At 46.9% G+C, this 144,179-nt stretch overlaps 4 protein-coding genes across 7 annotated transcripts in view; 1 reads left to right on the top strand and 3 right to left on the bottom strand.

Annotated features, from left to right (window-relative positions):
- Window positions 1-34,620: 34,620 nt before the first annotated feature.
- On the bottom strand, window positions 34,621-46,408 carry mrps23 (mitochondrial ribosomal protein S23). Its single transcript, XM_072589936.1, has 5 exons — window positions 46,299-46,408; window positions 44,953-45,129; window positions 40,522-40,599; window positions 36,958-37,081; window positions 34,621-35,541 (listed from the first exon to the last, which is right to left on the bottom strand). The coding sequence occupies exons 1-5, from the start codon at window positions 46,340-46,342 to the stop codon at window positions 35,380-35,382; spliced, it is 585 nt and encodes a 194-aa protein (XP_072446037.1). The 5' UTR covers window positions 46,343-46,408; the 3' UTR covers window positions 34,621-35,379.
- Window positions 46,409-56,804: 10,396 nt separating this feature from the next.
- Window positions 56,805-81,291, bottom strand: glod4 (glyoxalase domain containing 4). The gene is made up of 9 exons (XM_072589938.1): window positions 81,115-81,291; window positions 78,318-78,367; window positions 70,518-70,638; window positions 68,914-69,058; window positions 66,884-67,020; window positions 65,203-65,289; window positions 63,429-63,542; window positions 59,463-59,549; window positions 56,805-57,094 (listed from the first exon to the last, which is right to left on the bottom strand). Exons 1-9 carry the CDS (start codon window positions 81,202-81,204, stop codon window positions 57,029-57,031), a joined length of 897 nt encoding a protein of 298 aa, XP_072446039.1. The 5' UTR covers window positions 81,205-81,291; the 3' UTR covers window positions 56,805-57,028.
- A 2,847-nt stretch (window positions 81,292-84,138) lies between these two features.
- mrm3a (mitochondrial rRNA methyltransferase 3a) lies at window positions 84,139-108,482 on the top strand. Its single transcript, XM_072589939.1, has 4 exons — window positions 84,139-84,415; window positions 89,781-90,025; window positions 92,406-92,573; window positions 94,954-108,482. Exons 1-4 carry the CDS (start codon window positions 84,162-84,164, stop codon window positions 95,493-95,495), a joined length of 1,209 nt encoding a protein of 402 aa, XP_072446040.1. The 5' UTR covers window positions 84,139-84,161; the 3' UTR covers window positions 95,496-108,482.
- A 17,665-nt stretch (window positions 108,483-126,147) lies between these two features.
- Window positions 126,148-144,179, bottom strand: part of nxn (nucleoredoxin) — a 234,454-nt gene continuing 216,422 nt past the window's right edge. For all 4 annotated transcript variants that reach the window (XM_072589940.1, XM_072589942.1, XM_072589943.1 and 1 more), the window contains one exon: window positions 126,148-126,921. In XM_072589940.1, coding sequence (XP_072446041.1) covers window positions 126,739-126,921 — 183 coding nt within the window. In that variant the 3' untranslated portion in view covers window positions 126,148-126,738. The remainder of the gene's footprint in view (window positions 126,922-144,179) is intronic.

Consider the following 144,179-nt stretch of genomic DNA (forward strand, 5'->3'; position numbering starts at 1 on the left):
AGTAGGCCCAGCAGTGTATACTGGAGTAGGCCCAGCAGCATAGACTGGAGTAGGTCCAGCAGTGTAGATTGGAGTAGGCCCAGCAGTGTAGACTGGAGTAGGCCCAGCAGTGTAGACTGGAGTAGGCCCAGGAGCGTAGATTGGAGTAGGCCCAGCTGCGTAGACTGGAGTAGGCCCAGCAGTGTAGACTGGAGTAGGCCTAGCGTGAGTTGGAGTAGGCCCAGCAGTGTAGAGTGGAGTAGATCCAGAGTGAGCTGGAGTAGGCCCAGCAGTGTAGACTGGAGTAGGCCCAGCAGCGTAGGCTGGAGTAGGCCCAGCGTGAGGTGGAGTAGGCCGAGCAGTGTAGACTGCAATAGGCCCGATATAGACTGGAGTAGGCCCAGTGTAGACTGGAGCAGACCCAGGACCGTAGACTGGAGTAGGCCCACCATGAGCTGGAGCAGGCCGAACAGTGTAGACTGGAGTAGGCCCAGCGTGAGCTGGAGTAGGCCCAGCAGTGTAGACTGGAGTCGGCCCAGCAGTATAGACTGGAGTAGGCCCAGCAGCGTAGACTGTAGTAGGCCCAGCGTGAGCTGGAGTGGGTTCAGCAGCGTAGACTGGAGTAGGCCCAGCAGCGTAGACTGGAGTAGGCCCAGCGTGAGCTGGAGTGGGTTCAGCAGCGTAGACTGGAGTAGGCCCAGCAGCGTAGACTGGAGTAGGCCCAGCGTAGACTGGAGTAGGCCCAGCATGAGCTGGAGTGGGCCCAGCAGTGTAGACTGGAGTAGGCCCAGCAGTGTAGACTGGAGTAGGCCCAGCGTGAGCTGGAGTGGGCCCAGCAGTGTAGACTGGAGTAGGCCCAGCATGAGCTGGAGTAGGCCGAGCAGTGTAGAGTGGAGTAGGCCCAGCAGCGTAGAGTGGAGTAGGCCCAGCAGTGTAAGCTGGAGCAGGCCCAGCGTGAGCTGGAGTAGGCCGAGCAGAGTAGACTGTAGTAGGACCAGCGTGAGCTGGAGTGGGCCCAGCAGTGTAGACTGGAGTAGGCCCAGCATGAGCTGGAGTAGGCCGAGCAGTGTAGAGTGGAGTAGGCCCAGCAGCGTAGAGTGGAGTAGGCCCAGCAGCGTAGACTGGAGTAGGCCCAGCGTAGACTGGAGTAGGCCCAGCATGAGCTGGAGTGGGCCCAGCAGTGTAGACTGGAGTAGGCCCAGCAGTGTAGACTGGAGTAGGCCCAGCGTGAGCTGGAGTGGGCCCAGCAGTGTAGACTGGAGTAGGCCCAGCATGAGCTGGAGTAGGCCGAGCAGTGTAGAGTGGAGTAGGCCCAGCAGCGTAGAGTGGAGTAGGCCCAGCAGTGTAAGCTGGAGCAGGCCCAGCGTGAGCTGGAGTAGGCCGAGCAGAGTAGACTGTAGTAGGACCAGCGTGAGCTGGAGTGGGCCCAGCAGTGTAGACTGGAGTAGGCCCAGCATGAGCTGGAGTAGGCCGAGCAGTGTAGAGTGGAGTAGGCCCAGCAGCGTAGAGTGGAGTAGGCCCAGCAGCACAGACTGGAGTAGGCCCAGCAGTGTAGACTGGAGTAGGACCAGCAGTGTAGTCTGAGTAGGACCAGCATGAGCTGGAGTAGGCCCAGCAGTGTAGACTGGAGTAGGCCCAGCAGTGTAGACTGGAGTAGGCCCAGCGTGAGCTGGAGTGGGCCCAGCAGTGTAGACTGGAGTAGGCCCAGCATGAGCTGGAGTAGGCCGAGCAGTGTAGAGTGGAGTAGGCCCAGCAGCGTAGAGTGGAGTAGGCCCAGCAGTGTAAGCTGGAGCAGGCCCAGCGTGAGCTGGAGTAGGCCGAGCAGAGTAGACTGTAGTAGGACCAGCGTGAGCTGGAGTGGGCCCAGCAGTGTAGACTGGAGTAGGCCCAGCATGAGCTGGAGTAGGCCGAGCAGTGTAGAGTGGAGTAGGCCCAGCAGCGTAGAGTGGAGTAGGCCCAGCAGCACAGACTGGAGTAGGCCCAGCAGTGTAGACTGGAGTAGGACCAGCAGTGTAGTCTGAGTAGGACCAGCATGAGCTGGAGTAGGCCCAGCAGTGTAGACTGGAGTAGGACCAGCAGTGTAGACTGGAGTAGGACCAGCAGTGTAGTCTGGAGTCGGACCAGCATGAGCTGGAGTAGGCCCAGCAGTGTAGACTGGAGTAGGCCCAGCATGAGTTGGAGTAGGCCCAGCAGTGTAGACTGGAGTACGCCCAGCAGCATAGACTGGAGTAGGTCCAGCAGTGTAGATTGGAGTAGGCCCAGCAGTGTAGACTGGAGTAGGCCCAGCAGTGTAGACTGGAGTAGGCCCAGGAGCGTAGATTGGAGTAGGCCCAGCAGCGTAGACTGGAGTAGGCCCAGCAGTGTAGACTGGAGTAGGCCTAGCGTGAGTTGGAGTAGGCCCAGCAGTGTAGAGTGGAGTAGATCCAGAGTGAGCTGGAGTAGGCCCAGCAGTGTAGACTGGAGTAGGCCCAGCAGCGTAGGCTGGAGTAGGCCCAGCGTGAGGTGGAGTAGGCCGAGCAGTGTAGACTGCAATAGGCCCGATATAGACTGGAGTAGGCCCAGTGTAGACTGGAGCAGACCCAGGACCGTAGACTGGAGTAGGCCCACCATGAGCTGGAGCAGGCCGAACAGTGTAGACTGGAGTAGGCCCAGCGTGAGCTGGAGTAGGCCCAGCAGTGTAGACTGGAGTCGGCCCAGCAGTATAGACTGGAGTAGGCCCAGCAGTGCAGACTGGAGTAGGCCCAGCAGCATAGACTGGAGTAGGCCTAGCGTGAGCTGGAGTAGGCCCAGCAGTGTAGAGTGGAGTAGATCCAGAGTGAGCAGAAGTAGGCCCAGCAGTGTAGATTGGAGTAGGCCCAGCAGTGTAGACTGGAGTAGGTCGAGCAGTGTAGACTGGAGTAGGCCCAGCAGTGTAGACTGGAGTAGGTCGAGCAGTGTAGACTGGAGTAGGCCCAGCAGTGTAGACTGGAGTAGGCCCAGGAGCGTAGATTGGAGTAGGCCCAGCAGCGTAGACTGGAGTAGGCCCAGCAGTGTAGACTGGAGTAGGCCTAGCGTGAGTTGGAGTAGGCCCAGCAGTGTAGAGTGGAGTAGATCCAGAGTGAGCTGGAGTAGGCCCAGCAGTGTAGACTGGAGTAGGCCCAGCAGCGTAGGCTGGAGTAGGCCCAGCGTGAGGTGGAGTAGGCCGAGCAGTGTAGACTGCAATAGGCCCGATATAGACTGGAGTAGGCCCAGTGTAGACTGGAGCAGACCCAGGACCTTAGACTGGAGTAGGCCCACCATGAGCTGGAGCAGGCCGAACAGTGTAGACTGGAGTAGGCCCAGCGTGAGCTGGAGTAGGCCCAGCAGTGTAGACTGGAGTAGACCCAGCAGCGTAGACTGGAGTAGACCCAGCAGCTTAGACTGTAGTAGGCCCAGCGTGAGCTGGAGTGGGTTCAGCAGCGTAGACTGGAGTAGGCCCAGCAGCGTAGACTGGAGTAGGCCCAGCGTGAGCTGGAGTGGGTTCAGCAGCGTAGACTGGAGTAGGCCCAGCAGCGTAGACTGGAGTAGGCCCAGCAGCGTAGACTGGAGTAGGCCCAGCGTAGACTGGAGTAGGCCCAGCATGAGCTGGAGTGGGCCCAGCAGTGTAGACTGGAGTAGGCCCAGCAGTGTAGACTGGAGTAGGCCCAGCGTGAGCTGGAGTGGGCCCAGCAGTGTAGACTGGAGTAGGCCCAGCATGAGCTGGAGTAGGCCGAGCAGTGTAGAGTGGAGTAGGCCCAGCAGCGTAGAGTGGAGTAGGCCCAGCAGTGTAAGCTGGAGTAGGCCCAGCGTGAGCTGGAGTAGGCCGAGCAGAGTAGACTGTAGTAGGACCAGCGTGAGCTGGAGTGGGCCCAGCAGTGTAGACTGGAGTAGGCCCAGCATGAGCTGGAGTAGGCCGAGCAGTGTAGAGTGGAGTAGGCCCAGCAGCGTAGAGTGGAGTAGGCCCAGCAGCACAGACTGGAGTAGGCCCAGCAGTGTAGACTGGAGTAGGACCAGCAGTGTAGTCTGAGTAGGACCAGCATGAGCTGGAGTAGGCCCAGCAGTGTAGACTGGAGTAGGACCAGCAGTGTAGACTGGAGTAGGACCAGCAGTGTAGTCTGGAGTCGGACCAGCATGAGCTGGAGTAGGCCCAGCAGTGTAGACTGGAGTAGGCCCAGCATGAGTTGGAGTAGGCCCAGCAGTGTAGACTGGAGTACGCCCAGCAGCGTAGACTGGAGTAGGCCCAGCAGTGTAGACGGGAGTAGGACCAGCAGTGTAGACTGGAGTAGGCCCAGCAGCGTAGACTGGAGTAGGCCCAGCAGTGTAGCTGGAGTAGGACCAGCAGTGTAGTCTGGAGTAGGACCAGCATGAGCTGGAGTAGGCCCAGCAGTGTAGACTGGAGTAGGCCCAGCAGCGTAGACTGGAGTAGGCCCAGCATGAGTTGGAGTAGGCCCAGCAGTGTAGACTGGAGTACGCCCAGCAGCGTAGACTGGAGTAGGCCCAGCAGTGTAGTCTGGAGTAGGACCAGCATGAGCTGGAGTTGGCCCAGCAGTGTAGGCTGGAGTAGGCCCAGCATGAGCTGGAGTAGGCCCAGCAGTGTAGACTGGAGTAGGTCCAGTGCAGTCTGGACTAGGCCCAGTGTAGACTGGTATCGATCCAGTGTGGGCTGGAGTAGGCCCAGCAGTGCCGACTTGTGTGGGTGGTGTCAGAGGTGAGTTTGTGATCCTGGCACCCTCTGCATCGATGAGGCGGTCCTATCTCTGACTTCATGGCTGCTGCTGCGGTGGTGTTTGTGGGTTAGGGTTCCCGGCAGCATCTCCGTCCAGTGCAGATGTATAGAGGCGGTGGCGGAGGTGGGTTTGTGTGCAGTACGAGACCGGGTGGCATCAGGCTGGATCGGCAAGGTGGGCCCGAAGCAGACTCATGGTGGCGGTGGATTCAGGTAGCTTGGGGTACACAGCACCATTGGTGACATCTGCTTTGATGAGGTCTAGCACCTCCTCTTGGTGGTGAGGGCTGGAGGTGGAGGTGTGATGGCAGTGAAGAGTGGGCAACTTTCATTCCTGTAGCAGCAGCAGCAGCAGCTTGGCAAGGGGAACTTACTCCAGGCCCATGGTGGAGCATTTAACAAGCTGGACTGTAATGTTGGACACTTCTCCTTTATTTCGTTAATTTTCTGCCTTTACATTGTTTGTTTTGATTTACTTTTCTGGGTTTTAAAATGGTGCAGGACACTATACCACAATTTTCATTGTCATTTGTAACAAAATACACATGACAATAAATAAATGAAATGAAATCAAATAACATCTCTTGAGTGGATTGATTGAAGTAACAAAAAATGATCTGCAGCCTCTGTTGGGTGGGACAGCTAATTACTCCCTGGTCAGCAGGATCATACACATGTCTTTGGTTGTAGGTTTGCTCGCTGAGCTGGAAGGTTCATTTTCAGACGTTTCGTCACCATACTAGGTAACATCATCAGTGAGCCTCCGAACAAAGCCGGGCTTCATCTGGAGCCTCACTGATGATGTAACCTAGTATGGTGACGAAACGTCTGATAATGAACCTTCCAGCTCAGTGAGCAAACCTCCACCCAGAACCTCAACCTGAGCTACACATCTTCTCAAAACTCACTAACATGTCTTTGGTGAAAGTTACCATTCCTACTCAATTAGCACAACACCTCCTTGTTACTCCCTTTTCAATTTGACTGATCCACTCCGCGTGTGTAGTTCGGACTGGAACCTAGACTTCTTGATCCCAAGGTAGGGACACTACCGCTGCCCCTCAAGATACCTGGAAGGTTCAGCCTGCGCTTTCAGAAGGGAGTTGGATTGTTTACTGAGCTGAACTGCACCTAGCTACAGCACAAACAGCAGGGATGTGAGGTTAGTGGAATTGTTCCAGCAGAGAGCGAGAATGGACAGGATGGGCTGAATGGTAACCATTCCATTATGCTGTGGTACTGACACTCTTATACTTCACTCAATGCCACTTCCTATGTCATTAAAAGCAGGAACTAATAGGCCAAGCAAAAGAAACATGCCTCACGTGTATCCCTTGAGATGATCCGGGATGGAGCAGCGGCTGAGCTGGGGGGAGGGGGGTACATTAAACGGGTACAATAACCGGGGGCTCCACGTGGTTATGAGTGGGGCCGTTGTGCTCTGATTGGAGGTTGGGGGGGCAGATGCCTGTGTGAGGAACAGCACCAAGGCCCCCCCTGCCAATGACTTTTGGCCTTCTCCGGACACATAGAATCCTTATAGTGTGGAAACAGGCCATTCAGCCCATTGAGTCCATACTGACCCTCTGAAGAGCACTAATGTAAATGTCATATTCTTTTGCTATTCCCTAAACAAAGAATTACAAATCTCATATGCCAGTATATTGTGTTGGTTGCATTTAACCTCAAAACGGGTTCACTTGACGGAGTACAGGAGTTGGGAGGTCATGTTTGACTGTACAAGACATTGGTTAGGCCACCTTTGGAATATTGTGTGCAATTCTGGTCTCCCTGCTAGAGGAGGGTTGCTGTGAAACTTAAAAGGGTTCAGAAAAGATTTACAAGGATGTTGCCTGGGTTGGAGGTTTTGAGCTATAGGGAGAGGCTGAATAGGCTGGGACTGTTTTCCCTGGAGCGTCTGAGGCTGAGGGATGGCCTTATAGAGGTTTATAAAATCATGAGGGGCACACAAGGTTAAAAGTCACCCGACATCAGGTTATAGTCCAACAGGTTTATTTGGAACCACTAGCTTTCGGAGCGCTGCTCCTTTGTCAGATGGTTGATGAAGGAGCCTGATGAAGGAGCAGTGCTCCGAAAGCTAGTGCTTCCAAATAAACCTGTTGGACTATAACCTGGTGTTGGGTGACTTTTACCTTTGTCCACCCCAGTCCAACACCAGCATCTCCACATCATGAGGGGCATGGATAGGGTGAAAAGCCAAGGTCTTTTCCCTGGGGTGGGGGAGTCCAGAACTAGAGGGCATAGGTTATAGGGAGAGGGGAAAGTTTTAAAAGGGACCTAAGGGGCAACATTTTCACACAGAGGGTGGTACGTGTATGGAATGAGCTGCCAGAGGAAGTGGTGGAGGCTGGTACAATTACAACATTTAAAAGGTATCTGGATGGGTATATGAATAGGAAGGGTTTACAGGAATATGGGTCAAATGGTTACAAATTGGGCTAGATTAGGTTAGATATCTGATCGGCATGGGTGAGTTGGACTGAAGGGTCTGTTTCTGTGCCGTAGCGTTCTATAATTCTATGACTGACAAACTGATAACTTACATTGACAGAGCAACTTTCTCCCATGGTCCAGCGTGCTCTTGCTCGGTTGTAAGCCATGTGATGTTATCCTGATCCTTGATTGATTTGCCTACACAGCTCTTAACCCCTTTCTTCCAAGTTACAATCACAAGCATTAAATGTGAAAATATGTATACATTAGGTAGTTGCAAAATTACTTACATGGAAACAAGAGTTGAACGAAAAACATCTTTAAGCGTATCTGTGGCATTCAAGTTTTTGACAGTTCTTCTGGATTTCATGACAGTGTAACCTATGTAGATTGAAAATTCACACTTGATTGTTCTCGATTTGTGAGTGTGTTGCTAGAGTGTGGGTTGTTATCGATTTGAACCCAGGCGTCCTGACTCAGTGGTAGAGACAGTACCAGTGAGGGTCTCCATTGTCTGAGAGTCCCTCTGTGTGTGTTCTAGTGGCAGTGCTGTACAGTGACCCAGACTGGGCTCCTGTTGCTCCTCACTGTCACTCTATTAAGTTCACTAGATATTTTAGATAGCTCTGCAGTTGAGTAAGTTCCCCGGGTAGGATATATGGCTCTGACCTTCTGTCCTATGCATATATTAGACAGTGACTTGTTGGTTATGCATCATCTTCATTTTCTATATTCCTGAGAACTGATTGGTGAGAGTTTTGTAGGGTTGTCCTAACTTGCCTTCTGAACATGATCTCTGCTGGTGACAGTGAGCTCATGTCCAGAGGTGTAGTCTTAGGTGTACCATAGTAATATGAAAATCCTGCCTTGTCATTCTGCAGTTCATGGTAACTACTTTAATGGGCGTGACAGCATTGGAACTGGCACACTGTGGTGAAGCTGTCACATGGGCTATGCCTCATTTAGTACACATGTCCCTCAGTGCTCTGCCTGTTTACTGTGGCTCATCGTCAGACACACTACCTTCAAGAGAAATTGAATAGATTGAACATTGAACTCATTGTGTCTCCCACAAACACATCTGAAGGACTTTTAACTCTCAGACAACTGGAAATTTGGGAAAATAGCAACTGGGAGAAACCCATGGCCACATACAGTGAATACATCAGTTGTGGTTTTGGACCAAGGGGACCTTGTGAGGTTATGGAGGTTCGTTGTGTTGTTATGGTTTGTGACTCCACTGTACTTCACACATCCTTCTCGATGTCACTGTGGATCCCTGGCCAATACATGTAGTTCCCTGGCAAGTACCCTGTTCGCTCCGTGCCTATAGCTCCCTGAGGTGGCTAAAGTTGTGATGAAAAGCTTCAGGAACAAGCACTTTTTTCCCTTAAAAATTAACGCCTCTTGAGAAACCTCGACCAACGCTGTCTGATCAAAAGCATCTGAGAGTGTCTGGCTTCTCTTGTATTGTGCCAGGCCACCCTTTGATACTTTCACATCAACCTGCTGAGGGACGTTCTGACACAGCTCTGAGGCAGATGGGATTAGAACACAGGCCTCCTGCCTCAGCGGTACAGACAGTACCAGGCCATGCTTTAACAATAATTCCCAATGTGGCTTCAGTTGTGCGTGACTTGCTGATTTCTTCCTGATGGCAATCCCATTGGTCCTGACCAAAATCCACCAATTCAATCTTAAGCACACTTCCCACCTCAAAGTCTACATTGTCTAGTTGTAAAACTAGTGGAACTTTTCCATTCATATCCAGATTTGGTAATCTGTTCAATGTATCCTGCTGTATCAGGTTTTGAAGGGGTTAAGGTTCTTGGTATATCTATTCTCTGGATGTCTCACAGTCTGTAAGTGGAGACAAGGAACTCTACTCTAGCTTTCAGAGAGAGCAAATTTATCGATACCAATTCCCAAAGATTTGAGACAGTATGCCTGACCAAATGTAGTTATACTTACTGCAATTTTACAACCAACCTTCTTGTTCTTTAAGAACAATGCCTCTTCTGTAGATACTCTGCGATGGTGCATCCTTTACCACTCATCACTAGACAGGCCCAGGGCAATTAAAAACTGAGACAGAGGAACTTCATCAGACAACCCTTACCACATACTGAGAAAGGAGGAAAGACCACACGGTAATAGGACTTGCCATCTGGAAACAGTACCTCATTCCGTGGTAACCTTTTTGGTATCAGGTTTGTAACAAATACTGGAGATGTACCCTTGGACTTTTACTGGAAGTCATCGCACTTGTCAGTGATTTGTGCCAAATTATTTCCCTTGGGTTTCACAATGAATTGCTCATTGAGCAGGTATGTATGAAACTCTGTGATGCTGGACAGCAGAGCAAGTGATTCACACTTCGTGTTCAAAATAATTCAATAATAATTAAAAATAATCCACATAAATGGATTGTGGACAGGTAGACATTTGCATTCAAATCCAATTGGTTGGACACTTTGGGTTTCTCTGAGATGAGTTGACTTCCAAGATTGTCTTCTTCCTTGGGTCATGGTGCTGTAGAATGCAGGTTTGTATTCTTGCTTGAGTGATTGATGATCCTCCTGTCATAAACACAGGATGTCTTTCTCTCAGAGTTTTGTTGGAAACGTTTGGTATGCATACTGCTCTGAAGGTCAAAAATCTGAGACAGGTCTTCTTTGTCTTGAGGAATAGGCATGGATTATAAATCTTTGTCTTTGTTTGGATCAGGACAGATCCCATAACCTGAATAGGCAGAGCCATAAGTATTGACCTGACATATATTTTTCTGATTGAAAATGAGTCCTTCACATTAAACTACTGCCATTGGCGGGTGTGGATTTTGGACGTGCTGTTCATTGGTTTTAGCGTCGCGACAACATCATCAGCAATGCACAGGTCCATATATTCATCCTGCTGCTCTGTAAGCTGTAGGGACTGATGCTGACTGACAGAGAGACTGAAAGGTCACCTCAGGAAGCAATCTCCTCCAAAAGGTGTTTGAAAATAGTGACGTCTTGAGATTCCAGAACTAATATCCAAACTTGGCATCCAGTTTGCAAAGAAATAATTTCGCTTCTGAGAATTTGGGATTTAATTTTTCTAACATTGGGATTTTGTGTGAACATCTCTTTTGATATGTCTTTGGGTCCAAACGTGCTCTGCTTGTGCTGTCTGCCTTTAGCACACACAAAGCTGAAGAGTACCAATCTGTGTGCTGATGTCCAACAATAACATTATTATGTTCCATATCATCCAGCTTGCTCTTCAGTGTCACTTGCATGTGTACACCCCACTCTCTGGGATGGTTGATTCATCTTTTCTGTGGTACATTACAGTACCCTGGGCATTCTCAGTGGCTTCTTCCACTTCAAGTTTATTGACTGTGTTTGTGCGTGTGTTCACAATGTTGAGTCCCTCACCCACTGATTGACCTGCCACTACTGCTCCAGGTAAAATACCTGCCTCACCCCTTGCAAGTTTGCCCTGACTGTATCTTATTGTCAACTCAGTTCTGAGGAGGTGTCACTCGACCCGCCTCTGACTTCTCTCCACCGATGCTGACAGACCTGCTGAGCTTTTCCAGCAATTTCTAGTTTTGTCGCTGTATGAATGCTTCCTCACTCAGCACTCTGCAATCTAAGGCCTTGGGCAGAGTCTGTTCAGAAGGAAAGGTTGGTGGAGAAACATAAAGCAGTTCGCTGGACTGGAAAGGAGCTCTCTCTGAAGTCAAAGAATATTTATTGGAAGTAGCCTAGTTTGATAAACAAAAGCTGTCACTAATTCTGTTTGCTGAGGAAACTGCAATTAGATTATGTGGCAATACCTGCTGACACTAACTCAGAATTAAATTGGCTGTCAGCTCTACAATATGGTTTTAATATCTTCATGTTATCAACAAACACAACAGATGCAGGACTATTGCAATCCCTTGAAGATGATTACCAAGCCTTTCAGCAGTGAGTGGTGCTGCACCACGTTCTGAGGAGAACATCATTTATATATTCATTTACATAGCACCTTCACAACCTCAGGATGCACCACAGAACTTTTTCGCCAATTAAGTACATTTAAAGTTTACTCCTGTCTGTAACAAAGAAATCGGACGCTGATTTGCACACAGTAACCTCCCACAGCTAGCAATATAAATGACCAGATCATCATGTGTTTGCTTTATTGTTGGGTTGGTGCAGTGGCTCAGTGGTTAGCACTGCTACCTCACAGCGCCAGGAACCCGGGTTCGATTCTACCCTTGGGCAACTGTCTGTGTGGAGTTTGCACATTCTTCCAGTATCTGTGCGGGTTTCCTCCAGGTGCTCTGATTTCCTCCCACAGTCCAAAGATGTGCAGTTTAGATGTATTGGTTGTGCTAAACTGTCCCATAGCATCCATGGATTAGTCACAAGGAATATAGGCTTACAGAGATGGGTCTGTGTGGGATGCTCTTCAGACGGTCAGTGTGGATTTGATGGGCTGAATGGCCTGCTCCAACACTGTAGGGATTCTAGGACTGAGGGCTCTCAGTACTGCATTGATGTTTGTGCTCAGGACTCCAGGGTGGGACTTGAACACACAACTTCTGACTCAGAGTGAAGTACACTGCCAATGGAGCTAAAGTTCTTAACACTAGTCTCTTGTATTATTGTGCTGATCAACAAAAGAAACGACCCTAAGGTGTGCAGTACTTGAATCGAAATGCTGGGACATTCAGAGATTCATAGGTATTGATATCAATGTTCCGGGCAAGAGCCCTTCATTAGGATCTTGCCTGAAACGTTGACTCTCCTGCTCCTCAGATGCTGCCTGACCGGCCGTGTTTTTCCAGCACCACACTCTTTGACTCTGATCTCCAGCATCTGCAGTCTTCACTGTCTCCTAGGTATTGATATGTTAGGGTATGGAGACTCAGGAGATGACTCCTGAGCTGGGGTAGGTCTAATTGCAGGGAATGTAGGTAGCGGCGCATGGCTGTAAGCGTGGAGCGAAGGATCCGGAGGGAGGTCTGTTGCTGGAGACTTAGAGCAACAATGTGACGGTATCATGGAGCTGCACATCACTGGGTATAAATAGCACAATATGGGTGGAGTTAGTTGGATTTCAACTGGTGAGATTGGGACCAACATGGAGTTAGATCAACTAAAAGCATATGCAGAGAATAGTTGTAACTAATGTAACTATAAACCTGGTGTATCTATGGTTACCATGTACAGCCGTGCCCAGTGTTAATGTATAATAAATAATGTTACCTGGAAGTCAAAACATGAAGACCGTTTTTTTTTACCTTGTCTCCTCCTTGACCAGTCAACCAGTTGTAAAGAACTAAAACTCACAGTGTAGCACAACAAAGCAGCTATAGTGCAGGGGGGCTGCAAGGATCATATTAAGAGTATTATTGAATTGTAGTATTTTGTTTGACTTCTGTGGAATATGAGCACCCGTCAGAAAGATTGGGAAATGTAAGAGTACTGCTACTGTGTGCAGTATAATGCTATATTTTCAGTGGTGTGTAAGCAGGAGACTAATCCTGTAAAAGCTCTCTTGTAAACTTTAAACAGTCAATAAAACAGAACAACAGGAAACAAATCAAATAAACAGCTCTGTGAGGGAGGAAATTGATAAAGGAAACTATTTGTGAACGTCTCTTCTATCAGTTCACAATAGCAGAGCAGGAATGAAACCCAATATAAAGACAGTGTGGAGCTGAACCAAACAGTTGTTTTATATTCATTTTTGGGAATTGGACATCATCTGGGTGGGCCAATGTTGTTGCCCATCCTTGAGATGTTAGTGGCAAGCTGCTTCTTAAACTACCACAGTCCCATTGGTGTGGGGACACCCACAGTGTGGTTCGAGAGAGAGAGAGTTCCAGGACTTTGACCCTGAAGAAACAGCAGTGTATTTCCAAGTCAGGATGGCTGTGGCTTGGAGGAGAACTTGCAAGTGGTGATGTTCCCTGAGTGTGCTGCCCTTATCCTAATAAGAGATTGTGGGTTTGGAAGGTGCTGTCACAAAAGGTTTGCTAAGGGACTGCTGTGCATCTTACAAATGGTGAAAGCTGCTACCAGTGCATATTAGATTAGATTAGATTAGATTACTTACAGTGTGGAAACAGGCCTTTCGGCCCAACAAGTCCACACTGCCCCGCCGAAGCATATTAGTGGTGAAGAAAATGAATGTTAAAGGGCTGATGGAGTTTAATTCAGATAAATGCGAGGTGCTACATTTTGGGAAAGCAAGTCTTAGCAGGATCTCCACACTTAATGATAAGGTCCTAGGGAGTGTTGCTGAACGAAGAGACCTCGGAGTGCAAGTTCATAGCTCCTTGAAAGGACAATCACAGGTAGATAGGATAGAGTCATAGAGTCATAGAGATGTACAGCATGGAAACAGATCCTTCGGTCCAACCTGTCCATGCCGACCACCACCTGCCAGCACCCGGCCCATATCCCTCCAAACCCTTCCTATTCATATACCCATCCAAATGCCTCTTAAATGTTGCAATTGTACCAGCCTCCACCACATCCTCTGGCAGTTCATTTCATACACATACTACCCTCTGCATAAAGTTGCAGCTGCAACATAGTGAAGATGTTTGGTCAGAGTATTGAGTACAGGAGTTGGGAGATCATGTTGCGGCTGTACAGGACATTGGTTAGGCCACTGTTGGAATATTGCATGCAATTTTGGTCTCCTTCCTATCGGAAAGATGTTGTGAAACTTGAAAGGGTTCAGAAAAGATTTACAAGGATGTTGCCAGGGTTGGAGGATTTGAGCTATAGGGAGAGGCTGAACAGGCTGGGGCTGTTTTCCCTGGAGTGTCAGAGGCTGAGGGGTGACCTTATAGAGGTTTACAAAATTATAAGGAACTTGGATAGGATAAATAGACAAAGTATTTTCCCTGGGGTGGGAGAGTCCAGAACTAGAGGGCATGGGTTTAGGGTGAGAGGGGAAAGATACAAAAGGGACCTAAGGGGCAATCTTTTCACACAGATGATGTTATGTGCATAGAATGAGCTGCCAGAGTAAGTGGTGGACGCTGGTATAATTGCAATATTTTAAAGGCATTTGGATGGGTATATGAATAGGAAGGGTTTGGAGGGATATGGGCTGGGTGCTGGCAGGTGGTGGTTGGCATGGACAGGTTGGACTGAAGGATCTATTTCCATGCTGTACATCTCTATGACTCTATGGCTGATTTGCCTCGATTGTCTTGAACATTTTGAGTGTTGTTGGAGTTCCCTCACCCAGGTAAATGGACGGTGTGCCAACTTCCTCTTGACCCATATCTTGTAGATGGTGGACAGGCTCTGTGGAGCTCCTCGGATGCTGCCTGACCGGCTGTGCTTTTCCAGCACCGCACTTTTTGACTGATCTCCAGCATCTGCAGTTCTCACTTTCTCCCAGGCTTTGGGGAGACAGAGGCAAGTTATTCACCACCGGATTCTAGCCTCTGACTTGCTCTGTGGTCAGATAACACAAATAAGTGGGAAGGCAAGTAGTGAGGACGGCACAAAGAAGATTTAGAGGGATATAGGATGGTTGAAAGAGTGGGAAAAATACTTGGCAGATAGAATTTAATTTGAAAAAATGTGAGGTTATATGCTTTGGCAGGAAGTGTAGAGGAGCTGAATATTATATAAATGGGGAAGGACTGCAGAAATCTACAGAACACAGGGATTTGAGAGTATTTACGCGTGTATCATAAGAAATTAACTTCCACATTCAGCCCATAATAGAATGTTGACCTTTATTTAAAAAAGAATGATGTGTAAAAGTGAAGAGGTCTTTCTAAAACTGAAAAATCACACAACACCAGGTTACGGTCTAACAGGTTTATTTGGAAGCACTAGCTTTCGGAGCACTGCTCCTTCATCAGGTACCTGTGCTCCAATAGCTAATGCTTCCAAATAATCCTGTTGGATTATAACCTGGTGTTGTGTGATTTTTAACTTTGTCCACCCCAGTCCAACACCGGCACCTGCCAATATTTCTAAAATTGTACAAGGCACTAATCAGGCCACAGCTGGAATATTGTGAACAGTTTTGGTCCCCTTCTCTATAATAGACTGACATTGGAGACAACCCTGAGGAGTTTTACCAGATTGACCTGGTGTTTTGTTGGATTTTTCTGATGTGAAGGGGTGGAGTAGGTTGGGTCGGTACTTGTTGGAATTTTGGATAATGAGAGGAAATTTTACTGAAACATATTAGACACTTGGGAGTCTTGACAAGGTGGTTGCGTTTCCCCTGGTGACACAGTCTGACCAGAGGGAATAATCTCAGAACAGGAAGTCTTCCATTTCAAACAGAAATGATGAGGAATCTTTTAGCAAAGGTGGTTGTGAGCCTGTGAAATTCTTTCCCACAAACGGCTGTAGAGTCTGGGTCATTAAGTATAATCGAATCTCAGACAGACAAATTATTAAATAGTGAGGGAATCCAGGTTTATGGGGGTGAGGCAGAAACAGGGAGTTGAGAACGATCTGATTATTGAATGGCGAAGAAGACTTTAATGGGCTGAATGGCCTGTTTGTGCTCTTGCGTCTTGCAATCTTATAGGATGGAAGTATATTCTAGCATTGACTATAGCAACATCAGGATGTATGTTATAGCCGGGGTGATTTATCTGATAGAGATGTTGAAAATCATGAAGGGTTTTGGCGCAGTAAGCAGGGACGAACTGTTTACAGTGATTAAAGGCTCAGTCACCAAAGGTCACTGATTTAAGGTCATCAATGAAAGAACCAAGAGTCAAAATTAGACTCTTCTACACAGCAAGTTGTGAAAAGACAGTGAAGGCAGCTTCAATAGTAATTTGCAAAAGGGAGTTGGATTTATGATGAACATGGAAATTGCAGGCAATGGTGGTGTTGGATTACGTGGATGGTTGGGAAATAGACGATGCAGCCCTCAAGCCTGATCCACCATTGAGCAGCTGGTGGAATTTAAATTCAGTCAATGAATCTGGAACTGAAAGCTAGCCTCAGTAATGACGACCAGTTTTGATGATGGTTTAGAAACCCATCTGGTTGACCAATGCCTTTTTGGGGAAGGAAATCCACCGTCCTTACCCGATCTGGCCTGCATGTGACTTCGGCCCACAGCATTGTGGGTGACACTTTAACATCCCTCGGAAATGGTCTGGTATGTCACTCAGTTCAAGGGCAATTAGGGATGGGACAACAAATGAAGATTTGACTAATGATGCCCACATCCTGTGGCTCAGTGGTTAACACCGCTGCCTCACAGCACCACGGTCCCAGGTTCGATCCCACCCTCGGGCGACTGTCTGTGTGGAGTTTGCACGTTCTCCCCGTGTCTGCGTGGGTTTCCTCTGGGTGCTCCGCTTTCCTCCCACAGTCCAAAGATGTGCAGGTCAGGTGAATTGGCCACGTTAAATTGCCCATAGTGTTCAGTGATGTGACGATTAGGGTGGATTGGCTATGCTAAATTGTCCCATAGTGTACAGGGATGTGTGGGTTAGGGGTATTACTCAGGGGTAAAATGTAGAGTAATAGAGTAGAGAAATGGGTCTTGGTGGGATACCCTTCAGAGCGATACCCTTCAGAGGGTCGGTGTGGACCTGTTGGGCCGAAGGGCCTATTTCCACACTGGGATTCTATGAACAACGCCCTCAAAGACGGCACATTTTTCAAGTTTCTCAATTCAGCTGGTTCTCCAAACGTTGGAGAGTCATGGACACTGTGCTGTGCGGCTGACAGAACCACCTTTGGAACCTTCTCATATAAATCAAGAAGCACCTTTAATTCCTCAAACTGACAGTGCAGTTTAAATAGCAGGAGCTCTGTTCTCTGCTTTGTGTTAAAAGCAGGAGTCTCGCCATCTGTTCCCAGTTTGGAAAATAAACAGGTAACACAAATTATGATAAACTTCAGCAGGCTTTCATTTTTCATCTTTAATTCTGTTGCTTAAATAGTAATTCCCACGGGAAAGTTGAATGTTGCCGTTTAATAAAGCCTTAAATCAGGCCCGTGCAATCTTCCTTTGTCTTCAGACAAATCTAATGCAAGTTCATATCGATAACAAAGCCGGGAATGATAATAAACAGATATAATGTACAGCTGTAGCTGAAACCTGGCATTTAGAAATGTTAATGACTTGTATCTGCTTTAGCCCTGCCTGTGACTAATCTCTAATTACTGACTGCCAATTTCTGAACAGCGCCCTGTCACTTATTCATTTTGATTGACAAAATACACAGAGCAGCTGAATCTATCTCTGCCCTCACACTGAATTGCTCAGTCTGGCACATTGCACTGATGTATTAAACACCACACAGAGATGTGCAAACGATTGCAATATTCTCCGTACATGCAAGGATAATGGATACTTGGGAACCATTTCAAAGCAGTCATCTAATTCCTAGGTTTAAATTACATTATAAAGCACAAACTGGAAGCTGGAGGAAAAAAAAACTTGACTGAACTGTCATCTGAACCCTGAGATTACATTCTTGCTTTGAAATCACACCACAGTAATCTATTATTCCTTATAATAACAGATACTGTTAATAGCTTGCAAATTTGTTCAGTGGGCTAATGCACTGACGTGAAACTGAACTTTGGAGATCAGCTGTGAGCTGGGAGAGGGGGTAGGTGCTGGGATGGCAAAGTGGGGGAGAATTAGGGGGTCTCTGAGCTTGGTGTCAGAGTCAGGAGACCAGGAGCTCAAGCCCCAGCGTCAGACTGAGCACATAATCTTCAGTGCAGTACTGAGGGAGTGCGACATGCTCTGAGGAGCCTGGCTTTGGGCGAGATGTTAATCTGAAGCCCTGCCCGCTCTCCTGCAGGTAGGGGACTCCTCTCAAGGTCCTGGCTGAGCCTTATTCTTCAACCAGCACACACCACTTGCTAAACCACAGCCATAAGAAATGGCAACAGGAGTAGGCCATTCAATGCCTCCAGCCAAGAAGTAGGATCATGGTCAATCCGATATTCCTCACATCCACTTGCCTGCCCTTTCCCCTTGATCCGACTGATCGAGTGTCTATCACAGCCTTAGATATACACATGGACTCTGCCCCCACAACTCTCTGTGGCAAAGAGTTCCAAAGACTCCCTACGCTCTGAGAGAGGGAATTCCTCCTCACCTCAGTCTTAAATTGTCACCCCTTTATTTTGAGACAGTACCCTCTGGTCCTAAAGTCTCCCAAGAGGTGGAAACCTTTACCCTGTCAATGATCACCCCTCAATCTTCTAAAGTCCGGTGAGTAGAGTCCCAACCTATTTAGCCCCAGCTCATAAGACAATCCCTCCATTCCGGGGATCACCCTCGTGAACCCTCTCTGAACCTCCTCCAATGAAATACCTTTTCTTAAATAAAGGGATCAAAACTGCTCACAGTACTCAATAGATTACGAGTGCTGCTGTCAGCGGACCTTCAACCTCTGCAAATTAGTTGCTGCATGAGCTCACAGGACAATACCACACTTACACACATTGCACCAGCAGCACAGAAACAAACTTTCCCCTCAGCCAATCCCTGCTAGCATTTATGTTCACCTGAGCCTCCCTCATTTGAATCCATCCTGTAAACCCTACTCCCTTCTCCATCGCAGGCTTAGCTGACCTCCTCTATGCCAGACACTTGACATGAGCTCCATATTCTCACCATTCTTTGGGAGATGTTTCTTTCAAACTTCTCACTGTTTTTCTTGCTGAATATCTCGTACTTGTAGTAACGAGGTCAGCCAAGTGGACCTCATAGGAGTTCCCTGATTGGTCCAATCAGGGAGCCCCGGCTGACAGACAGAAACAGGAGTCAGGAAAGGCGATGGGAACAGACCCATCCCAGAAATCACAGTACAACTATGGAGTGGAGGCGATACCCTCGTGGTTAGACTATTAATCTAAAAACCAAGGTCATGTTCTGGGTACTTGGGTTCAAATCCTACCATAAGGTGGAATTTGAATTCAGTAACTTAAAAATAATTATGGAGTTAAGAGTCTAATGATACCATGAAACCATTGTTGGTAAAATCCCATCTGGTTCATTAATACCCTTCAGGGAAGGTAACTGCTGTCCTTACCTGGTCTGACCTATTTGTGACCCCAGACCCAAAGCAGTTGATTCTTAATTACCCACTGGGCAAATACTGGCCTGGACTGTAGCACCACATCTTGTGAATGGATTTATAAAAGAGTAACTGAAAAGGCTTTATTAGATATAAAGAATTGGCATGCAATAAGATAAAGAGCATTGAGGAATTATCTGTTCAGTGGGGAGAAGCAGGATTGTTTTTGCTGCTGAAGTTGTGTTCTCACAGTCAGGGACTAATATACTGGGACCCACTGAATTCCTGAATCTGCTTTCTCCTTGTATGGCAGAAGGCCCATCTGTCTCAGCGGCAACCTGACAGACCCCCATCCTTTGGGATTCTCTGCCTCCTCGTTTGTAGTTTTCCAGGCCAGAAAGTATAATTGAGTTTGGGAACTGACCCTGAGGGAGATCAGGAACTCAAAAAAAACAGGAGTGTCCGAGGTTCTGTTTACTCTGAGAGCTGGCTCTAAGGGAGCTGGATCAGTGTTAAGGACCCTCTACGTGTAAATAAAGGGGGACTTGGTGACGGGATAATGGCTTCTGTGGAGTTACTTCAGGACTAATGGCTTCTAGTCAAGCTCTTTCCTACAACGGATGGAGTTTAATTCAGATAAATGCAAGGTGCTGCATTTTGGAAAAGCAAATACACTTAATGGTAAGGTCCGAGAGAGTGTTGCTGAACAAATAGACCTTGGAGTGCAGGTGGAGTTGCAGGTAGATAGGATAGTGAAGAAGGTGTTTGGTATGCTTTCCTTTATTGGTCAGAGTATTGAGTACAGGAGTTGGGAGGTCATGTTGCGGCTGTACAGGACATTAGTTAGGCCACTGTTGGAATATTGTGTGCAATTCTGGTCTCCTTCCTATCGGAAAGATGTTGTGAAACTGGAAAAGTTCAGAAAAGATTTACAAGGATGTTGCCAGGGTTGGAGGATTTGAGCGATAGGGAGAGGCTGAACAGGCTGGGGCTGTTTTCTCTGAAGTATCGAAGGCTGAGGGGTGACCTTATAGAGATTTAAAAAATCATGAGGGGCATGGATAGGATAAATAAACAAAGTCTTTTCCCTGGAGTGGGGGAATCCAGAACTAGAGGGCATAGGTTTAGGGTGAGAGGGGAAAGATATAAAATGGACTTAAGGGGCAACATTTTCACGCAGAGGGTGTACGTGTATGGAATGAGCTGCCAGAGGAAGTGATGGAGGCTGGTACAATTACAGCATTTAAGAGGCATGTGAATAGGTATATGGATAGGAAGGGTTTGGAGGGATATGGGCCAAGTGCTGGCAAATGGGACTAGATTGAGTTGGGATATCTGGTTGGCATGGACGAGTTGGACCAAAGGGCCTGTTTCCGTGATGTACATCTCTATGATTCTATAACAGGAAACATACTGTCTGTATCTACTCCCATGAAATCCTTCCTTACTTTTAAAGATCTCGTTAGGCTATCCCTCAGCTCTCTATTTTCAAAGGAAAGAGACCATTTGTCAAGTCCTTTACTGACGTGTACATAAACACATACAATCAAAATCAATTCGTTGACTGCAATATTTTTCTGGGACACTCTGTCAAGTAGATGGATTTTATGTAAATGCAGGTTCTTTCTTGGAGATGAAATAAAGTTGGTCAGGATTCCCAATCCTAACACTGGGAGTGGAAAATGCACTTGTGGAAACGAGCCAAGAGGTCATACCAGCAGGAGGTGGCCATTCAGCCCCTTAAGGATCTTCTGACATTGACACCTTAACTCTATTTTCTCATGTTGGTTCCCTATCTCTATGAATGTCTTCTGCTCGGTAAAGTTTGTGCTGTTTTTCATTCATTCCAAGCATCACTGGCTGGGCCAGCATTTATTACTCATCCTTAATTACCCAGAGACCATTGAATAGTCAACCCCATTGCTGTGGGTCTGGAGTCACATGTAGGCCCGACCAGATAACAGTGGCAATTTCCTTCCGTAAAGGACATTAGTGACCCAGATGGGTTTTTCCGACAATCTGCTCCTAATTCCAGACATTTTTAGAAATTGAATTCACAGCTCACCGTCTGCTAATGGCTGGGTTTGGAACCCAGGTCCCCAGAATATTACCTTGGTCTCTGGATTCAGAGTCTGGCAATAATACCATCATCACCCCATTGTGAAGCCCATTGTAACTTGGTCCGTCAATGAAGAATAGTCACTTCTGTGTGGAACAGGAGGGTGGCTGGTGCCTCTGAAGATTTACCTCATGGATGACCTGTCATTGGTGGGGCAGGAGGAAAATATTAAGAAAATAACCACTCTCATCTTCCTTTAGCTGTTGAAAAAAATTAGATTAAGGGCTTGAGAATTTGTTTTTCCCAACCCTAATGGTGAAAAAACAACCTGAGGCTGAAGGAAGCTGTACATGATTTAAATTTTCACTTTCGTTTCAAGTATTACTGAGATTATTTCTTTTTAAAAAAAAATCAATAGTAATGAGTTTATCCAATTTCAAATATGACTTTAGGGAAATTATGTTCAGAAATCAGCAAAGCTGCCATTATTGTGACAAGAGAGAAGTAATACCCATTTTATTCTGGTCCTTTGTTTAAAGTGAGTTGGGAGGATAATCTCAAAACAATTGAGCAGTGCAGGGACTGGAAAACTAAAACAAACACAGAGATTACTGGAGAAACTCAGCAGGTCTGGCAGCATCTGTGGAGAGAGAAAGCAGAGTTGACTCTTTGAGCCCAGTCATCCTCCACCAGAACAGAAGATGGTACATGGAGAAAGACGAGAGGGGGAGTGAGAAAAGAGAAAGAGGCATAGAGAGAGAGAGAAAAATGGAGGTGAAAGAAGAGAGAAAAGAGAAATAAAATTAGAGAGAAACTAAATAAAAATAGAGAGAGAAAAGAGAAATAAAAAGAGAAAAGAAATAAAAATAGAGAGAGAAAATAAAAATAGAGAGAGAGAGAAAAGGGAAATAAAAATAGAGAGAAAAGATAAATAAAAAGAGAGAAAAAATAAAAATAGAGAGAGAAAATAAAAATAGAGAGAGAAAAGGGAAATAAAAATAGAGAGAGAAAAGAGAAATAAAGAGAGAAAAAAATAAAAATAGATACAGAGAAAGAGAAATAAAATAGAGAAAAGAAGTAAAAGTAGATAGAGAGAAATAAATAGAGATAGGGAGAGAGAAAGAAACAGAACGAGAAAGATAGAGATGCCATCCCATCATCAATATACATTTCACCTTTCCCCAGTAATCTTCTGTCCTTTTGAAGGGTCACTGGATCCAATACATTGTTGCTTTCGCTGTACAGATGTCATCAAGTTTGTCTGGCACACACTGTTGCTGGCGTTAATCTTGAGCTTGCTTCAGTATTAACATGTATGTGAATTCAGTTGCCTCTCAATCACTTGGACAGTAAAATTGCCAAAGCGGTGCTCCATCTCAAAATCCCAATACCAGTGCTTAATGTGCAAAGGCATGACAGTTTGACAGAAAACAAAAGTTAATAATGGCATTTGGTTTTTGTTTTAAAAAGGACACCGATGGTGAAGACAGTCTCTTTAATATAAAGAATAAGGTACTTAATAAAGTATTTTGTTTTAGTGTATGCTCTGCATATTTCAGCCTCAGGGGATTTAGGTAAAGAGTGATGTTTAGTGTCCTGTTTAATTAAGCTCTTCCTGTTGGAGATGTACGATGCAGTTTATTTTCCTGAAACCTGTCACGACTGGTGAGTTTTAAAGAATAGGAATTTCACAAAAGGATTATCTGATCAGTATGATTTGCTGAAACATTCTGATGAATGGGACTATTTGTCCCTGCTGAAGATTCAAAATGGTTTTGCCACCTTTGTTCTCAAGTGACCACCAGAACAGAATAAGAGCAGGGGAAAGAGGAACAGGAGGAGGCCGTTCAGCCCCGCAGGTCCATTCTGCCACCCGGAGCCTGGCTGATCTTCCCCCCTCCCCCCCCCCCAATCCCACTTTCCCACATTATCTCCAATCGTGCATTATCTTTCAGGTCTAGAGATCTACATCGTTCTGTCTTGAACATTTTCATTGACTGAGCCTCTGCAGAATATTACAAAAGAATGTCTCGGAAGGAGACCATTTGGCCCATTAAGTCGGTGCCAGCTCTTTTCAAAAAGCAATCCATTTTGTTCCACTCCTGACTTTTCCCTTACTATTAATCATAGAATCCTTACAGTGTGGAAACAGGCCCTTTGGCCCAACCGGTCCACACTGACCCTCCCAAGCGTAACCCACCCAGATCCGTTCCCCTTCCCTATTACTTTACATTTACTCCCGAGTAATGCACCAAATCCACACATCCCTGAACACAATGGGTCATTTCCCATTGCCAATTCACCTAACCTGCACATCTTTGGACTATGGGTGGAAACTGGAGGAAATCCACACCGACACAGGAGAATGTGCAAACTCCACAAAGACGATTGCCCAAGGCTGGAATCGAACCTGGGTCCCTGGTGCCGTGAGGCAGCAGTGCTAACCACTGAGTCACCGTGCCGCCTTATTATCGCTGATTGCCCCCCTCCCTGAGCTTTCTCTTCACTTGATGAAGGAACAGCGCTCTGAAAGCTTGTGATTCCAAATAAATGCGTTGAACTATAACCTGGCGTCGTGTGATTTCTGACTTTAACCACTCCAGGCCAACACTGACCGCTCCATTTCAGTTTTTTTTTATTCTCTCTATTCCTTTCTAAAGGTCTGTATATGCCACCACTTCAGGCAGTGTTTACCAAATCCTAATCACTGTGTAAGAAACAGAAAAGGCTGGGGAAAAACTCCCTGTTCCTCAGAAACCATGGGCTAACATTCCATATCTGTGGATGTTAACTCCACTTTTCTCTCCAACGATATGCCCGACCTGCTGACGGTTTCCATTTATTTCAACTTTACCGCTAATGCTGGAAGTCTGAAATATTTCATTTTTTACGTAAAGAAGTTTTTTTCCCTCACAAAGTCACTAGTTCATTGCTCCCCAGGATCTTCGATATTGTCCTTACAGTGATCAACTTCTGTCTGAACTCTACCCGATTTTAAACACCTCTCTGTTCTCACTGTAGTGAAGTCTAGAACATCTTCTCGAGTCTGTGCACATTTCTATAGGCCTCTTATACATGTTGGTGACTTTTTGCACCCTCTCCAAAGCAGGACGCCCAGATTTGACCAGAATCCTGCAGCAGAGCCCAGGTGAGTGTGTTTTATACAGCTTTACCATGATCAATTAAAAGGCAACGCGTCACCTAGGACCAGAAACTTGGGGCACGTGATGCTGGTTCTACTATGCAGGACTTTGCAGTCAAGCCAAATCTCTCTCTCTCTCACACACACACACATACACACACCCCTCCCCGCCCCCCTCAGTCAATCCTCCAAACACACCAACTCTTATAAACTCCACATTCACACAAACACCACCTGCCAAACACACACACACTCCCCTGACACACAGACAGCTTCACAGGGTTATCTTGGGAGTTATAATCACGATACAATTTTCACAATCGTCGCTCCCCACTTCCTACCTTTTGATGTTACTCATTCAAGAGATATGGGCATCACTGGTTAAGACCAGCATTTAGTACCCATTAAATACCCAGAGGGCAGATTCATCCAACCACATGGCTGTGGGTCTGGAGTTACATGGAGACCAGACCAGGTTAGGATGGCAGCTTCCTTCCCCAAAGGACATTAGTGAAGCAGATGGGTTTTTCCAACAATGGATTCATGGTCATCGTGAGACTTTTAATTTCAGATTTCTTTCCCATCCCCAATTGAATCGAAATTCCACCATTTGCCATGGCAGGATTCAAACCCAGGTCCCATCACATTATCAGAGTGTCTGGACTAATAGTCCAGTGATAATACCACTAGACCAACACCTTCCCTACAAGTAATCCTGGGGGTGGGGGAGAGGAGGAGGGGTTGTGATAATTACACTGCACTAATCATCCCAATCCAGTGTTCTGAGGACATGGGTTCAAACCCCACTTCATTAGCTGGTGGAATTCACATTCAAATCAATAAATATGGAATGGACAGCTATTCTCAGTGATGGTGATCGCAGATCAAAGGTCATCTGGTTCACTCAGGTATTAACTTTGCTGCAGTTACCCAGTTTGGCCCATGTGTGACTCCAGACCCACAGCAACGTGGCTGACTCTTAACCACCCTCTGAAATGTCCCTCGTTCAGTCACCCAGTGCAAGAGCAGTCAGCGATGAGCAACAGAGTCTGACCTTACTGCATCTCATGAAAGAATAAAGAACAAAAAAAATGATAATTTCTTGGTATCTTGGCTCCAATCTATTAACTCGGTGCAGACTGGAGAATTATCATGTCAGATGTCTTAACGCAGACAATAAGTACTGACAGTATTACTGGGGGAAGCTGGCTGAAAGAGGTCCAGCTATTGGAAGGTGTTGATTTGACAGCAGTGATAATAGTTTACAAATGCAAGAGGTATCAATGCAGGGTGATAGAAAGTCAAACGAAGAGTTACATTATTCCAGGTGCTGTCAGATTCTCACGGCACTCTGTCAGGCCGAAGAGCTGCTGGTTGTAAGTGGACAAGGCATAGAGACGATGTCCAGAATTGTCACTCCCTCCCCAGTGAGGCCACTTTCCATTTCACTGTCGTGTGGAGAGCAGCAGGCTAGAAAGCTTGAAGTGGATCTGGCAGGTCCCACCCGTCACTGACAGCACTCACACAGGGACAGTCTGTGTGGGAGCTGGAACGTACAATTCTCAGACCCCGGAGCAGACACATCACTGAAGCTCCTGCGGGATTAAAGTTGTTTTACTTGAGTTTTCTTTTGGGGAGATGGACACTGTTACTTACTATATGAAGAGTGATTGAGGACGTTGGGTCTGTACTCAGTTGAGCTTAGAAGGACTGGGGAGGGTTGCGCAGGTGATCAGAGTACAGAGATACCTGGATAAAGTGGATATGGAAATGTTGCCCCAGGTAGGAGAGACTGGGACCTGAGGGCACAGCACTCAGAGTGAAGGGACAACTCTTTAGAACTGAGAGGAGGGTGAATTTCTTCAGTCGGAGGGTGGAACTCATTGCCACGGAAGGCTGTGGAGGCCAAGTCATTTGACGGCTTTTAAGACAGAGATAGATGGGTTCTCAATTAGGAAGGGGATCAAGGGCTAGATGGAGAAGGCAAGAGAATGGGTTTGAGCAGCACAGCCATATTTGAATGGCTCATTTCATTGTGGGTCTGGAGTCACACCGACAGCAAAGTTTCTAAACCAGATAATAGGAAGGCACCTTCATTATCACAGTCACTGTCACCGAGAATAACTTCAACTGAATTTCAATTCTGCCAGCTTTCATTAGTGCGATTTGAAACCAGGGTCCGAAAGCATTCGCCAGGAGTTCAGATCCAGTGACATTCCCACTGCATCACCAACTTTCCATTGACAAGGAAGGGCTGCTGCAGGGAAGCTGGGAACGGCAACAGCAGATACAAGGTACCTAGGTTCTGCTTGTCAATGGGGAGCAGTTTCGCTCAGTTGGCTGGATTGCTGGTTTGCAGAGCAGTGTGATGCCAACAGCATGGGTTCACAGTTCCCATCATCGGTTTGAGGTTATTATGAAGGACTCTCCTTCTCAACCTCTTCCCTCACCTGAGGTCTGGTGGCCCTCAGGTTAAATCACCACCAGTCGCTTCTCTCTAATGAGAGAGAGCAGCCCCTATGGTCTGGTAAGACTATGGCGACACAATAAGAATGGTCATCAGTGCAAACAACTCTCACTCAACAAAACCAAAGAGTTACCTTCCAGAAGCTGGTCTCCTCCACTACTCCCCATTCCAACCTATCACGCCTGGACACCCAGTCTTGATATGCTCAAACACAGCATTGACACCTAAAACAGGAAGACAGATAGGGTCTGGGGTTTCATTAATGATCCAGGAAGAGATGAGATGAACTCTCTCCTGTGCGGTCATCCCAGGCTGGTCTTGCGTTCAACTCTTCAGTCAGACACCGATGATATAAAATCATGTGCAACCTACACATACTCAGATAACAAACCAATAGTCTGCTCACTGACACTCAGCTTGGATTCAAACTGGGCCACTCAGCTCCTGACCTCATTGCAGCCTTGGGTTACACATGGACAAAAGAGCTGAATGCGGGGTGAAGAGAGAGTGACAGCCCTTGACATCAAGGCGGCGTTTGACTTTGTGGGGTAAAACAGTGAGCCTGGGCAAAAACCAGAGTCAATGGGAACCGGGGAGGGGGGGAGCTCTCCAGTGCTTGGAGTCATACCTGGCACATAGGAAGATGGTTGTGGTTGCTAACTGTCAGTCATCTCTGCAGCGGGTGAGACTTAAACCCAGACCTCCTGGCTTAGAGATAGCGACAATACCACTGCACCACAAGAACAAATCAGGGTGAGTTGTATATATTTTCCTAACTATGCAGTTCCATGCAGGTGTGACTTGAACCTGAGCCTCCTGGCTCAGAGAAAGGGACGTGACCACTGCACCACAAAAAACCAAACATCTTCAGCTGCTTCACCAATCACTCTTACTCCATCTGAAGGTCAGAAGTGGGGATGTTCGATGATTGCTCGATGTTCAGAACAGTTTGTGATTCCTCAGAGGCAACAAAAGTCTATGTCCAAATATAGGAAAAAAAACCCTAGAAAATATCCAGGTTTGGGTGAATAAGGGGCAGGTATACAGACAAACATGCCAGGCAATGACCATCGCCTACAAGGACATTCAATGCATTGGAATCACCGAATACTCCATTACCAACAGCCTTAGGATTACCATTGATCAGAAACTCAACTGGACCACACAGATCAAATATTGTTGAGAGTGTGGTGTTGGAAAAGCACATCAGGTCAGGCAGCATCCGAGGAGCAGGAGAATTGACGTTTTGGGCTCCAGCCCTTCAGCTTGTGCTGGAAATGTTGATTCTCCTGCTCCTCGGATGCTGCCTGACCTGCTGTGCTTTTCCAGCACCATTCTCACGACTCCAGTCTCCAGCATCTGCAGGCCTCACTTTCTCCTAGATAAAATACTTTGGATACATGGACAAATCAGCAGCTGGGACCCTGTGATGAGGAACTCACTTGCATCTCTCCAAAGTTTGTCCACTACCTACAATATATAAGTGATGGAATACTCCCCTCTTGTCTGAATGAGTGAATCTCAGCACGAAGTCTTTTCCCTGGGATGGGGGAGTCCAGAACTAGAGGGCATAGGTTTAGGGTGAGAGAATTAAGATATAAGAGAGACCTAAGGGGCAACTTTTTCACTCAGAGAGTGGTGCGTGTATGGAATGAGCTGCCAGAGGATGTGGTGGAGGCTGGTACAATTGCAACATTTAAGAGGCATTTGGATGGGTATATGAATAGGAAGGATTTGGAGGGATATGGGCCGGGTGCTGGCAGGTGGGACTAGATTGGGTTGGGATATCTGGTCGACATGGATGGGTTGGACCAAAGGGTGTGTTTCCATGCTGTACATCTCTGTGACTGTATGACCATCCAGAATAATACGGCTGGTTTGATTGTTGGTGGATGAGGTGCCAACGCTCAGTAGCATCAAGACGCAGTGCAGAAATTCACCAACTCTCCTCAGACAACACCTTCCAAACACTTGACCATTTCCATCTAGAAGGACAAGGACAGCAGGTGCATGGGAACACCACGAGCTGCAAGTTCCCCTCCAAGCTTCACACCTGACTTGGAAATATATCAATATTCCTTCAACTTTGCTGGGTAAAAACCCTCCCTGACTACACGGTGGGATCCCTACAGCAAACAGACTGCAGCAGTTCACGATGGCAGCTCCCCTTCACCTTCTCGAGGGCAATTGGGCAAGGGCAATAAACTCTGCCTCAGCCAGCCACATGCACATCCCTGAAGACCCAAAGAGAGCAGCAGGCTAATGGTGAATTGAGTTAATCTGTGCCTTCAGGAGATGGGAAGGAATTGGAGCAGCGACGGGTGACAATGAACACCATCTCTACTTCGCCGGTCACACGAAAAGTGAGACAATTTGTCTGTGTTCCCTTAATAACTAGACAGCAGTCTCAAACATTGCAATCTGAGCGCGACTGTCCCTCACTGCTGGGATAAAAAGAATGGATATTGAGACAGTGTAGTTTGGCTTCATGAATTAAATCAACTTGGCCAGAGAAAGTTATGCGTTACTGCTACCTAGTGGACAACATGGGAACAGCATCACAAGAAGCAACAGCAAAGGAGATCTGCATCTCTGAACATTGATTTTCACAGGAGATTTTCTCAAGATTAAACCTTTGTGTCACTTCATTAAAACTACTCTTCAGTCTCTATGCTTGAAATGTTAAAACCTCTCATGCCTGACCTCTACCCAACTGAAAAAGTCTCAGAGGAAATTTAAGTAAAAATGCACTTCCACAAATGCAGTGTGATTTACTGGGTCATTTGTTTATTTTTGGGACCGGAATGAAATATAAAAACTTATCCCTCTGGCTTTTCGTAACTGAAGCAAATAAGGGTACGGTATAAATAGATCAGGCAGGTGAAATGTGCTTCAAGTCTCAATGAGCTGTCGGAAAGTGGCAGCATCTGTGTCTGCACTGACTATTCCCCCAGTGTGAAAAATTCCTGAGCTCAGGCAGACCACTGGGGGTACTGGAAGTCAAGCATTTTCCTGAAAAGGGAGAATAAATCCGGAGATGAATCAACCGCCTGCACAATGGGACATGGAGAGTTGAGAAGAGAATGAGGGGGACTGGAGCAGGGACAGGGTTGCAGACAGTAGGCTAACAGGGTGATTAAACACGCTGAAGCTTTGGTCAATTCTGTGAACCGTGCACTATGAATGCAGAACTGTGCCGCTGGGCAATAAAAGATGGGCGACAGAGTACACTGTGCAGATCGATAGAATAAAAAGTTACCAACGTGCATTTCCGATCTCCCTGCTGTAGGAAGAGATTGTGAAACTCCAGAGGGTGCAGAAAAGATTTACAAGGATGTTGCCAGGATTGGAGGGTTTGAGCTACAGGGAGAGGCTGAACAGGCTGGGGCTGTTTTCCTTTGGGGCGTCTGAGGGGTGACCTTCTAGAGATTTATAAAATCACGAGGGGCATGGATAGGGCAAATAATCAAGGTATTTTCCCTGGGATGGGGGAGTCCAGAAGCAGAGGCCATAGGTTTAGGGTGAGAGGGGAAAGATATAAAAGGGAGACCTTAGGGGCAACTTTTCCACGCAGAGGGTGGTATGTGTATGGAATGAGCTGTCAGAGGAAGTGGTGGAGGCTGGTACAATTACAGCATTTAAAAGGCATCTGGATGGGTAGATGAATAGGAAAGGTTTGAAGGGACATGGGCTGGGTGCTGGCAGGTGGGACTAGATTAATGTAGTATATCTGCTTGGCGTGGATGAGTTGCATCGAAGTTCTGAGCTGTACATCTCTGCGACTCTAAATTAGGAGAAGTCTGCAATTTGGCTGCTCAAGCCTGCTCATTAATTCAGTACGATCACAGGTGATCTGTCGCTGTACTGAATTCCACATTCCCTTCAAGCCCCAGTAACCCTCAATTCCTATTACTTTAAAAATATTCAGTGACTTCATCTCCACCGCTCTGAGGCACAGTGTTCCAATGTTGCAACATCCTCAGGAATAAAATTTCTCTCTGTATCTTTCTTAAAAGAGCAACCCCCTAATTTTAAGTGCCCCCCAACTCCTGGATTCACCCACAAAAGTAAACATCCCTGCTCCTTGTCAAGGCCACTCAGAATCTTCACACTTCACCTTTCACCTTTCACTCTTCTCAACTTTCTGGTGGAGGGAAGCCCAGTCCGTCCAATCTTTCCTCAGGAGGCAAACCACATATTCCAGGTATTATCCTAGTAACGATGCTCTGAACCACCTCGAATGTATTTACAACTTTCTTTAAATGAACGAGACCAAAACAGAATACGCAAAATGTGATCTCATCAGTGCCCTCTCTAACATCATTAGTTTTACAGTCCAATCCTCTCATAATGAAGGAGAGCATTCTTACTGACCTGCTGCAGCTGCACACTAACCTATGTGATTCATGTAACAGAACACAGATCCCTCTGCATCAGAATTCCCAGAAGGGGACACAATTTAAAATTAAGGAATCATCCAGAGAAGATGGAGATGTGTTTTCTCTCGGCTGGGGGGGGGCCTTAATTTATCTCAAGAGGGTTGGAATGTAAAAGCAGTGATGTGCTCCTGAAACTTTAAAGCTCTGGTTAGGTAGGCTTAACATGCGCTGAATGGCTGAGGATCCTGGGATCGTATTCATTAGAGTTCAGAAGGTTGAGGGGAGATCTAATCAAAACTTACAAGATAATGCATGGCTTAGAAAGGGTGGAAGCTGGGAAATTGTTTCTATCAGGCAGGGATACTAGGACTTGTGGGCATAGCCTTGGAATTAGAAGGGGTCAATTTAGAACGGAAATGAGGAGACATTTCTTCAGCCAGAGAGTGGTGGGCCTGTGGAATTCATTGCCACAGAGCGCAGCGGAGGCCGGGATGCTAAATGTCTTCAGAACAGAGATTGATAAATTCTTAATCTCACAAGGAATTAAGGTATACAGGGAGAGTTCAGTTAAGTGGAATTGAAATGCCCATCAGCCACGATTGAAGGGTGGAGTGAACTCGATGGGCCGAATGGCCTTACTTCCACTCATTTTCCTTATGGCCGCAAATCTGTGGGATTCTCTTACTAGGAGAGTGATGGGGGGAGGGCCATTAAAGGTGGCGATAGACAGATATAAAAACAGAAAGTGCTGCCGGTCTGGCAGCATCTGTGGACAGAGAAACAGATGTCTTGAGTACAATTATTTTTCTTTTGAACCTAAGTTCCTGATGAACAAAGGGTTGAAAGCTTTACTGGGGGTAGGCAGGGAAGAGGGGCTGAGGCCAACATCAGATCACTCAGCAAAGCAGGTTTGAGGGCCCAAATGGCCAACAACTGCAGCTAACTTGTCTGTCCACGTGAAACATAGCACTTGGGCCTGCTCCACCAAACAACATACAACTGGCGTCCGATCGCAAGTACCCAATTACCTTGACTTTCCCCCCCAAAAAATCTCCCCCTACTTTGTATATTTTCTCACCAGCTGAGTATCCCTAGCCTCTGAGGCAGAGAAACCTTATGACTCATCTGCTTTACAGCCAATAGTCACAGTCACACTTTCCCTTGGACAGCAGCCTTCCCATTACTAATCACAATCAAGCTAACATTGGCCTGCCCAAGTCTGTGGGACTTTTTCTACTGTACAGAGCAAGGTCACATGGAGATAATTAGATTCCTTTATATTAAAAAAAAATAAGGCCAGAAAATGTTACTCCGTGAATTAATTCCACTTCAGTAATTATTTAATTAGTTAGTGCAGCCAGTCTGAAGGGAATAAGAGTTTAAGCAAAAATAAGTTGCAGTAAATTCACCGAAAGAAGTTCACTTCTTACTAAATTCAGGAAGGCAGCTCCTCATCGGCTTCTCAAGGGCAGCTAGGGACGGGCACTAAATGCTGCTCTGCACAAGAGGATTTTTAACAAGTTCCTTCGATCTTATGGGCAGGTATGTACAGCGGCAATGTTGCTAACCTGGTCTGAGCTAATCTTGTTAGAGAGTCATACAGCACGGAAACAGACCCTTCGGTCAAGCCAGTGCTGAACTTAATCCCAAACTAAACCTGGCCCACCTGCCTGCTCCTGGTTCATATCCCTCCAAACATTTCCTATTCATGTACTTATCTAAGTGTCTCTTAAACATTGCATGACGGTGCCACACCCACCACTGCTTTAGGAAATTCATTTCACGTGAACCACTCTATGTAAAAAATTTACCCCTCATGTCTTATTTAAATCTCTCTCCTCTCACCTTAAAAAATATGTCCCTTAGACTTGAAATCCCCCATCCTAGGGAAAAACAAACACCTACCATTAACCCTACCCATCCCCCTCTTGATTTTATAAATGTCTCTTAAGGCCACCTCTGAATCTCCTACACTCCAATGAAAAAACGTCCAACACTAACTCAAACGTTCCACTCCAAGCAACAACCTGGCAAATCTGTTCTGAACCCTCTCTACCTTAATAATGTCCTTCCTATAACGGAGTGACCAGAACAGTACTCCAGAAGAGGCCTCACCAATGGGTTAAACAGTATCTTGCGCGCTCTAGACACTAGCTAACATGGACCAAATCCTGTCATGAACAATTTGCATTTCTATATTACATCCACTGTAGTCACAAACATCACAACGCATTTCACAGAAGCACAAGCAAATGAAATCTCACGTCAAATCACTCGGGAACACTAAAGTAGCTGGTTCAAAGCTTGGCCAGAGACAGAGACTGAGGGAGACAGAAAGACAAAGAGATTTAGCGAGGGGATTGAAAAGCTTCAGAATTAGCTGAAGACACAGCCGCCAACGGAGTGGGATTGAAAATCAGGAGTGGGCACGAGATGATAGAGGGATTTGAAAACAAGGCTTGAAAACAAGGAATTTTAAAATCACGTGTTGATGAGCGTGGGCTATTGAGCACAGGGGTTATAGGCAAACAGGTCTTGTGCCCAACAAGGATGTGGTCAGCAGAGTTTTGGATGAGCTCAAGGTTACAAAGAGCAGTAGATGGGGTGTTGTGGACTGCAATAGTGAAGTGTGGAAGTAACATAGGCATTGATGGAAGCAGGTGGATGAATGAAGCAACAAGCATGGCAAAAGGACGTAGAAATAAAAAAACCTAAAAGAGTGACTAGACAGGGAAAAGAAAAGACCCTCTTTAATATTTGAAATAGCCAAAGGAAGTGTTTGCAATCTACGGTCAGAGTGCTTCAGATTTCAAGGTACTTGGGCAGTGACAATGTAAGACAAGTTTCTCAAACTTCAATCTGCTCTAGCTCCATCTTAAGGCTTCCCACTCAGTGCAGCCCCAGAGTGAAAACTGGGCACACGGTCACAAAAGCCACTGAGCTAACTACCATGACAGAGACTGCACAAACGTAAACCCTCAGTCAATCTCAGGGTTATCGAATCCCAAGTCTATCGAATCCCAAGTCTCTGCTCCACAGCCAGTAGTGCTCCCTCAGAACTTGCAAATCTAACTGCTGCTCAATATGCAACCCCACAGGGGGATCATGATGCAGAGTGTGGTCTAAAACAGGAACCTCACACAACTATACTGTATACCACCTTTGTAACTCTACCAGTGCGGTACTCAGGCAGTGACAGCACTGGAAGCCCCATTTCTCACAATGTACCGACATACAGGATTTGTTTTAATTTGCACACTGTGCTTGAGAAACCTCTGACACCGAGCGTCTCAGTTCCCAAATGAAAAGTGATCATTTGGTCAAGTTGCTGGTGCGTGTGTGGAATTGTAACTCAGGAACCAAACAGTGACCCAGAGAAGCAAAGGGAAAAGAAAGGATATTAATTTCAAAAAAATATATTTACAACTGGCTGCACAAATATGTAGTTGCAGTCTGGCAGTGGGTCTGGGGGAACTTTGTCCCATGTCAAAACGTTTGATTAGCACGAGATTTTAGATTAGATTCTAATCTACAGGCCCTTCGGCCCAACCAGTCCACACCGACCCCCCAAAGAGTAACCCACCCCAACCTATTTGGTCTAATGCACCTAACACTACGGGCAATTTAGCGTGGCCAATTCACCTGACCAGCACATCTTTAGACTGTGGGAGGAAACCCACACAGACAGTCGCCAGAGGCTGGAATCGAACCTGGGATCCCGGCGCTGTGAGGTAGCAGTGCTAACCACTGAGCCACTGTGCTGCCCTTAGCACAGTGCATTGGCAGCTACCAAGGCTCATTTTCCTTTCAGTAAGTTATTTGGAAAAATAAACTGCCAGGAGCACCCCAATCAACCTGTACACAGAACTGGGATTGTTAAAATCTAAGTAACAGGTTGTATTTAACTAGCTCATGATCTAATGAAGATACTGGACCTGACAGTTATTACAAATCAGTGTGTTGAAGAATATCGATTGCCAGATTTTCTGATTTAAGTAGACTGCAACATTCAGGAATGATGCATAACACTTCGGGGCGAGCCCTGGGATTTGGAGGTGGGTGGGGGGAGGTGGGTGGAGGTGGGTGTTGCTGTTCATTTCCACTTGTACAAAACAGTTTGTAAGCGTGTGGCGAGCAGACACCTGTCAGTGCGACTGTGTCTCTTGTTGTGCCTGGAGCTGCCTCTCCTCCTGAGCTTGTTCTTGCTGCTCCTCCTGCATCCCTTTCAGCAGGTCCTGCAGCTTCATGTCCAACACTGGGTTCCGTGTCTTGGAGTCCTGGGGATCGTCACTCGCAAAGCCTGATATCTGAAAATCACAACAAAGTTATTTGGGGAGGGTTAGACAGCGATGGATACTTGCCCGAGTTGGACTTGCACCACCTTGCTCACAGCTGGCTCTCACAAACAGCGATGAAGCCAACAGCCCAGTGTCGATTGAGGGATCAACATTGACCAAGACAACTAGGGAGATCTACCCTGCTCTTTCTCCAGCCAGACCACGAGATCCCTTGCAATCCCTAAGCAGCCTTGCTTTAAAGTTACATCCAGAAGTCAGCACTAATGGGTATATGCAGTCTCACTGGAATATGTATATTGTGATTCAAAGCAGCTGATACTAACTGGGGAAAGATCAGGGCATGCTTAAAAGAGCCAGTCTTTTGGGCCCTTCTGTGGAGCGATAGTGCCCGTACCTCTGGGTCAGAAGGCACAGACCCAAGTCCCACGGTCCAGATGTGTATAGTAACAGTTCTGAACAGGTTGACTAGAAATATCCACAAGAACCAGACCTTGTATTTTACAGTTAAACAGTATTAAGAAACAAGCCTGGTTGAGATGGCCGTAAACAAGTCCATGCCCTGGGCAGCTGAGCTGGTCATTCAGCCTGATGGCCTGCCTCTCTTCTCGAGCTCCTTTCGTACCTGGGTGACCCCAGGAGGATGAGGAGGACGTAGTCTTCACTGGTGCACCAGGTCTCCTGTGCACCCCACAATCAAACTTCAGTTTAAATTTTACCAGGTTCATTTGGAGATTTGATTTTTGTTAAGGTGCATGCTTAAGAGGCCTCCACTGGTTCATTTGGTTAATTCAGTTCAACTGCTTGAAAGTAACTAATTTCCGTGTAGCAGGGAGCTGGTCTGTAGAAGGGGACATTACTCTGCACTTATACAGCACTGAGTAAAGTGAATAAACCAATGTGGAAGAGGGGCCAGCTCTGCCAGAGAGATGCTTCGCAGATTAACTCAGCAGCTCCAACACAGCAGCATTCCCGCTGCCTTAGACCTTTTTTGTTCTGGGACTGGGGAGGTGGGGTAGGGGTCTGGATTACAGCTCAAGACAGTGGAGTGAAGCTTGATTCCCAAATCTTTGGTCAAGACGACTGGATAGAATCACGGAAATCCCTACAGTGTGGAAACAAGCCATTTGGCCCAACAGGTTGACACCGACCCTCCAATGAGTATCCCACCCAGACCCATTCTCCCACCCTGTTACTTTTACAATTACCCCTGACTAATGCACCAAACCTACACACCCCTGAACACTATGGGCAATTTCCCCAGGCCAATTCACCAAACCTGCACACTTTTGGATTGTGAGAGGAAACCCACGCAGACACAGGGAGGATGTGCAAACTCCTCACAGATAGATAGTATCTCTCCTTTCCAAGCTACCACACCCAAGCACCGACGCTCTCAGGGTGGAAACAAATTTGGGTGATACTCACTCCGGCTCGGCCTCTCCTTCGCAACACAACTCCGTCCATGAGCAGTGCCCGGCTGGTCGCCTCAAATAACTTCTCTTCGTCCACTTCACCTTGTGCCTCCAGCTCCTGGCACTTTTCCACAAACCTAGGAAAGAGAAGGTCAGACATGGCGTGGAGCTCCCAACCTCAGGCAGGGATCCAACAAAAACAGAAGGGGAAAAAAATATCCTGGGACACTTGTACAGCTGAGAGAAAGTGAGGACTGCAGATGCTGGAGATCAGAGTCGAGAGTGTGGTGCTGGAAAAGCACAGATCAGGCAGCATCTGAGGAGCAGGAGAATCGACGTTTCCGGCATAAGCCCTTCATCGGGACTTGTGCAGCTGATCCCGGGTTCAGGAAGAATTTACCTAGATTGGAAATGGCAGAACACCTTTTTGGAAACCAGGTTTGAGATTTCAGTTGTGGGTGAAGATAGTTTATAAATTACCAGAAAGCTGTAAATGTTAATAAACTAGGGCTTTACAAACAGGACAAAGAGAGGATGAACCTGGTCAGCTGACTTGGGAGCTGGTCCAGGAGACAGGTGCAGTAACAAAGACCAGGGCAGCACAGGAGAGAACCATTCAATCCACCAGCTTTGTGATGGCTCTTTTGAAGAGTAATCCATTAGTCCCACTCTTAATTCTTGTGTTGCAATACCAAGTATATGTTCCTTTAAGAAGCGTAACTACGCACACCTTGGCACACTTATTTGCTGCTGGGGTAGCGGGGGTGGGGGGGGGGGGGGGGGGGGGCAGGGTTCCCTAGTGGAGAAGTGTCTATACCAGAGTCTTCCTCTTTCCCATCAGGGATCTGGGGTGGAGGGTGTTGCATACAGCAGTCCCTTATAACCACAGATTGCAGCGGTTCATAGGCTCCCAGCCTGACTGTTTTGTGGTACTGTGGTGCCCGTGGACCATATGCATATTGGCTGTGGACGTTTGCATTCCCTTGTCAGTTATGAGAGAAACCTTTTGCTGTGCTTTTGGTTGCACCTTAGCCCATGCTCCTGGTCTTAGGACACCCCGGTGCCGAGGGGTGTGGGCAGGTCGGAGAATCTCCTCGTTGGCCTGGCTATAAATAAGTCCAGGCAGCGGGTGGTGGAGGGGGTCATCTCTGACGACTGCCTGCTCCTCTTCTGTGGTCACGTTCGAGCCTGGCTGTCACTGCAGAGGGAGCAGGCAGTGTCCATCAGTGCTCTTGATGCCTTGAGAGAGAGACTGGCTCTGTGGAAGATTCAGTGCTTTATTCCCCCCCAACTCCCCTCGCTCTCTCCTTATCTAACCACCCCCCCCCCTCATTTTTTTGATGTTAGCTTTGCCCTGAACGGGCTGTATGTGTAAATATTCAATTGTGTAATAAAGTCTATTCACAACAGTGTCTTTTGTTTGGTTTCAGTATACATGCGATTTTTTGAAGTAATGAAAAGGATTGATGAGAGCAGAGCAGTGAACGTGATCTATATGGACTTCAGTAAGGCGCTCAACAGGTTCCCCATGGGAGACTGATCAGCAAGGTTCGACCTCACAGAATATAGAGAGAACTAGCCATTTGGATACAGAACTGGCTCAAAGGTAGAAGACAGAGGGTGGTGGTGGAGGGTTGTTTTTCAGACTGGAGGCCTGTGACCAGTGGAGTGCCACAAGGATCGGTGCTAGGTCCACTACTTTTCGTCATTTATATAAATGATTTGGATGTGAGCATAACAGGTAAATATAGTAAGTTTGCAGATGACACCAAAATTGGAGGGGTAGTGGACAGCAAAGAGGGTTACCTCAGATTATAACGAGATCTTGACCAGATGGGCCAATGGGCTGAGGAGTGGCAGATGGAGTTTAATTCAGATAAATGCGAAGTGCTGCATTTTGGGAAAGCAAATCTTAGCAGGACTTATACACTTAATGGTAATTGTTGAACAAAGAGACCTTGGAGAGCAGGTTCATAGCTCCTTGAAAGTGGAGTCATAGGTAGATAGGAAGAAGGCGTTTGGTATGCTTTCCTTTATTGGTCAGAGTATTGAGTACAGGAGTTGGGAGGTCATGTTGGACATTGGCTAGGCCACTGTTGGAATATTGCGTGCAAGTCTGGTCTCCTTCCTATCGGAAAGATGTTGCGAAACTTGAAAGGGGTCAGAAAAGATTTACAAGGATGTTGCCAGGGTTGCCCCCCCACCCCCAACTATATCCTCGTCATATGTTTTGTATGTTTACTTCAACTTAACAATTTATTTCAAACTACCCAATGGGCAAATGGTTGGGGCACTGAACTTGTCACTTTTGAGTTATTTATGTAGCTGGATTCAGTTAATTTGGTAACTAGTTTTATTTTTAAAGATTCAGGGGATCAGAAACAGCCTTGACTAGAGTAATCTAGGGGGGTGGGGGGGCTGAGAGATAAATGGGAGAGGATGGGACTGGGGGGGGAAGGTAGCCCCTCCCATTTATCTCTCAGACCCCCGGCCCACAAGCCTCACTCCTGACAATGGACTTATGCTCGAAACTTCGATTCTCCTGCTCCTCGGATGCTGCCTGGCTGGCTCTGCTTTTCCAGCACCACACGTTATGACTCTGATCTCCAGCGTCTGCAGTCCTCACTTTCTCCTAATCTAGGGGTGTGCTGGAGACAAAGGTTAGAGACTAGACCATCCACCTGTGTCAATCGCAGGCCAGAGGACAAGAGCCAGTGAACGGCGATCACGCCAGAGAAACAAAGTCCTCATGGCAAAGTCTTCAACCGAGATCATCATGTGCAGCAAAGCAGCCAATACGGACAGTGTGAACCTACAGTCCACAGCTAATGTGTAAGCAGCAGTCACCCATTGGTTAGTCTACAGATTGCATCAACATCCTGAGGGAGTGACCATTAACCAGAAAATGAACTGAACCAGCCACATCCCCACTGTAGCTAGGTTAGAGACTGGGGATTCACCTCCTGACTCCCCAAAGCCTGTCCACCAACTACAAGGCACAAGTCAGGAGTGATATGGAATACTCCCTGCTCACCTGGATGGGTACAGTTCCAACAACACTCATGAAGCTTGACACTATCCGTGTCAAAGCAGCCCGCTTGATTGGCACCCAGTCTGCCAACCTCAACATTCATTGCCTCCACCAGTGATATATAGAAAATATAGAACCCCTACAAGTGTGGGAACAGGCCCTTCAGCCCAATAATGCACAGTTGCACTATGTGTGCACCATATACAAGATGCACTGTAACAAGTCATCAAGGCTGCTAAGACAGCACTTCCCAAACTAATTGCCCCTTCCACCTTGAACAACAAAGGCCGCAGATCCATGGGAACGCCTCCACCTGCCAGCTCCCTGCTCCGTCACTCACCACCCTGACTCGGAAATATATTACTGTTCCATTATGTCATCCTTACAGCATAGTGCAGCCCCCTATATGGTATGGATTGCAGCAAGTCACCAAGGGCAATTAGGGATGGGTAATAAATGTCCACATCCAATTAATAAATGACAATAATCAACTGCTGGGTCTGGGCCAAGGAGGAAGCTAGGAATACAAACAAGGATCTTCCTTACCTTTGACAAGTGGAAACAAAATTGGATCGTGTGAGGTCAAATGGTCTTGGGCCATTCCCATACACCTCATAGAATTTCCTGCAATTAAAAATGCAGAATGAAACAAGTTTATGTGCATCAAATAGTAGGAAGAGGGCATTCATCCCCTCAAACCTTGTCCATCATTCAATGAGACCTGGGACGACCTGGTTTTACATCATGATATTTGCACAAACCCAGCCTTGCACCATCATGAAAACCAGCGAGGTTCACTTCAGTAACATCATTCGATTTCACTCCCTCTTGACTTATCAGCTTTTGGAAGCCCTCACTCGTACCTTGGCTATTTCTGGACCTGACAACCATAGTGTATTCCTGGCTGATCTTGCGCACATTCTGTCGTCCAGAAACTTGGAAGTTATCCAAAAATCTGCTACCTTTGTCTTAACTTGCAGCAAATCCCTTTTATCTATTACCCTGCGGTCACTCACCTACAAAGGATCCCGGTGAAGCAGCATCTTTAGTTCTAATATTTAATTTGGGATTCTAATATTTTCAAATTCCTCCCTGGTCTTTCATCTCATCTCTGCAATCTCCTTCAGCCCAAGGAAGTATCTCCAGGATCTCTGTGCTCCTTGAACTCTGGCCTCCTCAGAAGCTCCAATTTTAATTGCCCTTCCAAGTGGTGACCACAGCTTCAGTTTGTGCCTGGGTTAACAGCTTTGCACTCCCCTCCCTACACCTCTCTGCCTCTTTCTTAAAGCCTCTCTCCCTGAGTAAGCTTTTTTGGTCATCTGACCAGTACTCTTAAACAGCTCGGTGCCATGCTTTGTTTTAGAATGTTTCTGTGAAGTGGCTTTGAGATGTTTTATTAATGAAAAGGTGCTATACAATTACAAGTTGTTTTTGTAGTGCTTGGCTCCAGCCAACTCCCAGTTTTCAGAGGGACCTTGTGCAGCGAGGTGTTTGCTTCAGCCATTACCGTGGTTTTGATCTTCCCCCCCCCTGCTCTGCTGTGATCGCCCCATATCCCAGCTTCAGGGACAGGGAGATACTGAAGACTGCCTTTTCTGAGGGGAGCTGGGGCAGAAAGGAACACAGATCTGAAGACACCCACAGCCACGGCGTGTTCTTAGACCATCTGCTGGGGGAGAACCTTCAGTGAAAGTGTAGACTTATAGAAATTTAAAGCAAGGAAGGAGGTGGTTTGGTGTCTGTGCTGACCAATAAACAGCTGTCCAGTCTAATCCCACATTCCACCTCTTAAGTCTACAGCCTTTTAAGTTGCAGTATTTTGCAATATATGGCCAAATATTTCTTAAATATGATGAGAATTTTCACTTCTACCACACATTCAGACAGTAGACCAAAACCCACCTTCCCTCCAGTTTGCTTTGGGCGAAGAGACTTCCCCACAAACTCTTTCCCTCCTGTTATAAATCTAAACCCCCTTTAATGGACTCCTCAACCCAGGGGAACAGGGTCATCCTCACACACTATTTAAACGCCTCCATTTCTTTACAAATCAGTTAGTTTTCCTTTCAGCTTCCTCTGTTCTGCAGACCCTGGCCCTGCCAGATCAGTTGGTGATTAAAGAACATTTTGGAACTTTCATGGGAATCAGAAATTAACACTCTGAACATATTGGGTTGATGAGAGCACAGCTAAATTTTATTAAACCGGATCCAGCTATACAATGTGATTAGAGATTTTTTTCCCCTCTGTTTGCACTGGTGAACTAAGCTGGACTTATCTTTATCTGCACTCCTCTCAGATGTTGGTTGCTTCCTTCAGGGAGCAACCGTTGTTTAACTTGTCTCTTATAGTCAGGACTACTGCTCCCGTATCTGCAGTTAGCAGCTGCCGGGAATGGAGGGGCCATGGTCAACATCACTTGCAGATGACATTGAGCTATGTGCTGGGGATGGTGAACACACGGGGGAAAGGGCAGGACTCCAAAGATTTACAACATGGACTGTCAGCTGGAGCCTACCATTGGCAGAGGGACGGTGTAAGTATTACTGAAGACAACCTGGAGGAAGTGACAACATTGAAGTATCTGGGATCAGTTGTGGGAGAGGTAGGAGTTTGGGATAGAAACGTAAGCTCTAGCTAGAAATAAATGTGAGCATGTAGGACCAAAAGGGCACGGCCTCACAATGAAGGATGGAAATTTAACACCGAGATGAGGAAGAGTTTCTGCCTAAAGAGGATTGCGTCATAGAGATGTACAGAACAGAAACAGACCCTTCGGTCCAACCAGTCCAAACTGACCAGATATCCTAAATTAATCTAGTCCCACCTGCCAGCATTTTGCCCATATCCCTCCAAATCCTTCCTATTCACATACCCATCCAGGTGCCTTTTAAATGCTATAATTGCACCAGCCTCCACCACTTACTCTGGCAACTTGTTCCATACACACACCACCCTCTGCGTGAAAATGTTACCCCTTAGGTCTCCCTTTTAAATCTTTCCCCTCTCACCTTAAACCAATGCCCTCTAGTTCTGGACTCCCGTCCCCAGGGAAAAGACCTTGTCTGTTTATCCTATCCACGCCCCTCATGACTTTATAAACCTCTATAAGGTCGTCCCTTGGTCTCCGATGCTCCAGGGAAAACAGCCCCAGCCTGTTCAGCCTCTCCCTATAGCTCAAACCCTCCAATCCTGGCAACATCCTTGTAAGTCTTTTCGGAGCCCTTTCCAAGTTTCACAACATCTTCCCGATAGGAAGGAGACCAGAACTGAATGCAGATTCCAAAAGTAATCCAAACAATGTGCTGTACAGCCACAACACGACCTCCCAACTCCTATACTCAATGCACCGACCCGTTGGAACTCCTTGCCACAGACAGCTGTGGAGGCAGAGACCTTATGTATATTTCAGGCTGAGATTAGATTCCCTACAGCGTGGTAACAGGTCCTTCGGCCCAACAAGTCCACACCGACCCTCTGAAGAGTAACCCACCCTGACCCATTCCCCTACCCTATATTTTACCCCGACTAATGCACCTAACTCTATGGGCCATTTAGTATAGCCAATTCACCCTGACCTGCATAACGTTGGACTGCAGGAGAAAACCCACACAGACACTAGGAGATGGGCGGCACGGTGGCACAGTGGTTAGCACAGCTGCCTCACAGCGCCAAAGACCCGGGTTCAATTCCCGCCTCAGGCGACTGACTGTGTGGAGTTTGCACCATTAGATTACTTTAGATTAGATTATTTACAGTGTGGAAACAGGCCCTTCGGCCCAACAAGTCCACACCGCCCCGCCGAAGCGCAACCCACCCATACCCCTACATCTACCCCTTACCTAACACTACGGGCAATTTAGCATGGCCAATTCACCTGACCTGCACATATTTGGAGTGTGGGAGGAAACCGGAGCACCCGGAGGAAACCCACGCGGACCTGTTTCCACCCACCGAAGGGCCTGTTTCCACACTGTAAATAATCTAATCTAAAGTAATCTAATGGTGCAAACTCCACACAGACAGTCACCCGAGGCGGGAATCAAACCTGGGTCCCTGGCGCTGTGAGGCAGCAGTGCCAACCATTGAACCACCGTGCTGCCAAATAAATGAGATAAATAGACAGATGATCCATTGGGGAATTAAGGGTTATGGGGAAGAACTGGGGAGCAGGCTTAAGGGGCTGAGTGGCCTATTCCCGTTCCTATTGCTTATGGTCTCAGTGCAGTAGGGTGGTACTCAAACCCAGCATCATTACATTGTACTTCGGGAGCACTGAAATACCAAGGTGGAGATTGAATGGTGTCAGAGAGAGTGAGACAGTGAGAGACTGAAGGAGAGGAGGATGACCAAAAATGGATGGAAGGATGTGTCGGCAATTACATTAATGCAGCAAGATTGGATGAGAAAGGAGTAATTGACAGTGGGAAACGGAGAACAGTGATCAACCAGCAACCCCAAGTGAAATGAGAGAAGGTGAAAGCAGAACTGAGAGGCTGGAAATGGCTCAGCTGTCACTAAGGCATGGCTTCTCTCAGCCCCATCTTTATATCCTTTACTTGGCTTATTACCATCTCCTTTTGCAGAAAACCAATGGATTATGTCGTCACTTCAGGTATCAGCCCCAAATACCAAACTAGTGAATTCAGTTTCACATTCTGTCAGTCCATGTAGGTGTTGGATGGTCAGCACCTGAAAGATCTCCTGTTACCACCCTCCCTTTGATCACTTTTATCTTCTACTTCATCACATACAGTGCTTTGTGTTCTGTATCTCCTGCCTGAGCTTTTCCCTGCCTCATTGTTCAATTAAACTTGTTACAGTTCCAATCTTTTCTGGTTCAGACAAAAAAAACCACAGACCCAAAACATTTACAGTTTCTTTCTGCAATGCTGAATCCTGATGGGCACAGTGTTGCTGGCGTTTTAAACACCTGCAACACCATCAACTGTCAAACAAAATGAAAGCAGAACATACGCTCGAATCGTGTCCTCCTGGTAGAAAATCTCCTGAACCGGGTCCTGCACTTTACCAAATCTCTCCTTCGGTTGTGCGTAGACTGGCTCATACTTTGGAGGGAAAGCAGCGTAAACATCGTACCAGCAAGGTTTCTCCGACTCCTTCATGACACCAGCTCGCAACAAGTCCCGCACCCTACAGTTTAAAACAAAGGCAAAGGGTTGGTGGATTTCCTCACCTTTATTTACCATAACAAACCTAGATGAACGGAAAGGCTGGATTTGCAAGAAATTCGAAGGGGGGGGGGGGGGAAGGGGGGAAGGGGGGAAAGGGGGTGGGGGGAGTGGAGGGTGTGGGGGGAGTGGAGGGTGTGGGTGGAGTGGGGGGAGTGCGGGGGGGGGAGCAGGGGAGGAGGGGTGGGGGGGGAGGAGGGGTGGGGGGGGAGGAGGGGTGGGGGGAGGGGAGGGGGTGAGGGGGTGGGGAGGTGAGGGGGTGGGGATGGGGAGGGGGTGGGGATGGGGAGGGGGTGGGGATGGGGAGGGGGTGGGGATGGGGGTGGGGATGGGATGGGGGGGAGGGGATGGGGGGAGGGGATGGGGGGGAGGGGGAGGGGGAGGGGATGGGGGGGGAGGCGGTGGGGAGGGGGTGGGGGCGGGGAGGGGGTGGGGGGTGGGGGTGGGTGTGGGGGTGGGGTGGGGGAGGGGGTGGGGTGGGGGAGGGGGTGGGGGAGGGGGGTGGGGGTGGAGGGGGGTGGGGGTGGGGTGGGGTGGGGTGGGGGAGGGGGTGGGGGAGGGGAGGGGGGATGTGTGGGGGGGGAGGGGAGGGGTGGGGAGGGGAGAGGGTGGGGGAGGGGGGTGGGGGTGGGGCGGGGGGAGGGGAGGGGGTGGGGAGGGGGGAGGGGGTGGGGGTGGGGGAGGGGAGGGTGTGGGGGAGGGGGGAGGGGAGGGGGGAGGGGAGGGGGGAGGGGGTGGGGGGGGTGGGGGTGGGGAGGGGAGGGGGAGGAGGGGAGGGGGAGGGGGACGGGGTGGGGGTGGAGGGGGTGGGGGTGGGGGAGGGGGGGAGGGGAGGGGAGGGGGAGGGGGAGGGGGAGGGGGAGGGGGAGGGGGAGGGGGGAGGGGGAGGGGGGAGGGAGGGGGAGGGGGAGGGGGTGGGGGAGGGGGAGGGGGAGGGGGTGGGGGAGGGGAGGGGGAGGGGAGGGGGAGGGGGGAGGGAGGGGGTGGGGGAGGGGGAGGGGGAGGGGGTGGGGGAGGGGAGGGGGAGGGGGAGGGGAGGGGGAGGGGGTGGGGGAGGGGGAGGGGGTGGGGGTGGGGAGGGGGTGGATTGCCATTATCATGCGGTCCTGTCTATAATGACCCTCCCATCACCTGGTGAAGATGGTGCCGAATTTCTCCAGCCGACTCCCCGCCATCGGGACACAGACCCTCACAGAGAGACACTCTACCCCCCTCCCTCACCCCCGCGCCGCCTCCTGAACCCTCAACCGGAAACAATCCACAGTCCTCCAGGCCCCACCAATCAAACCCGAGCCAGGGGTGATCCATCCAGCGCGCGCACATCGATCAGGGAGGCCCGCCCCTAGTGTGACTGACAGGCAGGCGAGGGGGCGGGGCTGACTGACTGCTCCAGGGGACCCCATAGGGCACTGTACTACACCACATCTCATGTATACTATATCCTATATCTCATGTATTGTAGTGTGTGGTGAATACTATAGGTGTAAATACAGACTAGTGGTATATATTTAATGTAGTTTATAAAATTATGAGGGGCATGGTTAGGGTAAATAGGCAAAGTCTTTTCCCTGGGGTGGGGGAGTCCAGAATTAGAGGGCACAGGTTTAGGGTGAGAGGGGAAAGATATAAAAGATATAAAACATTTTCACACAGAGGGTGGTGTGTGCGTGTATGGAATGAGCTGCCAGAGGAAGTGGTGGAGGCTGGTACAATTACAACATTTAAAAGGCATCTTTATGGGTATATGAATAGGAAAGGTTTGGAAGGATACGGACCAAGTGCTGGGAAACAGGATCAGATTAATTTAGGATATCTAGTCGGCATGGGCGAGTTGGACCAAAGGATCTGTTTCTGTGCTGTACATCTCTATGACTCTGTGTGTAATATAAGTATCTGTGTTATACATAATATGAATACAGAAATACAGAAAGTGCTGGAGAAACTCAGCAGACCTTGCAACACCTGGGAACGAGAAACAGTTGATATTTCAAGTCCAATATCAGAGCCCAGAAAAGTGTTGGTGGAAGGTGGAGGGTCCAATAGCCAGAGTTAGAATACTGAATGGCCTGGACAGAGTGGATGTTGGGAAGATGTTTCCATTGGTAGGAGAGGCTATGACCTCAGAGTAAAAGGAAGTCCTTTTAGAACATAGATAAGAAGAAACTTCTTAAGACAGAGAGTGGTGAATCTATGGAATTCGCTGCCAGGTCATTACGTATGTTTAAGACTAAGACAGATATGTTTTGATTGTCAAAGGGATGAAGGGTAACAGGAAGAAAGCAGGAGAATGGGGATGAGAAACTTATCAGTCATGACTGATTGGTGGAGCAGACTTGATGGGCTGAATGGCCTAACTTCTGCTCCTATGTCTTATGGTCTTATCTGTGAACGGGCCAGGGCTAGGTTCAAGGGCAAGATCTGCCCAACAGCCAGGAATATCATCCCTGTCCAAATGGCTTTTCCATCTCAATATGTAATTCTTTTAATTCCCTTCATGGACTACCAATGGGCATCCATTTTTGCCCATGGCTCCTTATCTCAATGAGCTGAGCTCCAAAGGCGAGGTGAAAATGACTGCCCTTTGAATTGACTTATTATTAATGTTGTGTGCACTGAGATACAGTGAAAAATATTGTTTTGTGTGGTAACCAGACAAATCATACATTACATAAGTACATCAGGGGAGTGGACTGAGTGTGGCAACATGGAACCCTAGTCAAACTGAAGTCTGGGGGAGGGAAAACTCTGTTCTGGTTGGAGTCATACCTAGCACAAATAATATGGTTATAGTTGGTGGAAGTCAGTCATTTCAGTTCCAAGACATCTCTGCATTTATTGCCCGTCCCTAGATATAAATAACCTATCAATTCATTTGTGCTGAACTGCACCAAAGGTGTCAGTGAGCAGTTTGTCAGCACATTGACAGCAATTATTGACACAGAATTCACAAGTTACAATTAGACACAATGTATTTCCATTTAAATAGATCATTAAATGAAATGTTAACTTGGCAAAAAAAACCACATTTGAATTATTTGAAGCAAGTGGAACTTAAACCCAGGCCTCCTGGTCTAGAAGTAGAGACACTACTATTGAAACACAAGAACCCTTAGTTCCTCAGGATAGTGTCTGAGCCAAACCATCTTTAGCCACTTCATCAATGACTTTCCCTCCATCATAAGGTCAGGAGCAGGGATGCTCAGCACCAATCACAAATCCTCTGGAACGCAGCTGTTTTGTCCATGAATGAACCAAAGCTGTAATGAAGATGAGCGTGGTGCTGGAAAAGCACAGCAGGTCAGGCAGCATCAGAGGAGCAGGAAAATCAACATTTCGGGCAGGTGCCTGATGAAGGGCTTTTGCCCAAAACGTAGATTTCCCTGCTCCTCGGATGCTGCCTGACCTGCTGTGCTTTTCCAGCACCGCTCTCATCTTGACTCTAATCTCCAGCATCTGCAGTCCTCACTTTTGCAAAGCTGTAATGAAGTCAGGAGCTGAGTGGCCCTTACGAAAGCCAAACTGGGTGTCAATGAGCAGGTTATTACAAAACACGTGCTGCTTGAAAGCACTGTCAACAATCCCTTTCATCACTTTTCCTCCTGTTTACTCAGAAGCTGCCATCTGGTATTTTCTGTTTCGATGGGCCAGAGACCCGGGTTCAATTCCCACCTCAGGCAACTATCTGTGTGGAGTTTGCACATTCTCCCCGTGTCTGCGTGGGTTTCCTCTGGGTGCTCCGGTTTCCTCCCACAGTCCAAAAATGTGCAGGTTAGGTGAATTGGCCATGCTAAATTGCCCATAGTGTTAGGTGAAGGGGTTAATGTCGGGGAATGGGGTCTGGGTGGATTGCTCTTCGGAGGGTCGGTGTGGACTTGTTGGGCCGAAGGGCCTGTTTCCACACTGTAGAGAATCTAATTTCATATTTCCTCCTTCTGTTATATTTGTCTTTTGTATCCCAGGCAAACTACAGCTACAGTAAGTTTAAGTTAATAAAAGTTGCAAGAGGCAGTAATCTCTAAGAATTGACAGGAGGACATTAATCAGATGTATCCCATCACTTAGCCTCTTAAAATAAGCCCCAGTTGCATTATGTGCTGCATATTGTATTTTTTTTAAAATTTACTCCGAGGACCTGGGCATCATTGGCTGAACGAGCATTTATTTCCCGTCCCTAGTTGCTCGTGTGTTAAATTATATAAATAACCTATCAATTCATTTGTGCTGAACAGTACCAAAGGTGTCAGTGAGCAGTTTGTCAGCACATTGGCAGCAATTATTGGCACAGAATTCACAAGTTTGCGATTAGACACAATTTATTTCCATTTAAATAGATCATTAAATCAAATGTCAACTTGGTTAAAAAAAAAACAGATTTGAATCGTTCCCATCAAAATATGATAGCTTTAATAAAAACACAACAGTACTGATCTCTCGAGTCCAACATCTACTCAACAAACTGATATAATAATCAGCCACATGACTAGATGTCAACCAGTGTGACATAAAACAATTACATCGTATCTCTATTAAATAAAGCTATTCTGGGACATCAGATCTTTCACTCCAGAGCGTTAAACCCACTTAAAATTTGGGAAATTCAAATGAAAACTTGATGAAAGGATTCTGCAGGAGTTTGCAGGACCTCTACTGGGTTAACTGGAGGTGGGTTCTGCTGAAGACTGTAGGAGCTCTGTTGGGATAACAGGAGGGGTGTGCTGCTGGTGACTGTAGGAGCCATACTGGGTTTTCAAGGGGCTGTGCTGGGTTTAGTGGAGGAGACCTCTGCTAGAAACTGTGGGAGCTTTGCTAGAGTTTGTAGGAGCTTTGCTGGCTTTTCTGGGGGCTCTGCTGGAAACTGGGAGCTCTTTTGGGTTTACAGAGGGTACTAATGGGGACTGCAGGAGCTCTGCTGGGTGTATGCGAGCAGCACTCTGTTGGAGATTGTAGGAGCTCTTCTGGATTTAAAGGAGAAGGACTCTGCTGGCAACTACAGGAGCTCTGCCAGGTTTACCGGAAGGTTCTGTTCAAAACTGTGGGAGCTCTGCTGGGTTTACAGAAGGTTCTGCTGGAAACTGTGGGAGCTCTGCTGGAGACTGTATAAGCTTTGCTGGGTTTACAGTGGGAACTCTGCTGGAGACTGTAGGAACTCTGATGGGTTTACAGGAAGTTCTACTGGAAACAGCGCTCTGCTGAGTTTACAGGAGGGTTCTGCTGGACATTGTATGAGCGCTGCTGGGTTTTACAGGAGGAGGGTTCTGCTGGAGACTGTGGGAGCTCTGCTGGGTTTACAGGATGAGGGCTCTGCTGTAGACTGTGGGAGCTCTGCTGGGTTTACAGGATGAAGGCTCTGCTGGAGACTGTGGGAGCTCTGCTGGGCTTGCAGGAGGAGGTCTGCGCTGGTAATTATGTTGTCAATCATAATCGCAAAGAGATTATTAATCAGATTCATGCTCTTAAAACCAAAATAATAATTAATCCTATATTTCCAGCTCCTGTAATTCTTTCTAAAACTGTTTCCAGCATATCTTACAGTGTTACTTTGTGTAAATGGTATAACCATCTATCAACACACTGTGAATAGTACTAGAGACATTTAGTAACTTTTGTCAAGTCATTCACTGAATTCTGAAGTTGTTCCTGCGAAACTGTGAACAAGGACCCAAGGTCAGAGGAACAGCAGTCAGATTGAAATGAAGGTAAAAGGTGACACGATATCACATCTGTTATCCATTCCTAACTGCCTTCTGGGGAGGTGGTGGGGTGTGCTACCTTCTTGAACCACTGCAGTCCATGTACTCGAGGTACAGTTAGGAGGGGAGTCCCTGGATTCTGACTCTTACATGATCGGCAACATAGTCAGGATCGTGGGTGGCTTTGAACTTGCTGTTGGTGGTGTCCCTCTATGTTGGCTGCCCCTTTGTCTTTTTAGATAGGAGAGATTGCATGTCTGAAGGAGGAGACTTAATGGAGTTAAACATAACAAAATGTTAACAGGCAGTTCTAGACCCTCCAGCCATAGGAAGTAAGCTGGCTCAATCTCTCGATGTATTAATATTAATAAAATGCTCTGAATACCTTACAGATTCAAAACGTACTGTTATGCTTTGTAACCACCAAGCGATCAATGTTTTAAATTATATAATACCAAAATCTGTCTAAGTTGCTGAATTCTATTCATTGGAAGCCAGACATTGAAGCCCTATGGTAGTACTTATCTGAAAGGTTGCTTCATCTTTATATCTACCATTGTAACATAACAGAGCCCCTCTGAACAGATTGATGAGAAAATATCTCTAATTCCCATCTGATGAGGAAACATTAGATTAGATTCCCTACAGTATGGAAACAGGCCCTTCGGCCCAACAAGTCCACACCGACCGTCCAAAGAGTAACCCACCCAGACCCATTACCCTACCCTATACTTACCCCTGACTAATACACCCAACCTACATATCCCTAAACACCATGGGCAATTTAGCATGGCCAATTCACCTGACCTATACATCTTTGGATTGTGGGAGGAAACTGGAGCACCCAGATGACACCCACCCAGAATGTGCAAACTCCACACGGACAGTTGCCCGAGGCTGGAATTGAACCTGGGTCCCTAGCAGTGAGGCAGCAGGGCTAAACACTGAGCCACCATGCCACCCCAAAGGTTGGGTTAAGTCAGAGTTTAATTGCCATCTGGTATTGGCAATAGGGGAATTAGATATTTTCCAATCAACCTATTACAGAGATGTTATCACACACCTCTGGAGCAGGTGGCAGAGAGAAAGAACAAGAGGAGGAATGGCCTTCAGGATTTACCACAGCACATCTGGGATTGAACTCAAGATGAGTTAGGATTATTCCGAACCAGACACTCACTGTCTAGCCAACTGGGCTAACCAACCCTCTGTCCTAAGTAGCAATCTCATTCTGACATTGTGCCCACATTCCCGGCTCTTCAGCCCTGACATGAACAGAATGGGCCAAATGGTCTCCCTGTGCTCTGTGATCATTTGGCAAGACTCTGCTGCAAGTGACCCCGCTTGGGGAAAATAAACCACATGAGCATTAAATAAAATTACATTCCATTATTCTTTGAATGCTTTCATTTCTTACAGTACCCTGACCTACTATGTGCAGAGTCACACTGAGATCCTCTCGTAATTAAAATGTACTCTCCTCACCTCATGAGGAAGCTCAAGGGCTCTCCAAAATAGACAGGCAAGAGGCTGAAAGAACACAGCAGGCCAGGCAGCATCAGGAGGGGGAGAGGTGGACAGTTCAGGTGTAACCCTTCTTCAGTTAACACCTCAACCTCCTGATGCTGCCTGGCCTGCTGTGTTCATCCAGCATCTGCAGTTTTTTTTTGTCTCTAAAGGACTCTCCAAAGCAAGATCCTGCCTTGAAACTGCTGCTTTGTCTAAAAGCAGACCACATCTAAGCACTGCATTCAAATCTACTAAATCACTCCCCTTTATGTCAAAGTCATGAATCAGACACCAGTTCCCAGATATGAGCATTCAGTGGTCAGGACACACCCCACCTTTCACATATTAAAAAGCTCCATGTGAGTATACTTCATTGCTAATGAAGTGTAACATTCAGATTTGGTTACAGCCAGTCGGATTAAATGAGCTAAGGCAGAAATGGTCCATTTAACTATTTTTAAAACTGTATATATGTACATAAACAGTCTGCAGAAATCCTGGATCCAGACATGTTTCCAGCTGATTTGTGTTCACTAGAGTTTAACTGTATATATTATTTTCGGGGGCCATTGGTTTACAGTTACTGAATAAGTCAAATTGCATTTTCATTACAAGGGCTATATTTAAGGATTTTATTCTCTGCTTGGGTTCCTTCTTCTGTTCAGGAAACAAGGTTTTTCACAAAGTGAAAACGGGCTGCTTCTATCCATGATATGGAGAGGTTACTTTCCACGGTTGTAGAGCTTCTGCGCTACTCAGGACTAAGCTGTGGAGCAATTTTAACAGTGCGTTGGTTAGCTAGACATGGTGTACAGCTCAAAGTCAAGATTAGGGTGGCGCTGGAAAAGCACAGCAGGTCAGGCAGCATCCGAGGAGCAGGAAAATCGATGTTTTGGGCATAAGCCCTTTATCAGGGATGAGCTAATTTTCCTGCTCTGCGGATGCTGCCCGACCTGCTGTGCTTTTCCAGCACCACACTAATCTTGACTCTAATCTCCAGCATCTGCAGTCTTCACTTTTGCCATGATGTACAGCTCAGAATGATCCCAGCTAGTGTTGGTTCGAGCGCTGGAGGCCAAAACCTGTTTTTATTTAATCCCCCCACGAGCATTATAGATAGCTGGTTTGCAATTCAGAGTGACACCAACAGCGTTCGTTCAATTCCCACACCAGCTGATGTGACCATAAAGGATTCCCCTTCTCAACCTCTCTCTTCACTTGAGGTGTGGTGACCCTCAGGTTAAGATTAGATTAGATTACCTACAGTGTGGAAACAGGCCCTTCGGCCCAACAAGTCCACACCAACCCTCCGAACAGCAGTCCACCCAGACCCCATTCCCCTACATTTTTACCCCTGACTAATGCACCTAACACTACGGGCAACTTAGCGTGGCCAATTCACCTGACCTGCACATTTTTGGACTGTGGGAGGAAACCCACGGGGAGAATGTGCAAACTCCACACAAACAGTTGCCCGAGGTGGGAATTGAACCCGGGTCCCTGGGGCTGAGGCAGCAGTGCTAACCACTGTGTCACCCCAAAACCGCCACCAGTCATGTAAGCAGTCTCACAGCAACTTTAATAATCAAATAGTCTGCTTCAGAGAATTCCCCACAGCATGGCAAGCAGACCATTTGGTCCATCAAATTCACACCTACCCTCTGAAGGGCATCCCATTCAGACCCAGACCCAGACCCAGACCCAGACCCAACCCCCACCTTCGCCCTGAAACCCTGCATTTCCTCTGGCTAATCCACTCTAACCTGCACATCTTTGGACTGTGGGAGGAAACCCACCCAGAAGCAGGGAAAATGTGCAAACTCCACATGGACAGTCACCCTATGTTGGAATTGAACCCTGGTACCTGATACGGAGACAGCAGTGCTAATCACTGACCCACCATGCAACCTCATTATTTCTAATGGAGAGAGATGTCTATGGTTTGGAGGAGACCGTGGCTAATTGCCTGAAGCTCTGAAGCTCTCCAGCCTAGTTATAAAGTATATTCAAGACTGGAATCAATAGCATTTGTGGACACTAAGAGTGTCACAGAGTGGAGGTTAAATGTCAGCCATAATTTCACTGAAAGGCAGTGGGTTTGAGGGGTGCTATCATCTGCTCGGAGTCCCTGTTCTTACAACTACTGAAAGAGGGAAGATAGAATTCTGATGGTGAAATGGTCCTCGATTTTTCCATGTTCAGCACCAATGCACTTATCTGAGTCCACCACAGACACCATATGTTTTCCCTGGAGTGTCGGAGGCTGAGGGGTGTCCTTATAGAGGTTTACAAAATTATGAGGGGAATGGATAGGATATATAGACAAAGTCTTTTCCTGGGGTCGGGGAGTCCAGAAGTAGAGGGCATAGGTTTAGGATGAGAGGGGAAATATATCAAAGAGACCCAAGGGGCAATTTTTCCATGCAGTGGGTGGTACGTGTATGGAATGAGCTGCCAGAGAATGTCCATTCTTTGGTGTGACATCAGGTATACTCTCGACTGACACTTCAAACACAGGAACTAGGAGCAGGAGTAGGCCGTCTGGCCCCTCCAGCCTGCTCCGCCATTCAATAAGATCATGGCTGATCCTTTCATGGACTCAGATCCACTTACCCAACCTGTCACCATATCCCTTAATTCCTTTATCGTTCAAAAAAAAACCTTAGCTTTAAAAATGTTTACTGAAATAGCGTTAACTACTTAATTGGGCAGGGAATTCCATAGATTCACAACCCTCTGGGTAAAGAAGTTCCTTCTCAATTCAGTCCTAAATCTGCTCCCCCTAATTTTGAGGCTATGCCCTCTTGTCCTAGTTATACCTGCCAGTGGAAACATCCTCTCTACCTCCAACTAAGCTATTCCCCTCATAATTTTAGATGCTTCAATAAGATCCCCCCTCATTCTTGTAAATTCCAATGAATATAATCCCAGTCTACTCAGTCTCTCCTCATAAGCCAACCCCCTCAACTCCAGAATCAACCTGGTGAACCTCCTCTAGTGCCAGGACATCATTCCTGTGTGTCGGTCATTATTGATGAGATGGAAGTCTTATTCCAGAAAAAGCTAAACGACAACAAGCAGTGTTATCACTGCACTGCCATGTGCAATGCAATATTATCAGATATCACTTCAGGACCAACCAACTGCAAAAATACCATTGTCTGCACAATCCTGGGCAATGGCACAGTTTAAGGGATTTTTCACATTGTGGGGATAGAGTTAACACAAAGCAGCAGTTATTGAATTTTAATCCAATTTTAATCTGCACAAAAAAACCCTGTAATTTTTATCAATGATAACATTTACTTTTAAAAGACTGTCTGACCGATAACCACCACAAAACATTTCCTTTCACAATTAAAGCAAAATTCTGTGGATACTTGAAAAGCAATGAACTCTATAGCTCCAATCCCAATGACCCGAAGCCATAATAGTTACAAAGTATGTAATGGTCTCTTTTTGCAAAGCTCACTCCCCATCCACACCCCCCCCAAATCTAATGCAGGACAATGTATTTTCTAAACTTAAATCAACTTACTTGGACGTGTTATAACACAGCTCCGTGGCACTCGGGACATAAACCTGGACCTTCTGATTGAGAGGAGACTACCACAGTTCACCACAAGGAGCCCGCACCCGCCCACCCCACTTTTTGCAGGACATACTTGTTTAAGCAGCTTGGTCACCAATTAAAACTGGTGCTTAAAGATTAGGGAGCAACACCCTGAGAATAAGATATTGTGTCCAGTCACCGGAAAAAGCTCTTGGTGATAAAATCACACACAGTTCATCCCGGGTATGGGGAGGTGTGGATTTCTTATGAGGAGAGGCTGAGTAGGTTTGGCTTGTGTGCATTGGATTTTAGAGTAACGAGAGGCATTTGTGATTTTAAATGGGCTTAATGAGGAAACGCTAAAGGATGTTACCCCCTTATGGGAGAGTCTACAATCATAACCTCAGTGTAGATGGTCACCCAGTTAGAGGAGAGATGAGGAGGCATTTCTTCAGGGGGTAGGGAGTCAATGGAATTCTTTATCACAGAGGTTGGGTAATACTGTGCAGTCAAGGCTGAGACTTACATATTTTTAACTGGTAAAAGAATCAAGGGTTATAGGGAAAAAGGAGTAAAGTGGAGGATAATCAGATCAGCCAGGATCTCTCTGCATGGTAGTACAGTCTCAGTGGACTGAATGGCTGATGAATTATGGTGTTACAGCCAAGAGACATCAGGAGAGCTCCCCTTCCTCTCAGCACAATACAAAGCCATTTCCAAATGAGTCACAATGGACAAGCATCCAACATTTATGAAGTGGAACCTTTAGCCGAACCTGACAGTAACTATTTGTTCATTTTAGCAGCCTGCTCTTTTCTTTAAAAAAAAAGATGGGGGTGGGGAAGGGAAGAACACCATCAAGCAAAACAATCATGGAAACACTAGTATCCAATGTGAGACTTTATTCTGAAGGCAACTTTTGAAACTATTTTTGTTCACAATACTTGAAAGCAGGAAAGGAGACACAGGCAATTTGCTTCAGAGAACGTGCTTGGTGACGGAAGCCTTTGGTGATGGTCGTTCCTCTGCCCCTCTTGGGACTGAAGCAGGACCCAAAACCTTCCACAACCAGTCAGTCACAGCAGGGGGGCGTGCCTGAGCAGTCCAATTTACGCAGATGGCTTTGGTACATGGTATTTTGCAAACCATTCAACACTTTTGTCTTCGGCTATAGCCTGTTTGGAAAAGACAAGCACGGTTACTCCTTCCAGCCAATTTGGAAAATGGACTTTTAAAGGGTCAGACATTACCACCCTGACATCGTCCCCCATATTGATTAGATTAGATTCCCTACAGTGCGGAAACAGGCCCTTCGGCCCAACCAGTCCACACCGACCTTCCAAAGAGGAACGCATCCAGAACCCATTTCCCTCTGACTAATGCACCTAACCTTATGGGCAATTTCGCATGGCCAATTCACTTAAACTGCACATCTTTGGACTATGGGAGCACCCGGAGGAAACCCACACAGACAAGGGGAGAACGTGCAAACTCCACACAGTCATCTGAGGCTGGAATCGAACCTGGGACTCTGATGCTGTGAGGCAGCAGTGCTAACCACTGAGCCACGGTATTAATGTCACTCATTCCATACACGCACCGCCCTCTGAGAAAAACGTTGTCCCTTTTCCTCTCACCCTATGCCCTCTAGTTCTGAACTCCCCAATCCCAGGGAGTCTAGGTGGGTTACTCTTCGGAGGGTCTGTATGGACTGGTTGAGCCGAAGGGCCTGTTTCCAGACCATTGGGAATCTAATCTAATCTTATCAAACTACTTCTCTCTCCACAGATTCTGTCTGACCTGCTGAGTTTCTCCAATACTTTCTAAAACAAAAATTTGAGTCATATACTTTTACAAGAATGTTGCTGGGAATGGAAAGTTTGAGTTTGAGGAGAGGTTGGAACTTTTTTCACTGGAGAGTATGAGGTTGAGGGGTAACCTTATAGAGGTTTATAAAATCGTCAGGGACATAATATAGTCAAGGTCTTTTCCCTAGGGTAAAGGAGTTCAAAACTAGAGGGCATAGGTTGAAGGGGAGAGAGGAAAGATTTAAAAGGGACAACTTTTTCACACAGAGGGTGGTGTGTGTGTGGAATGAGCTGCCAGAGGAAGTGATGGAGGCTGGTACAATTACTACATTTAAAAGGCACCTGGATAAGTACACAAATAGGAAAGGGTTAGAGGGATATAGGCCTAACACAGACAAATGGGACTAGTTTAGTCTTGTAATAAGTCCACACTGACCCTCCGAAGAGCAACCCACCCAGACCAATTCCCCTTCATTTACCCCTTCACCTCTTCACCTAACACTACAGGCAATTTAGCATGGCCAATTCACCTAACCTGCACATTTATTTTTTGGACTGTGGGAGGAAACCAGAGAACCCGGAGGAAACCCACGCAGACGCGGGGTTTAAGAAGTCCACACCGACCCTCCGAAGAGCAACCTACCCATTTAACAAACCCACACCTGGTTCTGGATTAGTGGTGCTGGAAGAGCACAGCAGTTCAGGCAGCATCCAAGGAGCTTCGAAATCGGTGTTTCGGGCAAAAGCCTGAAGAAGGACTTTTGCCCCAAACGTCGATTTCGAAGCTCCTTGGATGCTGCCTGAACTGCTGTGCTCTTCCAGCACCACTAATCCAGAATCTGGTTTCCAGCATCTGCAGTCATTGTTTTTACCAAATCCACACCTGGGACTAGTCTAGTTTGGGAAACCTGGTTGGCATGGACAAAATGGACCGAAGGGTCTGTTTCTGTGCTGTATGAGTTGAGACACCACTACTTTCAATAGCGTGAATTATTGCAGCCCACATACATGCCCAGTCAACTAATTGGGGCAGCACGGTGACTCAGTGGTTAGCACTGCTGCCTCACAGCACCATTCTGTTCCAGCCTCTGGCAACTGTCTGTGTGGAGTTTGCACATTCTCCCCGTGTCTGCGTGGGTTTCCTCCGGGTGCTCCGGTTTCCTCCCACACTCCAAAGATGTGCAGGTTAGGGTGGATTGGCCATGCTAAATTGCCCGTAGTGTTAGGTGCATTAGTCAGAGGGAAATGGGTCTGGGTGGGTTACTCTTCAGAGGGTTGGTGTGGATTGGTTGGGCTGAATGGCCTGTTTCCACACTGTAGGGAATCTAATCTAAAAAAAAACCAAAGTATCCCTTAATTAACGTTTGACCATTTCTTGCTCCATTCTGTCTCAGACTTCCTTGCCAGACCTCGCTCGAGGATAAAATGAGTTAGCTACCCCTGCTCAAATTCATTATGTTCAAACAAAAACAAAGACATTTGGCAAAGCTACAGTGAGACAGAAAGGAGTTGGACCAGTTTCAAAGATCAGGGTCAGGAATGAGGGGCTGATTGGCCTTTGCCTAGTCTGCACGATTGTATGATTTTACTCTGCAGTAATAAAGCGTGAACTTGGGGGTTGAGAGAGGGGAAAGAAAGGGGGGGGGGGGACACAGTTCTCGACGGGGGTTGTGTGTGTCCACGTGGCTTAATGTTGGGGGCCTCGAGGACAGAGGTTAGCACCGAGTGTACTCACATCCTCTAGCAGCTTGTTGGCGGTGGCATCCACTTGGGAAAGGTCATGGAAAGCCTCTTCACCCACAAAGCAAATTTCATGGCCATCCTGATGGTTCAAAGCAGAGATCACAGGGTTCAGAATCTGCATATAACCCCAGTCATCCCTGACCATCGACTAATAAAAAAGCCCAGCTCACTCCCGATCATTAACAAAATGCCAGCTCCCCCCCACAACAGGAAACGGGGCAAAGATCGTCGTCATGGTAGGGCATCCCAGCACAGCTTGAACCCCTTTCTGTCCGATAACCCACCTATAGCAAAAGGAGCTACATAAACGCAACTTTACGACCTGAGCTTTCCTATGTCCTTACCCCAACCCCATGCACCAGGCCTTGTTATCACATGGTCTGCTATTACACACAGCCCCTTGTTAATCACTAACAGCCCCCCATTAATAGCTATTCATCCTCCCAGATACATTGTTATCCACTCGTTTGTCTGTCCAACTGGTATTCTCTCTCTGGGCTCTATTCCCACCCCCTACTGTTTAGTCTTTCCCCCGCCCATCCCTAAGTCCTGCACATTTTTCCAGCTACCATCAGTTCTCAGTAAGAGTCACCATACCTGAAATGCTAACTGATTTCTCTCCACAGATGCTACTGGACCTGCTGAGCTTTTCCAGCAACCTCTGCTTTTGTTTCTGATTTACAGCACCTGCTGTTCTTTTGGTTTTTATTTAGTCGCACAACTTGACCTTGTTCCCTTTATCCCTTCAATTTATCAAACTCCCCCTTTTTGAAGATGACATTTGAGCCTGTAACCACTAGGCAATGTATTCAAAACCATCAGACCATAAGATGTAGGAGCAGAAGGCCATTGAGTCTGCTCCATCATTCAATGTTATTAAGGCTGATCTGAGAACCATTGAACAGTGTGGTGCGGGAAAAGCACAGCAGGTCAGGCAGCATCCAAGGAGCAGGAGAATCAATATTTTAGGTATAACTCCTTCATTAGGAAGGGCTCCTCGGATGCTGCCTGACCGGCTGTGCTTTTCCAGCACCACACTCTTCGACTCTGATCTGCAGCACCTGCAGTCCTCACTTTCTCCTCCTGATCTGGTGACTCTCAACTTCACTGTCCTGTCTTTCCCCGTTACCCTAGATTTCCTGGTGGAAGGTGTAAAATTCTTCAGTTACTTGACAGGATGGTTTTGAGAAGACGTGAGCCCCTGACTGAGGGGTCTAGATCGTGGCTAATCTGATAACCCGCAACTCCACTTTCCTGCCTTTCTCCCTTAACCTTCAATTCCGTCACTTGTTAAAAATATGTCTATCCCAGTCTTCAATCATAACTACTCAGTGCTTAAAAAAAAACCTGTTTACACATTTTAAAAAAAATTTCCCAGATGCATTCCGATGTCCAGAGATACATGAATTCAACAGCAAAGGCAGTAACTGCTAACGCTGAGAGTTGGCAATGTGGGTTTCTTTCTCTCTCTCTCCCCTGCACTGACCTCACCATGTGTGTCCTTTGTCTGTTCCCCTCCCTTTTAAAAGTGCTGTTGTTTTGACTTTATTTTTCTCCAAAGTTCCAAAACGATGCAACAGCTTATAAAACAGTAATTGCTGCTCCTGGGATTGGAGGAAATCACCGCCAACACCTAAAATACCTCAAAAAGGAGCAGCTCTTACAGCCAGAAATCTTTCCCGTCCTCCATCTTGGGATGTTGCCAGGATTGGAGGATTTGAGCTATAGGGAGAGGTTGAATAGGCTGGGGCTGTTTTCCCTGGAGCATTAAGAGGCTGAGGGGTGACCTTATAGAGGTTTACAAAGTTATGAGGGGCATGGATAGGATAAATAGATAGAACTAGAGGGCATAGGTTTAGGGTGAGAGGGGAAAGATATAACAGAGACCTAAGGGGCAACCTTTTCACTCAGAGGGTGGTACGCGTATGGAATGAGCTCTCAGAGGAGTGGAGGAGGCTGGTACAATTGCAACATTTAAAAGACATCTGGATGGGTGTATGAATAGGAAGGGTTTGGTGGGATATGGGCCGGGTGCAGTTAAGTAGGACTGCATCGGGTTGGGATATCTGGTTGGCATGGACGGGTTGGACGGAAGGGTCTATTTCCGTTCTGTACATCTCTATGACTTTTACTAACTCTGATTCTTTTGTTAATTAAACCTGTTCAGTCAGCCACTCGAAATGGTCCCTTCTTATTTTCTCTTTCATGACTTAAAATCTCCATCCAGTATTCTCATTGCCAACTCTGCTCTAAGGAAAACAATGCCAGCTTTTCCTCTCTTAAGGAAAACAATCCCAAGTCCTCACTCCTTGCACTCGCACCCATACTGAAGGCAGACCAGGGGACACAGCCTCCAGGTGGGGAGTAAACTGGAGTTATACATCAGGTTTGTGGTTTATGTATTCCATGCCTCGGTTTATAAATCCCAGTGTCATATCCCTTTTATTAACCCTTTGTTAAGCAGTCCTGTCACTTTCAATAATCAGTGCACAAACACCTCTAGAGCATCTCTCTTCCTGTACCTCATTTCAACAACAAATTGTTTTCTGTAGCGTCCTTAACTTGGCCATTATTTTTTCCTGGGATATGGATCATCAGACGCAGGATCCCATTGCTGCTGGTGAAAGCTTGCTGTACATAAATTGGTAGCTGCTTTCTCTACATCAGAACTCTGATTACTTGCCAAAATTAGTTCATTGGCCGTAAAGCAGGCATTTTATAGAATATAAGATTACAGCGCAGTACCGACCCTTGGATCTGTGGAACCAATCTGAAGCTCATCTAACCTACAGTATTCCATTTTCATCCATATGTTTATCCAACAATCATTTAAATGCCGTTAAAGTGATACTTTTTGATGGTCTGCCCCTAACCCCACTTTTCCCATAGGTCCCATTATTTCTATTAAGCGAGGTTTCACTGTAACACAACTATGGTGTTATAAGAAAGCTACCTGTGTTTACCTAAGCTACCTATTTTACTTTTATTTTAATATCTCCTAAGGTGGTTTGGTGTCACCTCCCATTTATGACTGTTCCTCTGAAGTGCCCTGGGGTATTTAATGGTGTTAAAGGTGCTTATAAAGTCCAGGTAACCTTGGAATTCAGAGTAAAAATGCCGGGGGGAAAAAAACATAATTCCTTCTCCAAAGGGCAATACTGAATCAGAACGGGTTTTTTTCTTCCCCCAAGAATCAGTAAAATGTCATAGCCAACATTACTGAGACGAATGACTTTTCTGAAATGAGTTTAAATTCCACCAACTACCACAATGGGATTTGAATCCATCTCCTTATTAGCAAACCATACGGCGCAGAACAGGCCCTTCAGCCCATTCACTACTGACTATGAGTCCAGTGACATGAACATTAAGCCACCATCTTTCCCTTGTAAATACAGGAAAATGTTGCAATGCCTTTGAGGGAGATCATCTCAAATGGAAGCCTGGCAGGGTGCAGAGACGATGCATTGCTTCTGTATAAGTTAGTGCACGTAACTGGTGAGCAGGTTATCGTCCAGAATCACTTTGCATCATTGCTGATAAACCCCCATCACATGGCAGCACTCCCCGTCACATGGAGCCCTCACCCCCATCACATGCGACCCCCACCCCGGTCACATGGCAGCACTCCCCGTCACATGGAGCCCTCACCCCCATCACATGCGACCCCCACCCCGGTCACATGGCAGCACTCCCCGTCACATGGAGCCCTCACCCCCATCACATGCGACCCCCACCCCGGTCACATGGCAGTACTCCCCCGTCACATGGCGCCCTCACCCCGGTCACATGGTGCCCCCAACCCGTTCACATGGCGCCCTCACCCCCGTCATATGCGACCCCCACCCCGGTCACATGGCAGCACTCCCCTGTTGCATGGTGCCCCCACCCCCATCACATGCCAGCTCTCTTTCCCCCCCCCCCCCCCCCCCCCTAGAAACCGTCAGCTGCCACTCACCGGGTCTGCCAGGATCACGACCTCTACAGTTGCTTTTCCCGGCGTGTCCAAGCTCACCAATGGAGTCAGGATTTTCTGATTCTCCTCCTTCATTTGAGACTCGATACCGGGCAACTTAATTAAAACAAAGATTGAGCTATTTTAAAAAAACAAAGACCTGAACCACCACATAGAGAATTTGAATGAAATGGGGAAAAAAAAACAGGCATTCAAACCAGAACTCCATGAATAACCACGTCGATTTGGTCCCCATTTACCAACCTCTGAGAAAAAGAACAGGAAATGAGATCACCCACTTTATGAGACCAAGACTCATAACTAGAAAGCAGGTCAGAACACCAGCGGTTCACCAGAGGCTCACTGACTAGGTTAGCAAGCGTGGTGACGAAACGTCTGAGAACAAACTTATAACCTGAACCTCGACTTGAGCTACAAATCTTCTCAAAATCGCAAAACAAAAAAAGTGTTGCTAGTTGCTTTAACAGACAATGACAGCAACTATTCTGGGCCTTCTCTGTCTTCTCTGTCTGTCAATCTCTGGATATTCTGCTATGGAGACACCATCTCCACCACAGCTGGACATCCACCCATTGCCCAGATGCCCCCTGACTGTGTTGTTCCCAGGTTACCTGCAAGGTAATGATCGATGGAAGTAAACACGGGGAACTTCCATTGGTCTTTCAACAGCTTGCGTCAAGGTCGGTTGGGTCACACTCCCGTCCAACATACAACCAGGTGGACTGGACAAAGTCCACACTTCCTTTATTTTAATTTCACTGGCATTCGCCTACCCACATGCTAGGATTAGGAACTACAGTAGGCCATTCAGCCCATTGACCCTGTTGTGCCATTCAGTGGCCAATCTCCATTTACCCCAACACCATTCCACCTCCCTCTCCTCTTTCAACATTCTTCTTAAAACCCACTTTGTTGACCAGGCTGTGAGCAAACCCTTCCTTCTTGAACTCTTACATTCCTTATCAATCAGTATCCTGTGGCCAACTAAGAATCTGGGGATATTTTATTACTGTAAAGGTGCTATGCAAATACCACCTTTTCTGAGGAAATGGGAAGGGTTGGGGAAATAGGAATGTTCTTGCTCGAATGCTCTGGAAAAGCAGGCCAGAGCATATGGTTTTCAAAGCACATTGATATGAATCAACCCATCAGTGCACAGTCACACACAGCAATAGGAGGCAGAATCAGTCACTGTTGGCTCTCCACAAAGCATCCCAGTCAGTCCCATTCCTCTACTTTTATCTCATAAACCCTTAAGTTTACTTCATTCAACAACTCATCCAATTTCCTTTCAAAATCATTAACCGTCCCTGATTCCACCGACTTCATGGGATGTGCATTCCAGGCCATTTATCACTTGTTGCACAAACAGAAGCTCTTCCTCGTATTCCACCTGGATCTCTTACCCAAGATTTTAAATCAGTGTCTCATAGTGTCCTTGTACCATCAGCTAATGAGAACAGGCCTAGCCTCTCTGTCCAATCCAAATCCAGCTTAATTGTGTGTACCTCAGCCAAGTCTCCCCCAACAAACGTCTTTGTCCCGAGGAGGACAATCCCAATCTTTCTGAGCAACCCTTTGTGAAAGAAAACAAGACAACATGGGCACAGAATCTTTTTGGTTCACCTCAGACGGTCTCTACTCCCCTTCCCAGCTTCTTCAGAAGGAAGTTCAGTTCCATCAAGATGGCTGCTGCCCCTGTCAGAATGGTGGGATTGCAGTAGGCACTATGTCAGTCGCTCTCCCCCCGTCTTACCTGCTCCCTCGGGCAAGAGAAAGCGATTCGTCCGTAGGCCGAGGCGTGATTCACAGGGCTGCCGATATCCTGCAGTTCCAGCTTACACTGCAATCCGGAACAAGACAGAAAACAAACAAACACAGCCATCATACAGCAGCAGCTTGAGAGAATTTGAATTCAGAAATTTAAGGAAAAACAAACTTACCTCTTTGAGCCAGTGTTTGGTCACCTCATCTAATGTCTGTCAATGGGGCTGGGTGACACATTATTAGATAACCTCTGAATCACCCTGGGATGTTACAGGTGCTACATGAATACAAATCGTAGGTGACCTTGGAAGCCTCGGCAAATATGCCAGGAAAGCAACATCATTCAGTCCGAATGACAATAGACTGCTGGCCTTGATATTCCCAGAGGGACTGAAAGGGCTCTGGTGGGTGGGGAGAGGGAGGTTGGAGAGTTGGGGTTCAGGTGACACCCTCTTTGTCAACTCCGTCATGACTGAGACACACATTTACACTCAGCTACTCCTCGAGTGCACAGGACACCCCCCCAATGCCACCAACATTACAGAGAGGTTGGGAGGTGCTGTGAATTCAGTACACAAACATCAGGTCCCACGTACACAGACACACGTGCACACACAGGCGGACAAACATGTGCGTACACACAAATAGGTGACCCCACAAATGGGTGTACACACAAACACACCTTCTGGACAGAACCGTTAAAATAGCCTGATGCTGGAGGAATCAAAACGTAAAATGACTGGGACAGCAATGGGGTCATGTCAGGAAGTATATTTTGAAGATTTTAGCCACTCTAGCTCACATTTCTCTTTGAGGGTGTGGGGGTCTAAAGTCAAAGTCAAGAAATCCGTAGAAACCTAAGCTGTGAACGGAGATGTTGCCATTTTTGTCCCCCTGCGTTTTGGAATGGAAGGACAGATTTGAAACCAAACAAGAGGAGTAAGAACCATGTAGTCTTTGCTGCCCCCTGACCAACAGAAAATGTAGAGCCGCTGCAAGCAAAGCTACAGTGAGATGCTGACAGGGTTGTAGAGTCCGAGCTGATTATGCTAAACACACAGGGCTCTTTGTCAATGAATCGCAGAATCGCGGGAAGAGGCCATTCAGTTCACTGAGTCTGCCCTCGGTCTCTGAAGAGCATCCATATCCCACCACCAATCCCCATAACTTTGCATTTCCCACGGCCAATCCACCTAACCTGCACGTCTTCGGACTGTGGGAGGAAACCCACGCAGACACGAGGAGAACGTGCAAACTCCACAGACAGACAGGCAGTTGGACTCAGGGTGCGTGGTGCTTGGAGGCAGCAGTGCTAGCCACTGAGCCACCTGCCCTTGTGCAGTACAGAATTAGGAAGTCAAAGACTGAAATATTATTGGTGGATGGTCAAACGCGTGCATCATGGCAGCTGACTACGGGCCAATCGATATTTCAATGGTGAAGATCAATTCGGAGAATGGGGTCTAATGGAATCATGTAGCATGGAAACAGACCCTTTGGTCCACTCATTGGCAGTGACCAGCTTAAACTCGTCCCATTTGCCTGCGTTTAATCTTGGAACCCAATGGCTGTGAACCTGCACTGCTGCGTTCAGTTCAATGTCCCCTGCTCTGATCTGTCAAGCTTGACACAATAACAGATTGGCTGCACTCTCGCACTGGGGTGCTCACCTGGTCATCTGCATATCCCAGCAGGACTTGCTTCTTGGCGTCATCCTTCTCGTAGACTTTCATCCCAAGCAAATTGGACCAGTAGTCAATGGAACGCTGGAGGTCTGACACTGCCAAGGTTACCTTCAGCACAGGATCTGAAAGATCAACGTGGCATTAGTGTCGTCCGAGGCAAGCGTAAAAACAAAGGTAAAAAACACGTCCCACTATGCACAGAAAAATGAAGAACCACAGACGTTGAAAATCTGAAACAAAAACAAAGTGCTGGAGAAACTCTGTAGACCTGACAGCATCCGTAGACAGAGAAAGCACAGTTAACCTTCCGAATCCAGGGTCCTCTTTTATCCCCCCCCACAGAATCACAGAATCCCTACAGTGTAGAAACAGGCCATTTGACCCAACAAGACCACACCAGCCCTCTGAAGAGTATCCCACCCAGACCCATTCCCCAACCCTATTATTCTACAATTACTCCTGACTAAATGCACCTACACATCCCTGAACACTATGGGCAATTTAGCACGGCCCATTCACCTAACCTGCCCATCTTTGGGTTGTGATAGGAAGCTCACGCAGACATGGGGAGAATGTGCAAACTCCACACAGACAGTTGCCTGAGGGTGGAATCGAACCCAGGTCCCTGGCACTGAGAGGCTAACCACTGAGCCACCGTACCACCCTATCCAAAGCATTCACAGGATGGTAGCATTGCTGGCTAGGCAGCATTTATTTTCCATCCCTAACTGCCCCAAGGACAGATAAGAGTCAACCACATCGCTGTGGGTCTCAAGTCACATGTCAGCCAGACCAGGCAAGGATGGCAGTTTCCATCTCTAAAGGACATTAGTGACCCAGATGGGTTTATCCGACAATCGACAGTGCATTTAGGTCATCATTAGACCATTAATTCTAGATTTTCTTTATTGAATTCAAATTCCACCATTTGCTGTGGTGTGTTTTAACCCCAAGTTTCCAGAACATTACCTAGGCCTCTGGATTAACAGTCCAATGACAATACCTCATTGTCACCGCCTCCCCTTTTGTCAGAATTGTTCTGGTGATGGCTCACTGGACCCAAAATGTTAACTCTGTTTCGCTCTCTCTACAGATCTGCCGGGGTCATCCAGCATTTTCAGTTGTAGCTTCAATTGGCCCGCTGGCGAGTCCAAGACCATGTACAATCTAACACTTATCCTTCTGAAACAGGTAAAGTGAGTACCTGAGAGATACATGACTGACACGGGCTCAGAGAAACACTGAAGGTATTGTTCCTGCATAGAGCAGGCATCCAGGGGACAGGTGACAGTCAGGGTATGCAATACATGGCTTCTTGGAGATGTGGAAGAAGGGCTGATGCCCGAAATGTCGATTCTCCTGTTCCTTGGATGCTGCCTGACCTGCTGCGCTTTTCCAGCAACACATTTTCAGCTTCTTGGAGATGTGGGTCTGGGTACTAAGGTCATTAGGTTTGAAAGGGTTAAAACGAGCTAGTTTTCAGTGGATACTGCTGGTCCTTTTGATGGACTGCTTTTTGGTTTTGCTTTGGTCAAGTTGATCAGGAGGGCTCTTCAATCTCATTTTTTTTTGAAAATCAGATGGGCTGGCACGGTGGCTCACTGCATCAGGGTCTCAGGTTTGATTCCAGACTTGGGCAACTGTCTGTGTGGAGTTTGCACATTCTCCCGTGTCTGCATGGGTTTCATCTGGGTGCTCCGGTTTCCTCCCACAGTCCAAAGATGTGCAGGTTAGGTGGATTGGCCATGGGAAATTGCCCATATTGTTCAGAGATGTGTAGGTTAGGTGCATTAGTCAGGGGTAAATGTGGGATAATAGGGTAGGGATATGGTTCTGGGTGGGTTACTCTTCGGAGGGTCGGTGTGGGTTTGTTGGGCCGAAGGGCCTGTTTCCACCTTGTAGGGATTCTAAACAAAAATTATTCTTTTCAAGTCACGAACACTCAATTTGGCAAACAAACTCCAGAACACACTCAGGGGCAGTTACAGAGGGAGATGCAAAACCAGTCCACATACCTGCCTTTGGCTGCTCCTTATTCACCAAGATGAACTTGTATCCTCCCGGGTCCTCAGTTACAAACATCCCGTCCTTATCTTCAGTCAGTGCCCAGCCCTGTTTCTTGGCGTTACTGACTGCCTCACTTGACTGAATAGTAATCCCCTGTAAGGGGGTGGGGGAAAAAAAAAAAGAGGTGGAAGAAGCAGTTAACATGGTCAATAGAACATAGAACAGTACAGCACGGTACAGGCCCTTCAGCCCGCGATGTTGCGCCGACCTGTAAAACCAATCTAACCTACACTATTCTGTTCTCGTCCGTATGTTTATCCAATGACCATTTAAGTGCCCTTAAAGTTGGCGAGTCTACTACTGTCGCAAGTGGGGCATTCCATACACCTACTACTGAGTAATGAAACCACCTATGACATCTGTCCTATATCTATCACCCCTCAATTTAAAGCTATGCCCCCTTGTGCTAGCCAACACACTGCTAATTAAACTTTACATAGTTTATAAGAAAAAAAACCTTTGAGCCCTTCAGATTATGAACAGGAAAGAGTCATTCAGCCGTTTGAACCTCCGACTTTGTTGTATTAAACTACTGCCTTGATTGCTCAGTCCTTTGAGTAGGGGGAGCTGGGAAGTCATGGTGAGTTTATACAGAACATTGGTGAGGCCTCTTCTGGAATACTGTGTCCAGTTCTGATCGCCCAGTTATAGGAAGGATAATATGAAGTTGGAGAGGACTCAGAAGAGATTTACGAGAACGTTTGAATTATAAAGAAAGGCTGGATAAGCTGAGACTTTTTTCACTGCAGCGTAGGAGGTTGAGGGGCGACCTTATAAAATAACGGGGGGGGGGCGGGTATGATGGGAGTCTCCCTAACTCTGGGCCATGAGGTGACTATTTCTAGTGCCGAGAGTGTGGTGCTGGAAAAGCACAGCAGGTCAGACAGCATTCTGTCTTTGAGGCAAAAGGCTTTTACCTGAAACGTTGATTCTCCTCGGATGCTGCCTGACCTGCTGTGTTTTTCCTGCACCGCACTCTGGACTCGGATCTCCAGCATGTGCAGTCCTCACTTTCTCCTGGGTGACTATTTCTAGCTTTGCAAGGTAGGGGTTTCAAACACTAAATGCAAAGTTTGATTATTATTGGATAGAGTCCTAGAGATGTATGGTAGTTGTCTTTTCCCTAGTACAGGGGATTTCAAGACTTGGGGGGGGGGGGGGGGGCGTGAGACGAGAGATTTTAAAAAGACATAGGAGACAAGGTTTTTTTTTTAAACACAGTGGTTCACATGCGGAATGAACTTCCTGAGGAAGTGGTGGATGTGGGTCCAGTTACAATGTTTAAAAGACTTTTGGACACGTACATGAATAGGAAAGGTTGGAGGCATATGGGCTAGGAGTGGGCAGGTGGGACTAGTTTAGATTGGGATTATGTAGGACAAGGACTGGTTGGAGCAAAGGGTTTGTTTCCATGCTGTATGACTCTACCCTTTCTCTAGATTTCAAATCCTTATACCCATTGTTGCACATCCTTCGATATACTCACCCAACAAATATTTATTCCCCCAAACAGACAAAAATCTAAAAAAAGTTACGTTAAAAGAACACTCACCAAGAAGTCATTCCCCTTGCGATAGCCACCTATTCCGTAATTATAAGTCAATTCTGACACAAAGTGACTGTCCTCAGGACCATATCCCATCATGGTTTTACTCCATTTGTTACCATAAGGTCTGTAATACAATTTAGAAAGCATTCAGAAGAAAACAAAAACTTGTATTATGCTTCACCGAAGAAATAAGAGCAGAAGCTCATTTACCCTCTTGCGCCTGCCCTGACAGTCATTAACGTCATGATCAATCATCTGCCTCAACTCTATCTCCAACACCAGCCTAATATCGTGTAATATGTTCAGCAACCAAAAACAAATTTTTGTATGTATTCAATTAGCGAGCACTGTATTCCTATTTCAAAGGGCTCACAGCTTAATGACTGATGAAATCACAGACATAAATCCCTCATTCTGAGACCGTGACCTCGACTCCACAACCAGGAGTTCAGATCTTCTCAAGACCGCCCTGTAAAGCACCTTAAGAATTCTGTACCTTTCACAAGGAAATCTGGGGTCATGGGGAAAGCCAGGAAAGTAGAGTTGAGGGTAATCAGATCAGCCATGAACAGACTGAAGGGACTGACTGGCCTCCTGCTCCTACACCTTATAGGTCTGACGGTTTTGAACACATTGCCTGGTGGTTATCATCTCAACGGTCATCTTCAAAGGGTAATCTGACAAATGGGCAAATTAAAGGGAGAAGGAGAAAGAGTCAGGTTGTGGGACTAACTGGATGGCTGTTGAAAGAGCCATCACAGATTCAATGGGTCAAATGGCCTAACTGTGTGCCTTGAAAGTAGAGTCGCAGGTAGACAGGGTAGTGAAGGTATACTTTCCTTTATTGGTCAGGGTATTGAGTACAGGAGTTGGGAGGTCATGTTGTGGCTCTACAGGATGTCGGTTAGGACACGTTTGGAATATTGCGTGCAATTCTGGTCTCCTTCCTATTGGAAGGATATTGAAAGGGTTCAGAAAAGATTTACAAGGGTGTTGCCAGGGTTGGAGGATTTGAGCTATAGGGAGAGGCTGAACAGGCTGGGGCTGTTTTCCCTGGGGCATCAGAGGTGGAGGTGTGGCCTTATAGAGGTTTATAAAATCATGAGGGACATGGATAGGGTAAATAGACAAGGTCTTTTCCCCGAGGTGGGGGCGTCCAGAACTGGAGGGCCTAAGTTTAAGGCGAGGGGGAAAGATTTAAAAAGGGACAACTTTTTCACACAGAGGATGGAGAGTGTACGGAATGTGCTGCCAGAGGAAGGGGTGGAGGCTGGTACAATTACAACATTTAAAAGGCATGTGGATGGGCATATGAATAGGAAGGGTTTAGAGGGAAATGGGCCAAGTGCTGGCAAATGGGACTAGATTGGGTTGGGATATCTGGTCGGCATGGACAGGTTGGACCAAAGGGCCTGTTTCCATGCTGTACATCTCTATGACTCTACGTATGCATATTGCTGCATCGAGTATGGAGGGGTAGCTAAAGGTTCTGCCTTCCCAATCGTTCTGAACCTCAGCCAAGCTGAAGGAGGAGAATCGACGTTTCAGGAATAAGCCCTTCATCAGGAATGAGCAGGATAGCCACAGAATGGAATCAGAATAGAGGGAAAAGTTTGGGAGATGTGTTGTCTGAAGGGGCAGTATTGACTGGGTTTGTTTGAATGGCAAAGCAGATTTGATGGGCTGAATGGCCTATTCTGCTTTCATGTCTCATGGTCACCTCGCATTCTGCGAAACTCCAGGTATTATGGACCTGTTCTGCTCACTCCCTTCTTATAGGGGAATATCCCCTCTCCCACCAACCCCTCCTCAAAAACAACACTATTTTTGTTGTTGGCATTATAGTTCTGTAGGAAGAGGCAACAGCCAAACTGCACACAGCAAGATCCCATTAACCGTAATCAGGTAAAAGCCCAGATGATCTGCTTTTGTTAGCATGAACTGAAGGGTAATCTTTGACTACGACACCACCTACACTTCAGTGCCACGGGAACTTTTCACCCCTCTGTTTCTGTGGATGCAATCCTTCATCTGAAAGATGGGACCTCTGACAATGCAGCACTCCTGCATCACTGCAACTGAAGTGAACGGGTCAATTATAGTGCTCAGGGAGCTGATGTGGCGTTTGAGTGGACGTTCCCCAACACAGAGTTGGTGATGGTTCGCACTGGGTCTAGCCGATGCCTTTGTTTAAATGAACATTAAGCTGCAGAGAAAGTTGACCTCTGGATTCTTGGGTTAACCTTCCAGTGACTTGATTGTGTATCTCTAGGAGGTGGTGGCCGAGTGGCATTATAGCTAGAATATTAATCCAGAGACCCAGGAAATGTTCTGAGGGTCAGGGTTCAACTCCACACGGACAGTCACCCGAGGCTGGAATCAAACCTAGGTCCCTGGTGCTGAGAGGCAGCAGTGCTAACCACTGAGCCACCGTGCCAACCCTAATGTCATCTAGAGAAGGAAACTGCTGTTCCAAGCTGGTTTGGCCAATGTGATTGACTCTTAACTGCCTGCTAGGAAATTAGGGATGGGCAAGAAATCCTGGCCTGGCCAATAACTCCCTCACCCCACGAATAAATAAACCAAAAGGCAGTGTCCTTCTAGAGGAAGGATGTTGTTCAACCTGAGAGGGTACAGTAAAGATTTACAAGGATGGTTCCGGGGTTCAAGCTCGAGGGAGAGCCTGAAGGTTGAGGGGTGACCTTATAGACGTTTATAAAATCAAAAGGGGCATGGATAGAGTAAATAGACAAGGTCTTTTCCCTGGGGTGGGAAAGGGCATTGGTTTAAGGGGGGGGGGGGGGGGGGGGGGTGGGAAAACAGGCCTATGGGGCAACTTTTTCCACACAGAGGGTGGTGCGTGTGGGGAATAAGCTGCCAGTGGAGGCTGGTACAGTTACAACATTTAAAAGGCATCTGGATGGGAATATGAATAGGAAGGGTTTAGGGGGATATGGGCCAAGTGCTGGTCAATGCAACGTCCGGTCCAACTCATCTGCACCGACCAAAGGGTCTGTTTCTGTGCTCTCCTTGTATTACTGCTTACACTTTACCCCTTGTACTCATTATTTTACTTCAGACCTTTACCCAGGTCAAGGACTTGTTCTTGTGCCTCTATCATGCTGGATCTTAAATTATTCCAGGGCAATTATTCTCTATGGTCTTGTGGTACACCGGGTAGTGTTCCTGCCTCTGGACTAGAAGATCCAGGATAGAATCCCACTTCAGGACTAGATGGTCACAGAAGTGGGTTCACAGGGACATGGATAAGGTAAATAGACAAAGTCTTTCCCCTGGAGTGGGGGGAGTCCAGAACTAGAGGACATAGGTTTAGGGTGAGAGGGAAAAGATTTAAAAGGGACCCAAGGGGCAACCTTTTCACACAGAGAGTGGTATGTGTATGGAATGAGCTGCCAGAGGATGCGGTGGAGGCTGGTACAATTGCAACATTTAAGAGGCATTTGGATGGGTATATGAATAGGAAGGGTTTGGAGGGATAATGGGCCGGGTGCTGGAAGGTGGGACTAGATTGGGTTGGGATATCTGGTTGGCATGGACGGGTTGGACTGAAGGGTCTGTTTCCATGCTGTACATCTCTATGACTGTATAATTACAACATTTAAAATACATCTGGATGGGTATATGAGTAGGAAGGGTTTGGAGGGATATGGGCCAAGTGCTGACAAACTGGACTCGATTAAGTAGAAAGTCTGGTCGGCATGGACAAGTGGACTGAAGGGTCTGTTTCCGTGCTGTACATCTCTATGATTCTAAATAGGTTGATTATCAAACCTTTCCAATAGATACCACGGTGATAAGAGTGGGAGATACTTCCAGACAGTTATTCTTGATGCAGAGTGATATCCCGCAAGCTACAGAATCAGGCTAGCCACAGGTTCCAGGTTTTTTTGTGCGAGTGCGCAAATAAACAAGAGGGAATTCAATTTTTAGAAAACTACAGAGCACAAATCCAAGTGGGCGTTCTGGAGGCGTCTCCACCCTACAATCAGGGATTTTACGTTTTTTTTTCCAATCCACACAGATGTCGCACCAGGAGTGATTTTTTTTCTGACCCCTGTGGCAACCCCAGACTTGGTGGTATCTTGTACAATTGGTTTTTTTAACATTTCTGATCATGCTCCACTGTACCTTTTGGTTAAGGAGGTGACAGAGGGTTCAAGACACTGACGAATGGATCCCTTTATCCTTAAGGATAATAAATTTGAGGAGTATTTCTCTAGGGAACTTTGAGCGCTCCTAGACATTAACTCAGGCTTGGGTAGTAGCCCATCCGTCCTTTGGGAAACTGCCAAGGTCTATGCCAGGGGATTAGTTATTCCCTACTCTGCCAGTAGGAAGCGGCAGAAGGGTGAGCAGCAACATCTCCTTGAAGCACAGTTGAAAGCAGCCGAAAAGGCTTACTTTGACATGCCCTCGTTGGTCAAGCTACAGAGGATTACGGCACTGCAGTCTGCATTGAATTCCGTGCTCACGCAGACAGCAAAGAAGGAGCTTACTTTGCAAAGCAAAAGTTATACGAGCATGGTGACAAGCCAGGCAAATACTTGGCATATCGTGCCAGGAAAAGGAGTGCCCCTCAAGCCATTATGGCGATTAGGGAAGGATCTGGGAACCTAACATGTGATTCTAAAAAGATTAAAGTGGCATTCTAGAGATTGTCCTCTAAGTTACATCAATCTGAGGGTGTGAGGAGGGTTAGGCCAAAATAATTTTTTTTTAAGGATCTGGAACTTCCAGGCCTGACCCCTGAACGAGAGTCTTTTCTCAATACCCCCTTATCAGTGCAGGAGGCTGTGAAGCAGCTTCAGAGTGGAAAGGCACCCAGTCCTGATGGACTTCCCAGCGAATTCTATAAGGAATTTATAAATATATTGTCAGGCCCAATGCTCAATATGTTTAATGACTCATACAGCCATGACTGTCTCCCGCCATCTCTGAGAGAGGCCAATATTCCGCTTATCCTTAAAGGGAAGGTCTTGGAGGACTGCTTCGTACAGGCCCATTTCACTCTTAAATGTGGACTTTAAAATCCTCTCGAACTCTCTCACATTAAGGCTGGGAGACTGTGTTATCTTTTATTGTTAAAGAGGACAAGACGGGCTTCATAAAGGGCCGATCCTCCAATAATGTTAGGAGGCTGCTTAATGTAATTCCAGCATGCCAACAGCAGTCAATACAAAGATTGGTGATTTCTCTCTCGATGCAGAGAAGGCATTTGACAGAGTTGAATGGCTGTACCTTTTCTACACTCTGGAAAGGTTTGGTTTGGACAAAGTCTTTATAAGATGGGTAAAAGTTCTCTATAGTGACCCTCTTGCTGCGGTCATCACCAATGGGGTGCCCTCCAGCAATTTTAACATTTTTAGGGGCTGCTGACAGGACTGTCCCTTTTGCCACTGCTTTTTACATTAGTGATTGATCGTTGGTAGAGGCCATTCGTAGGGACACCAATATATCAGCTGCAGAAGTGGGGTCAAAATTACATAGGGTTTTGTTGTAGGTGGACAATATCATAATTTTTTGTCTTAATCCAGCAGTTTTGGTACCTCGCCTGATACAAGGCTTCAGTGCAGTTGGCGCCTTTTCTGCAGTACACGATTAATCTTGCACAGTCAGAGCCTATGCCTATGGGTGGTCATACGAAGATGCTAGGTCTTGAGGGCAAATATCAATTCCCATTTAAGTAGTCACAGGGGGCATACTCATTACTCCAGTTCTGGATCGGCTGTTCAAAGACAATTTTGTTCAATTATTTGACAAAGTCAAACAAGACCTTCAAAGATGGGAGCAACTTCCGGTCTCGTAGTTGGGTTAGATAGCGCTTATTAAGATGAATATTCTCCCTCCCCGTTTGTTATACCCTTTCGAATGCTCCCCCTGATTTTCCGTAAATGTTAGTAGACTGAACGGCGGGTTCACCTCTTTTATTTGGCATCGTAAGTGGCCTCTCATTAAATTATCTAAACTACAGTTGCCTCACAGATTGGGGGGAGTGGATCCCCCAAACCTTGAAAGCTACCACCTAAGCTCGCTTTTATCCTATGTGAGTAATTGGGCCTATGGGGACTCTTTCAATATGGCTAAATATTGAAACCTCCCAGGCAAGGTGCTCCCTTACTAGCTTGCTGTTTTTGGACAAAATGAGGAAAATTAGGGAATATTGCCATAACCCGTTAATTTTAAACACTGTTAAAGCATGGAAGGCAATTCGGCAGAGGGAAGGCAATATTGGCAAAATATCTTCTTTTCCACCTATAATGGGTATGCCAGGTTTTCAACCAGGGATGATAGATTCAAGAATCAAACATTGGGCAGCTAGGGGTGTGTCTTGCATGGGCGATTTATTTGAGGGAGACACAATAATGTCCTTTGATCAGTTAGCATGGTAATACGAGCTATCAAACAGGGACCTCTTTCATTTTTTTTCCCAAGTTGGGGATTTTATTTAAAAAAAACTACACTTTTGACTGATCCCTACAAATCCAACTTTGAGAGGAGGATGCTCAGTGCTAAGAGTACACTTTCTGTCAGCACTTTATATCATCAGTTGGGGGGGGGGGGGGGGGGGGTGGGGTGCCCCCTCAGATGAGTTCAATCGACTCTGCAGGGTGTGGGAGAGAGCGCTAAATGTTGAAGTCTCCTCAGAGACATGGGAAGGTGTTTGGGAAAACGCAAGATATAAATGTGCAATAGGACCCATGCTTTATGGTTAAAGATTCTCCACAGTGTCCACTTGGCTCTGGACTGTTTGTCAAAATTTAAACCAGGGGTATCTTCAACATGTCCCAATTGCAAGGTTTGTGCAGGCACTCTTACCCATAGTCTCTGGTCCTGTGGTAGGCTTCAAACATACTGGAGTGCTGTGGCAGGTGCAATGGAGAGGATTTTGGGTGTAAGGGTGGAGAAGGGCCTGATCTCTCCTCCTCTTGGCCTGCCCAGTGCATTCCCTGCAGATGCATCTAAGAAAAATACTTTTCAATATCCTCACTTTTTGCGCAAGAAAGAATATCTTGCTAGGAGGTGTATCCTAAACCCCCGCCCCCCCCCCCCCCCCCCCCCCCCCCCACCCCGAGCCTTTTGGGTTGGCGGAAGGTTGTTATGGAGCATATCCCCTTGGATTTTCTCACAAGTATGGTACACCACAAAACTGAGAATTTCTGTAAGGCATGGCAGCCCTTTTTGGAATATCTTGAGACAGATTTATGTGCCACACTAATAAGGGCTTTTATATAGCCGTAATGATTGTGTTTTACGAGTCCAGCATCTGGGGAGGAGGAACTGTGAATGTCTGAGTATCTTGTTTGGCTGAGTTGAGTTATTACTATCTATTAGTTTGTTGTTGATTATTATTTATTTAGTTTAATAGTTAGTAGGGTTTTTTTAAAAGTTCTATACTTTTCTATATATATATATATATTTATACATTTGTACATGTGGGTGATTTGGGGTTTTTTTGTGTTTAGAATTATATTGTTTTGTACTTGCTGTAATATTTTTTAAAAATCTGTTTTTTAAATAAAAATATATTTTAAAAGTGCTTTATTACAAATGAGGAAAATCTCTCTCTCTCGCCCCCACTTACACCCCTTGCACAAACCCATCACCTGTAGAGGATTCTTTAATGAAGAGGTTCATTAACATTCCCAACACAACCTTGCACTCATTCAGGCAATTATTCAGGATCAGAGGCTTACAAACCATTGGAAAGCAAGAGAAAAGTGCATAATCTATAGATCTGTCAAGCTTTTCGTCCACAAACAGTCAAGAAAAGGCTTTACACACCCATTGCAGCTTGCTTTGCATCCTTCTTCAAACTCCTCATGTCTGAGAACCTGCAAAAAAAATCTAACATGAGAAAGTCAAAGCCATTACAAATAGCCTCCCAAGCTGCCTTCATTAGCTAAACTGCCCCACTACCCTCCCAAACCCCACCATCACTTTACCGCAGCTTTATTGGGAGTGAATGCGATCGCACAAGCACTGCACTTTCTCCGAGATGCCATTTTGGTATCTGTTCTTTTACACGTTGTCTAACTGTAGGGCGCAGGCAAACCATGAAGCTGTGTCACAGAGATGTACAGCATGGAAACAGACCCTTCAGTCCAACCTGTCCACCCGACCAGATATCCCAACCCAATCTAGTCCCACCTGCTAGCACCCGGCCCATATCCCTCCAAACCCTTCCTATTCATATACCCATCCAAATGCCTCTGCGTGAAACCAAAGTTCAGTTTCATCCTGTCAACAATCCCTAGCAACAATGTGAAGCAAGGAACGTTTTGTTTCACTAATCTACGGGCAATGAGGTGGCTGCAGGACCCAAAACACTGCACTAAATCACTCAATATATAGTGATTTTAAGGTAATTTAGTATCCCCCCAAATATACTTTAGATGCTCATTTGTGATACCAAAGCATACAAGGCTATGGAACAAAAGTGAAATCTAGAATTGTGAGAACGGTTTATTTTTGACTCGATGGGCCGAAAGGCCTTTTTCCGTGCTGTAGACCTCTTCGATTCTGGAAACATTCTGAAGCAAAAGCAGACATGAAACTACTTAATCAGATATCATGACTGATGACCAAAAGCAGATGTCAGTTTTTAGGAGCATCTTAAAGGAAGTGTCCCAGAGCTTCGGGGGAGGTAACTGAAAACACTGCCCTCAGGTGTTGTGCAGCAATTACATCAAAGATGCTCAACAGGGTACAGAATGGCCAGGATGGAGTGTATATCAGAGGTGATAGAAGACCAGGGCTTGAGAATTAGGACATCACTTAGCAGAGGGTTTGGACAATCTCAAGCCTCCAAATGATAGAAGGTTGGAACCAGTCAGCAGCACATTGGAATGGTCAAGTCCTGAGGTGACTATTATTTGACTGAGGGTTTTAATATTGGATGAACAGAGAGCTGAGAACGTGAAGGAGCTGGAGATAGGTGGACTGTGAAGACTCAGCAGAAACTGGAGATTGGTAGGGGAGCTTGCAGTTGGCGGTGCGTTGGCAGTGTGTATCTGCTGCCCTTTGTCCTTCTTGCTGGTAAAGGTTACAGATTTGGAAATGCTGTCTAAGGAAACATTGCATTGCATACTATAGATGGTACCTAACACTGTGGAGTATTACTGAGAGAGGGTGTTGCTGTTAAATGTTAGATGGGGTGCCAATCAAGCAAGTTTTGTCCTTACAGAATCATAACAGGAGGCTGCCATTCAGCCCACTTCATCTATGCTATGCAAGAATATTTCCACTATCCTTCTCTCCCTTCCCCTGCAGGAAATTTTCTCTTCAGATAATTTTCCAATTACATTGTCTCAATTTCGGTACATTTCAGATCCTAACCACTCTGGAAATTCCTCATATCAATGCCACTGCTTTGCTAAATATTTTAAACCCGTTTCCTCTGGTTCTCAACTCTTCCATTAATTGAAACAGTTTGTCCCCATCTCCTGTGTCTTGACTCTTATCAAATCTCGACCCTCCCTCCCAAACTGCAGCCATACCAATCTATCCTTGGAGATGAAGTGTGGCAAGCTCTAAACCAGGTCCATTTGTCTTTCCAATGCTCTCAGGTTCAGTGATCAGAAATGGATATATACTGTACACCTTCTGAGGCCAAACCAGCATTTTATTATAATATTGAGTAATACTCCAAACTACCATTGAAAAAGCTCAGGATCCTGGATGCTTGTCCCACCACCACCTTCAACACTTGGTCCATACATACCTCTAATCCTTCTGCTGTCATATTCCCTTCAGAATTGCATTTGGTTTGTGTACAGGTTTTTTTTTTAAAATGCAGAGTTTTGAGATGTAATTTTGATTTATGATCATCTATTTATTCTAGGGTTGGCAGGAATGTGCAGTTAACTACACACTGTCAACAGAAGAACAGACTTTGTGTTTCTGCATGAATTTTTTTAAAAACCAGGGGCTTTGTCATATTTTTCAATGGTACTTACAATCCAGGTAAAGTAGGTCAGTAATTTGTCATGCCACTTACTTTAACCAGAGCGACTCCCCTGGCATTGAAGCATTGTAGCATTGTACAGAACATCTGGAGGTTGTGTGCATACAATTTCTGAACAAATCAGAATGATAACAAATCATTTACCCAACCATAAAAAAAAGTTAAACCTTTACAGTGTGTACCTTCTTTGCAAAAATAAGGCCTCTCCTGCATTTTTGTTTTGCAGTTATACCTGAAAAGGCACCATTTCCACTAAGGAGAAAGTAAGGATTGCAGATCAGAGTTGAAGAGTGTGGTGCTGGAAAAGCACAGCAGGTCAGGCAGCACCCGAGGAGCAGGAGAGTCTGGCATAAACCCTTCATCAGGAATTAAATCCTGCATAAGGGCTTATGCTTGAAGCGTCGATCCTCCTGCTCCTGGGAGTCTGCTGTGCTTTTTTTTTGCCCAGCACCGCCGTTTCAACTCAAGCCTCCCCAAGTCAGACAAGGGTGAGAGGTGACTGAAACATTGCTGGGACACAGCACCTAGGGTTACACCACACAGAGCTCCCGACACGATGTTGTTGAAGCGCTGCCTTCAGGTTTACAAGAGTAGAATTAGAAACAGCAAACTCACAACCATGCCCAGAACATCCCTGTAAAATGCGACGGTCCGGGCTCGGTCTCCCACTTTAAAGACAAAATGCAGCGCCCTACCCAAAACCATGGTGACAGTGGGAGTGGGAGAGGTAAAGGCAGAGGTAGAGATAGTGCAGCCTCCACACTAAACCCAGCTGATCACATGATCCAATCCCAATTTGCTACAAACTGCTCCCAGGCGCATGCGCGCAGCCTCATTAAGCTCTGCTCCAGTAAGGTCATTTTTTAAAAAATACATCAGAAAACCACAATCTCAATGTTGTCTCATTCCGCCCTGGGGAAACAAATTGTGCATAAACAAAAAGCAAATAGCGCCCCAAAATCAGAAACAAAAGCACAAACACTCATCAGGTCATTTTCAATCTAGTTCTGAAGAAGGGACACAGATTAGAATACCCACAGTGTGCAAACAGGCCCTTCAGCCCAACAAGTCTACACTGACCCTCCAAAGAGTAACTCACCCAGACCAGGTGGCACAGTGGTTAGCACTGCTGCCTCACAATGCTAGGGACCAGGGTTTGATTTCAGCCTCAGGTAACTGTCTGTGTGGAGTTTGCACATTCTCCCTTTGTGCGGGTTTCTTCCGGGTCCTCCTTTTTCCTCCCACAGTCCAAAGATGTGCAGGTTAGGTGGATTGGTCATGCTAGATTGTTGTAGGTACATTAGTCAGAGGTAAGTATAGGGTAAGGGAATGGATCTGGGTGGGATACTCTTCTAAGGGTCAGTGTGGACTTGTTGGGCCGAAGGGCCTGTTTCCACACAGCAGGGATTCTTTAAAAAAAAATTCCCCTACCCTATTACTCTACATTTACCCCTGACTAATACACACTGAACACTATGTGCAATTTAGCATGGTCAGTTCATCTAACCTGCACATCTTTAGACTGTGGGACGAAACCAGAACACCCAGAGGAAACCCACGCAGACACGGGGAGAATGTGCAAACTTCACACAGACAGGGTCATTGATCCTGAAATGTCAACACTTATTTCTCTCGCAGATGCTGCCAGACCTGCAGAGTTTTTCTAGCAAATTCTATTTTTGTTTCTGACTTTTCGCATCTGCAGTTCTTTCGGGTTTTTATTTCACTTTGGGAATGTGTTACATGGAAAGTTCCAGAGGAAGATCTAAAGATGGGAAAGAGAGGGAGTCATCCCAGACTTGAGTATCCTGATCAGGCCATCAGCTAGTGTGAGGATTATTCATATAAAACTATTTGAGGAAAACAAGTGAAATGTTTGTTTCAAGGATAATGTCATGTTACTGAAGCTCAACATCTTGAGTTTACCATCGACCCAACAGCTGAATAGGTCTAGCCACCTAAATGCTAGACTTGAGCAGATCAGACGCTGGGAATTCTGTGGTGAGTAACTCACCTCCTGACGTTCCCAAAACTTATCCACCATCTTCAAGGTACTTGTCAGGAAGGTGGTGAACTTCTCCCTGCCTATCTGAATGGGTGCAGCTCCAACAACACTCAACAGGTTTGAGAGACCCAGGACAAAGCAGTCTATTTGGTTAGCACCCTATCTTAACATCTTCAATATTTACTCCCTCCAAATGTAATGTACAGTAGTAGCAGTGTTTGCCATGTACAATGTGATCTGCCTGTATTGCTCGCAGGACAAAGCTTTTTCACTGTGCCTCAGTACACGTGACAATAAATTCAAGTCAGTTCACAGCAACCACTCACCAAGGCGCCTTAGCTAGCACCTTCCCAAACCCAAACCACCATTACCTGGAAAGACTAGGGCAGTAGATTCATGGGAGCACCAGCAGCTGCAAGTCCGCCTTCAAGCCATTTAACATTTTGTCTTGGAAACATATTGGCATTCCTTCCCTGTTGCTGAGTCAAAATCTTGGAATTCCCTCCCTAACAAAGTTGGAGATGTACCTACCCCTCCCCCTTCCAAAAATAAAGCCTGCAGTTTAGCAAGAGGCCTCACCATGACTTCTCCAGATGGCAATTAAGGATGGGCAATAGGTTTTGGTCGAATTAGTGAAGCCCACATCCTATGAGTGAGTAAACAAACTGTATATTATCAACAACTGGAAACCAATATCGTGTCTCCTGCTTGATCTCTGGTTTTGCTACAAACATTACCATAATATCTGTGAGGTCCAGGCGCACTCCTAACAGAGTGAGCTGCTATGTTATATCTCAGGAAATATCTGGACTACAATCCCTAACCCCATTATAGTTCACACTAAAACAGATTGTCAAAGGGGTTATGAAATAACACTCAGCAACAGGAATACAGGTCCATTTAGCCAGCCTGGTGGAGGCCAAGGTTTACAGCATTAGCAACCAATTCGGAGAAACAAAGTTTGCCCAGAAGCAGCTAGATTAATATAACGGTCATGCTGCAGAGGGAGAGTGAGGTGTTAAGAGCTCAGATTCCACCTTTGAAGAGGCTAAAATGTTTCCACTCATGGGACATACCAAAATGTGAGGTCTATTTAAATTCAACAGGGAGAAGTTTTGCCCAGAGAGATGGGGCAATGTCTAACTCTACCAGTGGGAACAGTTGAGACAGGTAGCATGGACGTATTTAAGATAGGACTTCCCCAGGTGGGCATTTAGAGCCCAAGTGGTTCACGAGCTGAAATCTTAGTACAGGTCACTTGGAAATCACTCTACATCCCAAACCAGCCAGCCACTCAACAGAGCTAACTAATTCCTAACTGTGATTGAAGAGATTTTACAAGGTGATAAGTCTTCCTTCCCCAAAAAGAAAGTCAGAATAAGTAAAGGAAACTTCACAAATAAAATTGGAGTGACATTTGAGGGCGGGGGGGGTGAGGTGCAGTGATCAAACATGCCAAACAGAGAGATTTAATCTCTTTTCACTTCGATCAGTGGCAGGTATTTATCAATTACAAAAGGGGAACAGTGGCTACTGGGGACAAGCAGCCAGACTGGACGGGTCATGTGACACAAAGTAACCAGCCGCGGTCACCTGACCACGCGGGGGGGAGTTTGCTACATGTGTGCGCAGGCGCAGTGGTGGCCCGCTGGCTGGGATGGCGGCGCTCAGTTGCAGCAGCGTGTCCCGCTGGGGAGCTCTCCTAGTCCCGGGCTCTCGCCAGCTCCGCCTCTTCAGGAGGAGACCCATCGAGCTGCTCTATCCCCAGAAAGAGGAGGCTGCAGCCGCCGGCCGTCCGGCGACCGAGAAGCCTGGCTCGGCCCCGAGGGAGCAGCCCGGGCGGCCCTTCGGCCCCTCTCTCCTGGACGGACTCTCGTACGAGAAGGCGTTTCCCGGCGACAAGCGGCTGGCGTAAGGGATGGCACTGAGTTGCGCGAATCTTTCTCCTCAACCCCTAATCTTCCTCACGGTCTCTCCTGTTGGTACTAAGACACCCCCCCCTCCACTCCACCCCCTCACCCATCACTAGCTCCTAGCCCTCCAACATCTTTTTATTAGCGACAAAAATAGTTTTTTTGTTATTCACTCATGGGATGTGGGCTAGGCCAGCATTTATTGCCCATCCCTAGTTGCCCAGAGGGCAGTTAAGAGTCAACCCCGTTGCTGTGGGTCTGGGGTCCTATGTAGGCCAGACTGGGTAAGGATTAGAGACAAAAAAAACTGAAGATGCTGGAATCCAAAGTAGACAGGCAGGAAGCTGGAAGAGCACAGCAAGCCAGGCAGCAATCAGGAGGTCTAGGGTTACACCAGAAATGTTGACTTCTCTACCTCCCATTCCAGCCTTCAGCCTGTCTAGGCTGGCAGTTTCCTTCTCTACGAGAAAGTGAGGGCTGGAGATCAGAGCCGAAAAATGTGTTGCTGGAAAAGCGCAGCAGGTCAGGCAGCATCCAAGGAGCAGGAGAATCGACATTTCAGGCATAAGCCCTTCTTCAGGAATCAGGAAGATGTGCCAAACAGACTAAGATAAAAAGTAGGGAGGAGGGACTTGGGAGAGGGGCATTGGGAATGTGATAGGTGGAAGGTGGTTAAGGTGAGGGTGATAGGCTGGAGAGGGGGTGGGGGTGGAGAGGTTGGGAAGAAGATTGCAGGTCAAGAGGGCGGTGCTGAATCTGAGGGTTGGGACTGAGACAAGGTGGGGGGGAGGGGAAATGAGGAAACTGGAGAAATCAGCATTCATCCCTTGTGGTTGGAGGGTTCCTAGGCAGAAGATGAAGTGCTTTTCCTCCAGGTGTCGTGTTGCCATGGTCTGACGATTGAGGAGGCCAAGGACCTGCATGTCCTTGGTGGAGTGGGAGGGGGAGTTAGTGTTCAGCCACGGGGCGGTTGGGTTGGTTGGTGCGGGTGTCCCGAAGTGTTCCCTGAAACGTTCCGTAAGTAGGCGGCCTATCTCCCCCATATAGAGGAGACCACATCGGGTGCAACGGATACAGTAAATGATGTGTGTGGAGGTGCAGGTGAATTTGTGATGGATATGGAAGGATCCCTTGAGGCCTTGGAGGGAAGTGAGCGGGGAGGTGTGGGTGCAAGTTTTGCATTTCTTGCGGTTGCAGGGGGAGGTGCCGGGAGTGGGGGTTGGGTTGGTGGGGGGGTGTGGATCTGACGAGGGAGTCACGGAGGGAGTGGTCTTTCTGGAACGCTGATAGGGGAGGGAAATATATCCTTGGTGGTGGGGTCTGTTTGGAGGTGGCGGAAATGACGATGGATGATACGATGTATTTTCATAGCCTCTTACCCTCCCTCGATCTCTTCATAGCCAAGTGCTGCCGCGACATTGACCGTCTCAACCTGTCCACCCCTCTCACCCACTCCAACCTCTCATCCTTGGAATGTGCAACCCTCCACTCCAACCCCAACCTCGCTATCAAACCAGCAGATAAGGGAGGCGCAGTGGTAGTTTGGCGCACCGACCTTTACACCGCTGAGGCTAAACGCCAGCTCACGGACACCTCCTCCTACTGCTCCCTTGACCATGACCTCTCCTCCCACCACCAAACCATTATCTCCAAGACCATCGATAACCTCATCACCTTAGGGGAAACCCCATCCACCGCCTCCAACTTCATAGACCCACAACCCCGCACCACCCGTTTCTACCTCCTGCCCAAAATCCACAAACCTGACTGCCCCGGCTGACCCATTGTCTCAGCCTGCTCCTGTCCCATCGAACTCATCTCTGCTTACCACGACACGGTCCTGTTCCCCTTAGTCCAAGAACTCCCCACCTACATTCGGACACCACCCACGCCCTCCTCCACCTCCTCCATGATTTTCTCTTCCCCAGCCCCCAATGCCTTATCTTCACCATGGACATCCAGTCCCTGTACACCTCCATCCCCCCTCACGAAAGACTCAAAGCCCTCCACTTCTTCCTTTCCCGCCGTACCAACCAGTACCCTTCCACTGACACCCTCCTTCGACTGACTGAACTGGTCCTCACCCTGAACAACTTCTCTTTCCAATCCTCCCACTTCCTCCAAACCAAAGGAGTAGCCATGGGCACCCCCATGGGCCCCAGCTATGCCCTGCCTCTTCGTCGGATATGTGGAACAGTCCATCTTCCGCAGCTACACAGGCACCACCCCCCCCCCCCCCACCTTTTCCTCCGCTACATCGATGACTGTATCGGCGCTGCCTCGTGCTCCCACGAGGAGGTTGAACAGTTCATCCACTTTACCAACACCTTCCACCCCAACCTCACATTTACCTGGACCATCTCAGACTCCTCCCTCCCCTTCCTAGACCTCTCCATTTCTATCTCGGGCAACCGACTCAACACAGACATTTAGTATAAACCGACCGACTCCCACAGCTACCTAGACTACACCTCCTCCCACCCTGCCCCCTGTAAAAACGCCATCCCATATTCCCAATTTCTTCGCCTCTGTTGCATCTGCTCCCAGGAGGACCAAATCCAGTACCGAACAACCCACATGGCCTCTTCAAAGACCGCAATTTCCCCTCAGACGTGGTTGACGATGCTCTCCACTGCATCTCCTCCACTTCCCGCCCCTCTGCCCTTGAGCCCCGCCCCTCTAATCGCCACCAGGACAGAACCCCACTGGTCCTCACCTACCATCCCACCAACCTCCATTTACATCATATCATCTTTCGTCATTTCCGCCACCTCCAAACAGACCCCACCACCAGGGATATATTTCCCTCCCTTCCCCTATCAGCGATCCAAAAAGACCACTCCCTCCGCGAGTCCCTCGTCAGGTCCACACCCCCCACCAACCCAACCTCCACTCCCAGCACCTTCCCTCCAAAACCCCAAAGGATCCTTCCATATACGTCACAAATTCACCTGCACCTCCACACACCAATTACTGCATCCACTGCACCCGATGTGGCCTCCTGTACATTGGAGAGACAGGCTGTCTACTTGCGGAACATTTCAGGGAACACCTCTGGGACACCCGCACCAACCAACCCAACCGCCCCATGGCCAAACACTTTAACTCCCCCTCCCACTCCGCCAAGGATATGTAGGTCCTTGACCTCCTCCATCGCCAGACATTGGAAACATGACGCCTGGAGGAAAAGCGCTTCATCTTCTGTCTAGGAACCCTCCAACCACAAGGGATGAATATTGTGGTTCTGTTCGCCGAGCTGGGAATTTGTGTTGCAGACGTTTCGTCCCCTGTCTAGGTGACATCCTCAGTGCTTGGGAGCCTCCTGTGAAGCGTTTCTGTGATCTTTCCTCCGGCATTTGTAGTGGTTTGAATCTGCCGCTTCCGGTTGCCAGTTCCAGCTGTCTGCTGCAGTGGTCGGTATATTGGGTCCAGGTCGATGTACTTACAGATTTGAATCTGTGGATGAGTGCCATGCCTCTAGGAATTCCCTGGCTGTTCTCTGTTTGGCTTGTCCTATAATAGTAGTGTTGTCCCAGTCGAACTCATGTTGCTTGTCATCCGTGTGTGTGGCTACTAAGGATAGCTGGTCGTGTCGCTCCGTGGCCAGTTGATGTTCATGGATGCGGATCGTTAGCTGTCTTCCTGTTTGTCCTGTGTAGTGTTTTGTGCAGTCCTTGCATGGGATTTTTTTTTTCCCATCCAAAAAATAAGCACATCGACCTGGACCTGGACCCAATATACCGACCACTGCAGTGGACAGCTGGAACTGACGACAACCGGAAGCGGCAGAGACAAACCACTACAAATGCCGGAGGAAAGATCACAGGAGGCTCCCAAGCACTGAGGATGTCACCTAGACAGGGGACGAAACGTCTGCAACACAAATTCCCAGCTCGGCGAACAGAACCACAACAACGAGCACCCGAGCTACAAATCTCTCAAACCTTGAACAAGGGATGAATGCAGATTTCTCCACCTTCCTCATTTCCCCTCCCCTCACCTTATCTCACCCCCAACCTTGGACTCAGCACCGCCTTCTTGACCTGCATTCTTCTTCCTGACCTCTCTACTCCCACCCCCTCTCTAGCCTATCACCTTCACCTTAACCTCCCCCAAGTCCCTCCTCCCTACCTTTATATCTTAGCCTGCTTGGCACACCTTCCTCATTCCTGAAGAAAGGCTTATGCCTGAAATGTTGATTCTCCTGCTCCTTGGATGCTGCCTGACCTGCTTTGCTTTTCCAGCAGCACGTTTTTCACCCCAGTTTCCTTCTCTAAAGCGGTAAGTCATCCTGACGGGTGTTTCCAACAATGGTCATCATTAGACTCTTACTTCCAGACTATGCTGCGTTCACATTACACCAGCTACTGTGTTGGGATTTGAATCCGGGTCTATGGATTAACAGTCTAGCAATGATACCAGTAGACCACTGCCTCCCAGCTGGGAAAGCTCCAACACGTTTGGCAGCATCTGTGGATGAAGGGTCACTGGACCTGAGCAAAGATCTCTGATTTCTCTCCACAGATGCTGCCAGACCTCCTGATCTGTCCAGCAATTTCTGTTTTTGTTTCTGATCTGCCTGTGCAGTTTTTTTTTTCTCTGTTTTATTATTCTGATTTATCCTCGCATCCTTCCATAGTCTCATCCTTCCCCAATCATCTTCGGCCCCACAACATTCATATTTTCATGATTCTGTAATTCTGGCCTCCTGAGCAACCCTGACTCTAACAGTCTGCTCTCATTCCATGAAACAAGAGCCCTGCTGTCAAAGCGTATACATTGCTCATCTCTGATTGCCCTTGAGCGGCTGGTGCTCAACGGTCTTCCTGAACCACTGCATCTGTGTGGAGTAGCCTTCGGCTAATAGCTAGCAGAAAGTGAGGACTACAGGTGCTGGAGAAGTTTAGTCGATAAAGTGTGGCGCTAGAAAAAGCACATCCAGTCAGGTGGCATCTGCGGAGCAAGGTGGCCCAGTCCTAATGAAGGGTTAAGCCTGAAATGCCGACTCTCGCTCCTCAGGTGCTACCTGACTGGCTGTGCTTTTTCCAGCAACACATTTTATTGACTTCAGCTAAAAGCTGTCAGCTCTGGCATTTCCTTTCCCTCTTCCTCTGAGAGAAGCCACTGTTTGAGACCTTTGGTTCCCAAGTCTCCATTTACTGAGTGCCAGCGAGTCTTGAGTCTGGGTTTGCTGAAGAGTAAATGGAGATTTATTGCTGTCATTAAGCAATAATTGTGTTTATTAGGGAACCACCAGTGAACAGTAAACCTGATGGATTGCAATTTTTGTCATAATGATTTGAAAGTTCCTTTTCCTTTTTCTCTGTTTTTAGAATGTAATTATCAATCTGTCCTTCCAATAGCAAAGTTGTGACCCTTGCAAAGTCCAAGAAGTTCCGTGAGCAGCATGGGAAGATCCTGGTGGAGGGCCGGCGATTGATAACCGATGCTTTAGGGGCTGGAGCGCTGCTACAGACTCTTTTCTTCAGCACCGTGGAGAGCCTGAGGGAGCTGCCTTTGGAGAAATTGAAACACGTCAAGTTAATAAAGGTCAAGTTTGAAGAGATCAAGATGTGGTCTGACCTTGTAACTCCCCAGGGAGCAATAGGTATGTTTGCCAACGTAATTATTTTGAAGTGTGCTGCTGGAAAAGCACCGTCAGTCAGGCAGCATCTGAGGAGCAGGAGAGTTGACATTTCGGGCATGTGCTTTTCATTGGGAATCAGGGACTGGATGTCCATTGTGAAGGTAAGGTGTTGGGGACTGGGGAAATGAAAGTCCTGGGGGAGCTGGAGGGTGTGGGTAGTGTCCCAAAAGTAGGTGGGGAGATCCTGTCCCAAGGGGGACAGGGCGGTGTCAAGGTCTGAAGGGATAAGTTAGGTGGGGCAGGAGCAGGCCAAAACGAAGAGTTAGAGAATTTTGAGTAGGAGGTAGAAGCGGGCGGTGTGGGGTTCCTGGACTGAGGTTGGAGGCTGTTGGTGGGAGATCCCCTGAAGTGATGAGGTTGTGGATGGTCTGGGAAATGATGACTTGGTGATGAGAGGTGAGGTCATGATCGAGGGGGCAGCAGGTGGAGGTGTCCGTGAGTTGGTCCCTGGCTTCAACGGTGTAGAGGTCAGCGTGTCAAACCACCACTGCCCCCCCCCCCCACTGGTTTGGTGGAGATGGAGCGGAGGGAGTAGAGAGGTTTGAGTGGGCGAGGTGGCGGGGGATGGACAGATTTGAGGCGGTCAGTATCACACCGACAGTTGGAAATGTCGCGATTGAGGGCGGCTAACAGACCAGCACGGGGTGTCCAGGTGGATGGAGTGTGTTGGAGACTGGGTTCTCGGAGGGTGAGTGGGAGGCCTGATGGTGGAGGCGGAGGAAGCAAAGTTCAATGCTGCAATGCATGTTGAATTTATTGATCCTGATGAAAAACTTATGCTCGAAACGTGGACTCTCCTCCTGCTCCTCCTCGGATACTGCCTGACCTGCTGTGCTTTTCCAGCACCACACTCTTCGACTCTGGTCCCCAGTATCTGCAGGCCTCACTTTCACCTAAGGTGCTACTTTGGATCCCCATTTTGGTCAGCCGAGGTTCTGGAACCGGTGGGTGTCTCGAACCAGTGTCACATTCTAAAACAATAAAGCAACAGCAGTCTGCCAAAATTGTAGCAAATAGCAGCTTTCACATGTGGTGTTGCTCGCATATGTCCCAAAAGGAAGAGTGGTATTGAGTGCTTGGTGTGTTGGTGCAGAAAAGAAACAGGAATCTCTGATTGACCTTTTCCTGCTGTCTGTAGAATCATAGCTGCTTTGTTACTGTAATCCTTAATTTCCACTCTATCCCCTAATACGCACACATCTAAAAACTCTTTCTTGGTTGTGCTCAGTATCTCTGGATCCAAACTGTGCTACAGAATTCCAAAGGTGCATAACCCTTTGAAGACATTTCTCCTCATCTTGATCCAAAACTGCTTTCTGATTTTTTTTTTCGGGGAGGGAGGTGGTGTGACCCAGTGGTTTGGTTTCCTGACTACAGGAATGTTGTCTCAACACAGGTTGTCAAGTGTGTTGAGAGTTTTGCATGTTCCATTTAAAATCTCCTCTCGTTCTTTCTCATCCCCAGTGAATACAGACTCAATTTATTTAATCATTCTCTTCGGACACTTCCCTTGTCTCGGGAGCAAGTTGAGTGCATCTTATCGTGGTCGTCTCAGCAAAGAATGTATTTTCTTGGCTTTGAGGACCAATGGTAGCCAGTTTGTGCACAGCAAGATTCCATAAAGCTTCAAAGTTAATTATCCACTTTTTTCATTCCTGATGTTTGACTGGAGATGGGGTGTGAGTAGATAATTTGGTGCTCTTCCTCCAGCAGTATCTTGGGATCTTTACCCCATTGTGGTGTTCCACTTCAGCCGTTAACTTTCCTTATGGCAAACCATATCTGCTAAATGGCAGACTTTGAGCTGCCATAGAGACTGTGATCCTTGTTAAATATGTTCAGCAGACTGTAGGGTCCCTGTGCAACCATCCTCCCCATCGAGATTTCAGTGCAAACCCTCTTACACTCTCCTGTGGAGAGTCACAATGAATACTGCACATTAGTGAAGTGTTCCCTCTGCAGACTGGTGTAGTTATCGCTTTACACTCAACAGGAGACACCTGTATTTGTTAAATAATTACCTCTATAGGACAAAAAGCCGACTTAACTTTATTCACTCGTAGGATGTGGGTATCTCTGGTTGAGCCAGCATTTATTGCCTGTCCCTAGTTGCACTTGACAGGGTGGTTGTGAGCTGCGTTGCATCCCTGCCCTTCTATGCCAGAGAAATTGTGATAGCAGCTTCTGAGTGGTCAGGTTATGAGTGGATGGGGTGGGTGGTATGCAGTGGGTTGGGGGTGTGTGCTGTTGATGGCTTAAGTCACCTGGGAGTAATGGGTAGGTGGAACCCACATGGGTTTTAAACTGGGATTTCACCTCTGGCTCCTGCTGTTTCTGACAGGGATTTTTGTCAGACCAGATCATTCCAAGATGAAATATCCGGCAATTCAGCAAGAGCACACCGTACCCCTCTTCCTCATTGGTGACAATATCCGAGATCCTGGAAACCTGGGAACGATATTACGATCTGCGGTGGCTGCAGGGTGTGGCAAGGTCTTGTTGACGAAAGGTTGGCATTATCTATGTTTCTCTCCACTTTGTTATAACCCCATGCTGTCACCGTTTCCATTTCCCCGCCCAGCCTAAGCATAATTCGCATGGAGTTCAGTTGCAATTTTATCTCCTGCTCCCCACACATGAGCTAAAACAATCACGGCCAGAATCTCACCTTTGAACATTCACACAATTTAAAATTTCCTGTTAGGCGCTACTAGTTGTGAAATGAGGAATGGACACCCCAGCTTGCTTCTGCATTTAAGTGGATCTGTAATATAGGGGTACTGAGCTCAAATGGAATAATGTACACTGACTTCCATCTTGACACAGGTTAACAAACTCGATGTGGAGGGTGAGTTATCTGGGAAAGAATTGTATCGTAATTGTATAGTTTGGAGCAGTTAGGGCTATTCCCCTAATGATCAGCAAGAAATTGCCACTTGATGCTGTTTCCCACTAAGCTGTTATTGGGGAGCTGTTGTCAATTTACATCCAGACGACAGCCTTGGAAAAGCGAATATTTTCTTCAGAACAAGAGGTGTTACTGCTGAAGAACACTTTTTCCAGATCTGTCATTGCCAGAGTTTTCATAGAATCCCAGGGTGTGGAAACAGGCCACTTGGCCCAACAAGTCCACACTGACCCTCTGAAGAATATCCTGCCCAGATCCATTCCTTTCCCCTATTACTGAGTTTCCCCTGATCAATGCACCTAACCTACACATCCCTGAACACTGGGCAATTTAGCATGGCCGATTCGCCTGACCTGCACATCTTGGACTGTGGGGAAGGAACTACAGGGAGAAAGGTGTGTGTGGAGTTTACACAAAGGCTGGAATTTGTTTACTGGAGGTAACTCATTAGCAGCAATGACTTTCTGCTGGGGTTTTTGTTTTTAAAAAAAGAAAAAAATCAGTGGAATGTCCTGAGGCATTTAATAGGACTGTTGTTAAACTGGCCAGTGAACTACCCGATGAGATAACAGGACATCTGACCAAACACTTAGCCGCACCAAGGGAGGTTCCGAAGAGCCTCCTAAAGGAAAGAGAAGGACAGAATCCAGATGCCAGAATTAGAACTTGCAGAAATTTCAAGAGGGATCATAGGTCACAAGGTCAAATATCAAACAGAGATTCTTCAGTCCTGCAGCCGAAATGTAATGATTTCTTCAGTGCCACAATGTTCCTCTGTGACCGGTTATTCTGAGAGAGGTAGGCACTGATCTGCAGATGTTGGCTAACTGTCTTTCACTTGTAATTTGCTGTAGAATAGAGTTTCCCATGTTTAAATGGGACTACACAGTGGCTCAGTGGTTAGTGCAACTGTCTCACAGTGCCAGAGACCCTGGGTTTGATTCCACCCTCGGGCAACAGAGCAAACTTCACACAGACATTCTCCCAGTATCTGTGTGGGTTTCCTTCAGGTGTTCCAGTTTCAGTGACTTGCCGGCTAGGTGAATTGGCCATGCTAAATTGCCCATAGTATTCGGGGGTGTGCAGGCTAGGTGGATTGGCCATGGAAATGTGGGGTTACAGGGACAGGGTAGGGGGGGTGTGGATCTATAGGGGATGCTCTTTGGAGGATGGATGGGGACTTGGATAGTTTGTATGGCCTGCTTCCCCACTGTAGAGGCTCCATGTTTGAGGTGAGGAATCAGTCCATTTAAGCCATTGATTTGCCCATCACCTGCAGCGTCTGCAATTGCTGATCTTGCACTGTGTGTTGATCCAGACCCGACACCAGCCCCCTCCTCCGTGCTATCCAGTCACCTAGCTGCCTGCTGCAGCACTCCCACCCCCATCCCCATCCCCATGTCGTGTACAGTGAGCTTTCTGCTCCATTGAGGTCTGGTGCAACACTCCAACCTCTTCTGCAACATCTAATTGAGATGTTGAATGATCTCAAACGCAGGGCCATCATGTCTGCACTTGCTGTATTACCTGATGCCATTCCTTTGCCTGTTCCCCATTTCCCCTGCACACCATTTCTCCCCAAATAACCATCCGTTGCCCCTCTTGAATGCCTCCATTGAGCACACCTCCTCCATGTTTCCAGGCAGTGCATTTGGTTCCCTAACTCTTCACCAGGTGAGAGGTTGTTTTTTTCACACATGGCTCTTGTTTTGTTACATGTCACTTTCAGTCTATGCAGTCCCATTCTGGTTTTCCTTTATGAGCAGGGACAGCCTCTCCCTGTTCAGCCCGCTTCTGTGGTTGAAGACCTTGACTGAGTCTTCCCTCCCGAGAGAACTGTTCTCAGCCTCTTCAATCTGTCCCCCCCAGCTGAAATATCTCATTGCTGCAACAGTCTTTGTCAATCGCTTCTGTGCTCTCTGATGCGTTGGAAAACGTCCTTAGCGACTCTCAGTGCGTGTCTTGTTGCTTTTCCCTGCAGGCTGTGTGGATGTTTGGGAACCCAAAGTGCTCCGGGCTGGCATGGGTGCGCATTTCCGCATCCCGATCATTTCTAATTTGGAGTGGGAAGTCATCCCGAACTACCTGAGCAGCAGCACTAGGGTACTTGTTGCTGACCCTTCTCACGGAGGTACTGACCACTCAGTGACTCCCCCAGAACTGGGTGCAACTGGTGACCGGAGCTGGAGACAGGTAGAATACCAGGAGAGTGACAGCGAGGATGAGGAGGGAGAGTTTCTGCTGCCGCTCCCTAAAGTGGGCGCTTGGTGTTACTCCCAGCCCTGGGCTCAGGAGCAGACTGCAATTGTGATTGGAGGAGAGACCCACGGACTCAGCCTTGAAGCCCTATTGTTGGCTGAGAAGACGGGAGGTCAGCGTTTGTATATCCCCATGGTTCCTGCTGTGGACAGCCTTAACTCTGCCATGGCAGCAAGTGTTTTATTGTTTGAGGGCAGGAGACAGCTTCTCTCCATGGTGACCGCTACCAACAGCACTGACAGACCAAACAGCAGTGTTGCTTAAGTCACTGAGAGCGTCCTGAGTGTGGGATCAACCTTTCCCTGGGTTTTGATGGACTTAGCCATACTCGTTTGGGAGCAGAGCGGTTGCCTATGGGTCTCCACAAGAACAACTTTGAAATACTTTCAGAGACTTGATACACATTGTGCTAATGGAAATATATGTATTAGGGTTAGCTGGTGTCGTGCATTGTAAGTTTTCAGCTGCGTACAATCATTACAACTGGGGGAAGCCTTACCTTCCCCATCCAGATAAATCCTCCAGTCTTGTGTTGTTTGAAGTTTTAGCCCTGGCACTCATCAGGACACGTGCAAGAATGCCAATTTTCAAATGGTCACTGCACCTAATCCTGCTTGCACTTGTTCTGATGGTTGCAAGGTGCAAAAATGTTTCAGCATGTCCCTGTACCAGAGCTGTTAGTAACTGAAATGACTGTACATCTTCATGTTCATTGCCCCAAGGCTGTCCATTTTGAGTGATGACCTGTGCCAAACCTGGTTTTAATTTTAGCACCCTATTTCAGGCAAATACCAATACAGATCAATTTTTCCTTGTAGATTTTATTTATGGTTAAGGTCATGTTTGTACCATAAGAGTTCTGTGAACAAAGAAGGCTTTTTCAGCCCATCATGTCTGCAATCTCATTCGAGTGGGAGAGTTTCTGGCTGACAGCGCAACCTGATGACTAACGGTGTTTCCTGCACAGCCTTGTGTCACAGAGTAAACAATAAGACCCCCACATTATTAGAAAGATGTGATTGCTATAGAGTGAATATAGAGATTTAATTTCTCCCTTTTTTTCCTCATCACTGAAATAACGCCACAGAGGCTGCTAGCCCATTACCAAGTTTGTGTCCTTCGCAACTGCTCAAGCACCCTCAGAACCAACTCAGAGCAAACAGGATGTCTCACACTTCTGTTTGTTTTTAACCTTTTTGGTTAACATTTACACTAACCACGGGAAAGGACTAAATCAAAATGGAGTTGCAGGGCGGAAGTAAAGCATTATGGTGCCCCCTCTAAAGCGTCGAGACCAACTCTGGGACAAAAATAGGAATTGCTGGGAAAGCTCCAAACTGAGAGAGTGTCACTGGACCTGAAACATTAACTCTGATTTCTCTCCACGTGCTGCCAGACCTGCTGAGCTTTTCCAGCAATTTCTGTTTTTGTTTCTGATTTACACCATCTGCAGTTCTTTCAGTTTTTATTGAGAGCAATTCAGGTCCTTAACTAGATGTTACTGTTTCTCAGATTGGTCGTGGGTTTGACTCGGTTTCTGACTGGAGTACTCCTTTGAGCTTTCTGATGACTCAAATCGTAAAGAGTTAACGCTTTCGTCAGAGCGCGTAGGTTTTCACAATCTGAACTATTGGAAAGCTTCATCCAGGGGTAAAGAGCATACCTAAACTCCTGATCCAAACAAAGGTCTCCATTGTAAAAGTTTAAATAAAATCAAATTATTGACAATCTGACATAGAGTGCTGGAGAAACTCAGCAGCTCCAACAACATCTGGAGACAGTGAAACAGCTAACATTTGGAGTCCAGTCTGACTCTCTGTAACTCAGAACTATTGCCCTGGTCGCACTTCCCTTAAAATCAGAGGATATGAAGAGGACATTTGATGAAGGTGCTCAAAATGGTTGGTTTGAGTAAATGCAAAATGCTTTCTGGTGCTTGAATGGTTTGTAACCAGAAGGAACACATCTGAAGTGATGAAAAAAGCAGCGGGGTGAGGAAAATTATTAATCTGTTCACAGGATGTAAATATCTCTGGCTGGGCCACTGCTTACTCACTGTCCCTAGTTGCCTTGGAGAAGCTGCCTTCTTGAACCGCTGCAGACTTTGGGATGTAGGTTGACCCAAAATGCTCTTGGCGGGAGTTCCAGGATTTTGACCCAGTCACTGTGAAGGAACAGCGATATTCTTCCAAGTCAGGATCAAGAGCAGCTCCGAGGTGGAGGTGGTGGTGTTCCCATGTACCTGTTGCCCTTGTCCTTCTAGATTGGAAGACGTTATCAAGCATTTCCGTTGCTGCAGTGCATCCCATGGACGGGACGTGAGGAGGCCATTCCTGAACGTGGGCTCGGCTGCGACTTACCGCAGGGGAACAGGATAAGTGCTTAAAAAGAAAATGGCAGGCCGAGGGTGAAAGAGCAAGGGTTTGAGGTGAATTGGATAGCTCTTTGCAAGAGGTAGTGCAGGCATATGGTCTGAATGGCTTCGTGTGCTGTGTATTTGATTGTCCTGTTCCTATTTAAGAATTTCGGACTCTGCACTTCCATAAGTCGTCACTGGATGTTGCTCTAACAAGTGTTTGCTGCAAGATATCAAGGCTGGTGTTTCAGATCATAGCCACATGGTGGTGCTCTGATCTGTGTCAGCAAAGAGTTGTCACATATTTAGATTAGATTCCATTCCCTCCAGGAAACAGGCCCTTTGGCCCAACACGTCCATACTGACCCTGTGAAGGGTAACCCACCTTGATCCATTTCCCTACCTCTAACTAATGTACCTAACACTATGGGCAATTTAGCGTGGCTAATTCACCTGACCTGGATGAGGAAACCCACGCAGACACTGGGAGAATTGTGCAAACTCTACACACAGTTGCCCAAGGCTGGACTCGAACCTGGGTCCCTGGTGCTGTGAGGCAGCAGTGCTAACCACTGAGCCACAGTGCCGTCCCTCCCTGAGAAGCAAGGGAGTAAATGTCTTCAGGGAATCTTCTGGATATGGCTACCTCAGTGGGCTTAAACACAATGAGAAAATTCGAGACTCCAATTGATGGTGGGTTTTGACGTTTAGCTTGGTTAGTTGATGTTACGCAGGCTAGAGAAATTGATGTGGACCTACTGTGATCTTTGGTGGGAGCTGAGACTCCAGCAAAACAGGTGTGGACTTGTTGGGCCGAACTGGTTTCACACTGTAATCAAATTTTAAATCTAATCTATGTGTCTGTCGCAAACAAAACTGGGTGTTTCTGAGTTACCTCCATTACAACAGTGACTTCACCTTCTTTTGAAGTGCTTTCGAGTGTTGAAAGTAGGAAGACACTCTAGATAAATGAATATTTGATAATCAGGATAAACTGATCAGCAAGATAGAAAATCAGATGAATGCTGGGTCAGGATATAGGCCATGCAGCCCTTTGAACTATGACTAAAGGGAATGTAGCTGATCTGGGACCAAGTCCGCTGCACACAGCATTGCTCCACATCCCCAGTGGCTAGCTGCATTTGTTGACAATCTGGGTTTGAAAATGAACAGTCACCATTGGTGGGAAGGAACTTCAAATTTCCCCCACCCTTTGTGTAGAAATGTTTCCCAATCGTGCTGTCGAAGGGCAGGTTGTAAATTGTACCCAATTGCCAACAGTCCCTCACTAATGGGAATAGCTTCTCTTTACCAACCTTTTCTGAGCCCCTTTTAATATGTTGAAATTTTCAATCAAATAATCCTTCAACTATCTAAATACTTTGTGATTACTGCTCATAATTTAATCTGTGCAATCTAGTTAACCCAAGACATGTTTTTGGTTTGGTTTGATTTATTATTGTCACATGTGCAGGATGTTAGTGAGGCCTCTGGAGTAGTGTGTCCAGTTCTGGTCACCTTTATTGTAGGAAGGATGTTATTAAGCTGGGTGTGCTGTATGACTCTAGATACAGTGAAACGTTTTGTTTTCTATGCAATGCAAGCAGATCATACTCTGATGTACCTTGCAATGGAAATAAAACAGAGCAAGGAATACAATGCTGTGGCTGCAGAGAAGGTGCACCAAGTGTGAGATCAGTGTTACATTTAAAATTTGAGAGGTCCATTAAGGCAGTCTGTTAACAGCAGGGAGGAAGCTGTTCTTGAATCTGTTAGTGCGCATGCTACCCATCATCCAAGGCCAGTGTATTGTTCCCAAGGTGCAGTGCTCCTAACCGTGCACAGTTCTGTGTCTGCGCTGATCTTGGTCTGACTCCCACCTCCTTGCATTGTAACTCTCTCGATATATAAAAGCCAGGCTCCTGTTAGCCATTCATGTATCTGTTCATGATCGTTTAATGCTCTGTGTTGCTGGACCAGCAAAGCTTTCAGTCGTCTCCTGTTTTACCCAATTGGAAGTAACCTGACCGATCCCTTACATTCCAAAGGTGGATCTTCCCCTCTCCCCACACCTTTTGTGGAAGATGATGTGAACTCACTGGATTACTGATCCAGAGTCCTGAGCTCTGGGGTCATGGATTCAAATCCCCACGCAGCACTTGATACATCTTAAGTCAAGTTGACGATTCTGGGAAGGTAGTGTCACTAATGGTGGTCACGCTAACTAACATCATCTATTCTTAAGGGTGAGGATGGAACAGTGGCTCAGTGGTTAGCACTGCTGCCTCACAGCGCCAGGGACCCGGGTTCGGTTTCACCCTCAGGTGCCTATCTGTGGAGTTTACGTATTCTCCCCGTGTCTGCGTGTGTTTCCTCCTACAGTCCAAAGATGTGTAGGTTCGGTGGATTGGCCAGGCCAAGTTGCCCTGTAGAGTCCAGAGATGTGCAGGCTAGGTGGCTTAGCCATGGGTAATACAAGTTTGTAGGATTAGGGAGTGGCTCTAGGTGGGATGCTCTTTGGAGGGTTGGTGTTGGGCCGAATAGCCTGCTTCCACACTCAAGGGATTCTTATTCCTTGAAAGATATCTGCTGTCCTTAACTGGTCTGGCTTACATGCAAACCCATGGCAATGTGATTGACTATTTACTGCTTTTTGAAATAGCTTAGTCAGTTAAGTCATTTATATGGAAATTTAAGTATGGGTTACAAATGTTGGTTTTATCTGCCCCATGAAAGACTAAAAGTCTGCGTGCACTGAAAAGGTGATGATGAAAGATCAGACTGTGCTGAAGCTGCTGCAGGGTTGATCTGTAAAGCAGTAAGAGTGTATGCCTGTGAGAGAGGAGGCAGTGCCAAGTCTAATCACAGCTAACAGAGATGGTAATAAAACACAATAGCAGCAAGGCAACAGCTGGAAACTCTCAAACTGAAAATGAGTAGACTGTTTTAAAAAATGTGAGAGATTTGGCAAGACGACGATGGTTAGCGAAGGCAATAAAAGCCGTGGTAAGAGGATGTTTAACAAATTTTTTTTTTGACATGCTGAAGGAATTTATCCATCTCATGAAGACAGGGTTGGATGGGATAGAATCAGTGAATGAGATAATGAGATTGTTGCTGCAGACCAGTTAAAAATGTCAAACCTGCATTCATCCATCAAGGAATTGAGTTGGAAAACTAAATTGGAGACTATGTTAAATCTTAGACCATGCTTGGAATTTCTGTGTCTGTCTGGGCTTCGGCTTATGAAAATGATCTCGACACTGGGGAAGATGGAAAAGAAGTTTACACGGGTGACACCAGAACAGAGGAGAAAGGTGAGGTTTAACCAGCAGGTTCCAGGGCTCTTTGGTTTAACCAAAACTGAGGGAGCTGATCTGCTCAAGATCTCTAAAAGAGTGTTTTGAGCAGGTAGACTTGTATGACATTCATACGCAGACACGTTGCTTCTTGGCATCAGTATTGGAGGGAACAGGTGTGATGCCAGTCAAGTGGGTTGCTTTGTCCTGGATAGTGTCAAGCTTGTTGCTGGAGCTGCACCCATCTAGGCCAGTGGGCAGTATTCCCTCACACCCCTAACTTGTCGATGATGGAACAGGTATTGTGGGGGGTCAGGGGGTGGAGGAGGTCAGGAAGTGAGTTACTTGCTGTCTGATTGCCGGTCTCTGCCTTGCTCTTGCCATGCCAATTTGGGGGAGATAAGTCCAGTTCTGGTCAGCTGTAACCTCCAGCTTGTGAAGAGTGGGATGTTCAGCAGTGGCCATTATCCCACAGGAAGTACTTAGGCCAAACTTTCTACCATTCTGCTCTGGAATACGATCCTGTCTCTCCCACAAACCAAGAAGGAATGGGAACGATAACTTGTATTTACTGAGCACCCTTAACAAAGCTAAAGTCCTTATCAGGGCCATTCTCAAACACAACTCGATAGAAAGGCAGACCGTACACTAGGACAAAGGTGTGTGTGTTTTAACAAGCACCAACAATGAGGAGAACAATGTGAGTTTAGGCTGGTCAGGTACTGGTGGAGGCCAGGTGTGCAACATTGCACATCCAGAGGAGATTAGGGACGCTGCAGGATGATACCTTAGGAGATGATTCCAATAGGAGGATGAGAATTTTAAAATGCTAATCGGTGATGTTCCCCACCTCCTCGTGGAAGGTACTGTGCCCAGAACTGGTTTACCCGCCTCCTTCAAAAGTGACATGATGTTATTGGAGAGAGTTCAATGGTAATCTAACACCAGAACTTAATTGATCTATTGTCACGTGCACCAAAGTACAGTGAAAAGCTTTGTTTATGAGCAGTACAGGCAAATCATATTAAGCAAAGATGTACAGATCAAAAGATTTAGACTGAGGCATACAAGTAACATTGCACAGGGTGTACAAGAGAGATCAACGTTAGAAAGATCAGCATTGTTTGAGGCTGGAGAGTCCATTCATCAGCCTAATAACAGCTGGGGAGAAAAGCTGTTCCTGAACCCTGTTAGTGTGTGTGTTCAGGCTTCTATTATCTTCTGCCTGATGGAAGAGGTTGTAGGAGATATGACCAGTGTGTGGTGGGTCTTTGATGCCGTTGGCAGCCTTTCTGTGGCAGCGAGCTGTGTAACTGGAGTCCATGATGGGAGGTTGGCTTCTGTGATGGTCTGGACTGTGCCCACCACCTTCTGTAGTTTCGTATGGTCCTGGGCAGAGCAGTTGCCGTAGCAGGCCATTATGCACCTGGACAGTGTGCTCTCTGTGGTGCATCGGTAGAAGTTGGTGCGGGTCCTGATGGACGTGCTGAACTTCCTGAGTCACCTGAGGAAGTAGAGATGTTGTTGTGCCTTCTTTACTGGCCCATCTATGTGTGACGTCCAGGACAGATTGTCGGTTATTGTCACTCCAAGGAACTTGATGCTCTCCACCCTCTCAGTAGCAAGGAGCTTGCAAAATGCAGGCAAGCAGCTATGTTTTTCATACTGTTGGTTGCAGTTAGGGTAACTACTGACCATATTATCCTGGATACGCCCCAGACATCAGTAACAGCTACTTCAAAATAATCAGCACTGGATTAGCCTGCAATATTCATTCTGGGTTTATCACTTAATTGAAGCATTTAAAAAAAACAATAGGGAGCATTTCCTAGAATCTTTCAGCTCAGGAGGCCATTCAGCCTATCACAGAATCTTCTAGCAGCACTGGGTATGCATCATCATGATGTTTTGAGTTAACTATGACAGTTTTTTCAAGGTTCCGCTGACCTCATTTGGTGACTGCACCCCAGCAAGGCTTATCTCGACCATTAATTTTCATTTGGAAAAAGGGAAAGTCTACAGTACAGGAGGCCATTCAGCCCAATGTGGCCATGCCAGCACAACCCAGAGGCAAGTAATGAAACTGTAGAATCTGAAAGGAAGGGACGATACAACCAATATAGAATAATACAACACAGAAGGAGGCCATTTGGCCCATCAAGGTGTAGGCTGGCTCCTTGAAATGTCCAACTTTTGCTTTATCTCCCTGTAGCCTTGCCTTTTTTTAACTGAACATGCAATTGATTTTTAAAAGGTACTACCGAATTTATTTACAGGCACTGCATTCCAAGGTGCAATAACTTGCTGAGTTCGAAAACAAAAATTCTCCTGCTCTCTCTTTCAGCTGTTTTGCCAAATATCTTAACTTGGAGTTGTGCTACCCTTGTGTTGATAAAGGCAGCATCTTCCCAAAAGCCACTCTCCCCAAACCTTTCAGAAGTGGGAGCACGTTCCATTCTTCTTCTGAAGAAGTACCTTCTTATTTCACTAACAGGAAGGCAGCTTCCATGTTTGACTCCGGTGTACAATGCATCACGGTGTGAGCAGGAGGGAGTGGGAGGGTAATACAGTGGAAGATTGATCGGAACACATCGCTGCACTGTCAGAGTGACAAATGCTGTCCGTGGCACAATTTGAGAAAGGCAGACTTTTTTTTTATGGGCAGCCCACTGCACACTTGTACATCACGCCTCATCGGTTAACAACATTAGAGACTGCGGGCAAAATGTGAAGCAAAGCTGTTTCATTTGGTGTGTCAGCAGAGGCACAGCAGTGAGCATTTCAGTAACCTGCCATCAAAAATCTGTTTCAGGAAGAGAAACCCCATTCTTAATCCCGTGTTCAATTTGACCCAGCCCACCTGTTCTCAAATATGTTTTAGACACAGCAATCAGTACTTGTTTAGTAGAATCCCTACAGTGCGGAAGCAAGCCATTCAGCCCATCCGAAGAGCATCCCCTGTAATACTGTTTGGCTAACCCACCTAGCTGACTCATCTTTGGACTCTATCGGGAAATTTAGCATTGCCCCTCCACCTATCCTGCACAGCTTTGGACTGTGGGAAGAAACCCACACAGACACTGGGAGAATGTGCAAACTCCACACAGACAGTCACCCGAGGGTAGAATTGAACTCCCGTCCCTGGCACTGTGAGGCAGCAGTGAAAAGACTGAGCCACCATGCCATCTGCAAGAGCAAAAATGCATTTGAGCACTTGCTTTCAAAAGAGGTATCACAGCAAATATGTCAATGGGCTTTTTTCTGTGCTGTCGACCTCAATGACTATGAAAAGGTCCTGGTAGCTCAGTGGTTAGTCCTGCTGCCTCACAGAGTCAGATCCCAGGTTCGATTCCAGCCTCAGGGCGCTGTCTTGTGGAATGTACATATTCTGTGTGGGTTTCCTGCCACAGTCCAAAGATGGGCAGGTTAGGTCGATTGGCCATGCTAAATTACCCATTGTGTTCAGGGATGGGGGTGGGATATCCATGGGAAATGCATGGTTATAGGGACAGGGTGGGTCTTGGTGGGATGCTGTTCAGTGGATCGGTGTGGCTTTGATAAGCTAAATGGCTGCTTCCCCACTGTAGGGATTCTAAGATTCTTAAAGAAATTGGGGAAGCTCTGGGTAAAGATAAGGCGAGGGGAGAGAGACTAATTGGATAGTTCTCTTAATGGAGAATGATGGGCTGAATGGCCTCTGTGTGCTATAAGATTTTATCATCATCTTCAATCTATTAAAGAAATATTCATGTTGATTTTCTGCTTCTTCTGGCTATGATTGGCATTCACCATGTTGCAAAGGCAGTTATGTATCCCGAGGGAACACCAATAATCTGTTTGCATTCATTTAACTCCCTTTGTGCTGTCGCACATCCCCCCACTTAGCCCCAGTGCCATCAAACTCTCTCTCTCTCTCTCTCTCTCTCTCTCTCTCTCTCTCTCTCTCTCTCTCTCTCTCTCACACACGCACACACTCACGCACACACTCACGCACACACTCTCTCATACTTCCTCACTCACACGCGCTTACATACACGCTCACTCTCACACACACAGGTAGACACATGCTCACACACACACTCACACTTTTACCCACACACAGGCAGACACATTGCACACTCTCACACATGCTCACACTCTCACAAACAACTCACACACTCTCTCACATACTTACACACACACTCACACACAATCTCTTATATATATACACACACACACACACACGCACACATACATTCTCTGAGACACACTCTCCCTCTCACAGACAGACACACACAGAGGAAGACACACATTCTCACAGATACACACTTTCACAGATACACACACACACACACACACACACACTCCCTCTCACAGACAGACACACAGACACACCAAAGAAAGAGAGAGGTGATCCACACATGATTTTGAAGTGAACTAAGAACTAGAGCAGGAGTAGGCCATTTGGCCCCTTGAGCCTGCTCCGTCATTCAGTAAGATCATGGCTGATCTTTTCATGGACTCAGCTCCACTTACCTGCCCGTTCACCATAACCCTTAGTTCCTTTACTGTTCACAAATCTATCTTTGCCTTAAAAACATTCAATGAGGTAGCCTCAAATGCTTCACTGGACGGGGAATTCCACAGATTTTCAACCCTTTGGGTGAAGAAGTTCCTCCTGAACTCAATTGTGAATCTGCTCCTCCTTATTTTGAGGCTATGCCCCTTGGTTTTAGTTTCACCGGCCAGTGGAAAAGAACTTCCTGCTTCTATCTCATCCATTCCCTTCATAATTTTATATGTTTCTATAAGATCCCTCCTTATTCCTTTAAATTCCAATGAGTATAGTCCCAGTTTACTCAGTCTCTCCTCATAAGCTAACCCTTTCCCAAGGACAGAATCAACCTGGTGAACCTCCTCTGCAGCCCCTCCAGTGCTGGTACCAAACTGTACACTAGATCATTTCTTCTGAATTCTTTTGATGCCCTATCCTGCCTGTCAGCTGATTGCGATACCCTGTCCATCCTAGGCAGGTGTAGAGATTGGGTGTAGACATAGGACTGTAGACTCAGACATTTACAGCAGAAGTCGTTTCCTGTAGTAGATTAGATTAGATTAGATTACTTGCAGTGTGGAAACAGGCCCTTCGGGCCAACAAGTCCACACCGACCCGCCGAAGCGCAACCCACCCATTCCCCTACATTTACCCCTTTACCTAACACTACGGGCAATTTAGCATGGCCAATTCACCTGACCTGCACATCTTTGGACTGTGGGAGGAAACCGGAGCACCCGGAGGAAACCCACGCAGACACGGGGAGAACATGCAAACTCCACACAGTCAGTTGCCTGAGTCGGGAATTGAACCCGGGTCCCTGGCGCTGTGAGGCAGCAGTGCTAACCACTGTGCCACCGTGCTGCCCATCATACTAGTCAACAAAGAGCTGACTGTACTTACCCCAATTTCCAGCTATTGAAAGGCTGGAGGCTAAAGCATTGCAAGTGCATACCTAAATACCATTGAAATTTTATGACACTTTCTGACTCAACATCAATGGGCAGCATGGTGGCTCAGTGGTTAGCACTGCTCCCCGTGTCTGCGTGGGTTTCCTCTGGGTGCTCCGGTTTCCTCCCACAGTCCAAAGATGTGCAATTCAGGTGAATTGGCCGTGCTAAATTGCCCATAGTGTTAGGTGCATTAGTCAGAGGGAAATGGGTCTGGGTGGGTTACTCTTCGGAGGGTCGGTGTGGAGTTGCTGGGCTGAAGGGCCTGTTTCCATATTTTAGGGATTCTAATCTAATCATCCACTTTGAGACAATGATTTCCAGAATGACACCACCCTCTGAGTGCAAAGAAATTCTTCTTACCTTACCTCAGCATACTAACTCTTTCATTAAATCAGTGCCTCCTGGTTATTGATTCCTCTACTAATGGAAAAAGTGCTTTCCTAGCGCCTTCCTCTACACACCTCGACCAGATCCTGTCTCAAACTCTGCTGCTTCAGGGAAGACTACCTCAGACTTTCCAATCTTTCATCCAGCCCAGGCAACATTCTGGTAAATCTCCTCTACACTTTCTCTACAGTCATAGAGATGTACAGCACGGAAACAAACCCTTTGGTCCAACTTGTCTATGCCAATCAGATATCCTAAACTAATCTAGTCCCACTTGCCAGCACTTGACCCATATCCCTCTAAACCCTTCCTATTCATATATCCATCCAGATGCCTTTTAAATGCTGTAATTGTACCAGCCTCCACCACATCCTCTGGAAGCTCATTCCGTACACACACCATCCTCTGCGTGAAAAATTAACCCCTTAGATCCCTTTTATAACTTTCCCCTCTCACCCTAAACCTATGGCCTCTCATTCTGGACTCCCCCACCCCAGGGAAAAGACCTTGTCTATTCACCCTATCCATGCCCCTCATGATTTTGTAAACCTCTATAAAGTCACTCCCTCAGCCTCTGACACTCCAGGGAAAACAGCCCCAGCCTATTCAACCTGGACATCTCTATGACTCTGAACTGTCAAAATGCAAAATTATCTTTTTCTTTATCCCATAACTTTATTTTATTTTCAGTGTCCAGTTTTATCTGTCCTTTCTTCACTCACGTTAACAATAAGAGTATTTCAGAGGACACCGCATGTGTGCTAATAAAATGGTTTATTCTGTCTATTTTCCAAGGCGTGACCAAAGCTTTCAGTGTGTAATCTTACTCAAGTGTGAAATGGGTGGAACTCTCAAATTCTTTAACTTTTTGTCAGAATAGTTATTATTTAGAGAATCTATTCTGCACACAGAAATATGGTACAACTGAAACACTCTGCTGCTGACATGTTCATCATTGGATGGAAAATTTCTTGTGACCAATACACTGCCCTCTGTTTGATCTGTACATCCAGCTTCTTTCTCTATTCATATTTATAGCTTTGGGGACAGTCCATGGCGGAATCTGGACCATCGATTGACCACACCCTGAGTATTTCTACCTCCATCTGATCCCACCCAGGTCAATGGTCTTCCAGCAACTGATGCCAATGTGGCATTCAGTCCATCGGGTCATGTTGACAGAGTTGCTTTTACAGCACAGTGCCTTTGGATTGTGTGCCAAGGGTCCTAAGTAAATGTCAATCTTCCTTCCCTACACACTGCTGTTAATTTATAGGGCACTGTCACCCTAGGATGGTGAATGTTGGAATGGGTTGGCAGGGTGGAACTGTGCGTTCAAATTGATTCCGTAGTCAATTAGCAGAGTGCGTATAAACTCAATTGGGGCATTTAGAAAGAGGGATAGTCTGATTTTTGTTTCTGTCATGCCAACAATACTGAACGCTGTCAGTCTGACTTTACTGTGCAGATGAATACCCTTATTCTAAACATGTCCTTGCTGGTCTCAATGAGAATTCCACAGTTGCATACCTCAGTTCTCCAGTTTAGACCATCAAGCATATTTCTGGTGTACGTAGCCAGAGGAAGGGAGAATGGATGATGGAATGAAAACTGGCCTGCCCGAACAGGCAGAGCATTTTTCCAAAACTGGGGGGGGTGTGATTCCATAGCACATTTTTAGGGCTGGTTGTTGGGTTTTTCAGAATAAATACTGTCTCTTTCTCTCTCTCTCTCTCTGTGTGGTTCGTTCAATTAACATACAACCAGAGGCAATATTCGTGAAAACAAGAGGGAGCTTGCAAATGAATTACCCAGACAGCTGGTTGACTGAATGGCTTGCACGCCACATAATACAAACTGCATGTTCACTCGCTCTGTGGGATTAATGTGATACTGTAGGTGTGCACTCCCTTCTTTGATCAGTTCCCTGCCATTACCATGCTTTGAGTTACAGCATCTTAATACTGAGGTGTGCGCTTGGGGGTAGAATCATAGAATCCCTCCAGTGTGGAAACAGGCCCTTCAGCCCAACAAGTCCATACCATCATCCAAAGAGTAACCCACCCAGACCCATTCCCCTACCCTGTATTTACCCCTGACTAATGCACCTAACACTACGGGCAGCTGTGCTAACCACTGAGCCACAGTGCCACCCTGCAAATGTGGAGGTGGGGTTGGGGAAAAATGCAGCAATTCCTGGATTTTGAAGATTGGGGTCAATTTAGTTCAGTCAGCTGGACAGCTAGTTGGCTCATTACCAACAGCTTGGGTTCAATTCCTGCAGTGGTTGAAGCTAATCCTTTTCAATCTTTCCCCTCGCCTGAGGTGTACTGACTGTCAAATTAAACCACCACCAATCACCTCTTTCACATGGGAGAGAAACACTACAGTGACTTGACTTTTACCTCCTGGGACAGCCTGACTGTGTGACCAAAGATCTGTGGATCAAGAATCAGCCTGATCACTCACACAAAGGCAGATAGTCCCCGAGTGAAAGTCACTTGCAAACTAAGAGCTGAAGATCAAAGTTGACTCTGCGTCTCGCTTGGGATGTCATTGGCCCTTCAGTTTGACAGTCCCAGTGGAGTCTCTACGGTGAGCAGGATTGTGGGAGTGTGGTGTTAGGTTGATGAGGAAGCAGAGAAAAACAGAAACTCAAAGCTAAACATTACTTTTGAAAAGAAGAAACAGCACATCAAGGAGAATTACCTGAAAGATGCCAGCAATAGATTAGATTCCCTACAGTGTGGAAACAGGCCCTTCGGCCCAACAAGTCCACACCGACCCTCCGAAGAGCAATCCACCCAGACCCATTCCCCTACATTCACCCCTGACTAATGCACCTAACCTACACATCCCTGAACACTACGGGCAATTTAGCATGGTCAATTCACCTAACCTGCACATCTTTGGACTGTGGGAGGAAACCGGAGCACCCAGAGGAAACCCACACAGACCCGGGGAGAATGTGCAAACTCCACTAAGAAGGTTTGGTTCCAGAGAGAAAAGGGATATCATGTCATCGAAGCATTTGAAAATTTAATTCCCTGGAATGGTGAATGCTAGCCATGGTGCCACCCCTAATGGAGGTGGTTGAGGGGTTGTTGGTATGGTCTTCACTACAAAGGGTAAGGATAGGCCTGGGTCAGCTGAATCGATCCTACGCCTGTCACCTGCCAATCTGGATTCAAAGGTCGACCACACTAAAGACTTCCGTCAGCCCACAATCCAGGAAAATGAAAAATGTGAAAAATCAGATCACATTTTCTTTGAAAAAAAATTACAAAGAATGAAATTGATTGAGAAATTTGGCAAAAGTAGAAGTTCAAATATCATGAAAATTACTTACATTAACTTAAAATCATTTTTAAAAGTTCTAGCTTAGAAAATTAATAACAATGGAGACATTTAACTATGAAATGTTTCCCAGCCAGCTCAATCATTCAGATTGCAATTAAAAATCCAGTTACACCTCAACGGACAGGACTTGTCTTTTTACGGAGTTTCTAACAGTGATATTGATGGTGAAAGGTTATGCCAAATCAACTGAATTTACTCAGGGACTCAGTGGTTAACACTGCTGCCTCACAGTGCCAGGGACCCGGGTTCGATTCCAGCCTCAGGCGACTGTTTGTGTGGAGTTTGCACATTCTCCCCGTGTATATGCTCTGGTTTCCTTCCACAGTCCAGAGATGTGCAGGTTAAGGTGGATTAGCTATGGGAAATTGCCCTTAGGGCTCAGGGGATGTGCAGGTTGTATGGATTGGCCATGGGAAATGCAGGGTTATAGGGATAGGGTAGGGAGGGGATGAGTCTGGGTGGGATCTTCAGAGAGTCAGTGAGGACATTTTGGGCCGAATGACCTCTTTCCGCACTGTAGGGATTCTGTGATTCATTTCTGACACAGAGAGAATGGGTGCTCACTACCATCAGCTGGGAATTGAATTACAGATCACACTTCCATGTTTGTACGTCGCTACACAAAAACCAGGTGTCAGATTCCGATTCCAAATGTTGAATACTGGCTGATTGCTATCAAAAATTCTGCAAATTCCATTCACACAGAGATATAATAAAATCAGCTGACAAATATGTTTGGAAAGAAACCCACTTTATGTTTTAAGGTGTTGATCTGATTCACTAATGTCCTTTAGGGAAGGAAGCCTACACGTGACTCCAGACCCACAGCAATGTGATTATTCTCTTAACTACCCTCTGGGCAATTAGGGATGAGCAATAGATGCAGGCCCAGCCAGCAACGCCTTCATCCCATGACTGAATTTTAAAGAAATCCTTTCTGAAACCCAACATTAACACTGCTTCTCTCTTCATGAAAGTCATCACAATTCCCACAGGTCTACTGGTCACTCCCTCATCAGGGGGTAGTAACTGATGGTGGTTTACCCTGAGGGTCACCACACCTCAGGCAAGGGGGGGTGGGGATAAGTTGAGAGGGTGAGACCTCAGTCGGTGTAGGAATTGAACCTGTACTGTGGGGTACCTTCATTCTGCATTGCAAACCAGCCGTCCTGCTGAAGATAAATGGGTGTCTGCTCAGTTAGCAGATCCCCCAGTGCCTCAGATATATGTAAATATTAGCATTGTATGTGTAAGAGAGGTCTTTGTTTTGCTGGATTGAGTCAAAGTCCACTGATTTACTTGATATGCAACCAAACTGCTTTTGTGACAATGCAAAGAGGTTTTTTTTTAGTGAATAAAGTATATTTTGAATAAAATCTCAGCCATTCAGTTGAGATGGAAGCTGGCATGAAAATACTTAATACAGATCACAGAGCTTCCACTCTCACATTTCATCCAAAACAAATTACCTGACCTTTCACCTTGTGAAATCTGACAGCATGCAAACTAGCCGCTGTGTTTGTCAACACTGCAGTCACCATGCTTCAGCGTATGTAACTGATGCGGTAAGGCAGTCCGTAAATACAAGTCCTTGTCTTGCAGTGTGAAATCTAATCTCAGACCATCTCTGTGTTTAGTGGGTTTTAGGAAGACCTGCTCTAGTCTCATGTTGCTGCCTCTCCAGAGGATAAAGCTCTAGATTTATTCCTTGGGTTCAGTCAGTTCTACCTGTGCAGAGGAGCATCATCACTTATTCCTGACAGTGTATGTGTGCAAACGATACTTCTGCCAGCACACCAGATCAGGCTGTCATCTACATCTGCTGTTCTCCAAATAGCAAATGCCACTCATGTGTGGAATATCCCACAGCACTTTATTTAAACAAAACTCTTCCTAAACAGGAGACAGGTGGGTATGTCCTTGGCGGGGTTTAGGCACTGTCAGGTCATAGGTGGAGAGGACAAGCTGTGAGGGGATGGGAATTTGACAGGCTGCATTTTACCCCCAGGCAATGCATTTAAAAAAAAGTATCAACCCTCACTAACACTGTACTTGAAACAGTAAGCTATAGGACTAAGTCACAAGAGGCAGTTTTTAACCAGTATTTGATTTTCAGCATCTGCAGTCATTGTTTTTACCTTGTTGTTTTTAACGTGTTGCCAATCTGAATAATAAAGGATAAGACCATAACAAATAGGGACATAGGCAATCAGCCCCTCAAGCCTGGTCTACTGTTCAATAAGATCGTGGTTGATCCGACTTGCAGGAGACCCACGTTCCTGCGTTTTCCTTGTAACTCTTGATTCCCTGACTGATCAAGAATCTAACCAGCGGTAATTTCTCTCTAGAGAAAATGTGTAAACAAACTAAGGGGGCAAATGGGGACTGGAGAAGAGTACTTACCCCACTGAACCCCAACTCTCTGGACTGACAGTTTTACAAGATGGCCACCCAACTCCACACATCCTAGTGCCTCACACCTGCCCTTGGGTCATTCAGTTCACATCACATAGTCTTCCAATCATCAACTGGAAAAGTGAACAATCCTATTGCCTCCTAATTAGGGTGAGTACTGTCGTGGTGATGTCACTGGGCTAGCAATCCAGAGCCACTGGTTAATCTTCGAGGGACACAGGTTCTATCCCATGATGGCGGCTGTGAGTTGAATTACAAGTTAGCTTCATGGCGACTGCAGTAGAAACCCATCTGGTTCCCTATTGTCTGTTAAGGGAGTGAATCCCACCATCTGAACCTAGTTTGGTTCACATGTGACTCCAGACCCACTATAACATGGTTTGCTCCTAACCGCCCTCTTAAATGGCCAAGCAAGCCAATCGGATTGAAGGAAATGGAACAAACACCCAGGCTGCATTGCCATTCAATCCGATGCATGAGTAAAATAATTAATGAATCGTACTGTCATTCAGTGGCCTCTTTACCCAGCTCCAAACATGCTCAAAGAAAATGAAAAACATACCCCTCAAAATGTCCCTGTGCTTTAGGTGTGCTCTCCATTTTGGTCACTGCTGTACCCAGGAACCAGGGACAGGACAGATGGGAGCCATTCAGCTAATGGTGGACCTCTGCAAGAGCAGTGACCCTGCCTTTTCTTCATAACCCAGACACAAGTGTTCTCTTCATGTTAAGTATCCAGAAGCCTGGAGTGAATTTGCCTCCAGCTTACTGTCAGGCAGTACATTCACTGAATGAATATGTTATTCCCCATGTCATTGTCAATCAGTGTCCCTCTGGTTCTTGACCTTTCTCCCAAGGGAAGGTGGTTCTCTCTGTCTGTGATGTCCAGACCCATCAAATCTCCTCTTAATCCTCTCTCCTTCAAGCGGCTTCTCCAAACTTCAATGTATCTTACATTAGAATCATAGGATTCCTACAGTGTAGAAACAGGCCATTTGGCCCAACAAGTCCACACTGATCCTCCAAAGAGTAACCCACCTAGATCCATTCCCCTACCCAATTACTCAACATTTACCCCTGACTAACCCACAAATCCCTGGACAGTCTGGGCAACTTAGCATGGCCAATTCACCTCATCTGCATATTTTTAGACTGTGGGAGGAAACCAGAGCAAACCCATGCAGACACAGGGAAAATGTACACACTCCACACAGACAGTCGCCCGAGGTTGGGACCGAACCCAGATCCCTGGCGCTCTGTGGTAGCAGTGCTAATCACTGAGCCACTGTGCCACCCTTAGTATCCATTAGTAGATGGAGAGTGAGCTTTAAGCCTAAGATAATGCGGGAGGATTGGAAATCCTAAACTTGCAGATGACACTTTTAATTTGGGACAAGTTGCTGCAGTCAAACAACGATCCAGTTTCACTTTGTTTTCTCCTGAAGTTGGAGATGTGGGTTTGCCCAGGGTTCCAGTTAGCCTTTGGGGACAGGCTGCAGAGTCTCAGGCCCAGAAGGTTCCACCCAGAGCCGAGCAGTGTGAGAATATTCCTGTATCTTCAGGAATCAGGGCTGACTCGGGCCGGATAGAGGGCAGCTGCTGCTGAAGGTACAGACCACCAGCTGATGCTGTCAATGCTCAGTGACTGGTGTGCACTCCCATCTTGTGGATGGGACAACACAAAGACACAAACCTGGAGAAGGAGCAGTGTACTCAGACCCTTCAAGCCTGGTCTTCCATTTAATAATATCATGGCCGACCTGATTATAACCTCAAATCCACACCCCTGGCCACCCCCGATAATGTTGCAGCCTCTCTTGTCCACCAAATAAAACAGAATTTCTGAAAACCTGAAACGGAAACAGAAATTGCTGGTGAAACTCAGCAGGTCTGGCAGCATCTATGGAGAGAGAAACAGAGTTAACGTTTCGGGTCCAGCTGACAGTTCCTGCGAACCTTTCATCTCTGAACTGGTTGATTAGAAAAGAACTATCCTGATGGGAGGAGTTTATGTTGCAAGGTCAGTTAACCCTTTCAGAGTACATTATAAAACACAACCCAGTCCTGGAATCATTAGAACATTATCAGCACTTAGCAGAACGAAGTTGCCTTGTTATTTGTTGCACGTTAACGAGTCTAACCACAAATTACACTTGCTAGCTTTATCTTGGCCAACAACATTTAAGAGTAAAAGGATTATTTCAGTCTTGGTCTGAATCAAAAATGTAGCAGGAAAACTGTTGACTCCTTCACTGAACCATGTCCCAGTCTGCTGACTGGTTGGCTGGTTGTGTGAAGGTTAATGCCACGTGACGGTGGAGGCTAGCTCAGTTAGTTGGATGGCTATGTGGGTTTGCTGTTGTAGCTGAGGTAGACCTGGTTCCTCGTCCCATTTCCTCCCTGCTCAATGACCTTCAAACAATCAAGGACTCAACCTGCAGAAAAATATAGCTCTGGTTGGTCATGGTAAATCAGACATGTAATGGCTATAATGCAGGCAGTTGCTTTGATTGATGATTTAAGGGTTTTACAGGAAAATCCCGGCACATTTGGCCACCATCCCAAACTTTTTGCTCTTATTGCATTTTCAGGAGCTTGTTATTTGATGGATACCAGGGGAGGAAGCTCACATATAGATCCCACGCTCTGGACTTCCTCCTCTGAGCCCTCCTGCCTTCTTCTCTCTTCTTTAACTCGTCTTAAAAAACAACGGGACTGATTGTTAGTAGCACCTCAAGTGTGGGCTGCGAGGCAGTGGCTAGGCCGCACAATGGATTCCTGCTGCCAATGTATGTTGACAGTGAGGTGGGTGGGAGGGCGGGGAAGGGTACCAGACAGCTCTCCTGCCCAGTGACTAATTGGGAAACTTTCCCATCCAGGCAGGTATTTAACCTGAGCTAGGGTATGAGGTAAAGTCACATACACTTGCGAGACCATAGGGCCACTCTCTCATCAGTGAGAGATGACTGGTGGGTGCATATCCTGAGGACCAACATGTCTCAGGCCAGGGCTGAGGTTGAGTAGGACAGTCCTTCATGGTAGCCTCAGCCGGTGTGGGAATCAAACCCACACTCTTGGTGTTATTCTGCATTGCAAGCGGCCCTCAGCTGTATGGGGAGATTGGTTGCCCAACTGTGGTCTCCTTGCGACAGGCTCAGGGAAGGCCCATTTGCGCTCAGGTGGCAACAGCACCGTCTGCCCTCACCAGGAGCTGCCTGCCTGAGCGGCCTGGACGCTAGCACCAGCAACCGCTTCCCCCGCCCCCCCCACCAATCCCACGGAGTTTACCGTGAGGCTACGTGGACATCAATGCAGTCCCAACAGCGACACCACTGCTGGTAGTGCTACTGAGGCTGCTGAGCTCCCCACTCTCTGATTGGCTGGCAGCTCTTTGTGGTTGGCAGGGACTGACCCAAATAGAGACTACTGCCCCCCCTGACAGCAACTAATGGCAAGCTCCAATTCGAATCCCACCAACTACAGGGGTGGATTGGCAGCTCTATACCCTGACACACTCCTCCTTCTGGCTCCATCTGTGGGACAGCCGCGAACCAGCTCAATGTCTCCGATCCAGCTCTCTACCGCCCCATCGAGCCTCTCCTTCAGTGTCAAACCCTGCATTATAATTTGCCTGTGAAATGCTTCGGGGAGTGGCATTTCAAAACACCCAAGGTGCTACGTAAGTGCAAGTTGTTGTTGTTTCCCCACCTGCAAATACCCAGGTTATGTTGATGCATGGTCCAACTGAGATCATCTTCCTCAGGAACTGGCCATGGATTGGGCTCTGCAATCTTCCTGGGTGGTCCCCAATGACATTGGACTTGACTAACCGTGCACTGAATTCTGGGGGATCAAGTGGATCCTACTACTGGGGTAACCCCCGCCCGCTGTTCCTCACATCAACTTCAGGAACACACGAAAGATATCAACGATTAGAGCAGCTGGCAATGTCCCTGGGCTGGATCACATCCTGCCTGATGTTCTTAAAGTTTAAAGATGTGCAGGTTAGATGAATTGGCCATGCTAAATTGCCCATAGTGTTAGGTGCACTGGGTAAAATGTAGGGAACAGAGTCAGGGTGGGTTACTCTTCAGAGGGTCGCTGTGGACTTGTTTGGGCCAAAGGGAATCTAATCTAATCTGAAAACACCCATGTCATCTTGCAGTTGGCATCAGAACCACAAACCTGGGACAATCAGCCACAGTAATCCATCCATTTCAATTGGAGATACTGTCACTGCTTATTGTCCCATTTATATTTGCACTATAACTTTACTACTTTATTTCAGGCATGACTAGGTTAGGATTGTTTTCACTAGAGTTCAGATGAGTGAGGAGGGGTTATCTCATAGAGACTTATAACATTCTAACAGGATTGGACAGGGTAGATGCAGGGAGGATGTTCCCAATGGTGGGGGTGTCCTGAACCGGGGGCTCACAGTCTGAGGAGTCGGGGTGAACATTTCAGGATGGAGATGAGGAGACATTTCTTCACCCACAGAGCGGTGAGTCTGTGGAATTCATTACCACAGGAAGGAGTTGATGTCAAAACATTGATTGTATTCAAGAGGCAGCTAGATATAGCATTTGGGGTGAACGGGGTCAAAGGTTATGGGAAGAAAGCAGGATTAGGCTACTAAGCTGGACAATCAGCCATGACCACGGTAAATGATGGAGCAGGCCCGAGGGGCTGAATGGCCTCCTCTGCTCCTATCTCCGATGTTGTAATGCTTTACTTGGGTATGGCATTGATTTGGGTCTCACCTGTACATCTCCAGCCCCACTGTAACTCAAGTCCACATCCACAAGAGACAGCTGACCCTGTCAAAACCCTACTTGCATCCCCTAAGGTTTCTTGCCAAAGTCCTACCAATGATCTGTTCACTTTTTCAAGGAACTTCAGAAACGTAAGAAATAGAATGGGACCAGCTGAGTAAAGGCTAACTGCAAGAACAGGCCAAAAATCCTGCGGTGAGTAACTCACCTCCTGACTCCCCAAAGCCTGTCCACCATACAAGGCACAAGTCAGGAGTGTGATGGAATACTCCCCACTTGCCTGGATGGGCGCAGCAACAACACTCAAGAAAACTGACCCCAAACAGGACAAAGCAGCCCACTCGATTGGCATCACATCCACAATCATCCACTCCCTCTATCTCCAAGCTGCACTGCAGAACTTCACCAAAGATCCTCAGGCACCACCTTCCAATCCCACGACCACTTCCATCTAGAAGGACAAGGGCAGCAGATAGATGGGAATATCACTACATGCATGATCCCCTCTGAGCCCCTCCCCATCCTGATTTGGAAATATATCAACATTCCTTCCCTGTTGCTGGGTCAAAATCCTGGTACTCCCCCGCCCTGAGACATTATGGATCTATCTGCAGGTGGACTGCAACGGTTCAAGAAGGTAGCTCACCACCACCTTCTCAAGGGGCAACTAGGGACGGGCAATAACTGCTGGCCTAGCCAGTGACACCCGTGTCTTTAACTTCCCTCGTTAATTGCAGTTGGACTGCATTTTCCATGTAGCTTTCTGGACTTAAAGAATGCATTAGTATTGCAAGCTATGAAATGGCTCTTCAAATTTGCTAAGTAGATGAATAGGAAAGGTTTGGAGGGATATGGGCCAAGCACAGGCAGGTGAGACTAGTTTAGTTTGGGAACATGGTCAGGGTGGACTGGTTGGACCCAAGAGTCTGTTTCCATGCTGTATGACTCTATAACTCTCTATGACTCCAAATATTTGTCATCGCCTATCTACCGTGATACCTTTATTAGAGTTTCCCAATCTATGCTAGCCACTGGCTCCTTCATACCTAACTGGATATGTTCATATTTAAAACTCAAGGTTCATACCTAACTAAATCACTTACGTAAAATGTTGTTCTATTATGGTCAGTGTTCTCCAGAGGGTCCTTTACTGAAAATAAATTAGTTAATTGTACCTGACTGCACAATGTTTTTTGTGGGTCACTGTGAAGTCCTGAGGAGGATAATACTATTATGTTGCAGTGTTCCACAATAGCATTGCTTAAAGAGCTGGAAATTTTATTTGAGGACAATCTTATTTTTTGAAAAGCTTCACTTTCTCTGTAAATGTTCTGCCTGACTCGAAGCAACCTTTAAAATGAATTTCGACGGTGCAGAATGCTGAATGCAATCATGTGTTTGCCTCCCAGGGTGCAATGGAGCACCCACAGTAGATACTTGACAGCTTTCAATGGCAATCCATCCAACCAGTGTTAGAAATGCAATCTCAACATTGAATCTTCCTCCCTTTAAAACTAATATACTCTATACGTTGCTGAAGGGATGGTCATTTTGCAAAAGCTTTTCATTTTCATTGAATCCCTACAGTGTGGAAGCTGACCATTCAGCCCATCGAGTCCACACTGACCCACTAAAGAGCAGCCCACCCAGACCCATCCCTGTATTTCTCATGGTTAATCCACCTAGCCTGCACACCCCAGATGCTATGGGACAATTGCCCTTGCCAATCCACCTGACCTGCAGATCTTTTGGATTGTGGGAGGAAACCAGAGCATCCAGAGGAGGAACCCCACACAGACACAGGGAGAATGCACAAACTCCACACCAACAGTCACCCAAGGCTGGGGTCAAACCTGGGTCCCTGAGTCACCATACCACCCCATTGCACTCCTCAGTGACCAATACAATTCTTACCATCCTAATTCATCCTAAAGGAGAAGCCCTCAAAATCGTGCAAACCCACAGACAGGAAAAGTGTCCTCTCTCAGTCCATCATTCCCAGCATTGTGGCACTGGTTCAGTCAGCGGTGTTGGGTGGTTCACATTCCAAAACCAGCTCTCTACCCCGAACTCTGTCACAGCGAGTAGTTCCCAGGAGGGTGGAGATAATGCTTCGAGAATATTCTTGAAGCCTCCCTGAAACAATGCACCATCTATACCGATGTGTGGAAATCCCTTCCCCAAGATGAGCCAAACTGGAGAACACAGGGACAGGAATAGGCCATTCAGCCCATTCAGTATTCCTTTCCCAATCCAATATGATCCTGGCTGATTGCACACCTTAATCAGGGGAGGTGATGGTCTCATGGTATTGTTACTGGATTGCTCATCTAGAGACCCAGGTAATATTTTGGGGACCTGGGTTCAAATCCTGCCATAACAGACGGTGAAATTTGAATTCGATAAAACATGAACCACTGCCAGAAAGCCAATCTGGTTCACTAATCCCCTTAGGGAAGGAAACTGCCATTCTCACTCGGTCAGGCCTACATGTGACTCCAGACCCACAGCAATGTGGTTGACTCTAAACTGCCCTCTGGGCAATTAGAGATGGATAATAAATGCTGGCCCAGCCAGTGATGCTCTGATAATGCGAATGAAAAAAATCCTATCCCTCACAATTGTGTATGCTGCTGGGAACCAGAAATCTATCAATCTCTTCCTAAAAAATACTTCAAGACTGAGCTGTTTGTGATTGAGAATTCCTAAGGTTCACAGCCCTCCAGTTATAACAATGTCTCCTCATCTTGGACCATAGTGATTTGGTCTTAGTTTTAAATTCACATCTGCCAAAATTGAATAGGTTTTGGTGAAAACCGAGAGCAAATGTTGGAAGGAGTGAGTGAGTGAGAGAGAGAGAGAGAGAGAGAGCACAGTGGTTAGCACTGCTGCCTCACAGCGCCAGAGACCCGGGTTCAATTTCCACCTCAGGCAACTGTTTGTGTGGAGTTTGCACATTCTCCCCGTGTCTGCGTGGGTTTCCTCCGGGTGCTCCGGTTTCCTCCCACAGTCCAAAAATGTGCAGGTCAGGTGAATTGGCCATGCTAAATTGTCCATAGTGTTAAGTGAAGGGGCAAATGTAGGAGAATGGGTCTGGGTGGGTTATTCTTCGGCGGGTCAGTGTGGACTTGTTGGGTCAAAGGGCCTGTTTCCACACTGTAAGTAATCTAATCTAAAAAATCCAAAACCTTCCCACCCAGCCAGCTGTGGCACAGATGATCCCACAATGGGCTGTCCACTCACCTCAGGGTCCCCAACTCCAGGGTAAGACTGACTCATCCTCAATATAACCACACGGCCTCAACATTGACTTCACCAGTTTCCAAATCTCCCCTACCTCATTCCAGATCCAACCCTCCAACTCAGCACCGCCCACTTGAACTGTTCTACCTGTCCACCTTCCCCACCAATCTATCACTATCACACCTACCTTTGCCCACCTATCGCCATCCCACCTAACTTTCCCCCATCCCCAGCTTCCCCCTCCCCTATTTATCTCTCGGCCTCCTCTCCAGTCCTGATGAAGGGCCTTGCTGAAGTGTTGACTCTCCTGCTCCTCGGATACTGCCTGACCTGCTGTGCTTTTCCAGTGCCACACTTTTATTGACTCAGGCTCCTCCTCATCCTGACGGGGCTGCCCAGGATGAAGAGGTCAAGAGAAAAGGAGTGCTGATTGGCTGGGAAAGGTGACTCAGATTTGCTGAGGTGTTGCCATGGAGAAAGCAATGGGGAATGATTGATCCCAGAGTCCCCAGTAACTCAAAACGCTTCATCAGTGAGTGAGCAAGATTCAAGTTCTATAATACTGACTGACTTCGCATGCTCCTGCAACACACAGACCAGTACAGCACAGCAACAGGACCTTCAGCCCACATCTCCATACTAACCCCATCTGCCTGCACATGGGCCGTATCCCTCTATTCCCTCAGTTTTGAGGAAGGGTCATTTGACCTGAAACATAACTCTGATTTCTCTTCACAGACGCTGCCAGATCTGATGAGCTTTTCCAGCAAATTCTGTTTTGGTGTCCTTCTATTCCCTGCCTGTTCATTTGTCTGCGTAAATGTTGTTATTGTATCTGCTTTTACCACCTCGCCTGGCAGCAGGTTCCAGGTACATACCACCCTCTATATAAAAAAACTTGCTTCGAACATTTCCTTTAAACTTACCCCCTAAACTTATGCCCTGTAGTACTTGTCATTTCCACCCTGGGAAACAGACTCTGACTATCCAAACTATCCATGCCTCTTATTATTTTGTCCATGTCTATCAGACCCCTGCTAAGATTTAATGAAAACAATCCAAGTTTGTCCAACCTCTCCCTCTAATTAATACACTCCAATCCAGGCAATTTCCTGGTAAACCTCTTTTGTAGCCTTTCCATACCTTCTGAGAGGTTGGAGACTGGAACTGCATGCAATACTCCAAACATGGTTGAGCTGAAGCTTTAATCAGCTATATAAACACAATAATCAAAAGCCCCCATCCTCTGTCTAAGTTATCCTATAAAGCAAATCAGATGGCAAGATGTTTAAGGTAAAGAATTCGCTCTGGACTTGCTTTGCTCATTAATTGCTGTACCGAGGAGAGTTCCAGATGGTTGGTGTTGATGCTGCTTTGTCAAGGTTACATTGCTGTATTCCTGATGAAGGGCTGTTGCCCGAAATGTCGATTTTCCTGCTCCACGGATGCTGCCTGAACTGCTGCGCTTTTCCAGCACCACTAATCCAGAATCCGGTTTCCAGCATCTGCAGTCATTGGTTTCACCTTTGCTCATTCATTGCTTCTCTCTGCATTAAACTGGAGTGTTCCAGCTACAGGAATTAGATCATAAAGCCAGCTATCTCCCCCACATCTTCATAGCACAGTGTTGTCCTGTTTAAACTGGAATGGGAAAATCAGTGCTCTCACTCAAAAGCAAATAAAGGAAAAGTCCTGTTTTTTTTTTGTTTTAAACACAGTGACCAGGATAACCATGGGTTGTAACCTTGACAAAGCAGCATCAACACCAACCATCTGGAACTCTCCTCGGTACAGGTAATGAATGCATTCGATGCCCAGGGGCTCAACTGATTTGGGACATGGAGGGAGGAGGGGAGCATTAAACCAGAAACAGAAACTGCTGGAAACACTCAGCAGATCTGGCAGCATCTGTGGGAAGGGAAATGGAGTTAACGTTTCATTACAGCACAGTTCCACACTCCCCCATTCTCCCTCCCAACCCCACCACAGACCTGGGCATTGAGTGCTGATATGCGCTTCGTTCCCCCACCCTGGGCAAGTCCGACATTTGATGCCCATCACTAATTGCCTTTGAACTGCAGCTTGGTGGGCTATTTGTAGGAGTGGTTAAGAGCCAAACCCCATTTCTGTGGAGTTGGAGTCACATAGAGATGTACACCATGGAAACAGACCCTTCGGTCCAACTCAACCATGCTGACCAAATATCCTAAATTAATCTAGGCCCATTTGCCAGCAGTTGGCCCATAATCCTCTAAACCCTTCCTATTCATATCTCCGTCCAGGTGCCTTTTAAATGTTGTAATTGTATCAGCCTCCACCTCTAGCAGCTCATTTCATACACATACTATCCTCTGTGTGAAAAAGTTGCCTCTTAGCACCCTTTAATATTTTTCCCCTCTGACCCTAAACTTCTGCCTTCTAGTTTTGGACTCCCCAACCCTGAGGAAAATATCTTGGCTATTCACTCTATTCATGCCCCTCATGATTTTATAAACCCCCAAAAGGTCACGCCTCAACCTCCCATGCTCCAGTGAAATAAGTCCCAGTCTCTCCTCATAACCCGAACCCTCCAGCCTTGGTAATGTCCTTGCAAATCTTTCTAGTTTAACAACATTCTTCCCATAACAGAGTGACCAGAATTATACACAGTACACTATAAGGTCATCTCTCAGCCTCCAACGCTCCAGAGAAAACAATCCCAGCCTATTCAGCCTGTAAGCCAAGAGGATTTCCTTCTGTAAAAACCATTAGTGAACCAGATAGGGTTTTGTTTTACAACAATCGATGATAGTCTCATGGTCACCATTACACCATCCACATTTATGGATTGAATTGAAATTCCCACAGCTACCCTGACGGGAATCAAAGCCACTTTCTCAGAGAATTAGCATAGGCCTCTGGGTAACTCATCCAATGACATTATCCCAACAGCACCATCTTCACCACTACAGGGTTGACCCTGTAGTGAGCTGGGCAGGTTCGGTGGATTGGCAATGCTAAATTGCCCATGGCATCCAGGCATGAGTAGGTTAGCCATGGGAAATGCAGGGTTACATGGTCTTCTCAGAATGGGTGTGGACTTGACGGGCCAAGTTGCCTGCTTCCTCACTGTAGGGATTCTATGATCTGGTGATGAGACTGCGCAGATCAGCAGAAACGCTATCAGTGTCAAAGTACAAATACCAAATATGGCACTAAATTCTCTTAATTTTACTTATTATTCATCGATAGTGAAACAGGAGTCAAGCCTATCCCCTGATAGAGGTTTATAAAATAACAAGGGATTATAGATGAGGTGAACGGCAGGAGCCTTTTCCCTGGGGTGGGGGGAGTTCAAGATTAGGGGCATATTTTTAAGGTGAGAGAAGAAAGATTTAAAAAAGACAGGAGGGACAATTTTCTTAAACTGCAAGTGGTTCGTGTGTGGAATGAGCCTCCATAGGAAGTGGTGGATGCAGATAAAGATACAACGTTTAAAAGACATTTGGAGAAGTACATGAATAAGAAATCTTTGGAGGGAAATGGGCAAAGGGTAGGCTGGTGGGACTAGTTTAGTTTGGGATTACTCTTGGCATGGACTGGTTAGGCCACAGGGTCTGTTTCTGTGCAGTAGGACTCTATCACAGTCTGAGAGATTATGGCTGATCTCCATCAGACTGCCTCAATTCTATATCTGGGGTTATACCTTGGTCAAGGAAAAGTTCTACTGGTCTCAGATTTTCAATTATGAAACTATGTCGTAGGAAGGATGTCATTAAACTGAAAAACAGTGCAGAAGAAAGTTACAAGGATGTTGCCTGGACTCAAAGCTCTGAGTTATGGAGAGAAGTTGGATAAGCTAGGACTTTTATCTTTAGAGCATAGGAGACTGAGGAGGGGACCTTATAGAGGTATACAAGACCATGAGAGGCATGGATAGGGTGAATGTAGGGTTGGGGAATCGGGAACTGGAAAACATCAGTTTAAAGTTAGAGGGGAAAGAATAAATGGGAACCTGAGGGGCAACCATTTTACACAGAGAGTGGCATGTATATGAAATGAGCTCTCAGCGGAAATGGTTGAGGCAGGTACATTAACGACATTTAACAGGCATTTGGACAAATACAAGAATAGGAAAGGTTTAGAAGGAAATGGGCCAAGTGTGCAGGGAAATGGGGTTAGCGTGGATGGACATTTTGATCAGCATGGACCAGTTTGGGCCAAAGTGTCTGCTTCCGTGCTGCAGGACTGTATGTCTCTGAGCGAACAAGACACATTCCTGTGGGAAGTTAAAAATCACACAACACCAGGTTATAGTCCAACAGGTTTAATTGGAAGCGCACTAGCTTTCGGAGCGACGCTCCTTCATCAGGTGACTGTGGAGGGCTCGATCGTAACACAGAATTTGCTATAACCTGGTGTTATGTGATTTTTAACTTTGTCCACCCCAGTCCAACACCGGCATCTCCAAATCATTTCAGTGGGAGACAGCTCCCACTTCAAGAGCTCTTTAGCGTGAAGCTGCTGGAAGTAATGCTTTATGTTTTGAGCTGGTGTTGATGGACTGTACCTTTTGGACTCACGGAAGCCTTTTTGTTCTGGATTCATTGTCACGTCTTGCCACTGCATCGCTCCGTCGCCCTGTCCTTGAGTACCACCTTCCCCCATTATCTTCACTGTGCAGGTTTTTGCACAGGTCAAAGGATCTGCCAACAGCTCTGTGTTGTCAGGTGATGGGAAGACCAGCTGAACGACGAACCAAATGGCCAAACGTGGCTCACTTGCCTGCACACCGTAATCTAAACAGCTTTAAATGAGGTGGACATACCATAGTGTCGTCAAGATAACACAGATGGGGGAGAGAAAAGGCAAAAGACAAAGGGAAGGAAAGAGAGAGACAGATAGATACTGATAAGGAGAGAGATACAAAGAAGAGGGAGACAGAACAACTTAAAGAGACATGGAGACAGAATTAAAAAGAGGGCTTGGGTGGGGGGAGGGTGGGGGGGTGGGGAGGAGAGCCAGACAGAGAAAAAAGCAGAGAAATTCATAAAATCCTATGGTGAGGAAGCAGGCCATTCAGCCCATCGGGTCCACACTAACAAAGAGCATCCTACCCAGACCCACTCCCCCCACTCCCCACCCCCACCCCGCATATTCCTGTAACCCTGCATTTGCCATGACCAACCCACCTAACCTGCATGTCTTTGGACTGCAGGAGGAAACCCACACAGACACAGGGAGAACGTGCCAACTCCACACAAGGGTGGAACTGAATCCCACTGAGACACAATGACGCCCACTTTCTCAGACGATGACTTGGGGTCTCTTGGCGTAGTGGGAGTGAACCTACCTCAGAGCCAGGAGGCCTCGGTTTCAAGTCCTCCCTGCTCTGAGAGTGTGTCATAGCATCTCTGAATAGGTTGATGATAAAATATCTCAGACAAAGTCTTCAGCTCAATTTGCCCAGGATCAAACACAGTTCACTACAGTCTCGCCAAGGCCACATTCCAACATTAACTGAGTAATGCTTCAGCAAACTGCAGGAAGCGTCTTCGATGGAAGCCATTTTGTTTTCTGAACCACCAAAAAGAAAACAGGAAATAAAACAGAGCTATTTTCAATGCGTCTGCTGCCAGGTTTATTAGACTTATCTCACAATAATTTAAAACATTGTAACAGGACCAGATTACAATTTTTTTTTAAAAAAAGGGAGAGATTAAAAGGGGTGCGGGGTGTAAATAAGTCAGTGGGAAACTCCTCAGAAGTACATGATCACGGTGGGTTGGTGAAGGGGGGATTCGAACAGTGGGGTCGAAAGCCAGCCCAGTCTCAATGAGGTTGTCAGTGAAGGAAACAGAGGCCTGTTTCAAAAAACAAAAAGCTCTCAAGCTGGAAGGGATTGTAGGCCCGAGCGAGATTTAGGCCGGTGCATCAGAAATGTTAATGATCTGCCAGAGCTTACGTAGGAGCAAGCTGCCAACTGGATTCATCGTAACGGGTCATCCTACCCGGCCAGCTAAAGCAGAGAAAGGAGATGCCAACAAGCCTCTTCCAAGGATATGCTCGTGACCGCTGTGTTAGAACGAATGGAAATTCAATAGCTAGAAAGACCTTTTTTTTGGGTTTTGATTTTTTTTTGTTTAAATAGAACTTTTGAACGAAAATCAGCCGGGGGTGTTAAATATTCTTTCTCGTTGGCAACTTCAGATTGGCTCTGGTTTTAGTTTCTCTTTCAGGAATGCCTTCACAAACTCTTCCACAATCACAGGCGTGATCTCCTCCACGTCTTTGACGTACTTGGCTCTCTGTGACATGTCCAGGATGGTGAGAAGCGGAGCAGACTCCGGAAGGTTCGTAAAATCCCGTAGCGATTCCGTCATGTCATCCTGCAGCAAAGGAAGAGAGGGAGAAATAGTGTCAGTGGTCGGGGGAGGTGAATACGGCAATGGCTCATGAGGATGGTTTTGGGATGTTTTTGCTACAACGTGAACACCTTGCGGTTTATAACAGTGTCTTAAGGACAAGCTACTAAGAGATAGGCTTTAAGGGAGCGTCTTAAATGAGGACAAAGAGGGACAGCGATGGGAGATTTAGCCGAAGGGACCGCACAGATTGAGGCCTGGGAGATGACAGCAAGGTCAAGGATCCTGAAGAGGTCAGAATTGCAGGAGCTCAGAACAAAACGAAATTCATTTAAGACAGAGACGAGGAGGAAGTTCTTCTCTCTGAGGGCTGGGAATCTGCAGAGTTCTTTACCTCAGAGGACTGTTGAGGCTGGGTCATTGAGTATATTCAAGGCTGAGCTTGATTCTTAATCAGTAAAGGGAACAAGGACTCAGGGGAAAAGGAGGGGAAGGCCGAGTTGAGGATTATCAGATTGGGCATGGAATGGTGAGGCAGACTTGATGGGCTGAATTACCTACTTCTGTTTCTACATCTCTGGCCACAGAGAGCAGGGAAGTGTTCAGGGCCAGGATTTTCCCTGACCGGTTTTGAATGAACTGGATTTGATTCAAGGTGTTGGCAAATCCAGTCACCTCCTGGCTGCTGTCTAGAAACAACTGGTTAAATGGGGCCATCATTGAGGCTGGGACCAGTGTTTTAATAATCAGCTACATTTTCTCAGGTAAGTCAATAACTAGGTAAAGTCACCATGGTTCTCCCAGATCAAAGAACTGCTCCCTCATTAGAGAGAGAGAGAGAGACAGAGGGAGAGAGGACTGGTTGTGGTCTTATCTGAGGGTCACCACGCCTCAGGCAATATAAAAACATAGAAGATAGGAACCAGAGGAGGCCATTTGGCCCTTCGAGCCTGCTCCAATCATCCTGCTCTCTCCCCATAACCTTTGACCCCGTTCGCCCCAAGTGCTATATCTTGAATACATTCAATGTTTGGCATCAACTACTTCCTGTGGTAATGAATTCCAAGGCTCATCACTCTGTGGGTGAAGAAATGTCTCCTCATCTCCATCCTGAAAGGTCCAGCCCGAATCCTCAGACTGTGACCCCCAGTTCTGGACCCCCTCACCATCGGGAACAGCCTCCCTGCATCTACCCTGTCTAGTCCTGTTAGAATGTTATAAGTCTCTATGAGATTCCCACCCCTGTCTGAACTCCACTGAAGGATGAGGTTGAGAAGAAGCATCCTTCATGGAACTGAACCCAGGCTGTGGCTGCCATTCTGCATTGCAAACCAGCAGTCCAACCAACTGAACTAACCGACACCATTAAAACCAGACCAGCAAGTCATTAGTAAAGTGGGAAAGAATGAGAGTGTCATAACCAGCCACATTTTCTCAGGTCAGTCAATAGCTAGAGCCTTAGGTAAAGTCACCTTGGTCTTCCCAGATCAAAGAACTGTTTTCTCATTAGAGAGAGAGAGAGAGGGAGAGGGAGAGAGGACTGGTTGTGGTCTTATCTGAGGGTCACCACGCCTCAGGCAATATAGAAACATAGAAGATAGGAGCAGGAGGAGGCCATTCGGCCCTTCGAGCTTGGTCCGCCATTCATTACAGCACTCTGGAACCCCAGTGTTGTGCAGTGCCTGGGGTGGAGGGGGCAGGTTTGCCTTTACAGGAGAGTCACAATGCCACTCGGGTGGCATCAGTTTTGGGTAGCGACTGGTGGAGACCCATGGAAAGGTGGGCAATTGTGTCAGTGATCTTCAGGTAAGTACGGGATTATCCACTTTGGACCATAAAGTTAAATGCAGTGGACGTCCAAAGAGATTTGGAAGTGCAGGTGCACAAATCTTTAAAATGTCATGCACACTTGCAGAAAATAATCAAGAAAGCTAAAGGAATGATGGCCTTTTTATTTAGAGAACTCGAGCGCAGGGATGTGGAAGTTATGCTGCAGTTATACAAAGCTCTGGGGAGACACCACTTGGAGCTCTGTAAACAGATCTGGGTACCCACACCTTAGAAAGGTCTGACTGGCCTTGGAGAGAGTTAAATGTAGATTTACAAGAATGATATCTGGAAGTCAAGGGTTAAGTTATGAGGAGAGATTATCCAAATTAGGCCTGTTTTCTCTAGAATTTAGAAGGTCAATGGATGATCTGATTGATATTTTCAAGCTTTAACTGGAAAACGATAGGGTAGGTAAAAATAAACTATTTGTACTTGTTGACAATTCTAGAACCAGGGGCCACAGTCTGAGAATTAGGGCCAGACTGTTCAGGTGAGGTGTTAGGAAGCACTTCTATACAAAAAGGGTGGTAGATGGCTGGACGTCTCTTCCACAAATGGGAAGGGGATGCTGGGTCAGTTGTTAACTCAGATCTGAGATGGATAATTTATTGTAAAGCAGAGAGATATGGGCCAAAGGCAGACATATGGAGTTAGGCCACAGTTCAGCCTTGATCTGATTGAGAGGCGGAACAGGCATGAGGGGCTGAAAGGCCTACTCCTGTTCCGATTTATTTAGGGGGCAGCAGATGCTCCCTTCACCCATCAGGATGGCAAAAGGCTGAAGGATGAGTCAAGCTCTGCTGTCTGTGCCCAGCTCTCAGTCACTGGCACACAGCTCCCAAAGTGTGTACTTTGCTGGGTTCAGGAACCAGGCCAGTGTGGAAAGGAAATGTCTGCATTTGAGGAAGTTTAACGCTGAATACTGGCATTGGCAGAAAGCTGCAACATTCTGATTCACATCACAATCCACTTGTGCAATATAAAATACCCTCAGACCCATTTCTTAGCTCTTTACCATTATGTATCCATTCAACAGAACATTTCCCAGTAATCAACATCAGATTATTTTTCAATAAAGCTGCAGTAATAACATTCCCAATCACTAATCCTGTGGGAGGTTTGAATGAGTCTCAATGGGAGAACACTCTGAGTAAAAGGATGACCCTTTAGAATGGAGCTAAGGAAAAATGTCTTCATCCAGAGAGTGGCAAATCTATGGGATTCATTGCCATAAAAGGGGGTTGGGTCATTGAGTATGTTTAAGACTGACATTGATAGGTTCTTGAATGTCAAGGGTTACAGGGAGAAAGCGGGAGAATGGGATTGAAAAACCTATCAGCCATGATTGAATGGCGGAGCAGGCTTGGTGGGCTGAATGGCCTAATTTCTGCTCCTTTGGCTTACAGTCTGTTAAAACATGCTGGAGAGTGAGAGACAGATGGCCAGCCAGCAATCCGAGACTCCAAATGGCTCCCTTCAGCTCAGTGGGTTACACTTTCATCCCAGAGTCAGAAGGTTGTGGGTTCAAGCCCCACTATACAGACTTGTGCATACAAATCTTGGCTAAAGCTCACAGTGCGTTCCCAAGAGGATTTGTAAAGAGTTTCTGGGGAACCAAAATCTCAACCATGGATGGTGCCCTTCACAAGACCATTCAAATGCATAAAACATCGAAAATAGGAGGAGGCCATTCAGCCCTCTGAGCCCGTTCCATCATTCAATATGATCATGGCTGTTCATCCAGCACAGTACCATGTTCCACTTTCTCCCCCATACCCACTGATATTTTTAGCCTCAAGAACCGTATCTAAAACCTCTTCCAAACAATCAATGTTTTGGCTTCAACCACTTCCTGCAGCAGAGAATTCCATGGGCTCCCCACTCTCTGGGTGAAGACATTTCTCCATATCTCAGTTTGAAATGGCCCACCCCATATCCTTAAGACAGTGAACCCTGGTTCTAGAGTTCCCGGTCATCATGAATATCCTTCCCACATTTACCCTCTCTATTCCTGTTCGAATTTTATACTTTACCATGAGATCTCCCCCCTCCCGCATTCTTCTAAGCTTTACTGAATGTCATCCTAACCAATCCAGTTTCTCTTCACAAGTCAATGCTAGCAATCAATCAGGTAAACCTTTTTTGTGCTCCCTCCATCCTTTCTTGGATAAAGAGACCAAAGTTGGGCATAATATTCCAGGTGAGGTCTCACCAGTACAGCATGAAATCCCTGCTCCTGTACTCGAATCTTCTCGCTCTGAAAGCCAATGTGTAGTATTTGCCTTCTTCAGTGCCTGCTACATCTGCAAGCTTACTGCGTTGGTTAGGCAGACACCACTGTCCTCTCCCAGGTCCGGGTTCCCAGCATCAGGACATTCATCACTCAAAAAGTGATTGGAGAGATGATGGCCGAGTGGTGTTATTGCTGGACTGTTAATCCAGAGACCCAGATAATGCGCCTGGGACTGGAGGGGGAATTAATAGCCCATGAATTCATTGTCAGTTGTCAGGAAAAACCCATCTGGTTCACTAATGTCCTTCAGCAATCTCCTGTCCTTACCTGGTCTGGCCTACACGTGACTCCAGACCCACAGCAATGTGGTTCACTCTTGATTGGCTGCTGGGCAATTAGGGATGGGCAAATGCTGGCCCAGCCAACGACGCCCTGATCCCGGGAATGAATATAAAAAACCCCAGCTCCTTTCGGTGGGGCATTCCCTTTACATCCCTGACCCCCAGGTTCCTGAAGGAACAGCTCCACTTGGATCTGGATGTAGGTTTGCTCGCTGAGCTGGAAGGTTCATTTTCAGACATTTCATCACCATACTAGGTAACATCTTCAGTGAGCCTCTGGACGAGGCCTCTGTGGTGCAGAGCCATTGAGCTGTGGCTGGGGCAAGAGGGCTTGGTGAACTTTACAGCAAGATGGGTTCTTCGCATGCAGTGTGGCAGAGGTTACCCTAAACAAATATGGACCCGCCTTTATATAGCGCCTTTCACAACACCAGGACAAATCCAAACTGCTTTACAGGCAATTGAGAATTTTTTTGCAAAAACAATCACAAACATTGGAAAAACTGGAGCCAATGTGCCCAATGCAAGTGCCCTCAGCAACAATGTGGTCTGTGCCCACTTAGTGTGTCTTCATGATTCTTACTGGGGCATAAATATTGGCTTGGACAATCGTAGGACCCGAGACGTTAACTTTGATTTCTCTCCACAGATGCTACCAGACCTGCTGAGCTTTTCCAGCAACTTCTGTTTGTGATTCTGATTTACAGCTTCTGCAGTTCTGCAATAGAATGACTACATTATGAGGGGCTGGGTTGGAACTGAAGCTACATCGAGCTGCAGCTGCAGGAAATCTGAAATGAAACCACAAACAGTTGCAGAAACTCAGCAGGTCCGGCAGCATCGGCAGAGAGAGAAACAGAGTTAATGTTTAAGGTCCAGACTCCTGAAGAAGGGTCACTGCACTCGAAACTCTGTTTTGCTCTCTCCACAGATACTGCCAGACCTGCTGAGTTTCGCCAACAATTTCTGCTTTTGCTACATCAACAGCAAACCAGCTGAGTCACGATTGTCGTTGTCTGACGCCGAACACTTGATTCCTGGGAATCCAGGTGGATAGCAGCAGTTCAAGAAGGCAGCTCACCCCCACCTTCTCCAGGACAGCTAGGGATGGACAATAAACGCTGGCCTCGCCAGTGATGGTCCATGACCTACAAACCAATACAAAACATTTCAAAATCACGAGGGGTTTGGACAGAGCTGATTCGGAGAAATTGTTCCCATTGGAAGAAGGATCCAGAACCACACAGTACAGGTTTAAAAAGAAGCAATGGAGACAGGACCCACCATGGAGGGCTAGATCTCAAACAATGATGTGACAGAGAGAAGGCGAGCACTGCAGATGCTGGAGAAGCAGTCGAAACGTGTGATGCTGGAAAAGCACAGTCGGTCAGGCAGCACCCGAAGAGCAGGAGAGTCACCGTTTTGGGCATAAGCCCTTCATCAGTATTGGGAGGTGGGGCTATGACTGACGAGTCAACTTCACCAGTTTCCTCATCTCCCCTTCCCCCCACCTCATCCCAGATCCAACCCTCCAACTCGGCACCACCCTCTTGAACTGTCCTACCTGTCCATCGCCCTTCCCACCTATCCACTCCAGCCTCCCCTCCGACCTATCACCTTCGTTCCCCCAACCCCCACTCTCTGATTTATCTCTCAGCTACCTCCCCGCTCAACATTCCTTATGCCCAAAACGTCGATTCTCCTGCTTCTCGGATGCTGCCTGACCTGCTGTGCTTTTCCAGCGCTACACTTTTACAACAATGATGAGACAGAGAACAGGAAAGAGATTTTGAGCTGAGTGGCATGGTTTAAAGGTAACAAGCTCTCCTCCCCCTCAATGTCAGCAAAACAAAGGAGCTGGTCATTAACTTTAGCAACGGGGGGGGGGGGAGGATCAATGGAGTCGATGTGAAGATGGTAAAGAACTTTAAGCTCCTCGGAATAAGTATCACCAACAATCTGTCCTGGTCCATCCATGTCGATGCTACAGTCAGGAAAGCACACCAACGCCTCTACTTCCTCAGAAGGCTAAGGAAATCCAGGATGTCCACAAGGTCCCTTAACCATTTTTACAGACGCGTCATAGAAAGCACCCTATCCAGAAGCATCACAGCTTGACATGGCAACTGCTCCGCCCAGGACTGCAAGAAATTGCAGACAGTTGTGAATGCAGCCCAGTCCATCACAAAAACCAGCCTCCCGCCCACTGACACAGCAGAAAATGGCTGGAATGATAACATCTGAGGATGCTCAAGAATTCAGAATCTAGGCAAGGGCAGATATCTTGGAGGGATATGTGGCCGGAGAAGATTACAGAGGTATAAAGTTTGGAGTGATCCATAAACAAGGATGAGAATTTTACAATCGAGACTATTTTGACTGCGAGCCGAAGAATATTGGGAACATGGCCTGATCTGAGTAAGGACAGAGGTGCCAGAACCTGAGGTTTGCTGAGTGAGTCCAGCCGGGAAGGTGCCTGAACCAATACAGAGTCAGGGCCTTCAATTAGGAACTGATTGTCTGACCACCTTGATTCCAGTGAAAAGAAACGAGAGAGAGAGAGAGAAACAAAGCGCTCTGTGAAGAGAGTCATCCATCATCTCAACAAGAGCAGCTTCGCATAGAGAAAGACAATCTGGTTTTCAAATGCAGGAGCCCAGAGGAGCTCAGACCATGCATTAATTTGCCGCTGAATTGCTAACGCCACACTAGCAGGAAAGGCAGAGTAGCAATAACCCCATCACAATAACAGAGCCACAGGCAAACGTTAATGGTAACAATCAGCAATTAGCAGGTGGCTTGGGTTGTGCACGATACAGCAGAGGCCTCAGTGACTGTCACCATCAGACTGGCAACCTGTTTCCTCTCCGGCTCTTTGTCCCCTTGTTACCGACATGCCTGTGATAGACCAATATGGTGCTTGGGATCCCAAGGGAGAGGGTCAGGGGACTGGGCTCTGTGCCCCTTCTGACACATGCCAGGTGTTTAACCTCATGCCAGGGGAACCCAGAACCACAGCTGGTTACAAATGGGTTTGGTTCTCTCAGTTAGAGTCATTCTGTAAATCCCTTTACTAACTCATTCCGAGGTAAGCTCTCAAAAACAAGTTTAAGTTTAGATGCCTTCATGGTTTTTTCTGTTATTGGATGTGGGCATGACTGTCTTGGCCAGCATGTATTTCCCGTTGTTAATTGCCCAGAGGGCAGTTAAGAGTCAACCACATTGCTGTGGGTCTGGAGTCACATGTAGGCCAGACCAGGTAAGGATGGCAGTTTACTTCCTTAAAGGGCATTAGTGAACCAGATGGGTTTTTCCAACAATAAACTACAGATTCAAGGCCATAGATTAGATTAGATTCCCCTACAGTACAGTAACAGGCCCTTCGGCCCAACAGGTCTTCGAAAGACTAACCCACCCAGACCCATTTCCCTAATGCACCTAATACTACAGGCAATTTAGCATGGCCGATTCACATGACCTGTATATCTTTGGACTGTGGGAGGAAACTGGAGCACCCGGAGGAAACCCACGCAGACACTGGGAGAATGTACAAACACCACACAGTCGCCCAAGGCTGGAATCGAACCTGGGTCCCTGGTACTGAGGCAGCGGTGCTAACCACTGAGCAACCGTGCTGCCCCATCATTAGATTCTGAATTCCAGAGAGTTGAGCACAGGCCGACTGCCCCGTGCCCAGGTCTGAGGGAGGGCCGCACTATTGAGGCTCCTGCCTTTCAAATGAGGCGCTGAAATGTGACACTGGTCCCTGGGAGTAAATGATCACATTGACTCAAAATTGAAGGGGCCAGGGACTTCTCAGTGACGCCCGCCCCTCAGCCAACAGCCAACAAGCCCGACGATCCAGTCACGGCCACGCTGTGGGATGTTGCTGTGCACAAGGGAGCGGAATTGTTTCCCGCATTTCCCCCCCACCAAGCCCCTCCACCCAGCTGGCATCCGCCCCTCAAATCGACTCAGGCAAATGATCCTGGTTCATGACCCCAACACTGTCTGTGAGATCGTGCTGTCCCGCAAAGCAGCTGCAGCATCTCAGCGCGTCCGACTGCGCTTCCGGAGTACTTTGTCGGCAAAAGCCATGCCCCTGCCTAGGCTGGGGAAGGCACTCCGTAAATGCAATTTCCTCTCCCCCCCACTCCCCGCCCCTTGGAAGTCTCGGCGATGCTCACAACCATCACCAAGGTGGGGCCTCCTGGTTCGTGGTGTTGGCCATACTGTACGGTTACTCCAAAGGGTCAGGCTGGGCCAATGGGAGCCTCTGGGTGTTGTACCAGAGATCCAGAGTATCACCCAGAGGGAGCTTAACCCTCACACTACTGCACTTGGCAATCAGTGACCCCTGTGCTCACCCATAGCCACACAGATCCAACCTCTGCAAGCTCAACAAAATCACTATTACAAGCAGCTGGATGAGGTTTATAATTAAAGGCATGCTGGGGCACTCCCAGCACGTTTCTAAGCCACTCTGAACTTTTCTGGAAATTAAATATCTGAGAGTTCGCTTCCCCCATCACGCCAACAGCCTGAATTAAAGATTAAAAAGTGAATGAACATTGACGGCTGGCACGCTCACTGGAGGATACTGCAATGCACCATCCCACAGCGGGGAGAGTGGGCATGTATTCAATCCGCTCTGTAACATTTTAATCGAGTACAATCCTGGATTTCCCCAATCTCGCTGGGAGCGCATCAGCAAGATGGAAAGGCACTGGCTGCCTCAGCTTGTTCCACTGCGTGGCTGGAAAGTTCTAGAATGCCAGCAGCGGGAAAGAAACCTTCGAACTGGGTTGGATGCCAACCGGGGCTGTGCCAGGGACTGCACAATCTGCCTGCTCAGAGTCATGTCAAGAAACTAAAGACACAGCTTCCATTCTGGATTCTGTCGCTGGAAAATGTGGTCAAGCCTCAGATGAGTTGTCCCTTTAGCTCATGTTTGGCACACTCACAGCATTGAGTGTGGGAGTTGGGATGTCATGTGATGGCTGCATAAGACATTGCTGAGACCACAGTTGGAGTGCTGCATACAATTCTAGTCGCCCTGTTGTTGAAAGACTGTTGCTAAACTAGAAAGGGAGCAAAAAAGATTCACAAAACTGTTACTGAGACTGGAGGGTTTGAATAGGCTGGGACTTCTTTCCTTGAAGCGTTGGGAACTGAGGGGTGACCTTACAGAAATCATGAGGGGCACGGATAGGGTAAACAGACAAAGTCTTTTCTCTGAGCTGGGCGCGTTCAAAACTAGACGGCATCGGTGTAAGGTGAGGATGAAAGATATAAAAAGGACATGAGGGGCAACTTTTTCATCCAGAGGGTGGTACGTGTATGGAATGAGCTGCCAGAGGAAGTGGTGGAGGCTGGTACAGTTGCAACATTTAAAAAATTCTTGGACAGTACGTTGATAGGAAAGGGATATGGACCAAATACAGGAAAATAGGACTAGTTCAGTTTAGGAAACCTGGTCAGCATGGACTAGTTGGGCTGAAGGGCCTGTTTTGGTGCTGCATGATTCGATTTATTACAGTGACGTATACTGAGGTACAGTGAGAAGCTTTACAGGCAGATTGTACCATACAAGTGCATCAGGGTAACAGAATAAAGTGCAGGGTACAGTGTTGCAGCTGCTGAGAAGATGCAGAGAAAGATCACCATTAACATTTGAGAGATCTGTGCTCAGGAGTCTGATAACAGCAGGGAAGGAGCTGTTCTTGAATCTATTAGACCATAAGACATAGGAGCAGAGAGTAGTCCATTCAGCCCATCGAATCTGCTCCGCCATTCAATCATGGCGGATAAGTTTCTCAACTCCATTCTCCTGCTTTCTCCCCATGACCCTTGATCCTCAAGAACCTATCTTTCTCAGTCTTAAACATACTCAATGACATGGCCTCCACAGCCTTCTGTGGTAGTGAATTCCATCGATTCACCATTCTGCGGCTGAAGAAGTTTCTCTTTATCTCCATTCCAAAAAGTCTTCTCTTTACTCTATGGCTGTGCTCTCAGGTCCGAGTGTCTCTATTGTTCTGTGCATCAAACTTTCATATCTTCTGCCTGACGGAAAAGGGTAGGAGAGTTCAGCCGGGGTGGGAGGGGTTTTTGATGATGTAGGTTGCTTTACCAACGCAATGGGAAGTGTAAATGGAATCAAGGGAAGGTTGGTTTGTGTGATGGATTGGGTTGTGTTCACAACTCCCTGTAGCTTCTTACAGTCTTCGGAAGTGCAGTTGCCATACCAAATAATAACATGTCCAGATAGGATGCTTTCTGTGGCGCATCTATAAAAATTTGCAAGAGTCTTTACTGACATGCTGAATTCCTTTAGCCTCCTAAGGAAGTAGAGACATTGCTGTGCTTTCTTGACCATGGGTGGACCAGGGCAGATTGTTGGTGATTGTCACTCCCAAGAGCTTGACTCTCCCTGACTCTTGACTCTATGTCCAGCAGCAGATTGACCACATCCACGTTGTGGAGACGTTTATAAAAATATTTGTCTTTAAGGTTGAAAAACCTCAAAACTATTTACCACTTGAATCAGATTGTCAGATTTTATTATCTTTGCATTACAAACCCTACACATTGAACCTGCATGCTCCATTGAACTGGGAGCTTGGGTCAGGTTCATGGAATCCACTGTATTGGTGCCTCTGGGAATTTTTGAAGGGAACGGATTGTTAAATCCCAGTCGCCACGTCCTCTTCCAGATTTCCCACCATTGCCGATGCTCACCCTGCATCTGGAAGGTGGGAAGTCTAGGTCAACACTTACCATCCAGTGCATGTGTTAGTGAGAGCAGGCCAGAAGGTTGGGCCGAATCGTCTTTTCTCAGCTCTACGTGAGTTCTGTGAGCACTTCCAGCCCGGCCTGATACTTGAGGTCCTGCTCCTCAGATTTCACTGCAGTACTGATAGAGTATTACCCTGTTAGGGATTGCGACTGTCTGCCACAATCACAACTGTAACTACAATTCACAGGGTAAGTTTGCTGCCTGTGGACTAGTTAGAGAGGTCGGAGGTCACGGAATTGAAACCCTTCTTTATCCTCGCTGCCTTGCTGTCTGGTCAGTTGGTTTGCATTTTGGGATAGCTGACAAGATCAGAACAATCTTTCTTTTCTGTCAGTTCCCCACCTTCTGCTTGCATTTGCAACTAAAGATCCGTAGCTATCTCAGCCGACAGCACAGGCAGTTCTTCGATAACGCAGTGGTCGTGGTCTTGTGCAACCCTGCGTTTCACAAAAATCGCGCTATAAAAACAGCGCTCAAAGTTTTCCAGCCAACGGACGTTTTAAAAGTTTGGGCTTTAGAAACAGTGTCCCCAGTTTGTCGATCACATTTCGGAGAATTTGTGTTGACGTAACGCGCGTTATAACAGAACGACCTGTATAGCATTTGACAAAACTCACCCACTCTCTACTTTGACTGAATGTCAGTCCACACTGACTGGGAGGCAGGTCCTGCAGCATTATTTATGGCTTTTAATGGTATCAAGGGGTCTTGGGAGAGAGAGGGAGTACAGCATTGAGATTGAGGATCAGCCATGGTCATTCTGAATGGCACAGCAGGCTTGAAGGGCCAAATAGCCTACTTCTAGTCTTTACAGACACTTACAAACCTTAGCCTCTCTCTCCAGCCTGCCTCTCATCCAGTGGGTCACATGGGAGAGAATTAAGGGAAATGGGGACTCGAGTGGATGGGCTTCTACATGAGCTACTAAGACTATGGTAAGGTGAATGGGCGGCACAGTGGCTCAGTGGTCAGCACAACACCAGGGTCCCGGGTTCGATTCCAGCTTCAGGCGACTGACTGTGTGGAGTCTGCACATTCTCCCCGTGTCTGCGTGAGTTTCCTCCGGGTGCTCTGGTTTCCGCCCACAATCCAAAGATGTGCAGGTCAGGTGAATTAGCCATGCTTAAATTGTCCAGAGTATCCAGGGGTGTGCAGGGTAGATGGGTTAGCCATGGGAAATGCAGGAGTTAGGTCTGGAGTTGGATGGCCTTCAGTGGATTGATATGGACTTGATGGGCCGAATGGCCTCTTTCCACACTGTAGGGACTCTATGACTGTGCGCAACCAGCAGCTGATACAGGATTCCTGCTCGCCCTCTGATTCCAATGGACCGGGTCCTTCAGAACCCAGTGTCGGGTATGGACTCGGGACTAAGTATCCGTACACAAGGAGGTTTTGTACGGGATTGTTTCAAATTAAATTGCGGATCCAAGCAGAAAAGGCACAAGCCAGAGAGAACTGCTCGGCATCAGCCAGCACAATGTTTCCAGCTGTATGCGGTAAAGATCTGGTAACGCTGGGTTTAATAAATCTTAAACACAGTCAAATTAACTCCAGAGACAGGTCCCTGGCACACCACAGTGAAAGGAAGAGAACAGACACACTTGCATTTGTATAGCATCATTCACGACATCAGACAGTGCTTTATAACCAACAAAGTACTTTTCGGCTGCTGCAATCAATGTGTGCACAGCAAACCAAACCCCCCCATTTAATGACGAGTCTGTGTTTCTGTTTGGGGAGCCTTCAGAACACAATATCCAGATCAATGATTTTAGACCCATAAACCTCGGTCTATATTTTTTCCACACCCCCATCACCCGAGGAACTGCCACAACATAGGGGTTTGACTGTGCTGAAAGCAGCCTATTTTCACCCACTCACAGTCTCCACAAGCACCTAGCTAGCCTTTCATCTTCCCTAGCTCAGCATCACCAATTCCTCTGTTTGCCTAACCTTTGCCCTCTCTCTGTCTCCACCTGAACACACAGTCCTTCTATCCCCTCCTCCCCCAGACCCCGCCATCATCAAGATAAATACTGCTTTTGTTCGTCAATCCACCCAAAACGTTAACTCTGTTTCTCTCCCCACAGATGCGCAGACCTGCTGAATTTCTCCAGCAATTTCTGTTTTCATTTCAGTTACTCAGTGTGTGCTTTGATTTCTTAAAGCTAATGCTGATTGAGGGATCAATAACAGCCCAGGTCAGGGGCTCTACGAATCACAGAAACTCTACAGTGAGGATGCAGGCCATTCGGCCCAGCAACCCTCTTAAGGGCACCCCACCCAGACCCACCCCTCCCTATAATCCTGCATTTTCCCAGGGAAAACCCACCCAGCCCTGGTCACTACGGGACAATTTAGCATGACCAGTCCACATCTTTGGATTGTGGGAGGACACCCACGCAGACATGGGGAGAATGTGGAAACTCCACACAGACAGTTGCCTGAGGCTAGAATTGAACCCAGGTCCCTGGTGCTGTGAGGCAGCAGTGCTAACCACTGAGCCACCATGCCGCACCCTTGATGGGCTGGAGGGCTTTATTCTATGGTGCAGACTCTGAGTGGGACTCAAACACACAACCTATGGTTCAGAGGTGAGTGTGTTCTCCCCCCCCCCCCCCCCCCCCACTTCCATATTTCCTGGTGCTTTATTAAATGTCTTTTTTTACATTTGACACAAACAGAATTCCCAGACATGGAACCCAAGCATCCATTTGGTTGGAATTCCACAGAAACCATGCTCCATGCGTTCAACAAAGCTCAACGTGGGAGAACTATCCCAACTGGAAAGTGTGAGCTCAACAGCCAACTAAGATCCAATCTTGTTATTTCTTTTGTTAAGATCTCAAATGAGCCGGGAAATAATTCACAATTGCTGCTTTTTAACAGGCAATAAAGACACAAGTGAGAATGATCCATAAATAATGGGGCCAGGAGAATGCACAGTAATCTTGCTGGGGTCTCGCCACTGCCCTGTATAACCGAAGTAACCATCTTCATTCAGACAAACCTTTCCCTCTAGATGTCTCCCAGATAGAGTTTCCTTTGTCAGTCTACACAATGTGACACATTACAAAGAGAGACAGAATAGGCTGAGAGTTTTTTCCCTGGAGTGTAGGAGGCTGAGGGGTGACCTTATAGAGGTTTATAAAATCATGAGGGGCTGTATATAAGGTGAATAGTAAAGGTCTTTGTCCCAGGGTAAGGGAGTCCAAAACTAGAGGGCGCAGGTTTAAAATGAGGGGCAACTTTTTCTCACAGAGGGGAGTGTATATGTGGAATGAGCTGCCAGGGGAAAGTGGTCGAGGCTGGTACCATTAGAACATTTAAAAGATACTTGAACAGTTACACAGACAGGAAAGATTTAGACGGGATATGGGCCAAACACAGGCAAATGGGACCAGCTTATTTGAGAAACTTGGTTGGCTTGGACGAGTTGGGCCGAAGGGTCTGTTTCCATGCTGTATGACTCTATGTTGACAGTACAGGTGGAGGAGATGGACTCCCTGGGGGGGGGGATTTCACTGTCATAGCAAGTTTAACATTTGCTGAATGCTGTTTAGACCAAATATCTGCTATGTATTTAATTTGAAACTCTAACCAAGACTAGCCAGATGTGAAGAATAAATGGATAGAAGTTGGGTTTTTGGGAAGGTGGGGGGTGGGTGGGGGGGAAATGAGGTGTAGTACATCCACAAAGTGAACACAGATGAGGAAAACCATTTATCTGTTCTCAGCACCTTCATCTCCAAAGAGGAATTGACCATTCTGCCCCTTGCCATTTTCCTGCTCCCTCATAACTCTCGGTGGTGATGACTGGTCACTGCTGATTCAGAGATAAAAGGGGAGATGGACTCCACTGGAGATAAGGCCATCCTCCCACTGACAGGATGCTCCATCGTTAACAGCCTGAGTGGCTGGGATTGCATCAAACCGCACACCGCAGCGTGAAGCTACCTGCCTGCCCCTCCATTCCCAGGAAACTAAAGGACCATTCCCGTTGGCAGAAAGGGGAGTGAGGGTTATGTCTCCAACCCAAAATGACCACTTGTGTTCGAGAAGGGGAAAACACCCCATTCTTCTGTCATTGAGTTGTGTCCGACAGTCAGCAACGAGATCTGTTTTTAGTTAATACAAAACATGTTCTCATTTTCGGGGAATGCTTCCAATTACAGCAATGCTGGAACCTTTTAGATTTTGCATATGCTGCAGGGAAAGAGGGAGAGAGAGAGAGAGAGAGAGAGAAAACAAAACAGATACATGTGTCTGGCAAACACCACCAACAACAGATGGACTGACCACTCCATACACTTGTCAGTTATCAATACACAAAACAAAACAGAAGTTTGATATCACTGTACCAATAAGTTCCTGGTGTGACTATTACAAGCCGAAGATGGCCACCTCATTCTTTGTCCCTGCACCAAGAGGGAGATTCACATCCAGTTCTGAAATATCATACTGACTAGACATGATTTGGCATCAACTGTGATGTGAAATGAAAGCTGAACCGAGCCAAAAAAGAGCTTCTCTCTTTTTATGTTTCAAAAAACGTCCGTGACCCTGGTGAAATGTGGCCATTTACTGCCCATCCTGTCCTGCCAGAGGGCAGTCCTGATCCGTGGCATCACTTACTATCCTGAGGAACTGAGGTGGAGGGCAGTGTCTTCCCCCAGAGAGTGGGGAGTCTGTGAATTCACTGCCACAGAAAACGGGGAGAGGCCAAACCATTGAATGTTCTCGAAAGGCGTTAGAGATAGATCTTGGGGCTAACGGGATCAAAGGGTATAGGGGAGAAGGTGGGAATAGGGGACTGAGTTGGATGATCAGCCATGATCATATCTCATGGCAGAGCAGTATCAAAAGGCTGAAGGGCCTCCTCCTGCTCCTATTTTCTCTGGTTATATAACCTCAACCTTAAAAACATTTGAGTTCCATTTCACACATTGACCACAATGCCATTTGAATACTCGTACTCAGGGTTGCTAGTCCAGTACAGCACCTAATATATCTCTCCTTCCATCTTTCCCCTGGTAACACCAGGCAGCTGTTCTTCATAACTATTAGTGAGAGCGAGGAGGATATCTCAGCAACATGGGGTTTGCCACTGTCATGGTTGTTCCTTGTGCACTACCCATAAACCAAAGAGGAAAACTCAGCCCCGGGTTTGGTCTCAATCTACAGCAAAAACTGTGCCAGCTATTTCCTTGTAACTCCATTTCCCACGCGTTTGTCAAATTCTTCAGTATCCTTACATCTCAAATAGGCATCTGTCTTCCTTTTAAACCACTCTCTCTTCCCTGTTTTAGTATCTCTACAGGTCTCTGTCTGACAGGAGTCTTGGATGAATCCAGATAAATATTGGGATGACTGAAGTCATTGTCTTTATGCTTCCCCCATCTCAGACCGCATTTCTCCAACACCATCTGGCGTCAAGCTGACCTCCAGTTCCCATGTCGTCTCTCACAAAACTATACCGACTTACACATCAGCACCAACTCCCAACCTCAGCTTCTACCTGTGCCAGACTCTTCCTGAAATCATTGCTTTTCGCAGCTCTGCATTTGACCATGTCTATTCTCTCCAAGTCGCCCTCCCCCGACTCAACTCTTGTAAAACTGATCCGTTAATGAGCCTTTTCTCCAGCAATCTCTCCATCATATCCAACCTTGTTTCCAACTACCTCTGTAACTTCAGATGTCAAGTAAATTATCTCTCTATTCACTTTCAGTTCTGAACTTGACCTGAGAATTCTCCAATTCCTTTCTCTCCTGGTCCATCTCCCCTCCTCCCAATGCCACTGAGGACTGGCCTGTTAGGCACTTTGCCCTGTAAACATATTTAATAGCCCATATTTAAACACTTAAATCCCTCTACATTTACATCTTCCTCTTATTTAAAATTTAATTCATGTCCTTTGAAGAGGTTTTGAGGATTACAGAAATATCGGAATTGTAACCACGCCGTCATTACAGCTCACATCACCCGATTGGACTGTCATTGTCATAGAGTCATCCAACACAGAAACAGACCATTCAGCCCAACCAATGTGTACTGACCATTATCCCAAACTAAA

Source organism: Chiloscyllium punctatum, chromosome 19 (assembly GCF_047496795.1).
Source record: "Chiloscyllium punctatum isolate Juve2018m chromosome 19, sChiPun1.3, whole genome shotgun sequence".
NCBI lineage: Eukaryota > Metazoa > Chordata > Chondrichthyes > Orectolobiformes > Hemiscylliidae > Chiloscyllium > Chiloscyllium punctatum.

What these genes read in the sequence shown, in the direction of transcription:
- mrps23 (XM_072589936.1), bottom strand. Translation starts at nt 46,342, where the DNA reads ATGGCGGGGAGTCGGCTGGAGAAATTCGGCACCATCTTCACCAG. An exon ending in CAGGAGGACACGATTCGAGC is followed by an intron (nt 40,600 to 44,952) that starts GTATGTTCTGCT and finishes TTTTAATTGCAG; the next exon opens with GAAATTCTATGAGGTGTATG. An exon ending in TTTGTTTCCACTTGTCAAAG is followed by an intron (nt 37,082 to 40,521) that starts GTAAGGAAGATC and finishes TCTCTTTCCTAG; the next exon opens with GTTTGTGGAAAAGTGCCAGG.
- glod4 (XM_072589938.1), bottom strand. Translation starts at nt 81,204, where the DNA reads ATGGTTTTGGGTAGGGCGCTGCATTTTGTCTTTAAAGTGGGAGACCGA. An exon ending in GGGATGTTCTGGGCATGGTT is followed by an intron (nt 78,368 to 81,114) that starts GTGAGTTTGCTG and finishes TTTTTTTTGCAG; the next exon opens with GTTCTCAGACATGAGGAGTT. An exon ending in TCTCTTGCCCGAGGGAGCAG is followed by an intron (nt 63,543 to 65,202) that starts GTAAGACGGGGG and finishes GTTTTAATTAAG; the next exon opens with TTGCCCGGTATCGAGTCTCA.
- mrm3a (XM_072589939.1), top strand. Translation starts at nt 84,162, where the DNA reads ATGGCGGCGCTCAGTTGCAGCAGCGTGTCCCGCTGGGGAGCTCTCCTA. An exon ending in AACTCCCCAGGGAGCAATAG is followed by an intron (nt 90,026 to 92,405) that starts GTATGTTTGCCA and finishes TGTTTCTGACAG; the next exon opens with GGATTTTTGTCAGACCAGAT. An exon ending in CAAGGTCTTGTTGACGAAAG is followed by an intron (nt 92,574 to 94,953) that starts GTTGGCATTATC and finishes TTTTCCCTGCAG; the next exon opens with GCTGTGTGGATGTTTGGGAA.